Genomic DNA, 144,179 nt, shown 5'->3' on the forward strand with positions numbered 1-144,179 from the left:
TTGACACCTTTAGCTTAGAGATCCCAATTCCAACTAGCATTCTTCATTCGCTGCAAGCATAATGACTAAAATAATAACTTTCATGCCCTCAGGGATTTTGTTTGTTTTTGCATAGCATTGTCATGGAGAGCTCTGGTGTGTACGATGAATCTGTAACCTTATCAATCATATTCGATAAGGTTTTCCAAGTTTAAATCATAGTTTTTAGATAGCTAATATTTCTGCAAAACAATCTAATACCATAGAAGTGATCTCAAATTATATATGTTACTGTCGACATCAATCCCAATCTAGATTAGCAAGACACGCATATATGACCCCACCACAGTCTAGCAGAGTCACCGAGTCAAGTCACTAGGCTGAGTCAGTCCACGCTAATCTAAGTTATTGAGCACTCTAAGGTCTGTTTGGGAGAAGTTGAGGGAAGGGGAAGGAAGGGGAAATAAGGAGAAGGGAAATTTTGAACCTTGTTTGGGAAGGAGTGAGGAAAGGGAAGAAAATGTAAGGAAGGGTAAGCGTTAAACTTCGTTACCCATGGAACAAGAGATTTTCTTACACCCCGAATTGAGGTGTAAGGAAGGGGAAGGGAAATCAAAAAAAATTTTATTCCAATTTTATCCCTGTTCTTAATAGTTTAAGAAATATTCTAATTTCTAATTTTACTATGTCGTCGAGTTCAATTTATTCGCTTTCTTCACAGCTCGCTTGCTGCCAGATTATTAGAGGAGGGGATTCGACACGTCTTCTAACTGAATTGAAGGGAGAAATCATTTTTGTCGTCAAAATTTAAGAGGATATATACTATTTTTTAATTTTTTCATTAAAATTTAATAAGTTTTTAAAGAATAGAAATTCTCGTTATCAACGTTATCTTTCAAATTTTTTTATTTAAGATTTCTAAAACCATTATTTCATTATTTCTCATTTAATTACTTGATTATCAATAATTCATTGTTTTGTTATGAATAGTATAAAAAAATTAATTTTTATTAAAAAAATAATTAATTTAAATGATAATATAAAAAATTAATTTTATTATTAAAAATATCTAATTTAAATTTATAAAATAAATATTAATATTATGAAAATTTTCTAATTTAAAAAGTAAAGGTATTTTTATAACTTTATCTATTTAACCTTCATTCATCTTCTTTTCCTCCTAAACAAAGTAACATATGTTACGTTAATGAACCTTCCCTCCCTCCCAAACAACGAGAAGTTAAATATTTTACTTCCCCTCACTTTTCCTTCCTTCCCCTTCCTTCCCCTTACGTTAATAAACCTTCCCTCACTCCATCCAAACAGAGGGTAAGTTGAGTCACCATTGGCCAAGTCATCCAATTCGATCGAGTTCTTCTAACTAAGCTCAACGAACCAGAACAAATATGGGTCAATTTCTCATAATCATAGTTGACATTAAGGGGATTAATGAAGAAAATTGTCCCACTTTTTCATGATCTTGTCCCTACTTTCCCATGACCTCCATAGATTTTCATGTCCTCTCACGCTTATAAATATCTAAGCACATGCTTTGTATTTCGTCGGGATGACCCTTAGCGCCCTCTAATGCCTTGTTTTTTTTTTTTTTTTGCCTATAGGGTTACCTCCATCTCCTAACGAAGACATCTACTTCAACATCTACCGCGGCGGCAAATTTCTGCCACATCAATACACAAGTAGAATTTCAACAAAAGGATTCCATGAAAAAGGGTCACAAATTTAGATGCCACAAACATCAACATATTTTAACTTAGCTAAATCATCCCAGTACGACTTGCTGAGGACTACACAAGAACCTTACTTGTGGCTATTGACGAATGGTCCAATAAGCTCAGGAGATCCATCAAACTTTGGCCATCTAACACAATGAAGAGATGCCTTTGTATCCGAGCCTAGCCAGCATGTTATCAATTTCCTCAGCCATCTGACTATTATTTGTTAGCAGGAAGCATTTGGCAAGGGCCAAACATGCACCACTGTCCTAACAAACGACCTTTGCCCAGGGAGTTATAGATAGTTGGTGAATTCATGCGAGCATTCTCCATATGCCCTCGTTCAAGACATCAAAGGCAACACGTCCACAAAGTGACCGTAGGGCGCCAAAATCATTGGGAGCTCTTGGGGGTGGTAAATGAAGAGTTTGCTTCTAGCTGTATAGAAGCATTACAACCAGCTCCCAGAAGGGAGCCCGTGTCCATGCTGTTTCCTTTTCAAGCACAGATTTTGTTAGCAACGCACCATAGCAGGAGAGGAAATACTAATTAAGGCAACTGAGCATTTGATCATCTCTTCTGAGTTGCAAACGTGTCTGTATTAGTAAAATGAGATAGAATAGATTCAGTATCGTTCAATCAGCGAGACAATGATTTTCAGCATCGATCAATCAGTTCCATCAGTTTTGATATGAAGTATAATTCTGCAGTATATGGTCGCAGTGTGTTTCCAAACACAGTACAAGAAGCATTTCTGAGAAAAACTGTAACCATACAAATTCAATTTTAAAGTAAGGACAACCAGTGATTATAAAGTCCGGAAGCATTCATATACATAATGCTAGGACACACACTACAAATCCTTTTCACAAGCTATTCTATTTCTGCTACTCGAGTATATTTTAGTTTCTTAGTTGATTGTGTAGACAAGCTTATATAATAGCTTAAAAAGGCTTTATCACTTCTTTAAGAACCCTAGCAGCATGCAGGAATCTCATCTTGATTACTGTCTTGAGAAAGACATGTGAAGTTCATAGCTCTGTGTGGGTAGGAATAGGATCATGCTTCTGCTTCTGGTTATCTTCCTGAGTTCCACCACAGCTAGAAGACTTCAGGCAATCTGCTTTAGGCAGCACAACCCCATAATCAAATCCAATCGCACAATTGCAGAAGGTTTCTGCTGTGCCATTCTCTCTCTCCAAGTTGATGTTGTTCAGTACAATGTTGCTGCAAGGTACAGTATCGCTGCATGCAAATTTCATCGCATTAGGACTTCTGGACGTCCCTCTTATGTTTCTATAGATGACTTGACTTATCTTCACAGCTGATGTCTGAAAAGATAAAGAAATTATACATATATACACACTTGATTTTGAATTTAGCAAGCTAATGTTACTGGATGTAGAGAAAAAAATTCAACTACAAATCCTAGTTTGTTATCAATAGAACTAAACATCCTTGTCAAACTTTGGATAACTTGAGAAGTCATTTAATTAACTGTATAATCAGGATATTGAAATTGTTTCATTTAGGAAATTAAAATCGCCAAATGATATTACTACTAGAGTGATTATGATAACTAGACTGACTTATCATCCTCCAAACTAAAAGTTCAGAACTATCTAAATGATCAAACTTCTACACCACTAATACAATATCAGAAGAATAATGCCACAAGTATCTGCTGTTAATGTTGATAAACTAAAGGATTAACCAAGGTACGCACACATTTATGAATAAATTAAACAATATGCTTTTATGAAAAATTATGAGCTTGGAAACATGCATTCTTACAATGTTGACAAGCATTATTGAACCAATTTCTTCATGTCCTTATATGCATATTATGTTCAAAACTACTTAATCAAGCTGTGTTAGAAAATAGCTAATCAGAGCTACTTAAGTGCAAGATCTGTAGTTTTGTAGTACTACTGATATGATTATTCTTTGCTTTTAAGTCCAAGAGACTACATAGCTGCCGAAAATGCTACAGCCAAGTGTTGAAAATCATTCTCTCTTCATTTGAATTTTTTCTAATGCACAAAACTGTAAAATAGAAAAAAGCTTCTTACATGATTCATGCAAGTGGTTGGTGAATCACAGTAGAACTGGTCTATGATTATTGGATTCTCAACATCAATCATCTCCACGTTTTCAAAGCGTACTGCCTTAACATATCCTGATCCTCCCTGTACAAAAATATCACATATTTCAATCAACTTTCCAGAGTATCCATGTCCTTTCTAGGTAACCTTTATTTGAAGAAAAAGGTGACACTGAACATCAAGGAAGTTTCAAAGGTACTTACTTGCCAGGTCTTTATTCTTACACCATTTTTAGTGCCAGTAAGTTTTGCCATGTCCAAGACAACACCTGTAACTATGCCTGTTGAATTGTCCTTCCCAAGGCTTCCTATGCTAACAAAGGCATTCAACAGAAAGAAATCACATTGTTCTTACAAACATGCAGATGATTCTTAAAATGCCTGATACTTGAGGTACCTGATTCCATGCCCTGGCCCACATTGAATGCTTTTCATCTTGATATTTTTGCTGGCGTTCACAATTGAAATACAATCATCCCCTATTTGACCAATAGAATGATCAATAGTAAGTGCATTATCCTACATGTACTTCACTGTTCTTTTCTTCTCTAAAACCACCACAATGATAGTGACGTTTCATAAGCATTTTTTGTCAAAAAATGTCGTACAGAATACTCTTCTTTCCTCTATCTCTTCATTAATTTTCTCATTGAATAAACAAGATATATAATTGATCTTCAATGAGTTTGACATTTAGAAATATTTGTTTTGTCTCTTATTCTTCTCCTTAGTAAACCTTTCTCAATAACTCCTCAAGAAACAAAAATGAATACAAATATGCCTGTTACTTCTGAAGGATGATTAATGTACATCTATTTCATATATTAGTCATGTACCTGTTCCAATGTGGCAATTCTGGATGGCAACGTTAGTTGAATCAGTAATGTGAATACCATCTGTATTGGGGCTATCTGATGGGGCGTTTATGTGCACTCCAGATATTCTTATGGCTTCAGAACGGGATATTGTGAAGTGCATCTGCTGAGCAAACTGGATAGTGAGGTCTTTCACCCTTATCCCAGAGCTTGAATCAATTGTAACTGCCTGTAACATCAGCAATTATCAATATGATAAACAAGTACACAAATGTATCTTTTTACGGAAGTTAGCAAAATGAACTTGTTTGTCACATTTTCATAGTCGTCAAAGAAAGCATTGCTAAATATTTTTCCCAGCATGGGCCATGACAAGACTTGCAATGAATATCATGAATTAAAATTCATGATATTGTTTGCCTTGTTGATGGTATTTCTAAAATGTTACCATATCACAATTTTTTTTTCTTGTATTACTAATTTGAAAATTTTGAAATGTATAAATGATAATTAGTTTGTGTAGTTCAATTGCAAGCATAATTAAGTTGGGATGTTAAAGATATCCTGAACTGAAGATTCCCAAAACACATACTCCATAACCCACTCATTGCTGCCTAAAGGTTGATCAATCATTCATCAGAATCTGACTTGAAAATAGTAAAGGTATTGAGGAATACGGTAAACCATTTAACCTCTAGTGAGTTTTTGATGAAAACATCTTGGTCGACAAGACCCTTGGCCAATAAAAGGCTTTACTAACAATATATGTCCTAGGTCTGCATCTTATTTTGATGAAATACCAAGCTAGTAAATATTTGCATACACATAAATCTTACCGTAGGAGCCCCTTTGCATGGCTGCAAATAGAGAAAAAACTTAAATGAGATTTGAGGATAAAGTAAAAGACAAAATATTCAGACATATTAGATATTCATACATTTTTTTTGTTGATTTTGCAGGAAGCGGCCCACCATTTGCTACCAGAACCATCAATTATGCCACCTCCCTGAAACTTGACTCCATTTAGCTTCGAGAAAGAAAGCCAAATTTTTGAGTATTTGGGATTCCAATCATCGGGCTCTTCTGGTGCTACTATTATCCCACTCACCTGATCAATTATATATATGCCATGATATCTCAGGCAGATAAGTTGTACGTCATACATTTTAAATGACTTTAGAAATAAAAGTTAATTGTTCATACAGCATGATAGAAATTACAAAAACAAAAAGTCTATGTTTTGGAAATTCACATCATCATCATCAAGCCATGCTTGTCACAACTATTTGGAGTTAGCTACACGAATCTTATCCCTTCATTAAACTCTATGCAATTATATTAGAAATATTAAAATTTATTAAGCTATGTTTATTTCCTGGATTATTGCTTTCTTTTGTCCCTTTCTATCTTATATATCTTCCACTCTAGTTGATTCTACTCTTTTAACGATATAATTTATGTCGCCTTTGGACATAACAAGACGATGTCAACATATTTTCACTTTTGATCATCTATTGAAGCTACACCCAATTGTTCTTGAATATTAATGTTTTTTCCTTTATCCTATCTACTAAATCCACATATTTATTTTAGCATCGTGTTGACTCTTAACAGCTCAACACAAACATCCATAAAGTATGGTGTGTCATACCACAATTATATATAAAATTTTACTTTTAGCGCAAGGGAACATGATGATGACATGACTCCAAAAGCTCCTCTTGATTTAGACCACCTACTCTTTATCACATTAATAAAAATTTCATCAATATCTCTTTTACAAGGAACAATAGTCCTAAGATATCTAAAGCTCTTAGTTACATGAATTTTAAGTCCATCCATCTTTATTATTTCATTAATTTTTTTTCTTGTTACTAAACTATATTGTTTCATCATCAATTTAGTTTTAGTCCTATTATCTTAAAACCTTCAGTTTTTAAAATTTTTCTCTACAATTTAACATGTGAATATAATCGATTAACAGGTTTATCGTAAATATGTTTGGTTAGTTCATCTAGTACCATTCAGTACTAATGTGAAAATATAGACTTAAGTATAATATTATGTATGCCTTGCCAGGTGCCAAATAGAAGTAGAATTAGTACCTGGATAATTAGATTTCTCTCACAAGGTCCTACAAATTTTGTGGCATTAACCTTATAACGACGGTTCTCTGGCACTAGGAAAACTGCATCCTTCAAAGAGCATGCCTCATCCCAAGCATTTTGAAATGCCTAGCATAAGTTTTAGAAATAAAAAGGAAATTAAATGCAAGGAAACCGAATCAATGGTGCAACAATCAAATAATATTATATTATGCTAGAACAGTAGAGGGACTTCCAAAATCAGTTGCACCGAATATCACTGAGTCTTGAAATCTGCAGAATTCAAAGTGAAAATATAGTTGCTGAAGCGCTGAACCTACAATTTCTATAACCCATTAATGAAAATCTTTAACCACATTGGGAAATGAATTTAGCCGGACAAATCTATCAAGCAGATGCTATGTTAATATGATAGATCTCTCACAATTTTTTTTTTTTTTGTAATAGTGACAATATGTGCATAAACAAGTTTGAAAATGACCTTTTAAATTGGTTAGTTACTAAAATCTAGAAAATTATTGGAAATATTCATAGAGCCGTGTGAACTTATGCCAAATGATAGAGAAAATAGCAGCATTAAACATCAAATTAGATAGTGGTGACTTTAAACAGTTTCAATTATTAAGAAGTTCCTATGAGAAGTATAAATTATAGATGCATTCCAATGATAAAAATAGATTTCCAAAAATGATGCAAACTAAGTATGTAGAATGCTCAAAAAATAGAATAAAAATGTCCAGTTTTTGCCCCAGAATATATCAACCGGATGTCAAAGTAGTTTTTCCAGCGAAAGATGCTAATGCAAGAACTAGTTTTACTAGCTGGTGCAGCTCCACCTGAGTGTCATCTGCTACTCCATCACCAACAGCTCCAAAGCTATCAACGTTCACAGGAATGCGTGCCCCCTTTTCACTTTTGAGCATCAGAAATGAATCCATTTCATCCTGAAGTTCTCCTCCATATTCCTGCTCTTCTTCTCCATAACCATCAAACCAAAGGTTGGTGCTCTGAGGAGAGGAACTCTCCTCTCCGCTACAGCTCACATTTATTATCAACAAAGGAATAATTAGAAGAGTAAATAAGCCTAGTATTTTCTCCATGCTCTCAGGAATTTGATCGGCAATTCAAACCACGCAATAAATAACTGGAGTTTAGTGGTCTAATATAAACCAAGAGACCATACGAGGCAAAAAGAGAAAGTTACTTTAAAGAAAAAAGGCAAACCATGGAAGAGCTCTCATGCCTTCACAGTAGAAAAAAATCTTGGCTTGGCTTCGAAGGTTGGAAGACAATCATGATGGCGGTCTCCTTGTGACTTGAAGTATAAGAGAATTAGCTGCTGACATTCCACGCCTGAAATGTATGCTTTACTCCTCCTCCACCACCTCCTGCTCCAGGATAAGCAAAGATCCATGATATGTTTTCCCGGTAATAATGGGATACAGGTGTGGTTTCCTCTTGCACCACTTTTTGGCGTCAATCGTAGATTCATAGCCACAGCTGTCATGGCTTCCTTCTTCTTTACTCCAGTACCTTGCGATGGAGGAGTATAAGGCGGCGGCAGATGGTTGGGGGCTTGAGGTGTCGTCGGAAAAGATGTCGGTGGCGATGAACCAAAGGAGCGGCAGGCGGCAGGCGGCAGCGCAAACGAATGGCACAGTCGACGCCATAGGAACTCCGACACCACGCATTTCGTGCCCTAATGGAAGAGTGTGTAAGATGAAGTAGACGAAGAGGAGAGACGGCGGAAAAGCCGCGCTTCCGATGCGCCATGTCAGAGTGAATGTTGATCAGTGTTTAAGACGAAGGGTCAATTTTGGGTTTCCAAGTTAGTCCCAACCGCCTGAAACCTGACTCAACCTCCGAACAGTGTGCAAGCTTAATGGTCCAATTGATAGAAAACATATACTATGTATTTATAGTTGTAAATAATTTAAAGAATAGATATATAAATTGGAAAAAACAATACATTTGCTAAATAATTTTTAGAATAGAGGTTGAAGCAAGTTAAATAATTATATTAGCATTAATTTTTATGTCTTTGCGTACTCTTTAACATAAAATGCAAAGATATACCTTCATTGTTTATTTTTTTAATTAAAAAAAAATCATCTGAGCCAATTATTTATCCCTCCTCTTTTCCTAGGGGGAAAAAATGATTATGCTTATTTTAGACTTTTTCATTATTCATTCTTAGATTGATTATGTGAACGGAGATAATTGACCCCTTATCTTAAAGTTATCATCCTTTAATCAATTGAGCACTCCTGGGACATTATTCATCCTTCCTCCAATTGAGGTCAAGTGGATTATAGATTTGTGTGAAGCCCTAGGGTTACGGTGCAGTGGAGGGGTGCCAAGTTATCACCCAAATATCTACGATTCGATCCCTAACTACTGTGTATTTGTATGAATTTTTCCTTATGGGGGCACAACCACAGGATGCTAAGCTTTTGGGTCGCCTGTTGCGAGCGCTTCCCGATTTACTCTAACAGTAGGTGAGAAACTTCCTTAGGGTCGAGTCGGTCTCCCTAAGTTTGGTGTTACATGGTTCAATTTTTTTTACCTAGGGCTACAATGCAGCGAGAGGGTGTCAAGTTATCACCCATGTACCCGCGGTTTGATCCCTAGTTATGATGCATTTGTAAGTACCTCATGGTAGTTTTGATGTAATCAACCAAGTCAAGTTAGGTCTTGTTATCTTTTGATGTCTTATGTCTAAGTGTACAGGAACTTAGGAGCACAGGAAGTGAGCGAAAAATGTAATTAACGAGAAGAATGACATGGGAGAGAGTCGACGGGCTCGGTGCGTCCGAAGGACAAGGTGCTGCGGAAGAGTATGCTAGCAGACGAGAAGGAACCTGTGGTGTTTCCGAGAGACGAGAAGCCGAAGCAGAAAATTACTCGAGAATGTCAGAATATGGGTTCGGGTGAGCCCTATTCCAGATGGTCGAGATCACCCAAGCGAGCTGAGCCGGAGTGGAAACCTGGACAGAAAGTTAACCTTAAGTTGACTTTGGTTCTGTCGCCTAGAGCTATTCCGGGTGCCCAAACCAGTTTGGTGCCATCCGGGGTGCCTCGACCTCTTCGGTGTTGTGGATCAGATCAGCAAGGGTCCGGGCGCCCGAAGTGGATTCGAGCGCCCGGAGCGGGTTCGCGTGCTCGGAGCGAGATAAAATTTTATCCCTCACCCATTGCGTAGTCGTTTGCGAGAAGATGAGATTTGCCACTTGGGGGTGCCCAGACCTTGCCATGTTAGCAAACAGTCGTTTTCAGTTAGTGGATTATAAATATAGCCCTGGTCTTCTCCTTTTCGAGTAACACACTTTGTACTTCCAATATTCTTTCTGTCTTTCATTTCCGAGCATCATTTTTGTGTACAAGGTTTCTCCGCCTCCGACGTTTTGTTCGAGAAGGAGATTTTTCTATTGATCCCACTTTTCTTAGAATAGCAATCTTCTGATTACAAACCAAATAAAAATTTGTATGTCTCGTAACTTTTTTTAATTCCTTTATATTTTGTTTAAGTGTATAATTGAAAAAATCCTATTGGTTGAGAAAGGTGTTTGATGTTTTATATTGTGTAGGGTAATTCACTCCCTCTTATCGGCCATAAGGGATCTACAATTGGTATCAGAGCTCAATCACTTCAGAAGAATTAACTGTCGAATAAAGCACAAAAGACGATGACTGGAACAATCATCCACCCACGAAAGTTCGAAGGAGACTTTGTACACTGGAAGAAGAAAATGGAGGTTTATTTCAAAACTGATTTTGATATATTTCTTATCTTAAAAAATGGTTTTGTAGTACCTACCGACATCAACGACGAGTTAAAGAAAGAAGAAAGCTGGACAAAGAAGGAACAAACTACGTTTATGGCCAATAGGAAAGCGGAATTTCATCTGCTAAGTGTGCTGCCATCACAAGAGGTAAATATAATCGAAGTCTACAAGTTTGCAAAAGACCTCTGGAAAAAATTCTTGGAGCTTCACGAAGGATCCTCCGAAGCCAAGCTTGTTAGAAGAGATCTTCTTCAAAATCAACTGACGAATCTGCGACTAAAGGAAGGCGAAATAGTTCCTCAACTGCACGCCAAACTAAAGGAGCTAGTCACCGAACTCACGAATCTCGGAGAAAAGGAAACCAACCGAGTTTGCTAAGGTATGCGCTTAACGTTTTTCCTAGAATACCTGAATGGTCAACTCTAGTAGATGCATATCACATCTCTAGAGATTTAGAGGTAAGTAATTTAAAAGAGCTATTTTCTACATTTGAAATTCATGAGTCTAGATGTGCAGATCCAAAGAAGAAGCCAAAGTAAAATATTGCATTAAAGACAAAAATGGACAAACCAGACTCTGAAACATCTCTCAATGATGATGAAACGACATTCATGGTAAGGAAGTTTAAAAGATTTTTTAAAGCTAATAAATTCATTCAAGTGCATGCCAAAAGAAGAAAAAGGAAAGTGAAGTGTTATTATTGCAATGAAGAAGGGCATGTCAAAGATAATTGCCCAAAACTGAAGAATAAGGACAAAAGATCGACTCAAAAAAAAACACAAGAACCTAAAAGTAACATGGGACGAAAAGTCATCAGAATCAAAGATTGAAGCCTACGTCGGACTTGCGCTTATGGCAAGTCAATAAGAAGATGATGAAGCAAGCTCATCCGAGAAGAGCATAAAGGGCATCGAAGAAGGGGGAGCAATGTTAGAAGGAAACATCATTACAGGGGAAGCTTTAGATAAAAGGATCGACGAGGTAAGTCAGGTATGGTCTCTACCTCCTGACCAACTTTATAAGTTCATTAAAATATTATCCAAAAATTCCTATCAATTAGAAAATGACAATAAAAAAGTATTAATAGAAAATAAAGAGCTAAAAGGAACTTTAGCAAAATCATGCCGGCTAGAAGATTTCGAAAAAATAAAAATACAAAATACAAAATTGAAAGAACAAATAGAAAATTTCAAGAATTTTACATGTTCGAATTTTATTACTTTTAGAAATTATCAAGTACTTAATTGGTATTTTAGATATAATAAGGGCTAAATTAGAAAATTATCACCAAAATATGTTTCAAAAAATTTCTAATTAATCCAATAGGTAGGAACCTATATTGGGTTCTAAATCATGTTTAAATTAAATTTGTATGCATGTCTTACTTTTAATTTGATTTAATATTATTTTTTATTAGAATTGTCTAAATAAATTGTGTAGTTAATTTCTAGTTGAAATAAATTCGATCTTAATTTTTTCGATAAAGAAGAGTTCATTACTTCTTTGTAGAAAAAATTTTAAATTTTTTTGACAGTTGAATTATTTTTTATGATTTTTTTTAAAAAAAATTATATTTTTTCAATGTAAAAATATTTTTCAGAGTTATTTTTGTAAACTTTATTTTTATGTGAAAATTTATCATGTTCTCTATCCAAGAAAATATTTTCATATTTATTTTACCATTATTGAATTTTCTATGAATTTTTTATAAAAATACTAATTTTAATATTCAAAATTCTTGAAGGTTTAATTTTTAATTTTTTTTTTACAAAAATACTTGCTCTATTACATTCTTAAAAAAAATTTATAAGATATTTTGAGCTTAGAAAATATTTGTAAGTATTTTTTTTAAGAAACTACATCTTGGCGTAGAAACTAATCTATTACCGCTTAAATTATTTTTAATTTTTGAAAAAAAATTATCACAGCTTTGGCCTGTTTAACTGCTATAAAAGTTTTTAGAAATTTCAAATAATTTTTTTAAAAAATTGCCTTATAAATCATAAAAGTTCATATTTTCAAAATTTAAGAGTTCATAATTTTTTCGGATTCTTAGTAAATTTTCTCCTTAGAAATTATTTGAGATTTATTTTAAATTTATTTTTCAAGATTTCCTCTACTTTTAATGTGATTAAAGGGGAAGAATTAGAGATTAAGTCTAAGGGGAGAGTACATTTTTTTAAATGTTATTATATACTTATTATTTTAATGTTATTTGTTTTGATTTACCCTAACTTAACTTGGATTACACACATAAAAAAAGGAAGATATTATAAATGCCCCGTGGTAGTTTTGATGCGATAAATCAAGTCAAGTTAAGTTTTTTTATCTTTTAATGCCTTGTGTTTAAGTGTGAAGGAATTTTGGAGTATATGAAGTCGAGAGAAAGACGCAGCTAGCGAGAAAGATGACACGGGAGAGAGTTAAATGGCTCGGTGCTTCTGATAGATGAGGTGCTGCGAAAGAGTACGCTGACAGACAAGAAGGAAAGATGCAACATTTCCGAGGGATGAGAAGACGGAATGGAAGATTGCTCGAGAAGACCGAAAAAGGAGTTCGAGTAAGCCCTATTTTGGATGGTTGAAATCACCCAAACAAACAGAGCTATAACGAAAGCCCAGACAGAAATTCAACCTTGAGTTCACTCTAGTCCGGGCGCTCGGACCAGTTTGGTATCATCTGGGGCGCCTTGACCTCTTCGGCGTTGTGGATCAGATCAACAATGGTCTGGGCGCCCGGAGTAGGATAAAATTTTATCCTGCACCTAGTGCGTAGCCGTTTGTGAGAAGATGAGATTTGCCACATCGGGGGCACCCGAAGAGGGTTTGGGCACTCGGACTGTGCCACGTCAACAAACGGTTGTTTTCGACCAGTGGACTATAAATAGAGCCCTAGTCTTTTCCTTTTCGAATGACATACTTTGTACTTCAAGTATTCTTTTTGTCTTTCATTTTTGAGTGTCATTTTCGTGTACGAGGCTTTTTCGCCTTCAACGTTTTGTTCGAGAAGGAGATTTTTCTACTAAGTTGACTTTCTTTGGAATATCAATCCTCTGATTGCAAATCAAGTAAAAATTTGTGTGTCTCGTACATTTCTTTAATTCCTTTATATTTTGTTTAAGTGTGTAATTAAAAAGGCCCTATTCATTGAGAAAGGTGTTTGCTGTTTTATATTGTGCAAGGCAATTCACTCTCCTCTTATCGGCCGCAAGGGACTTACAACATTTGTGGGGTTTTTTCTCCAAATGGTACGTGCAACCACGAAATGCTGGGTTTCTGGGCCGCTGACCGTGAGCACTTCTTGATTTACCCTGGCGATTAGTGAAAAACTTCTACAAGGTAGGTTGGTCACCCCAGATTCAGTATTACCTGCTTTAATATTTTCAAGTGGATCATAGATGATTGTATAACTAGTATAAAGCCTCCATTTCAAAATACTATTTCAAGAGTACGACAAGCACGCTAGGGAGGGGAATACATGTAAATAAAATGATTTTTTATCATTTGATAATTGCTTAGTAAGAACACACATTAAGTAGTATATAAAGAAAGATGAACATGATTATTTTCTTGGTTCACAACCTCTAGGGTGTTGCACCCAAAGCTTATGTGTTGGAATTAAGAAGATGAAAGGGTACCCTTTCTCCTTCATCTTCTAGCTCATTTAATTCTTCCTCTAATATATATGTGTCCAAGCCAAAGAAGAAAAGGGGGCTTGCGGGTTCTTGCTGTGTGCAAGGTTTGTGCAAAGTCTAAGAGAAAGTGTTTGCCCCGTACATGAAAGGTCTCTGTGCAAGATTTGTCCGTGTACACAAGATTGTAAGAGGAGAACATCCATTAGAGAGGGATTTAGCTCATGGAATCTTGAAGAGCTTTCTGATTCGTTTATGATCGTTCTTTCAACGTCAAGTTATTCTTTGATATCTTCTCCGAACATCACTATGAGTTTTTTTTCATTTTTGTATGAAAAGTGAAGATCAAGATCTACTACGGGAGATCACTGTGAGTTTTACAATTTTTATATTTATGTATTTTTCATGCTTTAGAACTATCAACATTGGTATCAGAGTATTGCCTTAGTTCTAAGAATGCATGATGAATCTTTTTGCTTGCTATATGATCTCTTACCGTGAAAGCATAAAGATCACAAATATAGATCTATGCATGTAGGCAGTGTACATGTAGATCTATTAAATTGAAATGCCTAAAATGATAAGCCAAGAAATTTGTGCAAATATACCTTAGATTTGTTCGAATGGAATGCACATGTTTATCCCCAAAGAAATCATTGACGGAGCTGCCATCAAAAGGGAAGATTGCGAATGTGTCGCGATTTACCATCATCGCTGAACCCCGAGCCTAACAGCATATAACCACGAAGTTTGTCTCTGTTTTTGATCCGTGTATGATCAGGGGGGGTAGTCCTTCGATTATGGGTCGACGAATGAAATGGAGGTGATAGCGGCGGAGAAGAACAGAAAGGGGTGAGGTTTAGCATAAGTAAAGAAAACGAAAAGAATCCAAGAGTTTTTTTTTTTGTTTTCTCTACCTACATGCAAACAAAAATAAATGATTGTTAGCGTTTCTTTTATAAATGAAGGTAACACATGTAAAAAAAATATATTAGTTTTTGTTAATTAATATATGTTACAATTAATTGGAAATAAGGTTCAATTAATTGGAATTGAACTTTATACAATAACATTTCAATTAATTAGGCTTTGGGCTTGGATTCAAAGCACGATTGGGCCAAATTTGATCATGGGTAATAATGGGTTTAGTTCACTTGAACTGGATCGAGTTTAGTTCAAACCATTGGTTGGTTTAACCAATATTTGGTCTAAATCAATCCAGTTTGATTTCTAGATTGAATAAAATGAACCGGTTTGATTAAATAGGTCCCAACTAATCAAATTGGGATGAGTTTAATTTTTTTTGTTAGACTTATATTGGATCTAGTTCACTGAACTGGACTGACCATGTTGGTTTAATTTAATCAGACAATTATAGTTCAAAATAGGCACCAATTTAGTTCAAACCATTAGTTCGTTTAAACAAACTAATTTGATCCAAATCAGAATCAATTTGGGTTGATTATTGGGCTTGGACCAAATAAAATCAAATGACCAGATTTATTTTATTGGATCAAATTTGATCAAATATATTAGATTTGTTCTAATAGGTCAGACTTAAACTACTGGAATTGATTTGATCAAATGGACTAGAGTTTGATCAATAAGTCTGAGATTGGCTTAAATGGACTTAGATTAAACAATAACAGAATATAGATAAGATATCCTAGTCCAATTAGATTAGCTCTAATAAGGACAATGGACAAAGCTCAAGATCTGGATTCTCAATTGACTGATCAAATGGGTCAGTCTATTTAGACTCATGAAAATCAAGAAGATTTATTTTTCTTGATTAATAATATTTGTTCTATGCCTGTATAAATTGAATTAAGCCGGTTTTATACTAACTTATTTAATTTCAATTTATAGATGAGACGGATGATTACCAGTCCTGGAAACTCAAACAAGAAGAGTTTCTAATCCTGGATAATTACAGGATCTGGACGTTTGATTCATTTACTACCGAAGAATCTAAAGGTGGTAGTACACCAGATATAGAGGCTCTCCGAAGGGAGAATCTTATATACATAATTGTGTGTGGAACTACTTCACCATGAGTTCCTAGAGAAAGATCTTGAAGAATTTGAGAAGAACCCAGAGGAGAATTCTAAAGAATTTGAGGAGGATTCTGAAGAAGTTTTGATGATAGATCAAATTAAAAATCTTAAAATTGGTCTATCTAAGATTGCCTTAAATGAGTCCAGATTAAAGGAGATTATATTAGCCACTGCACTAGTGTTTATCCTAGTGGGAGTGGCGTTAGCCTATCTAGTTTGTTAGAGTTATGTTATTATTACTGTCATTATGTATGAACAGTATTAGTCCATTTAGTTCATGTCAGTTTGCTATATGTTAACAATATGCAGTATGTTTATGTGAATGATATGTTCATTTATATGCTAATTGCTCTACATGATACATGATAAATGATTAGTTTATTTTATTAAATGATTAGTTTATTTAATTAAAGAAATCACAATAGAATAATAATTAGTTCATTTGTTGGAATGTATGTAATAGTATTGATCAATGTTGATTTGATTGGATCATACAAATGATGAGTGGAAAAGTAGTTATCACTTGATTTGGTAAACAAACTCAAATTAACATTTAGTTAATCATAAATTACATGCATATGAATTACACTGAATACTAAATAATATATTTGTTTATGTTAGATCATGGCAAATAAGAACATCATAGCTAGATTTAATAACATCGAGAAATTATATGAGGATAATTACAAAATCTAGTAGCTCAAGATATAATATGTTCTTGAGGAAAAAGAAGTTCTTGAGGCTATAAAATAGGTTATGAAAGAACTTGTAGATGGTCCCACTGCACAAAACAGACAAGATCTTGAATCTTATAAGGCATGGAAGAAGAAGGATTCCACTGCTAAGGGAATATTGATTAGTTCAATGGTGGTGACCTAGTTTTTGAATATGAATCATATCTTACAGCTTATGCAGTATGGGTAGCCCTTAAGGAGAAATACAATGGAGTAAGTTTGAGCAAGTTTCGACAGTTGATGATTAAGTTTGACAGCTATAAGAAGCATCCAAATCTTTCAATGGTTTAATACCTCAGGAAGATGTCGAACATGATTCGGGAGCTTAAACTGCTGGTCATGAGTTGACTGATGAACAATAGATTCAAGCAATTATTCATTCCCTTCTAGGTTTTAGGGAGACCATGAAGTAGACCCTAACTCACAGTGAGAGTATTAAGACTTTCATTAACGTCTCACTCCGTGTAAAATTGGAGGCGGAGAGAGTTGAATCCGCAAGGATTTCTTGACTGACCTATGTGCTATTGGTTCTATTGGATCATCTAGATCCAAGAAAAAGAAATGGTTCAAGAAGAGGAAGGGAAATAAGAAAGAAGTTACTATTGTGGGACAAGGCCAAATCAAGAAGAAAGAAAAGAAGATCAGATTAAAATAATGCAAGTGTGTCTTCTTTTCCTGAGCATTTTGTTACTAGCTCAATATTGTTAGCTGATTCTTATCCTTTGTAGATTATACATTCGGGAGCAACCAACCATGTAGCTCGGGAATGAGTTACATTTATAGAGTATCGACAGGTACTAACTAGCAACAAATGGATCTATGTAGGAAACAATGCAAGAGTTAAAGTCAAAGAAGTTAACACTTGCAAACTCAACCTTCGTGGTGGCAATATTTTTCTTCTACATAATGTCCTGCATACTCCTTAAATTCAATGAAATTTTATTTTCATTACAGGTCTTCTTGATTTAGGATATTATATTAATTTTTATAGCAGAGTGTTGAACTTAAGATTGACTCAGTGTTAATCGGATATGTTTTTTTTTTATCAAATAATTTTATGGTTCTTAATGTAAAACCAACTGTCAATTGTACTATTAAGGGTTATTTTTTAAATATTACTTTAACTAGTAAGATATAACTAATGAGGTTTGACATGTTAGATTAGGACACATAGGACAAGAACGTATAAATCGATTGGCTAGAAAGGGTCTATTGGACACTCGGGCTAAGATTTACTTGTCTATATGTAAGTATTGTCTTGTTGAAAAATAACTAGGAAATCATTTGGTAAGACTATAAGAGCTAAATTATCATTGTAATTAATTCATTCGGATATTTGTTGTCCAATGAATTTGAATGCTAGACATAGAACTTCCTATTTTATTAGATTTATTGATGATTTCTTTCATTTTGGTTATGTATATTTGATTTCTCATAAATCGAAAGCATCATATTGCTTTAATCGTTATTTGAACAAGATTGAGAATCAATTGGAACATAAGGTTAAAACCTTATGTACTGATCGTAAAAGAGAATATTTGTCTGATTAGTTCAAGATAATATATAATAATTAAGGGATTATTAGAAATCTAACAATCCTAGGAACTCTACAGTAAAATGAGGTTGTCGAAAGAAGAAATATAACTCTTCTAGATATGGTTAGGTCTATGATGACGCAGAGTAATTTGTCGATCTCCTATTGGAGAGATGCATTATTAGTTGCGGCCTATATACTTAACAAAGTGCATTCAAAGTCAGTTCCATCCACCCCATATGAATATTGGATAGGCAAAAAATCAGATTAAGTAATCTGAGACCTTGTGGGTCAACTGCTTATGTTCATGATAGTTCTCACACGTATGAAAAACTGAGATCTAGGGGTAATAAATATATCTTTATTAGATATCATGAGACCTCCAAAGATTATATTTTCATATGTGAGCAACTAGATGGAACCTTCTCCGAAATAGATTCGTGAGATGCGACTTTTCTCGAAATAGAGTTCTCAACTAGAGGTAATGTTGATAAAAGTGTTCATTTTTTAGGAGGATGAGATATTATCAACAAGAAAGGTGTCAAAAGAGATGCCTGAGTCTAGTCTATGTGAGTGCTTTGCCAAATCATAAGTTGACTTCTCAACAACCCAACTTACGAAGAAGTATTTGTAAAATTAAACCTCAAAAATAGTTTGATATTAAAAATAAAGGCATTAATAACACTCTTAGTTGACGCAATGAACCTCGAATGGTTAAGGAAGCATTAGGATGCTCAGTTAGAGAAAAAAATATTAGTTGTAATGGATGAGAAAATGGAGTCAATAAAAAAGAATTAAGTTTGGGATTTAGTCGATCTTCCTTTGGGCCAAAGGGCTAATGGGAATAAGTTGATTCTTGAAATCAAGAGGAAAGTAGATGGATCGATTAATCAATACAAAGATCAACTAGTTGTAAAAAGATATACCTAAATGAAGGATATTATTTTTGAAAAGAAGCTGAGTACATCTTAAGAGTGAAGTTCATGAAAGATCGATCAAAAAGACTTTTAAGTTATCTTAAGAGGCTTATATCGCTAAGATGCTACAATACTTTAATATGTCGGATTGCAACATTGTATTCCAAAACTCCTGAAGAATAGCCAAAATAAAGTTAATACCATATGCCCATTTTATTGGTAGTTTGATGTACACTTTCTTGTGTACTCGTCCTGATATAAGCTATGGTGTTGGCTTGGTTAGACATTTCTAGTTAAATCCAAGATCGAGATACAGGAAAGCAGTGAAGAGGATATTAAAATACCTTAAAATGACAACAGATTATGTATCTGTTTTTAAGGATCTAAGATAAGCCAGAGTGACTACATAAATATAGATTGGCTAGGAGACTTTGATGACAAAAAATCCACATCTGGCTATACCTTCTAACCGAATGGTGGCGCCATCTCATGGAATTGCAAGAAGTAGGCTTATGTAGCCTTATCTACAATGGAAGTTGTATGACTTGGCTTGTGTAGCCTTGTCGATAATAGAAGCTTGCTAGGCTTGTGTAGCCTTATTGACAATGGAAGTTATGTGGCTTGTGCATCAGTTGTGCAAGAATCTGTCTAGTTGAAAAAGTTCCTGAAGCATTTGAAGATTGCTGAGGACAGCGAGAGTTCTTTTACAGTGTACTATGACAGTCAAGCTGAGGATCCCAAATATCACAGCAAAGGCAAGTATATAGAATTAAGTATAATTTTGTAAGGAAAATTATGGATAAGAAAATGATAATTCTTGAGTATATCCCTGCACATACTATGCTTGCAGATCCTTTTACTAAGTCATTGATTAAAGAGTCATTTCAAGGATATGGGAAGTCTTTGTGACTTCGTAAAATGTAGCATGTTGTAAAATGTAATGATTTATTTAGTGTATATGTTATTATATTTTGATTAAAGTCTCGATGAACATGTTGACAGGTTGGGATTAATCTACTCATATGAGCAATCATCTCTATTTGTTAAGTATAAATTGTAACACCCACGAAATTATAAGATAGGTATATGAATATTATTTTTCCTTAGAGCATAGAAATGAAAAGAATAAGAGAAAAGGGAAAATAAAAACAAGAATATAGAATAAGAAGAGGTGAGGTCAAGGATTGAACCTTGAACCTCCCACAAATGATGGAGATAAATTGATGCATGATAACCACTAGGATAAGGAGTAATATTGGATGGAAAGGATTGAAAAATTTAATTAAAGGTGAGAAGGAAATAAAAGCAAACTAAACAAAAGAGCAAGAGAAAACCAAGTGGCTTACCTTCTTTTCCTCTTGGTTAAGAAAAGGAGCAAGCAAAAGAGGAATTTCCTACTTCCCTCCCTCTCTCAATTTTCATGGGAATTAAAGGAATGATGGAGAAGAAGGGTTGAGGGAATGAATGAAGACATGTTTCATTGAACAAAGGAATAAATAGATTTGGGAGAAGAAAAACAAGAGAGTAAATCCTTTTCTTTCTTCCTCCTTCCTTCTTTATTCCTCACCGAACCAAGAACCTTTCCCTCTCCTCATTCTAATAGCTAAGTTAAGTTCTTCTCCAAGAAAACTAATTTCCGTGAAGAAGCCTTCAAGTTCTAGCCCTTCCAAGCAAAAGAAACAAAAGGAGGTACAAGAAGAAGAAGCTTTCTCCTTCCTTGGCACTTAGAATACTTTTCTCTCTAAGGAAAACCACAAGCGAAAGGATGTAAGTTTCCCTCACCTGTGGTACAATAGCTTTTGTGTGTTCTATGAAGATTCAGTTACATAAAAATCTAAGAAAACCTCATGAAGAATTTCGGCCAAGATAAGACCAAAGGAAGGACCTAGGGAATGTAAAGATCTAAATTTCGACATGCTCGATATGTTTCTTGTAACATGTATTTTATGGTAGGGATTTATTTCATGTTACTATGCTAGAATGTTTAGTTAGAACTTAGATTCATGATCCTAGACTTTCGGCCAAGCATGAACAAAAGGATTAGGTAAGCTTAAGCCTCAAACTAAAACATGCTCCTTTGTTCTTATGATAGGTGCCCTATGATAATGGTATCGTTAACATTTTCTCCTACTAGTTATGTTGTTTGGAACTTTATTTTCAGGCTCATAAATATTCGGCCATGGTAGAACTAAGGGCCTAGGAGAGTGTTAATTTAAAACTAAGCATGCCATGATTTCCCTAAGATAAGATATGAAGTTATTATGATATGCCCATGATTGTATGTTGAGTTGAACTTTATTTCATGTCTATGAAGGTTCGGCCATATTTAGATTTGAGGCCTAGGAGAGTTTAAAACAAGTCTAAGATGCTCATGACCTTCTTGATGAAATGATATGAAACTAACTTAATGTTCTTATGTTTGTTTGTTGCATGAAAATTTGGTTACATGCCTTACAACTTTCGGCCACACAAGGTTTTAAGACCTAGGAAACTTAGAACCTAACTCAACTATGCTCATGTTGTTCCTTGAAATATTTGCTATGAAAGTTGTTTAAGGTTCTCATGCTTTTAGGATACTTGAATCCTAGCTTTAAGTCCTACAAGTTTCGACCATATCATGTTTAAGGGCCTAGGAAACTTAGAACCTAACTCAACTATGCTCATGTTGTTCCTTGAAATATTTGCTATGAAAGTTGTTTAAGGTTCTCATGCTTTTAGGACACTTGAACCCTAGCTTTAAGTCCTACAAGTTTCGGCCATATCATGTTTAAGGGCCTAGGAAACTTAGAACCTAACTCAACTATGCTCATGTTGTTCCTTGAAATATTTGCTATGAAAGTTGTTTAAGGTTCTCATGCTTTTAGGACACTTGAACCCTAACTTTAAGTCCTACAAGTTTCGGCCATATCATGTTTAAGGGCCTAGGAAACTTAGAACCTAACTCAACTATGCTCATGTTGTCCTTGAAATAATTGCTATGAAGTTGTTTAGGGTTCACAAGCTTGAATGATAATTTTTAAGCCAATGTATGTTTGATAAGTTTCGGCCATGATAAGTTGTAAGCTTAAGAAATCTAGAACTCTACCTAAACTTGCTCATGGTGTTTTCTTATGGTATAGGAAATGATACTTATTTAGGGTTCACATGTTGGTATGGAGTTTTTACCTAAAACCCAATCTATATGTTTCGGCCACTATAAGACATTAGGGTTAGAAATCTAATTATGTTTCCCATGTATCTTATATGCCATGTTTATGAGATTGCTATGCTTCTATGTTTAATTATGCACACTTATGATCTATACATGATGGAAACCCTTATGCTATGCTGTGTGTTATTTATGATGAGCTGTGTGCCCAATTTACGCATGATATATGTGATGAGCTGTGTGCCCAAGTTTACATGCTATTTATGATGAGCTGTGTGCCCAAACTATGCATGTATTTATGATGTGCTGTGTGCCCAAAGTTTACATACCATTATGATGAGCTGTGTGCCCAAAATTCTATATGGTATGATATGATAAGAAATACGATGTGCAAGAAATGATAAGAACCATGATATGATATGCATGACATGCTACTTTACTTTATATGGCTTGTACCAAGGGTGTGCTCCATAAGCGCCCCGGGGTCGATGGACTAAGAAACGGGCCTCGTTAGGGATGGGCTCCTAAGTGCCCCTAGGTCGATGGACTAAGAAACGGGCCTAGTATGTATGCATTGTAGGGTTCAAGACTTGCTACCTTGGACCTACATGGGACGCGCGCATTTATGTATGTGGTACAAGCCGGGGCCCTAACCATGTTATGATTATGTTTAAGTATGTAAGTAAAAAGTTTTTCAAAGGACATGCTGCATATATTATTGCATGAATCATGTTTTTGAAAGTCATCTCGCATAACACATTATGATTATGTTACGATATATCATGATGCCTATGATTATGTTATGTTATGTTAGGAGGAACCTTATGATTATGTTATGATATGTTATGATCATGATTATGTTATGCTAGAATGCACTTTATGACTTTATTAGGATATGCCATGATACCATATGATTATGTTAAGATATGATGCTTCTATACATGATATGATGAGTTATCTTTATGCTTTATGCCTTGAAGCTTTATTTATGCTATACGGTTTTTGTGAGTAGGAAAGGATCTTACTGAGCCTTGAGTGCTCACAGCTTACTTTCCTTGTACCACAGATAAGGGCAAGGAATGGATGTACTAAGGGAGCAGCAGGAGGGGGCAAGGAGGACGTGTGTAGTAGTGACTTGGCTAAAGAGAAAGACTTGCTTTTAGTTAATAAGAATTATGTTCATGTTGTTTCTTTTATGACTCTATGACACTTCATCATGCTCTTTAGTATTATGGGTTAAATTTATGTTAAGCATGTTATGTGACTCATATGATAGGTAGTTAGCGATGATGATTTGAAAAGTAAAAGAAAAGTTTAAAAAAAAAGAAAAAAAATATATACTATAGATAAGACTTCCGCTGTTTTAAAGAAGAAAAGATAAGTAACCCCCGTCAGCTTAAGCAGGAAGGGGCAGGGCGTTACATAAATAGAGGTAAGACTGTTACTTGTGGGATAACTTATGCAGCTGTGAATAGAGACATACCTATAAGTTAATGTTACCTTGATAATTGTGTCAAGATGAGATCATTTATGTAATGATCGGAGTAAATGCACCCACTATTTACTGAATCTGCTTAAAGTCATATTGGAATTTATATATTGAATTTAGGATTAGATATTAGATGTCTAGATTGAAATATGTACGATGTTAAAATTTGAGAAAAATATGCACTTTTTTAGTAAAGAGAATAACATCATAATATGTGATTCATACCATATGTGCTATGATGACAAGAAGGGCAGTAAGAGAATGGATCTCTGTTTCTCTACTGTGTGAGACCCTTGAGATTATAAGTTAATCTCAATTTTACCCTAAGTGACTATTTAGCTGTCTATTTGAAGTTATAATTAGTGTCAGCTACTTTAGCATGATTTTTATTGGCTATGGATGATTCAGTCTATAAAGCATAATTAGGAAAGCGATTGATTAGAATGAATAAATTTTAACTAAAAAGAAAAATTAAATATATTTAGATCTTTTGATGTTATTCAATGATCAACCCATTTCTGTTATGTATAGAAATGATTGTGAATATTGAATATGGAATATGTTGGGGTTGCGGGGAGGCCCGGAGCATGTCAGTATGACTGGATGCTTGCGGGGAGTCCTGGAGAAGGTCAGGGTGACCAAATACTTGCGGGGAGGCGAGTAGGTCAGGGTGACCGGATGCTCACAGGGAGGCCCGAAGTAGGTCAAGGTGATTGAATGCTCGCGGGGAGGCCTGGAGTAGGTCAAAGTGACTGGGTGCGGATGCTTGCGGGGAGTCCCAGAGCAAGTCAGGGTGATCAGATGCTCGCGGGGGGCCCGAACCATGAGAGTTATTGTGGTCTTTCGTTTGAGGGGAGAATTGTTGGGGGTTCAATCAAAGTCCCACATTGGAAAAATTTGAGAAAGATCATTGGGTTAAAAGGATGTAAGATATCTCCATTGGCATGAGACCTTTTGGGGAGAGCCCAAGAGCAAAGCTATGAGGGCTTAGGCCTATAGTGGACAATATCATGTCATTGTGGAGATATGTGGACATCTTTTGGTCCCAACAGAATATGCTCTTGACATAATAGTCATTATGAGGGATTAGAGATGCTTATATTGATGTAAATAAAATTATTTAATCTGAGTAACTAGTAAAACATAGATATCTCCAAGATAATAGTTGTGTGCCATTGGGAGATTGGATGTTTCCTCGATAATGGATATGTATCGTCAGGAGAGAGGCTATGTGCCATTATGAGAATTCTCTGATTCGTTCTATAGAGCATCTATGTAAGGTGTAACAATCTTCTTAATAATAATTGCTCAATGTGCTTATTGTCGCACGAACCATTTTCCCTAAACTATGGATTGGATGTTCTTATTTAGTCTCTGTGACTAACTAGTTCTTATTTGGTCTTTGTGATTAACTAGTGTTTTGCTTTGGTCTTTGTGACTTGATTACAATATAGTCTATGTGACTTATATGGTCTTTGTGACAAGATGACCTTTATAAATTGACTTGGATAAGTTGAAGATGTTGGAGTTAAGAAGATGAAAGGGCACCCATTCCTCTTCATCTTCTAGCCGATTTAATTCCTTTATTAATAAAAGGAGAGGAAGAGTCATCTTCCTCTAATATATATGCATCCAATCCAAAAAAGAAAAGGGGAGCTTGCGGGTGCTTGCTGTGTGTAAGGTTTGCGCAAAGTCTAAGAGAAAGAGTTTGCCCCATACATGAAAGGTCTTTGTGCAGGGTTAGTCCGTGTGTACAAGATGTAAGAGGAGAACATCCATTAGAAAAGGATTTGGCTCGCGGAATCTTGAAGAGCTTTCTTATTCGTTCGTCATCGTTCTTCCGATGGCAAGTTATTTTTTGATTTCTCTGATCTTCTTCTCCAAATATCACTATGAGTTTTTTTCATTTTTGTACGAAAAGTGAAGATCAAGATCTACTACGGGAGATCACTGTGAGTTTACAGTTTTTGTGTTTATGTATTTTTCATGCTTTAGAACTATCAACATTATGTACATGTAGCTTGTTCACTATCCTTCTCCTCTTTGCCACAGGTAGAGAAACTTCTTATGATATTTAAGAACAAGATACACGGAAGAAAGAAAAATAATAAACTTTGAATGCAACTTTTATCGTAGTTGTGTGGTGTTGAAAACACGAGCTCCTCGCCTCCTTTTTATAGTCTCTGGTCAAGTATTGACATGACATGTTCGATCGATCAAAAAGTCTTATCGATTGATCAAAAACAACTAACATGGTAGGTTGATCTCTTCCACGAGGAGGTCTTCACTTAGCCTTGTTGCTGACATGGCATATTTCTAATTGCCTGATTACCCTTTATATCGACTGAAACCTGAAAAGTTAGGATATTCTAGATTGCATCCTATGTGGCATTTGATCACTTGATCTTGCACACCGATCGTCTGATATTGCTTACATCTGATCTGCGTTGTTGGATCAGCTTCCATGTGGCTTTCGATCGCTCAATCTGAATCCAACGATATCATGCTAAATAAATAATGGATAAATTGTGAATAGGTTGACCAAACCGACTAGTTCGGTCAAATGGAAGATCAGATCTACCGAAACTCTTATTTTGATCGCCTAAACCTTTTGACTCAGACGACTATGCTTGAGTCAGCCTATGGTTGAGTCTACTCCCATCCCGAATTCAAGTCGCTCAACTCATCTCACCAGCTTACCTCTACGTTTCCTCATGGGTTTTCATCTTTCGGATGCTCTGAACTCTTCCAGCTCACTATCCATGTGTCTTCACTCCACTAGAGTATTCTTTTGTAGCTCCTTGTACCTTGGATGTATCAAGTCTGTCAGCTCTCTTCCCATGTCATCTTCTCGCTTGCTTGCATCTTCTACCAAGGTATCGTTGTCTCTAACGCCCCTCATCCTTTACGATCCCTTAGGTGTATGATGTGTCTGAACTATGCACATATTTTTTTATTTTATTTAGTATATATTTATTACATTTCATGAGCATATTTTATGTAAAATTTTAGCATTTGTATTCATTTTATCTTTTTAATTTGGAAAATTGCAGTTTGTGGTTTATATTGACAAAAAGTGAAGATCTTACATTGGCACATGCTTGGAGATGACAAATTTGAGGAAACACATGACATAATGATCTATTGCTAGCTCATGGAGAGTTCCATAACCATGGATCATCCAAGAAGTTAAATTTGTCAGTGGAGCATCAATTAGAGCAAGTAGCAAGAACCATGACCATCCCATGGTAGCCACCATAGCCATGGATGATACTGAGTAAAGCAAAGAGAATTAAGGTAGAATGATCTATGACCAACTCGTAGATGTTCATCCAAATGGCAAACTTTCTTAAGTTTGTCATCCCACTAGAGAAAAATCCCTACAGTGCGCCGTCATTAAGATTCAAACCTTGGATATCTAATTAACCACTTGAAGAGCCTAATCGCTGTAATGTAGCCCTGGGGCAATTGAATCAAGGTAGTTAGCATCATGTATCCAGTTTACGCCGACTAATCTTGAGATGATTGATCCAATCCCATGGAAGTTTGCCATCGATCACTAGGATAAATTGAGAAATACTCACAATGGATAATCCATTAGTCCACCAGCGTTAAGTCAATCGTCTATTAAGAAAAATTCATTTGTTAATTCACCAAGCTTGGAACTCGATCGTTAGATGCTTAGAAAACTATGAAAATACACTGTCACTGCACCATTGCCTCGAGGGCAAGTTGAATCTAGTACTTGACACGAGGAGTGGGGGGACTAATGATACCCCATGATATTAATTAATTTATTCTAAGCAAGCAAGTCATACTTATATTGTTTAATTCAAGAGTTTTCACGGGATGTCTAGTTGGTCAGATGGTGACAGATTTACTAGGATAAGGCAGGGTAGAGATGAAGCCACATGAGGGTTGTCCTAGGCTATAGGTTAGCCCTCACGTGGCAAGCTGTTAGAAATTTAATCAAAATTTAAATTAATAATTAAATAATAGATATTGAATTCTAATATGAGATCATTATTAAAATTATTTTTTAAAATTTTCATAATTATTTATTGTTACTATTAATCAAATATCGTATTTAATAAATAAATTGAACCATCGAACACAAAATGAAGATAATGCTTTAAAGTTGAATTAGGGTTAAATATAATTTATTGAGTAGGTGCAAAGATAAGAAATATGTTGGCTCAAATCAAAATTGATTTGAATTTGTTTTAACAAAGTTATGGCCGACCCAATTTAATTGAATTAAATCGGTTCCATTGATTTAATACGAGTTAATAAAGTTTTAAGAAAATATATTTTCTCCTCTCTTTTATTTTTATTTTCTTCCAAGTGTGTAGCCTCTTCGAACTTCTTCTGATATTGTCCTTTCATGGGGATGGATGTACGCGTATGGCTATCCAAAACTATAATCCAACCCTTTTGTATTATCATCTATATAAATTTTGTTAAGTATAAATCGAATAGGAAGTGAAGGTGTTGAATTTAAATTAAATTGGGATCAAATAAAATCTATTGAGTAAGCGCATAGATAAAGATTATGTTAGTTCAGATTTGGATTAATTTGGATTTTATTTGATGGTTATGACTAAAACAAATTAAGTTTGATTAAATAGATTTAAAATGAGTTGAAAATTTTATATAAAAATTTTTATTTACTTCTCTCTTTTCTTTTTATTCTCTTCCACATATACGTAGTCTTGGTCCCACCATCTCACGTGTAAACCTCTGTACGGGGCCACTCTCTTCGTGGCTAGACCCTCTCCCTCATAGGCATAGTCATCGACATGGCCACCTTCGGTTGTGGCTGTCATGATCGAATCAACGTATCCTCCACATCGACGTATCATTACAAGTTACATATATGTTGGAGGCAAGCAGCTGTGGCTTGAGATCCTGTGCGAGATGCTCGAGCACGGCCTCACGTCGTGCTTGTGGATCGACTGCCTCTACCTCACCGTTGGCATCACTCTCTTTAACACCATGTCAACGGCCAAGTCTTCCACTATGATCTCTAAATTTCTAATGTATAGGAATTAAATATCAGTCCAACCCACCTTCATTCCTGCATCCGTCCTTGAGGTAGGGATCAATTTCCAACGGATATGCCCACAGGAAAAAATTCTTTTCACCCCTTAATCATTTGATGGTCGGCTATAAAGTTAATATTATAATTTATCTTTTTTCACATAATCTGAGGATGAACTGTAAAAGATATTGGGATGAATATAATCACTTTTTTACTATAATTATTTACTTCAGGAAGTTTTCGATTATACCTAGGATGAGTTCAGTACAACTCTCTACTTAGGGATTAATTCTTAAACTCTTCGACCAACTTGACCTCTCAAGCTCCTTATCTGGCTCAACCACCCGAGCTCTCTGTCTGGCTCAGTCTCCTGAGCCCTCCATGTAGCTCGGTCTTTTGAGCTCTATGTTTATGCCAACAATTTTCAAGCAGTGACTGGTATCATCATTAATGATAATTAGATTGAAAAATAACTGAAACAATTAAAACATCCCCAATTTTCACATAAGATCCAGTCACGATCTTCACCGTTTTCTTACTTCGCTTGCATCTATAAAAATTTATATATGAGCATCAATGCATCATCTATAGGTTTGGAATCTCTCCCACTCGTAATGATAATCGTTACTTTGCTTTTGCTTTCAATTTAAACATCTTAAGAGCTTTGCCGAAAGACGTTGCCGCCCTCTGACTTTCCCTCTAAAGTGGGCAGGTGTTGCCACACCCCCGCTAGGTCAGATAGTTGGGCATAGATCAACCATCATCGTCCCACTTCAACATCCAATTGGCAACTAATTTCCATTGGTCCATTACCTTTTTAATATTTTTTTTTCCATATCTAACCTAACATTTATAAATTATATTAAAATCTTTTATTTGCTAAATTTTCATTGGATCCTTTACTAACTAACTCTCAATTAATTTAGTGAAACTTAAAATTAAATTAAGTTAATATTATTTTTTTCATATAAAAAATAATTTAAAATTTTAATTTATTAATAATTTTTACAAACACATCAATCAGAGATATAGAATTCAAGATTCTTTCGATATATTAAGTTCGAGATTCAATTGCGACGTATTATTGAAAATTTTTTTCATTAATCAATTAGAAATTTAAAATTCTCTTTAATCTCACATCTTAAAATTGAAACACTATAAGCGAAGAATTAATTTTATAAATAAGAATTCGTTATAATAGAGATTTTTGAGGGTAATCGTTACAATATATCCTTAATTTATAGACAACATTTGAATTAAAATTAAATGTAATATTTATTCTTAGTATTTAACTATTTAATATAAAGACTTAAATTAATTTTTGATAAAAAAAAATCCTCGAAAATTTAAATAATTCAGATTTTAAAGAGGGAGTGTCAATTTAAATAATTCAGATTTTAAAGAGGCAGGTACTTAGTACACACGCTCTCTAGTACATTTTAAAATATCAATCATACCAACATAGTCAACATTTTAATGTGAGAAAGAAATCCACGTTTTTTTATGTAATCTATGTAGATTTTTTACATAATGTATATTATATGACCTTTTTAATAATAGAAATACAAATTAAACAGATGTTATATTTAATAAACAATTATAAACGTTAGGTTAGATATGAAAAAAAAAAATAATAATAAGCTACGGTTTATTTAAAAGAAAATTAAAAAATTTATAACAAATTCATGCATTAACCCATCTGACAATTGAATCTAAAGAATTTTTTCAATGCAATCAAACTTTGAAGAATTCAATTGAAAATTATCTAGCGTCCGAAGTGCTGGTTAGATTTCAAATGCATTCCACAGCCCAACAAGAGAAGTACTCCCCATAAACTGCTTTCAAAAGGAAACAAACATACAAACATGGAAAGCTAAAAGCAGTAGATGCAGCAATTGGTGCAGATAAATCACAATTGTACTTAACATTATGCATATCTTGCAAACACCAAACAGAAGTAGATTATGTCTTTACATCACATCCTGCAACAAGTAAAAGCATTACAAAGTACTAGAGTTCCGAAAGAGCACACTACCGAGTCGCCTTGCCGAGGCAGATTCTGGTCAATTCGCAAGTCACGCCCGTCCTGAAAATTAAGTTCATTAAGCAAAAAGGGATGAGTTGAAGCTGTGGCAGGAACACCTGGACCTGCAAAACTTGCAAAGAACATAAGCTCATTGAAGCTAAAAAACAAAACAAAACCAAAAAAAAATGTAAAACAAACAAAGAAACAGGCATTGTAGGTCCAATCATTGAACAAGGCTAGCGGGAAAAAAAAACCTACCTGACAAAAACGGAGAGCAAGCTCTTTGATTATTCATGTACCTTGTGGCAGTTATAAAATAATCAAAGTGCATCCTTAGTTTAAAAATACTTTTAACAGAATGTAGGCCTGAAGCATGATGATTAATTAAAGAATTCAAATGAAAATTTGGCATATATGCTGCAAAGTGGCTAACAAGAAAAATATGAAATGGCTAAATAATTAACGAATGGTCGATAGATGAATAGGATGTTAGGCATCCCCGCAAAAGCCAATTTACCTAAATGGTGCAGTTTTAAACCAAATAAAACCAAACAAATGCAGGTAAGTAGGTGATTGTTTTGAATTTCTCTAGAGAGGTTTTTAATTTCTTTTTAAATATTCCACTGAACAGGACTTTGAACCTGCACACCACCTGCACAGTGGAAAATGGACTGTAAGCTATATTTTTGTGAACAAGTAGTTATACGAAGAGGCAATCTTACTCTAAGACGATCAACAAAATCAAAGAAGCAAGTAACGAACCATTGAGCCATCAATCAACTTTCTTGATCCTGATGAGGATAGTCATTATTCTGCTGGCCGTTTTGAGTGTATTCGCTGTTCCTTCTAGTAGCTTCGGTCTGTTCCCTTTCCCTGTTCCATTGCTCAATTTTAGCCCTTCGCTCGGCACTTCCTTCTCTAATAGGACTTCTGTTCCTTCTTCCTCCAGGGCTTCTACTGCGGTTCCTTCTACGACCTGGGCTACGACTCCTGGGTTTTCTGATACGTTCTTCAGAGTATTGATCCCTATCAGGATGACGCCTACCATGACCACGGTTTACAGGACGATCTTCATAACCACGGTGGCCATGAGGGCTTCTGCTTCTACTATGACTTCTGCGGTGCCTCCTGCTTCCCCCAAACAATTTCCGCCTCAATTCCCTGCCAATTAGAGAAAACATCACAAAAACAACTAAAATTCTAGAAATTATCAGACAACAGAATGAAATACCTGCTAATTTGTTTCAAATGCATAAAATTGCAATATCCACCTCGATTGCAGGTGTTTTCTTCATATTGCCTACATGTAGCCTCTCGGAAATCAGTAACAGGAGAGAAATCTACAATAATTGGGCGCCCTGCAACATAGAAAAACCAGTGAGAAGACAGAAACCTACAATAATTGGATATCAAGCGACATGAATTTCCATTTTAGAATAGGAAAAGGAATAAGACGGGATAATAGCTAAATATTAAGTAGTGAACTAGAAGCTTAATGAAAATGAATAATAGCATGCAATGTAGTACTAAGGATAAAAGTACCTGCATAAAACCTTCCAGTCAGGTTGCGAAGTGCATTTGCAGCATGCTCTTCCTCTCTAAACTGAACATAGACATTACCAACCTGAAAATGCAAGAAAGTGTAAGACACAGTTCTATCATCAACAAAGTGGATTCAGTGCCTCAAATTACAAGTAGATCAATTTTTCTCTATAATAATATAAGATTAAATAAGCATTGAATGCTGATTACCATGTGATCGGCCAGATTGTCACAAACGTTAAGGCTTTCAATCTCCCCATACTTGCTTAGCTCCTCAAAGAGATCTTCATAAAAATTCTGTAAAAAAACTTCTCAAGGCCACATGCGAGAATAAAAAAACATTGACGCCAAGAAAAAAAAAGTATCACAAGAAACCAATATATATCCATCTTAACAAGAAGTGGCTACATTGGTTTCTACAAATTGAAGCTTATCCGGTTATTAAATCTATGCGTGCAATACTTTCGAATCTCTTAAAACATTTTTAATTTCATTAACTAAAGTTCGCTTCTGTTTCCCTCTATTTTCACAGCTTTTACTCTAAATTATCCAACTTATCTAAGATAATCATATAACTAGCTATTGTCCTTGAATATGTATATAGCATCTTATCATTTTCTTTTATCTATTGGAAATTGATTAAAGACAGTATTTTAATTTTATCTGTTCTAGCACCCGACACTGTAAATTTGCAATAATGGTAATTTTATGAAGTATGATGGATGCCATGATCCCTTGTTCATAGAATCATAACATGCATGAGCAACATATGCAAGTAACAAATATATATATAGCTAGATAGTAAAGGCTATGTGAACAATTAGGCTTCCTACTTTGTTATAATGTATAAACTTAAGATTCAATTGAAGACGCCTACATTGATTATTATCATCTAATTGGCCATGTGTCCTTTAGCATACAATTAATGTATGTGATGTGTCATCATGGTTGCTAATTAAATGGGGACTTCAGGAACTTAGGGCATCTCCAACGGTAGGATCCCTTGTAAGGGGCCTTGTAAGGGTTTTATGTGGCCCCCACAATGCCACATCAAATAACTTAAATAATTTTAATTTTTTTTGAAAAAAAAAGAGCGCTCCCCATAGAGCTCCCATTTTCCCTTGATGGGAGCTCAAGAGAGCTCCCATTGTGGATGCTCTTATACTCAATCCTAATAGTTTTTCTTTATGGTCATATTTATCCATGGATATCTTGTCCATAGATTTGACCTCCTATTAATTTTAATTTGATTAAGATGTTTTAAATTTATATTTTATTATTGTGATTTAATTGCATACTGTATTTCTTTGATTTATGACAAATAAATATTTTTTTCAATTATTATTAAAACTAAAATTATTTATAGAAAAACTACTTTTTGTATACTATTTTTTAATTAAGAATTCCTAGAATTTAGATATAATTTACATGCTCTCTAAGTCTATATTCTACTCAATTCTACATGTAAAAATATTTTTTTGAGTCCATATTATTTCAGTGTTTTAAAAAATAAGACATAATAAATTTGAAAGATTATTTCAAAATATTAAATCTGGGAGATAAAAATAGTACAAATTATAAGCTCAACAAGTGATAATATTAAAATTCTAAAAAGAATTCTAAATCTTGTGGTAAAATAATTTTCTTATATATTTTCACAACTAGCACGAAATACACAGGTCATCAACTTGTTTAAGATATTATCAATTCATAATTCCCCTAGTGGCTAAAACACCATTCAATAAGGTTAATACTGTGGGTTTGATCTCTAAACAACAGTGCAAAAAGCAGCTCCTTTGGTCGACCTTTTTGATTAAAAAAAAAAATGCAGAAATATCCTTACAAAGTTTATATTGAAAGTTCACTGTAATAAAGCATAGTATCTACCTGCCTCATTCACAACATTGCAGCTCAACCACAAGTTTTTTAAACCCTTGAATGAAATTGTAAAATCAAATGCACAAAGGTATTAAATAATGTAAAAATAGTCATATCCGTCCAGCATCCAACCAAGAACTAATTATTCATTCATCACTATGAATAGTTGATTGGTACAAACTCTTGGCTTTCTAATGCAGTAATGAACCATTGAATTTTTTTCTCTTGTAAGGATTACAAGTCAATGTGAGAACTTGATATCCCTAAGAAGGATCATTATCTCTTTACCTTGGTATTCCTAAGAAAAAGTAGGATGAAAAGGTCTCCTTTTTGGTTAATAACAGAGAATACCCATGTCTAGAGCTAAAAATCATCAATCATCACTTAAAATTAACTACTTAACTTTATAAGGATGGTTGTTAAAATGAGCATTGGTATAGGATTGCATAAACAAAGAATCCAAGCATTGGTAGACACAACTTTCAACTTTAGAAATCCACGTGTTAGCTCAGTATGTGGAAGCCAACAGCAAAAAGTTCAATTGATTAGGTCCCTATTGAGTGGACTCAAGCACAAGTTCAGTTATCAAGCTCAACAGAGAGCATTCTATTTTTAAACAAAGAGTTTATAATCTACTCAATAGTTGACTCAACACTCCAGTTGACCAGGATCACCTCCAACCAACTCAAATTGCTTAAAGATCTCGACTTCACTAGTCTTATGCCTTTGTAAGCCCATGCAAAATTCTAAGATTAAGCTCAATCGCGGACTACAACAGAAATCTATTGCTCCTTTATTGAAGACTATGTAAGCCAACTAAGTATCCCCTAACTAGTTTACCCACATTAACCCCTAATGATGTTACCCAAAAGCATGAACTGCATATTACAGTTTCATACCCAAAAGCATCAACATCCACATTATCCTAGATGATGTTGCTCAAAGTATCCTCAATGATGTTAACCAAAGCTCCACGCTCTAGGTCTTCGCATGCCCAAAGTGCCCATAATCCAGGTCTTCAACCTCCACATCATTGGTGACTGTGTTCCCTAAAGCTGTATGTTTTAGGTCATCACCAGTTGCCCAAAGGTCTCGCTTCCAAGTCTTTAATCATTTGACTAGAGAGACCCTGCTTTGAAGTGTTCAACCAACAGAACTTGGCATCAAGTCACGAGCTCCATTTGCAATGTTTGGATCGTATATCAATATCACATAACAGACAAGCCTAACTTAGACCCTTTGTCAAACACATTAAAACATCCTAAAAGCAACATATGATCAAATCGAACCGCTTATGAGCATTGTCGCATAATCAATCTTGAAAACCACTTAGGAGCATCATTCCGCCAACATGTAACTGCAATTTTATAGCAATATCACATAACAGACAAGCCTAACTTAGACCCTTTGTCAAACACATTAAAACATCCTAAAAGCAACATATGATCAAATGGAACCGCTTATGAGCATTGTCGCATAATCAATCTTGAAAACCACTTAGGAGCATCATTCCGCCAACATGTAACTGCAATTTTATAGCAACTCTCACCTAACCATCAAAGTAGATGTCTACCGTAACATATTCCAGAATGAAACATAACATGGAGTCATATGCCATTATGAGGCTTTATCTTTGGAAACTAAGAGATAGGAAAAAATTATGAAATATTTTTCATCTAATCGTTTCAATTGGTAGAAGGAAAGAGTAAAGTAATTTTTTTAAAACTTTACTCATTAAAGATAAAAAAAATCAGAAATCAGAAATAATTTGAAATGAAAAAAGAAAACTATACTCATATTTAATCTTCATCACATGTAAAAGTGAGTTTTCTACCATAATTGAACAAAAGCAATATATATGAAAATTAGAAAAAGATCTATCAATCTTGTCCTTCTATTATATATATATATCATATTTTGATTTCATTTAAATTTTAAAATGCGATTCATTCTAAATTTTAGCAATAAATGAGCTAAACCAAACCAACATCTAACTTCTACCTGCTCAACAGGATCCTTTGAAGTCTAGTATGTAGTGTATTGTGAGTAGGGTCATGTGGGTTCAAATAGAGCTCAATTTATACTTAGTTTGACCAATTTGAAGTTGAATCAGGCTTTCTTAGGTTTAGTCCGATTTTTATCAGCTACAAGTATTAGCACAGTTGATGATGTTGAACAACTAAGTAGCCTATTTTTGATCTTGATTCCATTTAGATCCCTCTTGATTGAAGATTTAAGGTTTAAGCAGATTTCTTGATCAGGTCCAGTAGATATATTGATAGAAAGTCATTGGGAAACTGATTAAGCTAGGGAAGTTTTCCTCATTCCTATTTGATCATGATGGTTAATTGCTAGATAGATCCTGAACTTCTTGCTTTCAAATTGCTCCTAGCAATATTGCTCCTGACATGGCTTGGATCGATCTCTACATCCAGATTTGAACATTGGATGAGTAAGCTATCGGTTATCGCTCTTCCTTGTAGTGGTGTATTCACAGTTTGCCAGTCATCTTAATGTATGTTGATTTGCTTAGTAATGGGTAAATCTCATATTCCTTCCTCCATGTGCTAGGACATTGGATCATGAGGTCCTAATCGTCCCCTGTAATGGGTATGCTTTATTGGCTAATTTAAGAGTTTTAGGGCTGTTTTGATAAATTAGGGTTTCACTTTAATATGTGTTGTGTTAAATGGATCAAGATTAGATCCAGTAATTTAGAGTATGGTTTGATCTTAGGAATTATTGTAGTTAAAGTGGTATTGAGTTCCATCTCAATCGTTCTTTTGGTTGTTCTGTAGAAGTTCGTCTAGGACTTTGACCTCATTTGATCGTCGATTCTACTTGAGGTGAGTAAATTGCTTTTTTTGATCCTAACATTGTACTCCTTGAACTTACAGTGTGCATTTACTAGAATTTTATATGCTTCATTATTTAGTAAATTTGGCAAAGGAATCACATCAATAATTAGTAGGTAAAGGAATTAGGTCTACAAATTGACGAGCTTTAGACTCATACACAACTTCGACTAGACTACGACCATGACCAGCTTACAAAATTATTGAAAGAGAATTCAGAAAATTTGCAAATAATAAATCCCTAATTTTTCTCCTAATAGACATTTAAAAATCCACCGACCCACCGAATGAGATAAGGCGTTGTTGTTGTAGATATAAAACCCCTAAATTGCGATTGACGTCCTCAATTTCTCCATCAGACTATGAATGGAAGGCAAATGATGACTTAAGTTGGGTCTAGAATAGTTTCTAGGGTTTTCCAAAAAATAGCTAATAAAGTTCACGTGTTGCTACATGATACTGTTGGGACCTTGATCACCGGAGAGGCACTTTGTTCACTTTCCTACACTTGTTAGTGCAGTAAAAATACACACAACCAAATATGAAAACTAACCCTAGAGACAAGAAGAAAGAAAACAAACCCTAACACGTTTGTTTACGTGGTTTAAAAATGATGCTCCTACTCCACGACTGTCCGTAAGATGGACGATCCCTCAATCCGTTAGTGGATTAGTTCCCGGAACTTCAGCTAGCTCAATCCTCCTTGTCAGTGGAGAAATCTCACCACAAACTCAATCAAGAACTCTTAGATTGCTCTGAGCTTTGGAGATTCTATTAGGCGTTAACCACCTCTAATTTCGTCGCCAAAGCCACAGCTAATCCGAGTTCCATTATATAGAACTTGGGAGGAAACACCCAAACTGTGTTTCCGTCACCAATCGACTGCCATACTTACCAGTCAACTGGCCTCTGTGGAATTCGAACGTTACAACCCAATGACACGATTGTAGGCGGCTGCTCACCATGGATCAGTCAATTGGTCTTCATGACCTGAGCACTATAACTTTACCAGTCGACTAGTAAATCCTAACTTAGGATTTTACCCCTGAGTACAATCACTCATACACTCGTCTTCGCCCATACAACCTTAACCTTACCTTCTAGCCTCCTCTATCAGCCTTGCGCCCTTCGAATGCTTCCCCATCCTTCACGCCTTGCCTTCAAGAGTTTTCTTGGTCTTATTTTTTTTGTCGGGTCTTCCTTTGCCAACACAAGTACACAACCTTGGCCTTGTCTTCTAGTCTCCTCCATCAGCCTTGCGTCGCTCGGATGCTTCCCCATCCTTTACGTCTTGCCTTCAAGAGCTTCCTTAAGTCTTGTTCTTGCTGTCGGATCTTCCTTTGCCAAGTCACACTAGGATTTATACGACCAAGCGTCAAGCTTGGACTTACACCGCCAAGACTCCCGTGCTTGGACTTCACCTTTGCTAAGATCTCATTTGGACTTTCCTTTGCACCTGTCACCTGCACACTCAATAGCGTATATCAAATACAGATGCAAACCTTAACTTAAACCTTTTACCCAAACATCAAAACCTAAGAGTACATCAATTGTTCCAACAATTCTCCCCCTTTTTGATATTTGACAACCATTTCAGTAAGGGAAACAAATAATGCAATAATATGTGTTGGTGCAATATGCACTGTTAATCTAACTCAGACTTTGATGAATGACACGTGGATTAAAGTTAGAGTGTTTGTGGTCTAATTGTTTTATCACGTGTGCAGTTGACGGGTCTAGAAATCCAGCTAGGTCTACGAGACCTGATAGCTAGTGCGAAGTCCAGAAAGGTCAAGGACGATTGGGTTCGCAGACCTTACAACCGGCCGAAATTCAATAGGTTTGCGGACCTGACAACTGACGGGAAGACTTACTGAGTTAAAAGCAAATCAAGTGACTGCAATTGGTAAGCAACTGGAAGAGAGATCCAGTAAAGACGCGTTCCCGATTGAGGGAACAGTAGGCGTCGGTCCAACTTAGGTCCATTTGGAAAACCTAAGCTGAAACCTTGACTAGATCCTGGTCTCGGGGAGAAATGATATAATTACTACTGCCTTATTGAGCTAGCTTTGTTTTGTACGATAACCATATTTTGACTGTCTGGACTAACTCTTTTTTACGGAAAAGAGAAGGCTAAAAAAAAGTTGTCCAGGCGCTTGGAAGGGATCCGAGCACCCAAACTCCGAGCACGCAGGGTTGATCTGGGCGCCCGGACCAGCTTCGCTTGGACGGATGCTTGGCCAGGCACCCGAGCAATCCGAGCGCCCGGAGTTGGTCCAGGTGCCTGAACCAGAAAACTCATCCAAAAGCTGAGTTGATGCGCGACAACCGGCCGAACCCACGTCAAAGATCCAGGTGCCCAGAGGGGGTCCGGGCGCTCGGAGATGGATAATCTTCGAGGATGAAGGTTCAACGGGAGCTCGCCACGTTAGCACAGTCTAGGCGTCCGGGAAGGGATCCAAGCGCCCGGATGGAGCTATAAAAGCAGCCTTCGACCAACAGCTTCAACACAACAATTGCTATGACTTTCGTTCTTGCGTGTTACTCGCTGCTCCGACAACCTACGATTAAGGACTTCTATTCCTACTTTCTTCTTGTTAGTAATCTTCCATTTTATAGTACGTGTACTTAAAGTTTGTAACTCATTTTCGAACTGATAGTGATTGTCCAACGAAAGCACAAAATGAGTACGGACCTTGGAATGAGAGTCGTCGAAGGCTTTGAACCAAGTAAAACTACTTATGTTAGCGTTTGTATTTTTGTGTTTCTTTTCTGCTGCGTAATCTCGATTTTAGAAAAAAGCAACGAACGCTATTCACCCCCTCTAGCGTCTTTACGATTCAATAATATGTAAATAAATATGCAATCTACTCATGCATATGCAATGGAACCTAATCCTTAGCTCCCCCTTCATCTAAGCTCCCCCTTAAGCTAGGATTCCTTGTAAAGATATTTAGATTTCCCACTTAAATCTAAATTTCTCCTCCTTTGTCATACATTAAAAAAGAGTTTCAACAATATCCTAATTATTGGACTCTTATACTTCTAAGGACAATAATCATCATGTATAATCCCCCATATGATTACATACACATATATCATCCTTTTGATCATTTCCTATTGCTGAAAACAATTTCAGACTGCCTCACTCGACTGCCCTTATCAAATTAACCTCAGGAAGTCATTCTATGTTCGATGAACAGTAATACCAGTCGATTAGTTTCTGATAGCAGTCAACCGACACCAAAATTTCAACATAAATCCATTTCTGAACCCAATTTAAAAAATGCACTGGAAATTCCCTAAACCTCCAAAAAAATCTCAAATTTTATAGATTAGTCTATTTTACCATTTTCTACTTGAAAAAAATAGAATTAAAAATTAATTCATCATGGATCCCAAGATAGACAAAAAAATCTAAAACTACCTAAATCGTTAAATTGAACACTTTAAAGTCTTAGTTTTGATTTCCTCTTGATATATCCACTTATATTAAATCATAATGCATTTCTAGCATTAGTTTATATAACATCTATACATCTAAAACCAATTTTCATGCAATATGAATCTCATGTCATATTTTCATGCATGAATCTCATCCTAATTATGCAAACCAACTAGTTTAGAGACTCAAATCCATCTCTAAACCCTTTGGCACATTTTATGACTCATCTAGAATCCCAAGCAAGGTCCACTTGAGATCCATTGACCATGGATCCCAAATTGACTCTTTGAGCTCCTCCTATAGCTCTTAACCCTAGCCACCTTCCTAGCTGACTCATCTATTATGACTAGACCATAATGATGCATCTCGGGTGACAATTGACCTAACTACTTTACTCTCTTAACCTTAGACACCTTGTCTTTGGTTAGTTTCTCCTTACCATAGTTATATGCAACCCTTATATATATCTTTTCTTTAACTCCCTTGCCATTAGCACGTGAAATCATTGCATGTGGCCTTTCTTTGGCCCAAACTCAATCTATCACTTTTAAGTTTTTGACTACCTAAAATCTTATCGAGTCCTTTAGATCCAACAATGATCTTAGGAATTTTTCTACCCTATCAAGCATTTCCCTTAAGGCTTGATTTTCCAATTCTAGGTTTTTAACCTTAGAATCGACTTGTCTACCATGGGCATTCCTAAACCTACTCACCTTCCTAGGCATGTGTCTCCCCTTCTTGGGATTAATGCCTAGATTTTCCACCACCTTACTCTCCTTAGGCAAAGTGGGTTATTTTTTTTAGGTCTAACCTTTGAATTTAATTTCCTAGGGTTATCAACCATATTAACCCTATTCCCATCGTTATATCTAAAATCATAATTATGCATGGGCAAATAAACAACATTATTTCTAATATGCATGGAGGAATTTGAATTTGAATTAAACTTTAAATTAGGATTTACCTTCCCCTTTACCTTTAAAGCTCTCCCTAGACTTAGCCTCCATTTCTTCAATTGGGTGAGCTTCTTAATTTGGTAGTGACTCCGCTCACCACACATGAAACATATGATGTGACACTTCTTCTTGGCTCCATTCCTACAACTCACATTAGTTTCTAAATTAACCTTATTGAGTTTAGGATTTACCTCCTTTACCTTTTTGAGCAATGAGCACCTACTCTTGTAGTGTCTCATCTCTCCACATTCAAAGCATTTGATATAGGCCTTACCACTCTTCTCGATAGAGGTGGTTGAGAGTTAAGCTTCCAAGATCACTATCTCATATTGCTCGTTTTTTTCTTCTCTCGAAGATGTGGGCAATTCCACTTCTGTCTCCTCTTCTGATGTTGAGCACGTTTCAACATCCGATTGGTCCTCCTCTTGGATCAATGAGCTCTTCTCCTTGAGCTCCTCCACTTGTTGGATTAGTGTAAGATTTCTATGAAGAGTAATCACTTTGCTCCATAACTCATGAGCACACTTATACTCACCTATACAATGGTGGCAAAAGGCGAATACGCTCGCCTCCAGCGCCCCCGCCGACCCGTCCCAGGGTAACACGGAGGAGGTAAATCACGGGCGGCTACTAGCTTTTGGAATAGTGACTAGCGCATAAGGGAGGCATTTACCTCGACTTTGCCGAAATTCGAACCCCAGACCTCATGGTGGCAACACCTCATGCGCTAGCCACTAGACCCATCCGAGGGGACTTATACTCACCTATACGAGATAACACATTAGGAGGTAATAAATTTATCAAAAATTTTGTTACCTCCGTGTTTACCTCCGATTGTTCCCTTTACTCCTTGGTCCAATACCATGGTCAGAGCCGATTTTCCTTCTTGTCCATCAAAGCTTCAAAAGGTTCCTCCAACGTTATCCAATGGTTCTAATCCATTTGGAACCATGTCTTTAAGCGCTTCCTCTCATACTCGAAGTCTTCGCACTTGTATAGAGGTGAAATTCAGATGTCCCATTCTAGTACTCCTTCCGATTCCATTACAATACCACTTGTTGGTATCAGACGTTTCTAAAAATCATTGCCTTCTTCCTCTAGCGCTTGCTTTTTTCGGTGGTTAGTCCTTCAAGAGCGCTCCTTGCTCTGATGCTAATTGTTGGGACCTTGATCACCAGCTAGAGGGGTGAATAGACGGTCACCCACTTCGTTCGCTTTCCTAAACTTGTTAGCGCAGCAGAAATACACAACCAAATTTGAAAGCTAACCCTAGAGACAAGAAGAAAGAAAACAAATTCTAACACGTTTGTTTACGTAGTTCAGAGATGATGCTCCTACTCCACAGTTGTTTGTAAGGTGCACGATCCCTCAATCCGTCGATGGATTAGTCCCCAAAACTCTGACTAGCTAAATCCTTCTTGTCGGTGGAGAAACCTCATCATAAACCCAATCAAGAACTCTTAGATTGCTCTGAGCTTTGGAGACTCTATTAGGGGTTAACCACACTTAATTTCATCGTTAAAGCCAGCTAATATGAGTTCCATTACATAGAACTTGGGAGGAAACACACAAGCTGAGTTTCTGCCACCAGTCAACTGTCATACTTACCAGTCGACTAGCCTTTGTGAAATTCGACCGTTACAATCCAATGACACAATTCCAGTCGACTACTCACCATAGATCTGTCGACTGGTCTTCATGGCCTGAACGAACAAAGCATTCTGTTCGCTTCCAGTAAACTGATAACTTTACCATCGACTGGTAACCCTAGAACCACAAACCCTGGAATCACATTCCGAGTTTGCTAGTTCTCAACCACTAGTTGACTGAGATATATACCAGTCGACTGGTAAATCCTAATTTAGGGTTTTACCCTTGAGTACAATTACTCATGCACTCATCCTCACCCACACAACATTGACCTTCCCTTCTAGCCTCCTCCACCAACCTTGCGCCCCTCGAATGCTTTCCCATCTTTCACGTCTTGCCTTCAAGAGCTTCCTCTGGCCTTGTCCTTATTGTCGGATCTTCCTTTGCCAGCACAACCTTGACCTTGTCTTCTAACCTCCTCCATCAACCTTGGGTCCCTCGGATGTTTTCCCATTCTTCACGTTTTGCCTTCAAGAGCTTCATTCAGCCTTATCCTTGTTGTTGCATCTTCATTTTCCAAGTCACAATTGGACTTACACAGCCAAGCCTCAAGCTTGGACTTACGCCGCCAAGACTCCAATGCTTGGACTTCATCTTTGCCAAGATCACACTTGGACTTTCGTTTACACCTGTCACCTGCACACTCAATAGCGCATATCAAATACAGATGCAAACTCTAACTTAAACCCTTTGGCCAAACATCAAAACCTAAGGGTACACCGATTGCTCCAATAGATACTATAGATATAGGCAACTCTTGCAATCTAATTTCTCCCCTAAAGAAATGGTTATCTAGGATGTACTGTTGGTTTAATTATATGATATAAAATATGTCATCTTTGAAAATGGTCCACCACTAAAAAAATAGAATCATGGATTCAGTTTAGTTTGGAATAATCATAAAATGAAATTCATGCTGTCTTTTTCCAAGGTTCATGTGAAGGTGATAATGGCATCTAAAGACACAGGGGTTACCTAGTTGCCTTAGTCGTTTGAAACGTGTTGGAAAGTTAACAACTATTTTAGAATAGTTGATAATGAAAATCTCTTTATACAGGAAATCTCTTATCATGGAAATTCTTTGATATTGGGAATCCCTTAATTTAGGAATATAATATTTTAATTAATTCTTTTCTATTTTTTCAATTTCTATACATAATCAATGTACATTGTATATATATACCCATTATTATATATAATAATATATCAAAGTGAGAATTTCATTCCGCATTTCTTGACATAGTATCAGAGCTCTAGGGTTTTGTGCCTATGAAATTTTCATTTTTTTTGGCATTCATTGCAAAGTTTTCTTTGCTTTTTTTTTTTGCTTTCATTATCGATTTATTGTTGGCCTTCATTGTCAATATTTTTTTTTCTCTTCTTCCTATTGTGTCAACCTTCATAGCTGATATTTTTTATATTCTATGAAGTCTAAGATTGCAAAAACAAATTTAGAGCCTAATGACTCTTGTTTATAAGTTTCTTTCTCATGGATTGCATGCCTCATACCGATTTATACAAGACTCTTGGGTTATTAAATTAGGAGCTATCGATCACATGACACCTTTCATAATCCATTTTATAACATATCACCTCGTATGAGCAATAGAAAAATTATTGTTATTGTGGTTGGTGTTGGTGTTGGTCACATTCAATTGAGTCCATCCTTGTTATTAAAAGTTAACTTCATGTTTTGAAATTGTCCACTAGTCTCTTGTCTATTCACAAACTAACTTGTGATATGAATTGTAATGTCTTGTTTTATCCCTCTCATTATGTATTTCAGGATCAAGTTTCGGGGAAGAGGATTGGACTTGCAAAAGAATGGTCTCTATTATCTCAATGTATCAAACACATACGAAACTACAGTCAAACATGTTTTCTCAAAGTCTTACTTGTTTGTTTCGAATAATAATCTCATTTGGCGTTAACATTTTCGACTTGGTCATCCTTCATTTACTACTTTAAAGATAATGTTCCTTTCCTTATTTAATAATATTAAGATTGAAGATTTTCATTGAGGTATGTGAATCTGCCAAACATAAAAGGTTTCCTTTCTAATTAGTAGCAATAGAAGTTCTTTCCCTTTTTATTTAATTCACACTGATATATGGGGCTCTTCTAGAATTCCTAATATTACAAGAGTTGAGTAGTTTGTTTCTTTCATTAATGATTGCACTAGAGTCTCATGGATTTTCCTTCTAAAACATAAATATGATGTTGCTACTATCCTTCCAAACTTTATTGCCATGATACATAACCAATTTGGTGTTAAAGTAAAAAGGTTTCGATCTGATAACCAAAGATATTTTAACCAATTTCTTTCACCATATTTTCTACAAGATATAATTCAAGAGTCACCTTGCACACATACTCCTCAACAGAATGTGATTGCTCAGAGGAAAAATGGATACTTACTTGCCACAACCCATGTTATGCTCTTCCAAAACCAAGTTCCAAAATCATATTGGGGGAGCCGTCCTTACTACAACCTACATTATAAACCGACTACCCTCCAAAGTTTTGAGAAATCAAACTCCTATGCAAGTGCGCTCACAGTTTTATCCTAATATTTGAACCACAAATAATCTCACTCCTCGAGTCTTTGATTGTCCTGCTTTTGTTCATGTGTCTAGCCACGACTGAGGTAAATTAAATCAACGAGCAATCAAGTGTGTGTTTGTCGGTTATTCTCCAACACAAAACAGCTACAAGTGTTATCATCCAACAACAAACAACAACAACAACAACAACCAAGCCTTATCCCACTAGGTGGGGTTGGCTGTATGAATACTTCTACGCCATTGAGTTCTATCTCCTACTATATCATCATCTATATTTAAATAAATTTTATCTTGTTTTATTGTTGCTAACCAAGTCTTTTTTGGTCTTTCTCTTCCTCGTTTGATATGCATGTTTATCATAGTTTCACATCGCCAAACTGGAGCATTTATTGGTTGTTATATGTCCATATCATCTTAAACGTGTCTCTCGGAATTTTTCCTCAATAAATGCAACTCCGACTTTCTCTCTAATGCTCTCATTTCTTATTTTGTCCATCCTCGTATGTCCACACATCTACCTTAACATCCTCATCTCTGCAACTCTCAGTCATAACCCAACATTCAGCTCCATATAACATAACAGGTCTAACTGCGATTTTATAAAACTTACCTTTAAGTTTAAGAGATACTTTACGGTCGCATAAAACACTCGACGCTCCCCTCAATTTCAATCATCCTGCTTATATTCTACATAAGACATTTTTCTCAATCGCTCTATCGTTTTGCAAAAATGATCCTAAATATTTAAATCTCTCAGTTTCGGGCAACTCGTCCTCTCCTATCTTAATAATTGTCTCATTACTTCTATTATTGCTAAACTTAAATTCCATATATTCTATCTTTAATTTACTAAGCTTAAAACCTTTCACTTTGAGTGTTTCCCGCCAAGTTTCTAGTTTAGCATTTACTTATTCACGTGTTTCATCCACCAAAATAATATCATCTGCAAACAACATGCATCACGGTACTGTGTCTTGAATGTGCACAATGAGTTCGTCCATAATTAGTATAAAAAGATAGAGACTTAGAGCTGATCCTTGATGTAACCCTATCTTTATTGGAAATGCTTCAGTTACTTCGCCTGAAATCTTTACTATGGTCGTTACATTCTCGTACATATCCTCAATTAGTTCAATATATGTTAAGCTAACACCTCTCTTTTCTAGAATTCTCCATATAATTTCTCTTAGGACTCTATCATAAGTTTTTTCGTCAACGAATATCATGTGTAGATCTTGTTATTGCTCCTTATATTTTTTTAATTAATTGTCTAAGAAGATGTATAACTTCTATTATCGACTTTCTAGGCATAAACCCAAATTGATTTTCAGTCACTGGGCCTCCTTCTATAATCTTTTTTCTATTACTTTTTCCCAAAGTTTCATAGTATTACTCATTTATTTAATAGCCTTATAGTTTGCACAATTTTATATGTCTCCCTTGTTCTTATATAAGGGAACTAGAGTACTTATCCTCCATTGATCAGACATTTTTTTATTTTTAATATCATGTTAATAATTTTGTAAATCATTCAATACCTTGTTTCCCTAGGTACTTCCATACCTCTATCGGAATATCATCTGTTCCAAGGGCTTTTCCATTGTGCATCTCATTTAAAGTTTGTTCTACTTCTGAAGTTTGAATTTACGATAAAAATTAAAATTTCTATGCTCATTTGACCTACTTAAATTATCTAAGTTAAGTTGGTCACCTAAACCTTCATTAAAAAGTTGATGAAAATACCTCTTCCACCGCTCTTTTATTTCTCCATCGTTTACTAATACCCTATTACATTCATTTTTAATATATTTTATTTGGATAAAATCTCTTATTTTCCTTTCTCTCACTTTAGCTATTCTATAAATGTCTCTTTCCCCTTTTTTTATCCAATTTTTTATATAATCGTTCAATGTTTCATTCTTTGCTTCACTCACTACTTTCTTAATTTCTTTCTTGGCTATTGTATATTTTTTTAATTTTTCTCGTTCTTACAAATATATAATTCCTTATAAGCTATTCGTTTTTCCTTCACTTTCTCTTGTATTTTCTCATTCCACCACCAAGATTCCTTACTTAGGTGTTATCATCCACCTACACGAAAATTTTGTATCTCTGTTGATGTCATTTTTGAGGAAGGCTACGGAGGAAGATAAGACAAGATCTACTCTTTCTTGACTTACTCAGCTCAGGGCCTTACTCATCTCAATCTAGATCATTATCACATGAGCCGCCCCTACAACCTGAATTATCTCCCCTAGAATCTGATTCTATGCAAGTTCAAAACTCAAATCCTACTCCTGAAAATGAGGTATGTATGAATCCAATTTCCTCTCTTATTTTATCTATTTATGATTTACCTATTTCCTATAGAAAAGGGATAAGAGAGTGCATTAAATATCCAAGATATTCATGGGCCAAAACAGTGTCTTTTCATAGATTTTCTTCATCTCACATAAGCTTCTTAGTAAATTAAATGTTATCCCAATTCCTAATACCTTATCTAAGGCTTTATCCAATGAGAAATGGAGAGAAGCTATAAGAATAGAGATGGAGACACTTGAGAAAACATAAACATGAGAAATTATGAAACTGCCACAAAATAAAAAAGCAATGGGATGCAAATGGGTGTTTATAGTGAAATACAAGTCAGATTGATCTCTAGAAAGATACAAGGCAAGGTTAATTGCAAAGGGCTACACACAAACCTATAAAGTAGACTATCAAAAAATATTTGCACTGGTGGCTACAATGAGTACAATGGGGTTTCTATTGTCCTTGGCTGCAATTTTCAATTAGATTTTACAGCAGTTTAATGTAAAGAATGCCTTCATGATGCAAATCCTACTCCTAAAAATGAGGTATGTACAAATCCAATTTCCTCTCTTATTTTATCTATTTATGATTTACCTATTTCCTATAGAAAAGGGATAAGAGAGTGCATTAAATATCCAAGATATTCATTGGTCAAATCAGTGTCTTTTCATAGATTTTCTTCATCTCACAGAAGTTTCTTAGCAAATTAAATGTTATCCCAATTCCTAATACCTTATCTAAGGCTTATCCAATGAGAAATGGAGAGAAGCTATAAGAATAGAGATGGAGGCACTTGAGAAAACAAAACATGGGAAATTATGAAGCTGTTACAAAATTAAAAAGCAATGGGATGCAAATTGGTGTTTATCGTGAAATACAAGTCAGATTGATCTCTAGAAAGATACAAGGCAAAGTTAATTGCTACACACAAACCTATGAAGTAGACTATCAAGAAGCATTTGCACTGGTGGCTACGATGAGTACAATGGGGTTTCTATTGTCCTTGGCTGCAATTTTCAATTGGAATTTACAGCAGTTTAACGTAAAGAATGGCTTCCTTCATGATGACTTAGAGGAAGAGATATATATGGATATTCCACCAGGCTTTGGAGGAGACATCAAAGGGAGCGATGTTTGCAAATTGAAATAGGCATTATGTGAACTCAAGCAATCTTCAAGAGCTTGGTTTGGCAGGTTTACAAAGGTGATGCTCAATATCAGGTATGCATAGAGTCAAGGTGATCATAAATTATTCATCAAACACACAACTTCAGGGGGAGTTATTGCTCTACTAGTGTATGTTGATGACATAATTGTTACCAAAAATGATAAGAAAGAAAAGGAGGCCTTGAAAAACTATTAGGCAAAGGAATTTGATATCAAAGACTTGGGGTGCTTGAAATACTTTCTCGAATTAGAAGTAGCTGAGTCTCGGTAAGGTATCTTCATTTCCCAACAAAAGTATGTGGTTGATCTCTTGAAAGAAACTAGTCAATTAGCATGTAAACCTACTTTAACTCTGATTGATCCCAATTACAAAGTTGGAGAGGCGTATGATTATTGAGCAATAGACAAGGAAACAACAACCAAGTCTTATCCCATTAGGTAGGGTTGGAATATTTTTTTATTATTTTTTTTTCTTTCTTCTTATTTCTTCGCTACTATTATCTTAAGGCTATAATTCTATCCCCTTTTCTAACTACTCCTACAACTTTAACCTTTAGTGAACTATCTACAACAATACCTACTCCATTTCTTATTTTACTCTTTCTTGTGTACCATAACTTAAAACCCAAGTTTTCAATCATCTTTGTCTTCCCGCCTACCCATTTTGTCTCTTGTACACAAAAAAACGATTCCAAGAATTGGTTGGAAAACTAATATATTTAACACACACTCGCCCATGCTGTGAGTATGGTAAGTCAATTCATGCATAACCTTAAAGAAGCTCATCTACAAGCTGCAAATAAGATACTCCACTATTTGAAAGCAAATCTTGGAAAAGGAATTTTAGTCACATGGAGGAGTATGCCGACTATGTAGGATATCCGATTGATAAGAGTTCCACAACATATTATTGCACGTTCCTAAGTGGTAATCTAGTCACGCGAGGAGTAAAAAATAAAATGTAGTAGCTCGATCAAGTGCAAAAGTAGAGTTTAGGGTTATGGCTCAAGATGTGTGTGTGTGAACTACTATGGTTGAGGATTATCCTTGAAGATCTCAAAATAAAATGGGAGGAGCCTATGAGACTAAATTGCGACAATAAATCAGCCATCAATATTGCTTGTAATCCAACACAACACGATAGGACAAAGCACATCGAGATCGATAGACACTTTGTAAAAGAGAAGTTAGACGATAAGTTAATTTGTACTCCTTATGTGTCTGCAAAGGAAAAATTTGCAGATGTGTTTACAAAGGGACTTAATGCAAACGACTTCTCAACAATTATATTCAAGCAATGGATGATATACATTCACCAGCTTCAGGGGGGTGTTGAAATTTAACAACTATTTTAGGATAGTTGATCATGAAAATCTCTTTATACGGGAAATCTCTTGTCATGGAATTCTTTGATATGGGGAATCCCTTAATTTAGGAATATAACATAATTTATTCTTTTCTATTTTTTTAGTTTCTATACATAATCAATCTACAATGTATATATACACCCATTATTATCCATAATAATGTATCAAAGTGAGAATTTCATCCCACATTTCTTGACAGTGTGATATTGTGATACAATTTGAGCAGCAACAGCATAACAATAAAGGTCAATAGAATTGACCTAGAATAAGAGCAATGATCTTGGCTTTCCCAAATTGCATGATAAGGCCAACTATGTGTATTTGTCAAATAAAGAAGTCTCTAAGCAATGCCCTAGAAATGCATGTGCCCCTAAATAGGTGATAATCTCTAATCACAAAGTCAACCTAGTTAAGACGATCTCAATTGCTAGCATCCCAAATAATTATGACAAAGTTAGGACAAGTGCAGTAATCATCTTTGAGATAAATCCTACTTATTGTTGTGATCACTGAGGATAGTGTGTCTATTACACAATGCATCAGTGGACTTTGTCCGCACCAAGTCGATGTTGTAGAAAAAAGTATATTCATAAAGTATTTTGACCAACCTATAATGCTGAATAAAGCTAACTGACTTGTGGTCAAAATGCAAGATGAATTAATTAGATAGTAGGTATTAATATCAATATTTATTATTTAATGAATTGTATAATAGCGCAAATCACTTTGGCATAGGTTGAATAACATTGTTGAGTTTCGTTGAATTTTTTCACTAGAGAATGGAATAGGATGCCCTTCTTGACTTAGTGTTCCTCTTACTCCAGATGCATCATAGCCTCAAAAGGTTTGAAAAGGTAAGGATGTCTATGAACAGAAACATTTGTCATTCTTTTCTTAATCTCCTGAAGGTTGCGAGGAGGCCTTAGTTAACATTTCCTTAATCTCCTTAAATGTTGCTAAGGCGAATCTAGACCTTTGAATCCCTTCCTACTTAAAATAGTTTGTTATGGGAGTTGTAATGGTGTTAAAGTTCTCAAAGAAACATCTTTTATACAAAGTTATAAAAGCTTCAAGTCTCTAGACCTGGGGTCAGTCCTTGATTACCCTAGTTTTCTTAGGTTTGCAAAAATGCTATTTGTGTGAATTATAAAACCAACGAAGAGGATTTGGGGTTGCAAGAAAAAGCACTTCTTCAGGCTAGCATACACTTGGTGCTAAAAAAGAAAACGAATATGTTTCAAGTGGGTATCATGCGTTTACTGTAGATCTAATCAAAGTACACTAAATTTTCCTATAAGGGATTTCAAAACTTGATTCATTTCCTATATAAAAGTATGAAGCATTTGAAAATAGGGTATGACCATCAACATATATAACTTATCTAATGCGTTAAATGTAGTTTTTCACTCATAGCCTATCATGATTCTAGTTTGGTGGTATCCATTGAGCAAGTCAACTATCAAGAACCAATACATCCTTGTAATCAAATCAAGTATATCATCAATTGTAGGTAACAAAAACTTATATTTGATGGTGTTCTTAGTGATGGCATGACTATCAATGCACATTCTCCAAGAGACAACCCTTGTAGGTGTCAATAATGTGAGGTGACATAGGACTCATACTCTCCCTAATGAAGCATTTCTAAAAGAGTCCTTCGACATCTTATTTAATTTGCACATTCCAATGGGTTCGTGCACTAGTGTGGTAGGTTCAATAACGCGGGGTGACATAAGACTCATACTCTCCCTAATGAAGAATTTCTAAAAGAGACCTTCAACATCTTATTTAATTCATCACATTCCAATGGGTTCATGCAATAGTGCGGCAGGTTCAATAATGTGATCCCAAAACCAAATTGATTGTGTGCTAAATCATGCGCTTGGAACTTCTCTAGGATCTTTTTAAGGGATGGTTGTTTGGTAAGGTACTTTAGCTATTATCATCCCTAATCCTCACCTTCTTTCTCAAATTTATGTGTTAGAAGGTGAATGGTTGCTTTAAGGGTTGTTCTTATTTGGTTTTAGGGTTAATGTTAGGAGTTGTTTGGATTGGTTAGATTCAACCTAACATTTCATCCATTATGACTAAAAAATGAGCATTTTATCTTCCATAATGAGTAAAAACGAGCTTATAAAAGCCAAGGTCCACAAGGATGATGGGTTACACTTATAGCGAGGATTAAGAGGCCTATTTTACACAATGCAAAATTCGTTGTACATTTTATACTCATACTACATAAGATTGTTTTTTCTCTTCTAGGGTAGGCCTAGGTCAAACCATATGTTACATTGCTTCTATTCTTTCCTTGTGTGCTTGTTTTTTCTACCATAGGAGATAAAAAAAAATCACCTAGGATTCAAGGCGGAGTGCATTCTACATTCAAGAGAACTAGATTTCAATCTACATCAGATTCATGATGAAAGCAATTCTACATTCTGTGTTCTTGATTTACATAGTACAGAATATGGGGAGCTGGATTTTTATATCAATTCTATTGGGATTAAATTTATCAATGTTATTCTAATTAGTGGCATCAATGAGCCATGCCCAAACAGGCATGACTAAGAATGGCATGTGCTCGGTCGGCTCATTTAGTTATTGGGTCAGGTTAAGCACACCACATTTGTGTGTCAGTTACAACAAGTGACATCATATTTGGCTGTCAAACAAAAAAAATATTTTTAATAATAATAAAAATATCATAAACAATATTAAAAAAGAAAAATATAAATATTAAGAAAAAAATCAGAAAAAGAAAAAATATAAAAAAAATAAGCTTTTAAATTTTAGGGAAATTTTAAGTATTTATTGGAAAATTTTAGAAATTTTTCAGAATGTTTTGAGATCAATTTAGAAATTTTAAGCAAACCAAAATAACCCCAAACTCTCTATTTTTTAAATCAAGGCGAGGGGTTTGAAATTTTTACTGTTGGAAATACCCCTAACATTCTAATTGTTGCAGCTCAGGTTGAACCTTTGCCACTCAACCAAACTGACCCGACCCAATCCAACCCAACCAATTGTCCAGGCTGAACAAGATACGGTCCAGATTTTGGTAGACCGTGCCAAGCACAACCCAAAAGGGTGCCAGGAACGGTCAAAGCGTGCCAGGTTGCAAGCAACCTGACCGTTGCGACACCAAGTTCTTATCATGTTGATTCCAACCAGCAGTATCAGGGTGATCTTTGATGACCACGAAATTGGATTAGAGCACTTGCAATCCTACAACACTGCCCGAAATGAACCATTTGAGTCAGTAGATAATGATCATAAAAGGCAAAGAAGATACAGCTACCAACGTTTTTAATCTTCAGTAGCAGCATTTCAGAAAAAAAAAACATCTACATATACGCAGAAAAAATGAGATCATATAACTACGAAAGGTTCAAAAGAAGCAAATAGAAGAAGGATAGACATGCGCATAATTTAATCAAAGCTTTATGATTCAACCAAGTTAATATATCAAATTAATGGAAAAAATAGGGCAAAGAGGAATGCTTGAAGATGGCGAGAACCTCGAAGTGCTCCTGGATCTTGTGTGGGTCCATGGGCTGACCTTGAGAGTCAAGTCCAGGGGTGATGGCGTTGTCGAGACGCTGATACATGTTGGACAGGAGGAGGGTGGGGCTGATACTGGGCTTGGTGTGCAGGCGCGAGCACCGATCTCCGTGTCGACAAGCTCCGATCTTGAAGTAGAAAGGGCAGTTCACCCGGTCCTTCTCCGTTCCAAAGATAGAAGCCAAGTGCTCAGCCATCGCGTCGAGATCACCCTCCCACAGCTGAGAGCAGAGGAGGACGAGGAGAAGGTAACCAAAGCAATCGGAAAAGAGAGACTTGGTTAAAAGAGAATTAGGGCACACGAAATAATTAATTCGTTGGTCATGTATACTTTTAATATAATATCGTTTATCAGATAATTAATTCGTTAGTCATGTATACATTTAATATAATCTCATTTTTATCTGATAATGTATCAGCTGGTTTGCCCGAGTGGTTAAGGGGGAAGACTTAAGATCTTCTGCACATAAGTGCGCATGGGTTCGAACCCCATAGCCAGCAATTAATTTTTTTAAAATAATGGTTTGCTTTGAATGTTCAAACATTTTAGCAATAAAATAAATAAACTTAATTCATATAGTTTTTTTTAATGATAGTTTGCTTACGATGTTTAGACATTTCAGCAATAAATAAACTTAATTATTAAGCACAAAAGTTTAACTCCTACAATTGACGCTTTATCCAAATGGTTAAAAGTTCCTATTTAGTTTTCTAACAAGGTATCTATCTGTAAAGTCAAATGAAGAAACTATTTAGCTTAGTTTGCGTGTTAAGGGTGGCTGAAAACAAAACAACTAAGAGTTGAAAGGGTGTGTTTTTTGACATAATTGTCAAAGAAATTTGTTTTAATTCAGATAATGAAACTTCACCCAATTAATTACGGTAGTAATGGCCTTTTTGGCATAATTGTCAAAGAAAAGCTCTTTTTTATTTTATCAATCAAGGTGTTATGGGTATCTTAGGCTACGGTGTAGCGGTACCTAAATCTTAGGTTTCTCATGTGCTCACGATTCAAAATACAGAGAGAGCAAGAAATTTATCTCTTGCTTTTAATCATTAGGACCATTCGTCATATGTGGACTAGATTGTTAGTTGCATTTTTAAATTTATTTTAATTGTCAGTGGAAAATTTTTATAACATCATATCAATCATCTCTATTATCATTATGTTTCCGGATTTACTTTGATGATCGATAAAAGAAATTTATGAGATGGGCGCCAATCACCTCTAAAATTAATCGGATGATAAGACATTACAAAAAAAAAATTGAAAGTGTCATGGATGTCTTTTTATTCTGAAGTATCTAAGTACTTCTCAAAACTCCTTCACATTAATATTAATGTACTCTCATATGCACATTCTAAACCAGCAAACGTTGCTTCATCCTGGTTGTGCTTCTTTTTTTCAATCTACAATATCTATTTTTGTTTTTTTTTTATATATTTTTAAAGTTGATGTAATTATGCCTTAGGTGGTTGGGTTAGAAAAATTAGACATCCAACAAACTTTGACAGCATTTAATCTTTCATTCAAGGTAGATAACTCCCTCGTGTTCCAACTTTCTTTCTCAAGTTTCTTAATCTAGGAAAAAATTATTTCTTAAAAAAATAAATTTACCACAACCTTCGATCACTTAAGTACCTCTAAGGTGAACAGTGTCCCTCCAAAAACATACTTCATCGTAAACCAAGGGTCTTATCCCCCAATTATCCCAATTATTCCATGAAGTGTTTCTAGAATTCCTATACTTTAGGATATTTCAACTTTTGGTCTTATAAGTTCAAAAGTTCAACCATGAACTTTACCTCTCCTCAACATATGAATGAGGTTTAACTGTTCTAGAGTAATTGTGTAATAGTTTGGTTCTATAATGGATAGTTAAGGATTTAAGGTTCGAGTTTTAGCTATAACGTATTACAAAGGATTTTTCCTTTAGTGAGAATACTACCTAAAAATGTTTATCATTTGGATGAGTCTCCATAAGCGCTTCTCGATTTATTCTGCTGGATTGTGAAAAAAAATTGTGGAGTCAGCCGATCATCTCTAGGATTAATCAGTTCGAAGAGCTGGATACCTGGATTATCAAAAAAAAAAAAAAAAGAATGAGGTTTAACTCTTATGTTAGATTTCTCCACATAAAGAGTTACCTCTACCTCTCTAACTTTGAGATAGGTCTGCCCACGGGTGGGGTATGAATCGAACCAGTCAATTATGATTCAATGGTCCAATTAACCGTGCATCGCAGGTTAAGTTCAATGAGTTTTTATTATTAATAGATGAATGTTTTTAATAAATTAAAAAGAATTATGTTGAGGGGGAATTGTACTGGGTCTTCTCTTAGAAGGTGAAGTATCCTAACTAACTATACTAGAACAAATTGATATTTATATGTATTAGTTAATTATTTAATAACTAACTATAATTTTCTTTTACTATGCAAAAGATGAGAAAGAGAATAAGTAATTTTTTTTTAATGATTGAGATTATTTGATATTTTTTATCAATGAATATGATTTAGTATCCATTATTCTCTAAGTTCTATAAATAAAGAGTTAATTTTATTATTTCTACATCATCTTCACTAACAATCAAAAGAAATCTAACTAATAACTTGTTAACAATGTCACTTCATAAGGTAAAAAGGGTAAAAAGGTAAGAGAATTATGTGGGCTTTAATTCTCTCATGCCTTAATGGGGATACGTAAACAATTTAAATAAGTGCAAGTCTTTTTTAAATGAATTTATAATTTTAATTTTTTAATATAATAATCTTGAACTATGATAAACCATGAATAAACCATAAATTGACGATTACGAACCGTGAATCGTAACCATCTTGAACGGTTAAGGTTAAGAGTTGACCCGAGGAATGGTTGAACCGGTAGTTCTAAGCCATCGAACCGTCAGTTTCAAACCGTGAATAAACTGTGCATGAACCATGAGCCGGTGGTTCTGAACCTTGAATCGTAATCATCTTAGACAATTAAGGTTAAGAGTCAATAAGAACGGTTTGTAGGACCTTTCTCATGTGGCTGACAAGAAGGGGTGAATTGTCCTTAAAATACAAACAAACCTTTCTCGAACTTTTGAATTAACTTAGACAAACACTTGTATAAAAAGAAATGATTTGCATAAAAAGACAAAGAGGCACGGAAATATTTACTTAGTTTGCAATCAGAATATTGCTAATCCAAGACAGTGAAAACTTATTAAGAAAATCTCCTTCTGGTGGAGTAGCTTCTTACAATAGTTTGAAGCAGAATTATAGAACAGAATAGAAAATGAATTCATATACAAGTGATGATTTGAACTACTAAAATTAGGGCTCTATTTATAGTTTGCTAGTCGAATCTGACTGTTTGTTGTCGTAGCAGCTCCGGATGCCTAAATGGGGTCTGGGCACTTGGACGTGGATAAAACTTTATCCACACCGGCAATGGTTCGCAAAGATAAACTTATCTTGGTCCGGGCATGGCTTGACTTCAATCAAATCATGTATTAATTTCAACACCCTACAAGACGAAATTCAAATTATAAGGAATAAATCATGAATTAAGAGAAAAACCATCATCAAGCTCATAATGGATCTTGCTTTGTAAACATGATAAAAATTATAAATTAAAACATTCAAATGTATAGAGAATATCACAAATCAACCCAAAAATAATATATCTAATCATTGCTTATCAGGGCACTCGGACGTAGCTGACATGCTCTCACTCAGCATCGTATCAAGGAGGTGCCCTTGGGGTGTCTAGGGGGTCCGGGCACCCGGACGGTTCGGGTACCCAGACGATCAACACTAAGTTGATTGCCCGATTTCTCCTCTGTTCCAACTTTGTTCATTTGGGTGATTTTGGTCATCCAAAATTGGCTCACCTGAATTCATCTTTCGGCCTTCTCCTCAAGCAATCTTCCGCTCTGACTTCTCATCCCTTTGAAATGCCACGCACTTCCTTCTCGTCCGCTAGCGTACACTTCCGCAGCATCTTGTATCTCGGACGCTCCAAGTCCGTTGACTTTCTCTCGTATCATCCTTCTCGCTAGCTGTGTCTTTCACTTAACTTACTGTGCTCCTAAATTTCTGCACATTTAGGCACAAGGCATCAAACACACAAGACCTAAATTAACTCGGTTGACTACATCAAAACTACCTCGACGTACTTCTCCTTTTTTGATGTACATTAATCCGAGTTAGAGTTAGGGTAAAAACATAGAATTAATAAAATGACAATTAAAACTAAAATTTTGTAAATTGTAAAATTACAAATATAACCTCCCACTAGACTTAAGCTTTCATGTCTCATTCTCCCCTTTTGATCATATCAAAATAAAGTTGGGGGAAAAAACCACAGTGAGATAAAAATTTAAAATTTTTTCAAAGGGTTAAGGAAATAGAATTCAAAGTAAACAAAATTACAAAATATTTTTCTAAAAATCTAAAATTTCAATATTTAATAACTACACTTGTCAAATTTAATTTAAAAATAAATTTAACACTTCAACAAGTTTTGAAATTTTTTCTTAAAGTTCAACGGTAACGGTAGCATATGACTATGCAAAAAAAAATCTTCACAATTTTTTTAAAAGTATTTTAGCATAAATGGATTATTTTATATAGAAATATAGTTTTTACAAAATAAATTTTAAAAATAGATTTTTTTTATCTAAACAAATCTCCTAAATTTTTCTAAGTACTGAGAACATAATGCATAATTAATGAAAATTTAAATTTTTTTAAAAAATAAGGTTTTGAGACTTTTTAGTTTTAAGAATAAATTTAAATAATCCATAAAAAATTTATTATTTATCAGAAAATTTTAAAAAATATTTTCAAATAAAAATTCAACGGTGTATCGCTATAAAAAATTTGGATAATTTCTAACAACAAAAAAAAATAAAAAAAAATATTTTAAACAGATAGAATTATTTTTAAAAATAAATATTTTAAAAATAGTTTTACTATCCTAAAAATCGGGCTGATTTTTCTAGGTATTCAAAATATAACGATAACTCTCTGAAAAATCTGGACTTTCAAACTACATCTTTGGAAAAAATTTTAAAATTTAAATTATGATTTTTGACCTGTCCTCGACTGATCAGACTTCCCAAGCTCGAGCCGTGTAGTCAGGCCTGGTACTTTCACTAAGACAACTTCTGGCTGGCCCTTTAGCGATCAAGGCGTGAAAGATGGGCCCCTCGTCATAGCTCCTCCTCTTCATCAAGACTCAATACGGGTGGTACATCTGAACGGTCATCCTGATCTGTCTGTAGCTAAACCCGAGCGAGACAAAAAGCATTAAGCAACAACAATGTCGAGGAATTGTAACCTCCTGTCAGAGAATAACTGCCACACGTCAGGGATTCCAGTGGTCTGCTATCACCTGCGAATGGAATCTTCCTTCCACCAATAAGAGGCCACCGTACATCCTCTCTCACTCGACAGGCCTTGACACCCGACATTCTCTAATATGTATAAGTATGACATGTACTTTACTTTATATGGCTTGTACCAAGGGTGGGCTCCATAAGCGCCCCGGGGTCGATGGAATAAGACTCGGGCCTCGTTAGGGATGGGCTCCTAAGTGCCCCTAGGTCGATGGAGTAAGACTCGGGCCTAGTATGTTTGCCTTGTAGGGTTCAAGACTTGCTACCTTGGACCTACATAGGTTGCGCGCAATATGTAAGTGGTACATAGCCGGGATCCCCTTTAAGTTGATAATATGTTCAAGTATATATGTAAGAAGAAATGGTTTTAAAGATCACGAGACATACACATGTTTTTTCGGATACATGTTTTCAAAATCATATTGCATATACCTTATGATCATGTTGTGATGATGCTATGATTTATGATATGCCATGATTAGATATGATTATGTTATGTTTCATGTTATGCTTGATATGTCATGCTACCTTATGATGATGCTATGATATGCCATGATTAGATATGAGTATGTTATGTTTCATGCTATGCTTGATATGTCATGCTACCTTATGATGATGCTATGATATGCCATGATTAGATATGATTATGTTATGTATCATGCTATGCTTTAAAGAGATGATATGCCATGACTAGTTATGATTTTGTTATGTTGCATGATATGCTTAAAGAGTATGATATGTTATGTCATGACTAGTTGAGATCATGTTATGTTGAGATATTCTTTGATCATGTGATGATTTTCGATTTTAGTGAGTAGGAAAGGGACTTACTAAGCCATGAGTGCTCATAGCTTACTTTCCTTGTACTACAGATAAAGGAAAAAGCTGGATGAGCTAAAGGAGCAGTAGGAGAGGCAAGGAGATGTGTGTGGCGGTGGCTAGGCAACCAAATAAGAACCTGCTTTAAGAACTTTTAAGAATTGCGCTTTGGTTTCGTAAATTGTAGTACTATATGGGTAACTTGATGTTATGTTTCTATTTATCTTGTTATCATGTTATGGAAACCATATTAGTGTAGTTCGGATTTGAAAACAAAAGAAAAGTTTTATTAAACTAAGAAAATTATTTCAAGTCTTCCGCTGTAATATGTACATAGAGTATCGTAGCCCCGTCCCTTAGGGTTCCATATCAAATTACATAATCAGTGAAAATTTCCCAAAAAATATACTATGAGTTTATTCATTCTAGCAACAGGGAGAAAAATTTCAATAATAAATATGAACAGTATGCAATCGAGCTTAATTTTGCAAATAAAATTAGCATTCCTAAATTTAAAACATGCATAATCATTTATTTATGCTAAGTAAGATTTTGGATCCAAAATAAATTTTTACCTACTAGATTAACAAAAAATTTCTTGGGTACAAATTTTTATAATACTTTTCTAATTCGACCCTTATCATATTTAAGGTACCAATTTAGGCTTCTATAATTTCTTGAAGTATTACCATAGTTTATATAACGATCTAGTCATAGATTTAATACCTGAATATAATGCGTCAGGAGGTACTAGACATACCACACTTACCATATATGCTCTAAAGTTTGTTTCTTCCTCATCGTTGCAGGTTTCTTCTGAGGATCCTCCCCTTTGTCTATACTCTCCTCTTGATGACTTGTCATCAGTGCAAGTCTGATGTACTCCTCCAAATCAAATTTTGATGATGACTCATCCCAAGTCACCTTTAGAGTTGTGAGTTTTGTTGTGCTTGGTCTTTTCTTTTTGTCCTTCTTCAATCTTGGGCAGTCATCCTTGATGTGCCCTTTTTTATTATAGTGATAGCATCTTACCTTCCCTTTTCTTCTTTTTTTTGGCCTGCACTTCATTGAATTTATTAGATCTAAAAAATATCTTAAATTTTCTTACCATAAAGGTCGTTTCATCATCGTTGAAGGAAGTTTCGGCATCTGATTCGTCCTTCTTAACTTTTAGGATAATATTGTTTGATTTTTCTATGTCCTGAGTATCTACACAACGAGACTTATGAAATTTAAAAGTAGAAAATAAACTTTTAAGCGTCCTTATCTCGAGATCCTCAGGGGGTGTTTGGTTGGGGGTTATCGTTGATAATATTGGTAAGTTATCAACAAAAATCTTGTTTGGTTTAGGTAATGAGTGATTCCTTCCATGTCAACAAAGTTAGCATGCAACCCGGAATTGCATTACCTCCGAAATCTAATGTTTTGGATGATTCTGGGGTTATCGATTATTTGTTCCAAAATTACCCTCCACAATCCTCTCCTCTCTCTCCTCTTTGTCCAAAGCCATTGAAAGATAACAGAATTAATTCTTATTTCCTTCGTCTTCGATGTTGCTGCCAAAACTGCCTTCGTCATTAGCCGACATCGCCCACCGACCGTTCGGCCCAGCACCGAATAGAGCAAGGAAAATAGTTGCCTTGGCCGGAATAGTAAACTTTGCTATTTCGTTGGCTCAAGGGAGCAACAGGTCACTTGGAGCAACTCTTTGGCTAGAGGGAACAGGGAACAAGGAACAACAACAAGGTTGTTGCCTCCTATGGTCGAAATAGTCCTTGATGGAAGCAACAGGTTTGGATGGCAAGCAAGGCTGGCCGACAACCTTCTTTGGCCAGAGTAGCAAGCTATGCTGGTCATCTACACACGGTGGAGTAATAGCCCTCGTCGTTGGTCGGTGAGATCAACAACTTCAAAAGTTGGCCATGTTGGTTAGTCCTAGGAAAACGTACCGGTTCCACCGTACAAAATTTTTTTGTACAAGTGTCGAACATTTTCATAAATAACCTATTGTGTTCTTTAGAAGTTAAATTAGGAATCGCAGACGGAACTTAACATCATTGATTCCAAATTTAACTTATCTATTCTTAATGATTTAGATTTGAATCGCAAGCGGAACTTAACACTATTGATTCAAATCCACCTATGTTATTAATTCCATTAAATATTAATTTCCAAAATTGGCTTCCAGGACTGCATGACAAGTCACATGACCTTCTTGGATATGGGAGCAACCACCACCGCCTAGACAAAGTCTTTTAAGGAAAGCTAATACTTAATTTCCTTAAATAACTCTAGGTTAACCAAAAAGAACAATTGAATCACAAATTCGAAAAAGAAGAAAACACAAACTTGAAAAACTAATTCGAAAAACTAGATCTAATGCCTCTTGTATTTGGAATTCATAAAAAAAAAAAAAACTAGTATGATGTGGAAAATAATTGCTAATTATACCTTCTCTTTGTAAACTAACGACCTCGAGATCTTCTGCCGTATTCCTCGTCTCGCCTTGGACGTCGTGTGGGCGACGATCCTCCAAGATGAACACCACCCAAAAGCTTTCTTCCTCTTCCTCTAAAATCCGGCCACCACCACCACCAAGGAGAAGAGAGCAAGGGAAAAGAGAAGGAGAAGGGGCCGACCACACCAAGATCTCCAAGAAAGAGAATAAGAATTGTTGTATCTCATGAAGCCTCCTCACCCCTTCTTTTATAATACTTGCCCAAGGCAAATAAGGGAAGAATTTTTACAAAAATTAAAATCTTCCAAGAGTTTTTTCTTTTCCCTTTTATTTTTTCCTTTTCTTTCCTCTTGATTGAATCAATCACCAAAAATAAATTTGATGATTTTATTTTTTTTTTAAACATGGTCGGCCACCTTGCTTGGGCACCAAGCAAAGGTGGCCGGCCCCCATAAGAGGAAAGGAATATTTATTTTTTTTATAAAATTTTACAAGAAGAAAAACTCTTATAAAATTTTACAAGCTCTTTTTCCTAAAGTAGGAGTTAAAAAAGGAAAGTTCTAAAAATTAAAACCATGTTTTAAAATTTAAAACTTCTCTTATAAAATTTCCTTTTTTAACATGGTGATAGAAAATTTTAAAATTTAAAACTTATCTTCCTTTTTCCTTAAACCATGAGCATGGTTAAAAAAGGAAAGTTTCAAAACTTTTAAACTCTTTATTAAAACATGTGACCTAATTTAAATAAGGAAAGTTTTTAAAATTAAAATATCTCTTTTAAAACTTATAGTTTTCTACAAAGAGAAAATTTTAAAAATTCAAAAACAACCCTCCTTGTTTGAATATTGTGGTCGACCCCTACATGCTTGGTCACCAAGCAATAGAGTCGGTCCCTATAGATGAGGATGTGGCCGACCCTTGTTTGGTCACTAAGCATTGGACCGACCCCCTTCTTGGACACCAAGATGAGCTTATATTTGGATGGACTTGAGGCTTTAATGAGGCTACGATAGGGACTTAGAGGAGAAATTGGTTTTGGCCTTCCGATAAGCTTGAGTATCCCGTGTTCGCCCCGAACACACAACTCAAGTTCATCGATAATAACTCATTCCACTAGAGAGTTATTATCGCACTACCGCACCAATCCCAAACTACATTATGGGCTCCTTCTTATCATGAGTGTGTTAGTCTCCCTGTGTTTAAGATAACAAATACTCACTAATTAAGTAAGTTACTAACAACTCGTTTAATTAATGTCTAGTTCCAAGAGTAGTACCACTCAACTTCATTGTCATGTCGGACTAAGTCCACCTGCAGGGTTTAACATGACAATCCTTATGAGCTCCTCTTAGGGACATTTTCAACCTAGATAACTAGGACACAGATTCCTTCTATAATCAACAACACACATTATAAGTAATATCATTTCCCAACTTATCGGGCATATTGATTTATCGAGCTAAACCTCAACCTTTGATAAGTCAAAGAAATAAATATTAAATATATGTGCTTGTTATTATATTAGGATTAAGAGCACACACTTCCATAATAACTAAGATTTAGTTCTTTTATTAAGTCAGTACAAAAAGAACTTACCTAAATGGTCCTACTCAATACACTTAGAGTGTACCAGTGTAATTTATTAATTAAGATAAACTAATACTTAATTACACTACGACTATTCCGATGGTTTGTTCCTTTCCATCTTAGTCGTGAGTAACTGTTTATAATGTATAAAGAACTGTCAACATGATATTCTGTGTGTGACACCACACACAATGTTGTCTAATATATAAATTAATTGAACAATTACATTTAACAAATAAATGTAGATATTGACCAATGTGATTCTTTTATTTCAAAAATAAATGTTTACAAAAGCTAGGATTTTAGTATACACTCCAACAGGCCAGCGGAGTCGAGGAGGAGCAACAATTTCTTTAGAAAGCTCTTCTTTGGTCGGCGGTTAGAAGAGGACAACCCCTTCCTTTCCCTGGTGTTGGGTGGCGACGACAACCACAGCTGTCGTGACTAGTCGGCGACAACAAGAAGAAAAAGGGGAAGCCCCTTTTCCTTGCTCTGTTCAGCGGTGACAACGAAGAGGGGAAGAACAAAAGTCACGGGAGAGAGAAGAGAGAAAAAGGTTTTTATTCAATTAAATTAATTCAAAAGGTCAGGGTAAGTTAGTAAATGTAAAATTAAGTGGTTACATTACCTAAGTTGAACCAAACATCTAATAGGTTATGTTTTCATAACCTTGGTTATGTGATTACCTAGTAATCACATAACTAAAGTTATGCATGATAACTTCAATCAAACATATTTTTAGAGATGTAGTAAGTATCTACTAAGGTTGACCACTTTGGAGTTCTCGGAAAGACGTTAAGTGTGTATCTTAAAAAGTCACAATTTGTTACATTCTCTCCAAGATTGTTGAGTTGGGTGATCAAATCTTTGATCTTAGTACGAAGTTGAGCTATCTTCTCTCCCAGATTCATTCAAAGATTCGTCAGTTGACTTCAGATGATGTCCCGTCTCACTAATTTTGCTTCCGAAGTATTCTCGTGAAGTTTTAGGAATTTCTTTTAGAGTTCTTTTGCAGAGTCATACCTACCAATCCGGCTGACCTCCTAGGACAGAAGGACGCTAAGCAAATAAAATTCTACTTTTCCATTAGTCACAAAGTTGGCTTGTTCCTTCTTTGTCGACATGTATTCTTCTTTGTTGATTCCTTATTGATACTTAGGTGCTGCATCCATGCGTTTTTTCAACGTTGCGAAGTCTCCCTCAAATTTTGACGGGTACATACTGGATCCAACCATTTCTTCTGCTTCAAATGATTGTCAGTCCTTTTGAAAAAAGTCTAACTCTGACACCACTTGTAGGACCCTTTCCGATGTGACTGATAAGAGAGAGTACATTACCTTGAAAATATAAACAGACTTTTCTTGAACTTTTGAACTAAGTTAAATAAATACTTGTATAAAAAGAAATGATTTGAATAAAAAGACAAAGATGCACAGAAGTATTGATTTAGTTTGCAATCAAATGATTACTTATTCAAGATAGTGAAAGCTTATTAAGAAAATCTCCTTCTAGTCGAGTAGCCTCTTATAGCAGTTTAGCACAGAATGAGGCTAACTTTATTCTTTTTTATTATTAATAAAAAAATAATAAATAAAATAAAAATCATTTCAGTGTTAATTTTTAAAAACAGTACCAAAACTTAAATACTAGAATTATTATGGTGTTGGTTGTTAAATATCAACATCATTGTGATATTTATTTTTAAAAACTAGTACTACTATAATACTACTGATTTATAAAAATTAACATTACAATATAATCCACTAGTATTACTATAATACTATGTGGTGCTTGTTTTTTAAAATCAACACTATAATGATTAAAGTAATTTTTTATTTTATTTTTATTAATAAAATCAATTCTTATTATTAATTTAATTTAATTTTTTATTCCTTTATATTTAGATATTAAAAAATAGAAAACAATATTTTTATATTTTTTATTAATCTTCTTTTATATTTTTTTTATTAAAGCTTTAAATTTAAAAGTAAAATTAAAATTAAAAATAAATAAATTTAGAGGATTATCTATTAAAATTTAAATTAAAGTTTAATTAATTAATAGAAAAGTGATAAGAGAATATAGATATAGGAAAATTGAAGGGGTAAAATAGAAATAGAAAAAAATCAAGGGATCAAATAGAAAAGAGATGCACCTTTCAGACCTTCCCAAACCTGGATGCGTTCGATGCGTTTTTGGACAGTTCTAAAATTTGTGTGCGTGTTTGAAAAAGTTGCCGAATAATTTATGATTCATATGCAGCAGCGCAAGAAAATTCTTCCCATACGCGTACGTGAAAATAAATTAATTAAAGGAGCACTTAATTAATTTCTACAGGGTGGAGTTGCATCGTTAATATATAGGATAGGGGCAGGATGGTAAAAACAGGTCTAAATTAATAATTAATAATAATGGATTGTACTAATTAATTAATGGGAGAGCTGCAGCACGCAGCAGTGACTGCACAGCTCCTTATTCCCATCCTCCATCAACGGCTCGAAGGTCCCCCACGCCTCCCCGGCCCCCGCCGCCGTGTCGAAAGCATGCACCACCGACATCGACCTCGGTTCGCCGTCGCCTGCCGCCGACTGATACCCCGCCACGAAGTAGAGATGCGCCCCAATCTGAGCCATGGTCAGGTACACCCTCCTCATCTCCTGCCTCTCCGCCACCAGCGACGACAGTTGCTGCATCTGCGACCGCTCGATCACGCTCCATATGTTCAGTTTCCCGTCGTAGGTCTCGATGTGCCCCTTCCAGCTGTTGAGGCAGTCGCCGGAGCTGAAGAGCCGCCCTCCCACCTCCACGATCTGATTGGGGGGCACGTCCAGCTGCCACATCCCCGGCATGAGCTCCCACTTACCCTGCTCCTCGTCGAACACCTCCGCCGAGCTGCGTTCCATCACCGTGAGCCAGCCGGCGCCCTCCCGCTGCGCGAATCCACCCACCACGTGGAACCGGCCCTGCCACGCCACGCCCACGCACTTGTGCCGCATCGCCGCCATGTCCGGGAGAGGCGCCCAGGCGTCCCGCGCCGGATCGTACACTTCCCCCGCCGTCGTGCCCCGCGCGTTCGACACGGAGCACAGCCCGCCCGCCACGAAGATCTTCCCGTTGCACGCCGCGCAGGCGAAGTCGAACCGCTGGAGGGCGAGGGGAGCGCACGCGGACCACTCGCCCGATTCCACGTCGTAACGGACCACGTCCGGTCGCACGTCCACGTCTCGCTCGCCGGACGGGGGTTCCTTGAGGCAGAGCCGGCCGCCGATGACGTAGACGAAGCCGGCGAGGGCCACCATGGAGAAATCTTTGAGGACGTGGCCAGGCGGGATCCCCGGTATCAATCCGGCGTAGCCTCTGGTGTTGTCGCAGGGGTTGTAGTTCTCCAGCCAATTGGGCAGGGTAGCGTCGGTGGTCTCATCGCGGCCGGAAAAAGAGAGGAAGATTCTGAAGCCGCTGGCCGGATTCTGATCCGGTTGCGAAGGAGACAGAGGAGGGGAAGACAAGGAACCCATTAAGAATTATTTATCACAGAAGCAGGAGGGAGAGGGAATCGAGGAAGAAGAAGAGAGCAACATATATAGAAGAGAGTTGGCGGAGCAAACGAGAGGGTGGAAATCTCAGAGGTTCTAGGAAAGGACATGGATCTTCCGTTTGGCATTTGTTTTTTATATGTATGTATGTCGGATATCTCTAGATCACTGTAGTCTAGTGGTGGTGATGCTTACAACTTCAAGAATGGAAAAAACAAAGAAGACGTCTATTTCAATTATATCGTCCTTGTCGACCGTCGTCATATTTGATATAGCATCTAGTGTAGTATTTTAAAGTATTGTTATTTGAAAAAACATTTAAAAAATATATATATATTTATCATGTGGAAGTGGAACATGAATTATATTGCTATCTAGTTAGCTGAGTTTTCCCCATTTCCGCTTAATCCATTTTCGACTGGGTTGAGTTACGTTGGATTATTGGAAATTTTCAAATCCATAGAGATGATAGGCTAACCCATCCCATCCCGTCCGCTATATGGCTAGATTGTTATTCACCATTAGTCAACTAGAAAATCATAACAATATTATATTGCAAATTCAATCATTAACAACAATTTTATTCGTTAAATGACTCATTTCTAATTAACTTCCATGTGTAGCCACAATTGTGCAGGTATTTATGCACCAGTTGGATGCACAATGACGGGTCCTCGAACAAAAACACGGTGTTCGTTGGCATTTCAACCTAAGTAGATAAGTTAGTTGACTACTCCAATATCAGTCAACTACTATCTTTAGGAGTTGATTGCTCTAAACCCTAAAATTGATCAAATCATAATAATTTCATGATTTTGAGTTCATCAATCAACTACTCAACTCTACCAGTTGATTGACACTCTAAATCCAATCACTTTAAGGTTGAATCTATTGGTACAGACAACATTCAGATAATCAAATTTATATTTTGACATATGACAAATGATTTAAAATTAAAATTTAAAAATCCTAATGAGTCAAAAGAACTAGACACTGGGCAAAATGGGTCTTAGTGGATTAAGTTGACAAGACACTGATGAGTTGTCGAATTAAACATATGACAGGAAAGACTTGGTGGATTAATTAGCAGGATTAGACATCAAGTAGAAGGATGCCCACAGACATTAAACTGAGCAAGTCTAAACGGGTTAGTAAGATTAGATGTTTGGCCAAGTAAGAAAAATAAGATAAGTTCAGGAGAGGTATCTAGGCGATGATTCGATTAAAAAACCTATATGAGTTTTGAAGTTGAGATAAGACAATGCTAATTATCAAAAATAGAGCATATATTGTACTTGCTATACTTTTTATTGTGCTGATTCTATTTTGAAGAAAATAGAATTTCGGTCGATCAAAAGGGAGATACAATTGACAGGATAGTTCAGGCAACTAAACAAAGAAGTTTGGTCGCCTGAATGATGAGTTGGTTGATGACGTATCATGTATCGATTTTGAGAAACTGACGTGACATGGATAAACATGATAATGTTGATGTGGCAAATTGAACAATCAAAGATAAGCCTAAAAATTGACATGGCAAAGATAAGTACAAGCTTTCTAATGTGTCAAATGATGTGGCAGAAGATAAGACTCAATTAGATGCTAATGTGGTAGGATATCAAGTGACTGGAAGTAGATAAGGTGCTTGGGTTGATCCGATTAGCAAATGCACCTGGATGGAAACGCTGGCTTATACAAGGATCAGTCGATCGATACTACTAATCGGGCTATTGAAAAATCGATCTGATTAGTGATGAGAGTGGGATAAGCTATGGATTAATCTATCGAATTGGGGTTTTCAATTGACCAAAATAGGGCTATAAAAAAATTTGAAGCATAGACTCATACAATCAATTTAAAGCAATCATCAAAGTGTTCAAGCATCCAATTCTTTCTAAAGTTTTGTTTCTCTGTGCCCGAAGACACTTCAAGTTCATTTCACTCCATCGAGTTTCATATTCTTATTTCGGTAACTTTTTCTTGCTGCATTTCATTTCAAGAGATACAATAACTCTTTAATGGAATCTCTTTGTTTGTAAGATATTTCTTCACCTTTGAAATTATTTCGGAAAGGAGAAAATTAGTAGTATTTTGGAGAATGATCCACTTGACGGATCATAGTGGAGTAGCATCATAGGGGGGGACCAAGTAAATCTTTTTATTGTGTTTTATTCCGCTTCTATCTAATTTAGTATTTTGAAAAGAAAAATAAATTTTAAAAATATGTGATATTCACCTTCCCTCTGTCACTCTACAGTCCTACAGAATCCATGTCATGCTAAGAGACATCACGTCTCTTTGACTTTCCTCGTTTACTTAGTACAAGTTGGCCTTAATTTATTAGAACTTCATCATTATAGGATTAAAAAGTTAACACGAGGGGTGCTACTCCATAGCTTGTGTACTTAGCATGAGTCCACTATCTTTTCATCCTTTGTGAAAATCTTTCGAAGGCGGAGAAACAAGACTTATTGATTGGTCCAGAAGCTTTGAATGTTGCACACTCCTCTTAATGCTTCCCTAATTGCAGAGCTTTATGAACACTTTTTGAGCATAGAATGGAGAGTTTTGAAAGTAGACTAGTGATTTTGAATGCTGAGCTCAAAGTCCTTTAATAAGATTTTTTTGGTTGATCTAATAAGCCTATTTGGTTGACCAATTCACAACTTATCCCTTCTTGTCGTTGATCCAGATCAATTTTTCGATCTACGATCTATTATTCTAGTCGACCAAACCTTGTTCACACCATTATTTCATCCAGATACATCCACTGATTTGATCCATTCAGTCTTATCTAGATTTGTTCTTATCTTATCTGAATCTAGTCTTATCTAGATATACTCTTATCTTATCTAGATTCAATCTCATCTAGATGTTTTCTTACCTTATCTAGATTCAACCTTATATGGATTTGTTCTTACCTTATCTTCTGTCATGTCAGCTTCCCGTTGCTTATCCTTAGCCACGTCAACTTCCTGAAGTTTATCTGTCAACATCTTTTTGCTAACATAGTTATTCGGTAGACCAAACATGTTGGTCCGATCGACTAGATCTTCGGTCAATTGAAACATTTATTCAATCACTGAAATCTTTTTATTTGGAGTGCACTCCTCCAAGGCTTCTCATTATCATCTGGTCACCTTTGACATGTGATACGATTGGCAATGGAGGGGCCCAAGAGGAAAGGGTGAGAAGGGTCAATGTCATATAGCAGTCAAAAGTCAAGAGGACGTGGCGGTCAATAGTCAAGGTGACTTGGCAGTCAATAGTCAAGATGACTCGGCAGTCAATAGTCAAGCTGACTAGGCAGTTAGAGGCAAGCATATGGGGTAGTCAGAGGTCAGGTAAACTTGTCGATCAAGGGGGCAAAGTAGTTGAAAGACAAAGGGAGACGACAGACGGAACACCGGGCACAGATCGGAGGATCGGCAGAGCTGGGTAGAGGCAGCTCGATCTACAGGCCTGCGATTCGAAGGCCTGGAAGTGCAAGTCACAAATCACAGGTCGGAAGCGGCAGAGCTGTGTAAAGACAGCCCGATCTACAGGCTTATGGTCAAGCGCCAGGAAATACCGGGTACAGAGTACAGACCGTGATCGACAGGGCTGTTCAGGGTTAGCCCGACTAACAAGTAACGCTTAGAGGCTGGATCTGGTCGAGGGGTGTGAGGTAGATGCAGACCGCGATAAATAGGATGTGTGAAGCAGGAAGCAGAGCGCGCAGAGGTGTGGTAAGACACAGAGATAGGCTGAGGTTATAGAGATATGCTGAGGTGACGGAGATATGCTGAGATCTTAGAGATGTGCTGAGGTCTAGTCAGTCAGACTGTCGTCCTCCTTCGACTAGACTTGTGAGGGAGGCTTGTGATACGGTTGGCAATGGAGGGGCCCAAGAAGAAAGGGTGAGAAGGGTCAAGGTCATATAGCTGTCAAAAGTCAAGAGGACGTGGCGGTCAATAGTCAAGGTGACTTGGCAGTCAATAGTCAAGATGACTCGGCAGTCAATAGTCAAGCTGACTAGGTAGTCAGAGGCAAGCATATGGGGTAGTCAGAGGTCAGGCAGACTTGTCGATCAAGGGGGCAAAGTAGTTGAAAGACAAAGGGAGACGACAGACGGAACACCGGGCACAGGTCGGGATCGGCAGCTTGATCTACAAGCCTGCGATTCGAAGGCCCGGAAGTGCAAGTCACAAATCCCAGATCGGAATCGGCAGAGCTGGGTAGAGGTAGCTCGATCTACAGGCCTGCGATTCGAAGACCCGGAAGTGCAAGTCACAAATCCCAGATCGGGATCGGCAGAGTTGGGTAGAGGCAACTCGATCTACAGGCCTGCGATTCGAAGGCCTGGAAGTGCAAGTCACAAATCCCAGATCGGAATCAGCAGAGCTGGGTAGAGGTAGCTCGATCTACAGGCCTGCGATTCGAAGGCCCGGAAGTGCAAGTCACAAATCCCAGATTGGAATCGGCAGAGCTGGGTAGAGGTAGCTCGATCTACAGGCCTGCGATTCGAATGCCCGGAAATGCAGGTCACAAATCCCAGATCGGAATCGGCAGAGCTGGGTAGAGGTAGCTCGATCTACAGGCCTGCGATTCGAAGGCCCGGAAGTGCAAGTCACAAATCACAGGTTGGAAGCGGCAGAGCTGTGTAAAGACAGCCCGATCTACAGGCTTATGGTCGAGCGCCAGGAAATACAGGGTACAGAGTGCAGACCGTGATCGACAGGGCTGTTCAGGGTTAGCCCGACTGACAAGTAACGCTTAGAGGTTGGATCTGGTCGAGGGGTGTGAGGTAGATGCAGATCGCGATAATAGGATGAGCTAAGCTGTGCAGGAGTCGGAGGATCACAATTGTCCGTCAAGGGTAATCATTACATACCAGTGAGATGTGCGAAGGCGGAGGTTCCTAAACGAAAAGATACCCTCATAACCAATAGTAGCCTGACAGATGTCCTTCGCTACAAGACAAAACCCATGTGTAAAGGCGGAGGTTCCTAAACAAGAAGATGCCTTCACGACCAATAGTAGCACGACAGGTGTCCGGGATATACGACAAAGCCCAGCGTCTAACGTTTTCTGACAGGGTTGCAGGTTCTGGAAGCAAGGCGGGTGCATAAAAAGGAGGGGATTCCTCGTACGCGGGGACGCTCTCTCGTCACTTTTTCCACAACTTTTCATTTTCAGTCATTTTTTTCGGTTCTCTGCTTTTTCTAGGGAAAAAGGACCTGACTTGAGCGTCGGAGGGCCTGATCCGGGGACTTTTTCCCTGGGTTCTGGTCTCTAACGTGAGGAGGGAGATCGTCTGAGTGTGTGCAGGATCCTGCAGCATCGTCAGCCGCCTGTGGGAGCCAAATCACCCACGACTTTCCGTCAACAACCAGGCCGTCGCGACCAGCCTTCGTCCGACTCAGCTTTCGGACAGGATCAACATGTTTGGACTTTTCTCTTGCCAAGCATCCAATCACCCTTAACCTATTTGGATTTTTATTTTGTTAGTCATTAGATTAACTTTGACTTGACTAGACTTTCTCTTTACTAGTCATCCAGTCAATCTTAACCTAACTAGACTTCTCACTTGACTCACTTTCAAGCATCCAAAGATTTCCTTGAGCTTAGAAAAGTAAGCAACAAGCAAACTTCATTCTCATAATTATATTTGTTCATTGATTATTGTATTTTCTTTATTTATTATATCTTTGTATAATGTTTGTGAGAATTAATTTGCAATAGGTGTCTCCGCCACCGGAGGGAATTTGAGAAGGAAAATTATAGAGGTAATTTTTAAAGTAACTCACCTAACAAGTCATAGGATATGGAGTAGAAACTAAGTGTTTTGATCCATGTAAAAGTTTATGATTTGTGTTATGTTTTCGTTTCATAACTTGTTGGTGCAATTTCTTCTGGATCAAGATTGACCAGGTCGACTAAACTTGAGTTAGCTCAAGCTTGAGTCTTGATGTTTGAATTTTGATATTTAACAATATATGGATATTGCAAATGTAATTGTCCATATGGGAGACTGATGATCAAAGGTTATCCAGAAGAGTTAAGTAGGTCAAGGTTGACCAGATACATAATTGAGAAATCCTAACTAGAGGTTAGGAAAGGGCAAGTCCAATAGAAAGGTTGACAAAAGAAGAAAATCCAGGTATGTCGGTATCAACAAGACACTTGGTGTGAAAGTCCTGGTCAGTGAAGCCAAACAACTATAAAATCGTGGTAAGTGAATCTAGGCAATTGGAAAGCCTTAGTGAATGAAGCTAGACAGTTGGAAAAAGTCCTGGTGAGTGAAGCCATGTGAAAATCACTAGTGAGTGAAGCTAGGTAGTGAGAAAGTCCTAGTGAGTGAAGTCAGACATTTGGGAAGTCCTAATGAGTGAAGCTGGGCAGATGAAAGTTCTGGTGAGTGAATCCAAGTGAAAAGCTTTAATGAGTGAAGCTAAACAATAAGAAAGTTCTAGTGAATGAAGCTAGACAGTTGGAAAGTCCTAGTGAGTGAAACTAGCCAGATGAAAATCCTGATGAGTGAAGCTAGGTGGGAAAGTTCTAGTGAGTGAAGCTAGACAACAAAGAGTCTTGCTAGTGAAGCCAGGCAATAGAAATCCAAGTAGATCAAAGTTGACTGGACATTTGGTGATAGTAAGTCCAAGTGGATCAAGGTTGACTGAGCACTTGGCACGAGGAGAAAAGTCCAAGTGGGTTAAAGGGTTGACTGGACACTTAGTGACGAAATCCCAGCAGGTCAAGGTTGACCAAATGTTATGCAATGAGGAGTCCCAATAGATCACGGTTGACTGGATCTTGGGCATGGGAACCTTAGATTTGAGCTAAGTAAGTTAGGGTTGGTCAATAGATCAAATGATTGATTGAGCCAGAGTCAATTGATCAGTTGATCGATTGGGGCTACGCCAGCTGATCAATTGGCAACCATTCTCGTAAGCACATAAAGGTTCCCAATCGATCAACCAATCGATTGAGCTACTCCCTAATTGATCAGTTGATCAATTAGGCTGGATTTTATTGTGAGATTAATAGGTAGCCGAAATCGATTGGTCAACCGATTCCGGATCTTCTGTGAGAGCACAAAGGCGCTCTGAATCAATAAGTTGATTGATTGAAGTCTCCTCAATCGAATGGTTAATTGATTGAGATATGACCATTGCGCAAGTTGCGAGCTTTGGATGACTGTGATGAGTGGGATCTGACATGACAATCTATTGGGAGCAGACTCAATTGATTAGGAGCCCTAAAAGCATAGATATAAAGGCGACGATGAGTCCAAACGTGATAACACTTCACCGATTCTTCTCCACCATTGTTACCAGTTCTTGAAGCTTCTTGGAGACAAGTATTATTGTACTTCTAAGGTTCAAGAGGTGATTATAAGCTACAAGAGATCAAGCAAGAAGAGATTTTTATTGTATTTATGTACATTTACTTCTTATTTTGAGTTATATTCTTGTGTGAGCTTGTACGAGGTTTCTCCATCTCCAGATTATTTCGAGAATGAGTGTTTTCATGGTAGCGAGTGTTCTTGAGTGTGGATCCTTAGATTAGTCACCTCATCATGAGGTGGATACCAAGTAAGTCCTTTGTGTTAGCATCGAAAGAGTTCACTTAGAGTATTTCTGCTGCAAAAGATCATCATCGATGAAGCGAGCAAGCTATTCACCCCCCTCTGGCTTCGAAGTGTTCCAATAAGTGGTATTAGAGCGAGATCACTCTTCACCGGACTGATCACCGTAAAGGAAAAAGAGCTAGAGGAAGAAGAGGAAGTTGAAGCCCTAATTTCAATAAGTCAAAGACTTCAACTTCAAGATGAATTTATGAGATAGACTCGGATATGCCATAAGGATGCCTCCTCCATTCATATCTACAAGCTTCGATTATTAGAAATCAAGAATCGAAAACTTCTTCATGATGGAGATAGGGTAATGATTTACTCTAATGGAAGATTTTCAAGCTCTAACAAATGACAAAGGTAAAATCCTCAACAAGAGTAAATGGAGTAAGGAGCAAATTCAAAGATGTGAGGCAAATAACAAAGTGATCAAATTATTTATCAATTCAGTGCCTAGCAACATATTGAGATACATAGGAGAGTATGAAGATTCCAAGGAACTTTGGAGCAAATTGACAAAGATTCACGAATATCCCTCTACTGTATTAAGTCAAGAAGAATTCAAAAAGGGAGACTTATTGGATCAAGAGAATTCAGAGGTCGATCCATCCTCAAGAAAGTGCAAAGACAAAGGTAAAGGGGTATACTCTTTATTTGATGTGCACGAGAATTCGGAGGTAGGGGAGCATCATTTTTTGACACCGGAGCAAGAAGAAATCTCTAGTTCAATGTTAAATAAAGAGGAAGATTGTGCCACCTTCACAAATCAAGAAAAAGTAAATGGAGGATCAAGTGACATCCCTAAATGTGAAGGTATAAAAAATTCAATTGCTAATAATAATAATCATATTATTTGTTTAGAGTGTAGGGAGAAAGGGTAATACAAGAGCAAGTCCCCTAAGTTGACCAAGAAGAAGGGTCAATTGGCACTTGAAGGCAAGGAGAAGGCCAAGGAAGTTGGCCCCGTTGTACTAAAAGGTAATAAACACATTGTGTATTTCTTTTGCAACCAAAAAGTGCATTATCGGAGTCAATGTCCCAAGGGGAAGAAATCGATCAAAGTCAAAGGAGAAAGCTCAAATCAAGGGGGAGCTCTCAAGAGCAAACCCAAGGTATCATTTATTGATCTGGTTCCTTTAAGTCATGATAAAAAGTATGCTAAGTCTAATATCTATTATTTTAATGCTATTTATCATGAAAATAGGAACCATAATAGAATTAAGGAAAAATATGTATCATATCATGCTAGAATAACTCTTCCTAAGAATAGGAAGCTAGAAAATAATTTAGACAAGACCTCTAAGGATTTTAGATATATGCTTAAAAATAAAAATGCTCAAGGAAATCAAGAAAAATTCAAATTTAAGGAGTTAAGGATAGAAAATCAAGTCTTGAGGTCAAGACTTGATAAATTGGAAAAGATCCTTAAAAATGGAAAACATATTTAAGAGATCAAATGGGCATAACCTAGGGATAGATAGACAAGAGTCATTCAATGACCATAGATGTTTAGGTTATAAACCTAAAGCCAAGAAGAATATGCCCTCATACCATAGAGTTCCATAAAGCTATGGAACTAACCCTAGGTCAAGGAGTCAAGTCAAGGTTTCAAGGGAGACTATCCCTAAAATATACCTTGAAAGGACCAACGTGACTAAGACTTCTAAGAAACCTAAGAAAGTCATTAAGAAGGTCATAAAGAAAGTTATCCTAAAGTTGATCTAGAGGAGTCTAGTATGACCAAGGCTTCTAAGAAACCTAGAAAGGTCATTAGGAATGTATCAAGGGAAGTTATCTCTAGTGAATACCTAGAACACTCAAGGAGCACAAATAGATTTTGGGTTCCTGAGAGTGTATTCTCTATACTCTAGATGAGTTTAGAGAGTATCAACTCTAATTGGAAGGGTAGTTAACCCAATCTTGCTGAAGTTGTCACTTCATGGCAAATTTAAGATATTGTTACACCTTAAAATGAGAAGGATTAATTGGTTACTCTTTGGAAGAGTAAAATATGTCAAAATTTAAAAATCTAAGCTCAATTAAAATTAGCCCAAATAGGAAGAGTCAAAGAAATACCAAGTTGAGATTTTGGTATTCTCTTGAAAAATAAGGGCAAACTTAGGTCTATTATTTAAATTTAGAAATTAATTAGAGATACTTAGATAAATAATATAGGTATATTATTTATTCTAAATTGTCATGTTTGTTTGCCCATCATATGTCATGATATCATATTTTGCATTCATATTACTATAAAAAATGTCACATGTCATGTCATACATACATCATGTAGCTATAGTATGTATTCTTTTGAAAATTATTCATTTTGATGTATGTCATAAATCATCATGCATTATTTTAATTCCTTGTAATTAAGGAGAATGACATTAGCTATCAACTGACATCCTAGGTGAATGATCACATTTTAAATACCTAGATAGATATGCATGAACCCTTAGATTAGGGTAAAACTAATATCTATATCTCACAAATACTATAAGTTAATTTGTATATATTTTAGTGAATATTAGATACAAGTGAGATGTTAGGAGGACGAACAAAACTCAAGATATTTATTTAGTGTATCTTTTGAGTTTCAATTTCATCAAAACACTTAGTTAAGTGTCATCCAATCATTGGGAAAGCTAGTGTACAAGTCATGCGTATTTAGTTCAAGGAACATGGTTGGAAATTGGTTTTGAAAATCATTTCAAAATTCTTTTAGAAAATCTTGGTGAAAGCTATCTTTTGATAGGAATCACCATTGCATAGTTAAACACAAACTAGAGCAAAACATTGAAGTTTTCAATGGTTTTAAGTTTTATGTCAATCTTTGAAAATAAGAATTATTTTCTTAAAAAACTATTTTTTTTCCCATGATAGTATATGGCATAAATAATGTCTACGCAAAATTTTATGATTTTTTAGAAAATCGTAGAATTATTTAGGCATTTCTGAAATTTGGCCAAAAGTTGATTTCAGAAAAATAAAAAACCCAATCGATTAGCCGATCCATTGGGGAGGGGGGTTTCAATTGATCAGTTGATCGATTGAACTAGACTTTTCACAAACAGAAGCTCGTGGAATCGATTGGTTGATCGATTTACCCGAACTTCAATCGATCGGTTGATTGATTGAAGTAGTTTTGTCACGAACAAAAGCTCGCGGAATTGATTAGTTGATCAATTGAATGACTTTGATTGATTGAGTTCTAACTTTAATCGATTAGAAAAGCTATTTTTGGTTGAAATGGTCTTATTTCAATCCATTAAGCCACATTTAGTCGTGTTAACCATCCTTGACCCTATGAAACTCATTTATGAACATTTAAGAGTTGTTTTCTTGATAAAAACAAGAATGAATTGGTTAAGGAAGACTAAATTAGAGTTTAGGATGAGGTTTAGTTTTAAAGTTGAATTTTGAACCTCAAAACTTTCGGTTTGGGGTTTTCTAAAGATTTAAGAATTTCAAGTCATTGTTAGTGTAATAACAGAAGGTTAAAGCATGTTTTGAAGGGGAGTTACTCCTTAAAGACATGAATTAGATTTATTTTGAAATAATGGAAGGTTATAAACTTTCATTATTATGAATGCTCAAGGTTAAGCATTGGAGAATAATGGAAGATTGAAAATCTTCATTGTGATGGATGTATGCTCTAGGATGAGCATTTAGAGACAATGAAGGATATGAGACCTTCATTGTGATGTTGTGAATAGCAAGTGAGGTTATGAACAATATGTGGATAATTTTTCAAGGGGAGAGTTTTTGATGTGTTAAAAGGGGAGAATGTACAGTTTAAGTTTGGAAACCCTCATTTACCAAAAGGGGGAGATTACCCTCTTGAAAAGGGGAAGAATGAAGGAAACCCTCATTCATGCTTTAGCATGAAGAAGGAGTTGAGGCTATGAGATTAAGCTAACTTAAACGTATTGTCAAATATCAAAAAGGAGAAGATTGTTGATCCATTTTCTCTTGGGTCAAGATTGACTAGATTGACTAAGCTTGAGTTGGCTCAAGCTTGAGTCTTGATATTTGAATTTTGATGTTTGACAATATATGAATATTACAGGTGTAATTATTCATATAGGAGACTGATGGTTAAAGGTTGACCAAAAGAGTCAAGTATGTCAAGGTTGACTAGATACTTGACTAGAAAGTTCTAACTAGAGGTTAGACAAGGGCAAGTCCAACAGGAAGGTTAATAGAAGAAGAAAACTCAAGTGGATCAGTGTTAACTGGACACTTGGTGTAAAAGTTTAGTGAGTGAAATCAAACATTTGTAAAGTCCTAGTAAGTGAAGTCAAACAATTGGAAAGCTCTAGTGAGTGGAGCTAGGCAATAAAAAAGTCCTATTGAGTGAAGCAAGACAATTAGAAAATCCAAGTGAGTGAAGCTTGACAGATAAAAATCTTGGTGAGTGAAGCTAGGTGAAAAGCCCTAGTGAGTGAAGCTAGACAATGAGAAAGTCTTGATAAATGAAGCCAGATAGTTGAGAAGTCCTAGTGAGTGAAACTAGACAGATGGAAATCTTGGTAAGTGAAACCAGGTGGAAAAGTTCTAGTAAGTGAATCTAGGTAGTGAGGAAGTCCTGGTGAGTGAAGCCAAAAAATAGAAAGTCAGGTGGGTCAAGGTTGATCGGATATCTGATGACGGTAAGTCCAAGTGGATCAAGATTGACTGAACACTTAATACGAGGAGAAAAATTCAAGTGGGTTAAAGAGTTGACAGGACACTTGGTGACGAAGTTCCAGCAGATCAAGGTTGACCAGATGCTAGACAATGAGGAGTCCCGTCCCAACAGATCACGGTTGAGCGGATGTTGAGCATAAGAACCCTAGACTTGAGCTAAGCAAGTTAGGGTTGGTCAATCGATCAAGTGATCGATTGAGCCAGAACTCATTTGATCAGTCAATTAATTGGGAGAGTGCTACAAACAAAGGCAACCCAATACACTAGTTGATCGATTGATAGTCATTCTCGTGAGCACTGAAAGGTTCCCAATCGATCAGTCGATCGATTGGGCTACTCCCCAATCAATCAGTTGGGCTAGGTTTTCTTATGAGATTGCGAGGTAGCCAAAATCAATTGGTCAATCGATTCTGGGTCTTTTGTGAGAGCATAGAGGCACTCTGAATCGATCAGTTGATCGATTGAAGTCTCCCCAATCGATTGGTCAATCAATTGAGATATAACTTTATGCAGGTTGCGAGCTTTGGACGACTGTGATCACTGGGATATGACGTGGCAATCGATTGGGAGCAAACCTAATCGATTAGGAGCCCTAAAAGTATATATATAAAAGCGACGACGAGTTCAAACGCGATAACACTTCACCGACTCTTCTCCACCATTGTCACCAGTTCTTGAAGCTTCTTGGAGACAAGTGTTGCTGTACTTTTAAGTTTCAAGAGGTGATTACAAGCTACAAGAGATTAAGTAGGAAGAGGTTTTTATTGTATTTATGTACATTTACTTCTTGTTTTGAGTTGCATTCTTGTGTGAGCTTGCATGAGATTTTTCTACCTCTGGATTATTTTGAGAAGGATTGTTTTCATAGTGGAGAGTGTACTTGGGTGTGGATCCTTGAATCAGTCACCTCATCTTGAGATGGATGTCAAGTAAATCTTTTGTGTTATCATTGAGAAGTTCGCTTAGAGTATTTCTATTGTAAAAGATCATTATCAACGAATCGAGTGAGCTATTCACCCCCTCTGTAGCTTTGAAGTGTCCCAACATAACTAACTGTTGTAGTTGAGAATAACAAACAAAAGTGAGAAAAGTTATTTACCCTCTTTAGCCTTTCTATCCATCCTAAAACTTAGGGCATCCTTATATTAACACTATGCTTTCTCCTTCTAGGTAGGAAACTTTTTACAAGTTTTACAAGACAAATAAGAACACAATTAAAAGATTAGAAACACAACTCTCCTTAGTTCTCCTTATATAGTTTTCAAGGACTCTCCTTAGTTCTCTTTATATAGCTTTCAAGTTAGTCTTTAGCCTTTACCATTCTATTCAATTGTGAAATAGTCATATGCCTATATATACCATTAGTTGATTATTTCCATGATCCCCACAATCTTTAGTCTAATAATGGCTACCTCAATCGACTAGCCAAAACTTTAGTCGACTGCCTAACTTAACTACTTTCACCATTTGATGACTACAACATTCCTTTAAAAGTCCATCTAAATGAAGTACTTCATTTGAACTATCAATATATGAAGTTTAATTCGTTGAAAGATAGTGATGTCAAAATGAAATATTCTAGTAGTAAACATGTCCATTAAATCATATGCTTGTCTCACTTTGATGTAGAAAGTGATGGAAAACTTTGGAAACTTTGACTATTCGGCGGTTAGTCCTACATAATGATTCCATTGTGATATCAATTGTAGATGCATGGTATTAGAGCCCTTTCTTTTCGTTCATGCCTTTGTTGGCAATGATTCCTCTATTAGTGCAATTGACCTCTAGTTTAGGTTTTGTTGTTTAATCATATGTTTGATTGTGTCAATATGGGAGGAAGGTTATTGATACAATCGACCTTTAGTCAAGGTTGACTAAAAATTAATCTAAGAAGATCAAGATGACAAATGCTTAGTAGGTGGGTATAAAGTTCTAGCAGGTCACATAAGATTGGATGTTAGGTATAGAGTGGAAATAAGATTGGATGTTAGGTATAGAGTGGAAATCCTAGAGGAGTGAACTCTAGGTAGGTGTAAAGTCTAGGTTGATCAAAAAAGATGGAATGTCTAGCTAGTAAGTGGGAAGTCTTAGCAGGTTGTAGGAAATCGAATGTTAGGAAAGAGTGAAAATCCTAGAGGAGTGAACTATGGATAGGTGTAAAGTCCATACAAGGCAAATGAGATCGAATGCTTGGTAAGTGGGAAGTCCTAACAGGTTATAAGAAATCAGATGTTTGCCAAGAGTGGAAACCCTAAAGGAGTAAACTCGATGTAGGTGTAAACTTCAAGCAGATCAAATACGACAAATGTCTAGCAAATGGGGAGTCCTAATAGGTTATAGGAAACAAGATGTTAGGCAACAGTGGAAATCCTAAAGAAGTACACATTAGATAGGTGTAAAGTTCAAGAAAGTTAAAGGGGGATTGGATGCTTGACAAGAGAAAATTTCTAAAGCAGTAAACTTTATGTATGTGTAAATGTTCTAGAAGAAACTTTAGGTAAAGAAAAAGTCTTGAAGGAATGAACGCTAAGAAAGTAAGACGTCTCGATAGATTAGATTGACTAAATACCAAGCAGACCTAGTAGGTCAGACATACTATATACTAGACTAAATTTTATGTTGTATGTTATATTTGGACTAATGCTTGTATTATAGGAAAAATAGGTTTTTGAGCCACCAAAAAAAGGTTGTTGGTTAACCAAACAATCCAGTTGACTAGAAGGAGGTATGGAAGATTAAAAGTCAGAGATAATCCTTGTTCAGGATAAGCATTGATGTGCTCGGATGACGATTAGGTTTAGATGATCAGAAGTAGTTCTAGCGACTAGAAGTGGTTCGGGCAATCAAAAGGTCCAATCAATAGTTGGGCGATATCTTGTTAACATGGGATTCAACATGTATATGGACACAGAAGCTAACAAAGGAGGAGTCCGGGTGACTGATAGCAAGTTTGGTCAATCGGAATATGGATAAACAACGGAGACTAAGTCATTGGATAACAATAGGCTCTGAGCAACTAGAGAGGTTCCTCCGAGCACCGAAACATCATTATATAATCAACTTCACCCGGACAATGAGTATATATAACTCATTATTCTTTACAGCTCTGATAACTCTTGAAGTTAGTGTTATTAATGTGACTCGAGAAGTTCCAAGAAGACTACTGCATGCATTCAAGACTTCTAGAAGCTATCAACTTTTTTACTATTTGTATTATATATTTTGTATTTGTGTATTATCAAAAAAGATTAGATTTGTCAAAGACTTCTCCATCTTTGAAAGGTTGGAGATAGGATCAGGAAAAAAATAGTGGGTCACATTCAAGATTAAGTAGGAACCTTGAGAGGCTACTGAACCACGTAATCGTGATTTGTCTGTATTTATATTTATTATTATTAATTTATATTATATTTTATTTTTATTGCGCACTAACAATCCAAAACGATTAAGTAAAAGCAAGTGAAGTCTTATTCATCCCCTCTAATGCATTCTCAATTCTACATTCTCTAATAGCACTCTGGTTTTAACACTATAGGAAGGATCGATAAGTAGAAAGAGAGGGTGAAAGGTCACAAAAATTTAGAGATAAAAACTATTCAAGTGTAAAGGTTAAGTAAAATATACAATGGAAAAAAATAACTAAAGTAAAGCAACCGTAAAACAAGTATTTAACCTGGTTGAAGCGCCAAGTCATACTCCATGACCAACTAAATCATAATGTGAGTCACTCCAAAATATCTCTAGTTTATTCTTCTCCCAAAGGCTAGAGGGAGAGAAACCTTATACAATTCTGTACTTTATAGTCTTCAAATCAAATTTGAATAAGTTTCACATAACTATTCTATTTAATTCCAATGAAAATCAAATCTCACAAATCAACAAGAACATTAATTCTGACAGAGAGCAGGCTATTTTTATTTTGCAGATTCAATTTTCAGTTACATAGCACAACATACATAACTGAAATAAGTAGCAATTTTGGGAAAGAAAGACACAATGCACTAGTCGTCAGAAGGCCAAGGCGCTGGCAGCGGCGTGGGCCATCAATTGAGGACTGAGCCGAACCATGAGGACGCAGAACTCCTGCTCGCTGAGCGCGCCGTCGCCGTCGACGTCGCCCTCCCGGAGCATGTCCCGTAGCTCGTCGTCGGAAAGTCCGCCGAGCCCTAAGCTCGCGGCGTTGCGCTTGAGGCTGTCGAAGGTGATGAGGCGGCGGCGGGGGTCCATGAGCAGGCGGAAGCCGTTGCATAGCTCCTCCATCAGCCCTTCCTCGCCGAGCCTCTCCGCCATGATGGGAAGGAAGTCCTCGAACTCCACCGGTGCCCTCCGCTGCGCCATCCGAGCAATCAGCTGTTGGAATTGGAGTCGGAGGAAAGGGGGGACGACTAAATAAGGCCGTGGCCGTCAGATGTTTCCAGGAAATGGACGCCGTACGCGGCGGATCCAGTCGAATGACAGCCGAGCTAAGATTTTTGAAAACGCGAAGCGGATGCGCGTTGACGGCGTCCCCTGTTCTAGCTTTTACGATGCGACTGTCTCCCAGATTCCCATCTATCTACCATGAAATTTTAGGTGATGGTAGTGTTGGATTTTGCTAGTTGGAGATTCAATTTCTGAGAAGCAACGCTTGAGTTTCGCTTCGCTGGCCCCTGGAGTTGACTCGGAGGAGGGAGACAAAAAGTCAACCGGCAAGTTAGAGTTGTAAATGGATATGTGAATGGATATGGTAATGACGCCGTTGATTTTGAGTTGCTCAGATATCTCTAATAGTTACATCTCTCCATAATTTTTACTTAATATTTTAATTAATTCTTTTCTTTAATTTAATTTATTTGAAAATTTTAATTAATAAATTAATGAACTTATGATTTTTAATTTAATTTATAATTTTTATTTAATATTTAATTAACTTATAGATTTTAATTTAATTATAGTGTATTTTTTTTAACTTATCAAACATATCTATTTTCAAAAGAAAGATATATAATTTAACTATTAAGTAAATATTTAATTATTTTTAAAAGTTAAATATGTAATATTATTTTTTAATTAATAGCTCCATCCTCAAAATTTATCTCTCATACTCATTAGAGTTTTTTTTAAAGCTTTTTAATTTTATAAACCTTTCAAGAAAACTTGCGCATGGAAGATAGTCTTAGAAATGAAGATTTATTTATTCTGGGGGTTGTTGGATGGATAAGGTGGCGTCAGCTCATTCTCGTAGATTGGAGCACGTATCACGCTAGCTGTGATAAAGAGTAAGGAATTTCTTATACTTTCACATGGCATCTTGATCCTATTCTCCTTAATTTGCCTCTCGATTGATTCTGGCAACCATCAACCAGTTGAATTCCAAACACACGGTTCACAATAACAACAACAACGACGACGACGACGACACCAACAAGTCTCATTCTCTTATTCTTATTATTTCCACCTCAATATATATTATCTGGTCTACGCTATCCTCTATTGAATTTTCAACTGTAACGCTTCTTCAACCCCATCCTATCCATCTTGATTTTTTTACTCATGTTTTGTCAATGCAACATTCGTAGATTTCGATTATGAGAGAGATAACGGAGGATTAATAATTTATAGCCTAATGCAATTGATCCTGTCCGAATGCTGAATCAACAGACGTTGGGCACGTGACGCTCCCCGGCTGCTGACGTGGATCTTCGACAGGTTGCACGAACCTCCGGCGAACCTGCACAAAAGTCGGGCCGGGAAGGGGTTCCCGGCAGCGACCCTCCGACGCTCAAGTCAGGCAAGCAATTAGTAAAAAAAGTGGCTCCAAAGGTGTCGAACTCGTACCTCCGGCGAAGTATAAGGCTTCTTATATAGGGCTGGAAGAAACCCATGCACGCCAATCGAGGTAAACACGTGTTCTAATTAGCCCATACTTCGGTATGTGTTTGTCAGAGAGCTTACCTGACACCATACTGCTACAGTCCAAGCACGCTCTCGATGGGACAGCAGAACACCTCATCGCCGGATTAGAAGTATGGCCTAGTCATAGGACTTGACCGCTGTCATAAGATATAAATTGTCCTCTCCTTACCCCATGACGAGGTGCCCGTCCGACCGGCACTGATCTTACTCCACACCCAAAACCAATCACACCCCGTCCGGCTCTTCGTATGCCTCGGTATGCTGGGTAGATCCTCAATAAGGTGCTGTGGGGACTGCTAGCAGTATGTCACCTTGTCTTCGGCCTTCCGCTCGGCTCTTCGCTACTGTTCAATTGAGCGCCGGAACCCCGACTTCTGTCGGGGCGCTTTTTGCCATCGGTTATTCACCGGTTGGCCGGCCGGGAGGTCGGCCCATCCTTCTCCGATCGGCCACCTGGCCTTTTAACTCCCCCGTGGCATTGACCCCTCTGAATGGGGGTCCCCTGTTCTAACCGCCGGATCACTTGCCTCCCCCTCAAGTCTAGTCGAAGGAGGCGAAGTCCGACTGACTGGACTGCCGATCTGACTGAGTAACAACCGCTACATTAGTCCGCTCGGCCAGGCTCAGGGATGCTCATCCGATCGGCGGTAACTTGCCCGTGCCTTGTATTGCCCTGGAATCCATGCCGAATCCTCTTCTCTACTGCCCATCACGTGCGTTGCATACGGTACGGGGCGCTCATTAAATGTAACCCATATCTTGCTGGCACGTGACAATCTTACTTTTGTCAGGGTATGGCGGTGGCGTCACCTCCGATGGGACAGCCGCCGTTTGAAATGAACGGTTGGATGATGACCTCGTTCTTCACGACCTGAATCGGACGGCCACGGCCGTTCGACGCTAACGCTATAAATCTCATGGCCAATTCTCTCCGCCGCCTTCTTGTTTCATCGACCTTCGTCCTCACGCTGCTCTTTCTGCTCCGGCGACCCTTATTCCCCGCCTGTTTGGTGCGCTCGCCATCTTCTTCCACCCGTAAGCCTTCCTTTTCAGCTCCCCGCCTCCTGTATTGCTTTCTTTTTCATTCTATTGGCCTTTTCTTTTAGTTTTTCGGTCAATATCTCTTCTGTTTCGACCATGGCGAGTACTTCTACGCCTACAGTCAGCGCTCCTAGTCTCTGGTATACGACTATGGAGAGCCGATTAGATGAAGAAGACGCACTGCGTCTCATTCGGGCGTATGAAATTCCGGCCGACCATGAGATAGTTGTAGCTACTCCTTCCGATCGGCCTAATGATCCGTCGCCCGACACCATTTGCTTCTTCCGTGATCAATTTTTGGCCGGGCTGCATTTTCCTCCACATTCGTTCATCCTCAAAATATGCAACCACTTTCGCCTCCCGCTCGGCCAATTAGTCCCGAACTCAATTAGGTTGCTGAGCGGGGTGATAGTCCTTTTCAAATTGAACGAAATCCCCTTGAACCCCCAAATCTTCCACTATTTCTTCTACCCAAAACAATCCGAGTGGGGGACCTTCATATTTCAATCTAGGTCGGGTTTCGTTCTATTTAACAACATGCCGAGCTCCAATAAGCATTAGAAGGAGCATTTCTTTTTTATGCGTCTCCCTGAGCGGCCGGCCTTCCGAACGAAGTAGCAGACGGCGGTGCCGAATCAACCGGGTCTTGGCAAATTCAAGAGCCATCCGGCGTATCTTCATGCGGCCAACCAGCTGGTCGGCCAACGTTACGATATCGACAAGTTGCTCCTTCCTGGAGTAATGTATATATTCGGCTTGTCTCCCATCCAAGCCGATCTGCCTTGCAGCATGAGTAAGCGATTCTTATCCCCCTTTTTCTTTTGTTCTAACTGATTTATTCTTTGTTTTTGCAGCTGAAGTTATGTGGCGTGCTAAGGCAACCGAAAAGCTTAAGCTGAAAGCCGCCAATATTGAGGCGGTGAAGGACAAAGAGGTAGCCGAACGGGGTTTTGTTCTGGCCGGCTCAACAAATGAAGGGGATGGGGGGACTCAGATGGTTCCTACTGATCCGGCCGCCCCTATCTCCACTGATGACGCCGCACTCGATCTTACTACTACTGATCATGCCAAGGAGGAGGGCCGATTGGCTGATGAAATCCCTCTGGTGACTCGTAAACGGCGTCGGCTAGAGCAAGCCGCTCAACAGCCTCCACCAGGAGAGCAGCTTTCCGAGCGGAGCGATGATGCTCATGTGGTTTTTGAGGCGGTCTCCTCGGAGCGCACTCCGACTCAGCTTGACTTGCCGCCGACCATCCCTGAGGCGCAACCTTCCACCTCTCGGACTCTACGTCGTCTTAGGCGACTGGGCGACCATCCGGTCCCGATCGGCGAGTCCTCTGGCCATGCTGCTGCATCTCAAGATGACTCGAGCGACCCGAGGGTGATTAAAACTGTCCTAAGATTTCCCTCGGAGGAATACCTACTGGCCGCCGATCGGCCATCGGTTCCCAAACAGCAAATCACCCTCACCGGTCTGCTCGCCAAAGTTTGGGAGGACGCGCGCGTACGCGTCGCGCTTATGTCCCCCAGTCAGCTAGGAGACAGTAACCTGCAGCAGGCGATCGGGGTATGCCTTTCTGCTTTACTGATACTTTTTATTTTAGCTTTTAACTTAACTGCCTTTGTTCGCAAAGTTGGGTAGAGGAGATTGCAGTCAGCAATCGACTGGCTGAGCTGGAGGACGAAATGAAAAAACTCAAACTTTCGGAGGCAAACCAAGGGCAATCCACGGCTGCTCTAGAGAAAGGCAAAAAACTTTTGGAAGCCGAACGGAAACGAGCTTCCGATCTGGCGAGCGAGGTCGCTCGGCTTGAAGTTGTGGTCAAACAACGGGATAAAGAGATCAAGACGGCGACCTCTCGGAAGCGCAAGGCCATCGATGACATGGACCTAATGAAGGTGGAGATCATAAGGCTAGAGCAACGCATCAAGGATCTGGATGCCCTTCTGGCCACCGAGAAGGAGAGCCGCTCGGCCGATCTGCTCAAATTTGAAGGAGACTTGAAGGATCTCCAGGCCGCCAACGATGCTTCCCGAGCCGCGCTCAAAGGGTATCAGGATGGGGAGTCGGCTCGCTCTGACGAAGTGAGGAAGGCATTTGTCCGCTCGGACGACTTCGGAGAGAAATTCACCGACAAGATTTCCCTCACTTTCGAAGAGGTGATCAAGGCGGCGGTGGATTACTTGAAGACTAAAGGCCACCTTCCCGCCGAGCTGACCATCCCCCCCAGAGGATCTGGCTACCGTGATGGGCGCCATTCCTGATGCTCTTTTTGATTTTGTCGCGTGAGGAGTGATCATGTTTTTGTACTCTTGCTGTTCGGCACAACTTATTTTTGCTGTAACTTCTTTTGTTTGCCCAGCGTTTGGCGTAAATAGCTCATCTTTCTGTTCTTGCAACTTTTGTTTTGGCAAGAAAATTTTCTTTCGTCAAGTTTAAAGTGTTCTTTAAAACTCCTCCGCTCGGCTTCATACTCTAACATGAACTCAAGCCGATTGTTTTCAAAAAACGCCTTTTACCAAGCGACTGCATAGCCGCTCGGAGCGCGAACGTCATTCGTTCGCGCTCCCATCTTTAATTCTTATTAACCATCTTTTGCTTTGCTCCTTACCTCAAAGGGGTTTTTCATCTATTTTTGCTAAGCGAGCCGCTCGGCCGTATGTTGGCCTTAAAGAACAGGCTCTGTCGTCGATCTGCTCTTACTGCCGGAATGTATCACGTGGATGGCTATCCACTCGGAGGGTTTATAGACGTCGGCTCCTCTCTCGATATTTAACGTCGGAGCTCGACGGTCTTCCGCTCGGAGGGTTTATAGACGCCGGCTCGTCTCTCGATATTTAACGTCGGAGCTCGACGGTCTTCCGCTCGAAGGGTTTATAGACGCCGACTCGTCTCTCGATATTTAACGTCGGAGCTCGACGGTCTTCCGCTCGGAGGGTTTATAGACGTCGGCTCGTCTCTCGATATTTAACGTCAGAGCTCGACGGGCTTCCGCTCGGAGGGTTTATAGACGCCGGCTCGTCTCTCGATATTTAACGTCGGCGCTCGACTGTCTTCCGCTCGGAGGGTTTATAGACGCCGGCTCGTCTCTCGATATTTAACGTCGGAGCTCGACGGTCTTCCGCTCGGAGGGTTTATAGACGCCGGCTCGTCTCTCGATATTTAACGTCGGAGCTCGACGGTCTTCCGCTCGGAGGGTTTATAGACGCCGGCTCGTCTCTCGATATTTAACGTCGGAGCTCGACGGTCTTCTAAGCCTAATTTGGACGATGTCTACCTGGCCGAACGACGCAGGGGTTTTGGCATCGAGCCTTTGGCTTGTATAATATACCTCTGGTCCGAGCGGTCCGGGGCCTTCGTTTTTGAGCGCTTGGCTCGGATAATTTACTTCCGGCCGAACGGCACGGGGCTTTCGTTTTTGCTAACGATGCCTTATACTTGCTTTATTCTTGCGATTTTTCATTTCTGCATTTCAAGTATACAGCTGAAAAAAGTATACAGGATGATTTAAATTGGCGCACCTTTCACCCCGCCCGGTAAGGCTGGAGATGATTCGCGCTCCAAGGTCGGTCCAGCTGCCGCTCGCCTTCATCCTCCAAATAGTAAGCGCCCGAGCGGAGCTTTTCGATGATTTTGAAGGGGCCTGCCCAAGGAGCTTCTAGCTTGCCGACGTCGTCGACCGGCTTTACTTTCTTTCAGACAAGATCGCCAACTTGGAATGATCTGTGGATTACGCGCCGGTTGTAATTCTGCTTCATTCTTTGACGATACGCCATCAGCCGGACGGATGCTTTGGCTCTTTCTTCCTCGACCAAATCCAGCTCCATGTTCCTCCACTCGGCGTTGTCCCCATCATAATTTTGGATTCGAGCGGACTCAACTCCAACTTCGACAGGAATAACTGCTTCGCCGCCATACACCAAATGGAAGGGCGTGACGCCAGTTCCTTCCTTCGGGGTCGTTCGGATGGCCCATAAGACGCCTGACACCTCATCCACCCAGCTTCCTCCCATATGATCGAGCCGAGCGCGCAAAATACGAAGAATTTTCCGATTGGCTACTTCGGCTTGACCATTGCTTTGGGGATATGCCACGGACGTGAAGTGTTGCTCGATGCCATAGCTTTTGCACCAATCTTCGAGCAACTTTCCTGTGAATTGCCGCCCGTTATCGGAGATAAGTCGACGGGGGATGTCGAACCGACAGATGATGTTCTGCCAAATAAATTTCTTGACCATCTGCTCGGTGATCTTGGCTAGCGGCTCGGCCTCCACCCACTTGGAAAAATAATAAACCGCCACCAATAAAAATTTCCGCTGTCCGGTTGTCAAAGGAAACAGACCCACAATATCCATTCCCCATTCGTCGAACGGGCAAGAGACAGTAGCGGCCTTCATTTCTTCCGCCGGTCGGTGAGAGAAATTATGATACCTTTGACAAGAAAGGCACATCGCGACGGTCCGAGCGGCGTCTTCTTGTAAAGTTGGCCAGAAGTATCCGGCCAGCAGTATCTTTTTAGCTAGTGATCGCCCGCCCGGATGACCCCCGCACGATCCTTGGTGTACTTCTTGAAGGATGTATGCCGCATCTTCTGAACTCACGCATTTCAGAAGCGGACGGGAGAAAGCCTTCTTGTATAGCTGATCTCCAATGAGCGTGAACCGACCGGCTCTTCTCCTTAGTAGCTGGGTCTCATCCCGATCGGACGACGTAGAACCCGAGCGGAGAAACTCCATGATGGGTGTCCTCCAGTCGCTCGAAAACGTGAGACCCTCCATACGGTCGATGTGCGCCACCAACGATACTTGTTCAATCGGCTGCAGAATTGCGACCGGCATTATTGAGCTCACGAGTTTGGCTAACTCATCGGCCGCTTGATTTTCCGCTCTGGGTATCTTCCGCACAATGACTTCTCTAAAATTGGCTTTGAGCTTCTCAAAGGCTTCAGCGTAGAGTTTGAGCCGAGCGCTGTTGATTTCAAAGGTGCCAGAGAGCTGCTGAGCGGCCAACTGTTACCCGACCGGCTCCCACATGCCGTGCTGCCTGCAAGCCGGCTATGAGGGCCTCATACTATGCTTCATTGTTTGTAGCTTTATAATTCAGCCGGACGGATAAGTGCATCTTTTCTTCTTGAGGGGAGAGCAACAGTATTCCAATCCCGCTTCCGAGCCGAGTGGATGACCCATCCACAAATAATTTCCACATAGCTTCGGGCTCTGAATTCTGCACCTCGGTCACGAAATCTGCCAAGGACTGCGCTTTAATTGCCGAGCGGGGCTGGTATTGGATGTCAAATTCACTCAACTCCGTCGTCCATTTGATGAGTCACCCGGACGCTTCTGGATTCAGTAATACTCGCCCGAGCGGGCTATTGGTTTTGACAATGATGGTATGCGCCAGGAAGTATGGACGAAGGCGTCGAGCGGTGAGGACCAGAGCGAAAGCCAGATTCTCGAGCCCAGTGTAGCGAGATTCAGCATCTTTTAAAATATGACTAAGAAAATACACAGGCTCTTCCCCGCTCGCCCTCACTAGTGCTGAGCCGATTGCTTGCTCGGTTGAAGACAAGTAGATACAAAGTGCTTCACCCGCAGCCGGCTTGGCTAATACCGGGAGAGAGTTCAGATATGCCTTCAAATCTTTGAACGCCCGATCGCATTCTTCGTCCTAGTGAAAATTAGTGGCCTTGCGCAAGATTTTGAAAAAAGGAAGGCTCCGGTCGGCGATTTTGGATATGAATCTGGACAAAGCAGTTATCCGACCGGTCAAACGCTGCACTTCCCTCGTATTTCGCGGAGGCGGTATGTCTTGTAGAGCTTTCACCTTGCTGGGATTTGCTTCGATACCCCGCTCGGTCACTATGTATCCTAAGAAACGCCCTCCTTTTGCTCCGAACAGGCATTTCTGAGGATTTAGCTTGACTCCATATTTCCGTAAGTTCGGAAGGTTTCCTCCATGTCTTTGAAGAGATCAGCCGCTCGGACGGACTTGATAAGAATGTCGTCCACATAAACTTCCAGATTCCGCCCGATCTGCTCCTTAAACACTTTGTTCATCAAGCGTTGATAGGTGGCTCCCGCGTTCTTCAATCCGAACGGCATCACATTATAGCAGTAGGTGCCGTCGGACGTCACGAAGCTAACTTTTTCTTGATCTTGCCGGGCGAGCGGCACTTGATGATATCCCTGATAGGCGTCGAGCATGCATATCAACTCACAGCCGTCCGTAGAATCCACCAGTTGATCGATTCGGGGCAAGGGGTAAAAGTCCTTTGGGCACGCCTTGTTAAGGTCTCGGAAATCGATGCACACTCTCCACTTGTTACCGGGCTTGGAAACTAGCACCACATTCGCCAACCAACTCGGGAACTGGACCTCGCGTATATGGCCGGCCTCCAAGAGTTTCTCCACCTCCGCTCGGATTATGGCATTCTGCTCGGCGCTGAAGTCCCTTTTTCTTTGCTTTACTGGCCGAGCGTCCGGTCGGATGTGGAGCTCATGCTGCGCTATACTTGGTGAAATTCCGGGCAGCTCATGTGTCGACCAGACGAAGACATCATGGTTTCTTCGAAGGCATTGGATCACCTCCTCTTTCTGATTCGCCTCTAGATCGGACGCGATGAATGTCGTGGCCTCCGATCGGGTCGGGTGTATCTGCACTTCCTCTTTTTCTTCATAAACTAAAGAGGGAGGCTTTTCAGTTATAGAATTTACCTCGATCCGTGGCGACTTCCGAGAGAAATTTGCTTCTGCTCAGACCATTTCGACATAGCATCGTCGAGCTGCCAGTTGATCTCCCCGTACTTCTTCCACTTTGTCTTCGACGGGGAACTTGATCTTCTGGTGGAAGGTGGAGACGGCCGCTCGGAACTCGCTGAGCGCCGGTCGTCCCAAAATGACGTTATATGACGAGGGAGAGTCGACCACCACGAAGTTTGCTGTCCGCGTCCTCCTGAGCGGCTCTTCTCCTAGCGAGATAGCTAACCGTATTTGTCTGACCGGCAGGACTTCATTGCACGTGAACCCGTAGAGGGGGGTTGTCATGGGCAGCAGCTCGGCGTGATCAATTTGTAGTTGATCGAAGGCCTTTTTGAATATTATATTGACCGAGCTTCCTGTGTTAATAAATACGCGGTGAATAGTGTAGTTGACTATTACCGCTTTAATGAGGAGAACGTCGTCGTGGGGTACTTCAACTCCTTCCAAGTCCCCGGGCCCGAAACTGATGTCAGGTCCGCTCGCCCGCTCTTGGCTGCAGCCGACTGCATGGATTTGGAGCTGCCGGACGCTCGCTTTCCTTGCTCGGTTAGAGTCACCTCCGGTCGGCCCATCAGCTATGATGTTGATCTCGCCCCGGGAAGTGTTGTTTCTATTCTCTTCCTCCCGGGCGGACGGTCTGGATCGCTCCCTAGACTGCCGGGGATTGTCTTCTCGTCTCGGTGTATGAAGCCGTTCGGGAGTTTGCCTTTGCCTCCTATCGGGCATTGTCCTCTCGGCTATACGAGGCCTCTGTCGCTTGTTGGATGATGGTGATCTACGACCACCACTTTGGGGAACGGGATGGGCAATCAGGGGTAGACTCCGACAGTCTCTGGTATTGTGGGTGTCCGTGCGGTGGAAGGAGCAGAACATAGGAGTCTATTTCTTCTTTGGCTTGGGCCGCTCGGCCGCTACTTCTTGCACGTGGGACCTCACATGGGGGGAGCGGATTGCTTCGGTCCTCGGTCCTCTCGGCGGTTGATGAGCGGCATGAGGCTTCCGCTCGACAGGAGGAACCCGCTTGGTTGGAGCTTCTTTTTTCCGGGATGCTTGGGCTTCCTCCACGTTGATATATTCGTTGGCCCGGTGTAACATTTGGTCGTAGTCTCGAGGAGGCTTCCGAATGAGCGATCGGAAGAAATCCCCATCCACGAGGCCTTGTGTGAAGGCATTCATCATGGTCTCCGAGGTGGCCGTTGGAATGTCCATGGCCACTCTATTGAACCGCTGGATGTAAGCTCAGAGCGATTCGCGGGCTTCCTGTTTGATGGCAAACAGACTAACACTGGTTTTTTGATAGCGCCGACTGCTTGCGAAATGGTGGAGGAAGGCCGTTCGAAAGTCTTTGAAGCTTGAGATAGATCCATCCGGCAATCTTCGAAACCACCGTTGAGCCGACCCAGAGAGGGTGGTGAGGAAAACCCGACACTTCACCCCATCTGTATATTGATGCAGGGTTTCCGTGTTATCAAACTTGCCCAAATGATCATCCGGATCGGTGGTTCCATTATATTCGCCGATTGCCGGGGGCACATAGTGCTTCGGCAGAGGATCTTTCAAGATGGCCTCTGAGAACTGACGATTGACCCGCTCGGGCGATGAGTCCGCTCGAGGGGCTTTTCCTTTTCTGTCTTGTCCAGGCATTTCATCCGAAGAAGATCCCCGATCTCTATTGGTTGCTGCAGCTTCGGGGGTGCAGAATAGGGCCCGATGAAATGCAACGGTGGCCTGCGGTGCTTCCGCTCGGCCACCAGACGCGGACGTTGCTTGCTGCTCCGGCCGCTCGGCTGCTGCTTTCTATTTTTGCTCCACAAGCTTGGCGGCCCTCAACTCGATCAGAGCGTCAAGTTCCTCCATGGAGAGCGTCACCGTGTGTTGTCGTCCAGTCTCGTCCATTGTTTCCATTCGGATGCAGGAGCGTTCCCACAGACGGCACAAAATTGATCTTGTCCGAATGCTGAATCAACGGACGCTGGGCACGTGGCGCTCCCCGGCTGCTGACGTGGATCTTCGACTGGTTGCACGAACCTCCGGCGAACCTGCACAGAAGTCGGGCCGGGAAGGGGTTCCCGGCGGCGACCCTCCGACGCTCAAGTCAGGCAAACAATTAGTAAAAAAAAGTGGCTCCAAAGGTGTCGAACCCGTACCTCCGGCGAAGTATAAGGCTTCTTATATAGGGCTGGAAGAAACCCATGCACGCCAATCGAGGTAAACACGTGTTCTTAGCCCATACTTCGGTATGTGTTTGTCAGAGAGCTTACCTGACACCATACTGCTACAGTCCAAGAACGCTCTCGATGGGACAGCAGAACACCTCGTCGCCGGATTAGGAGTATGGCCTAGTCATAGGACTTGACCGCTGTCATAAGATATAAATTGTCCTCTCCTTACCCCATGATGAGGTGCCCGTCCGGCCGGTCGGCACTCATCTTACTCCACACCCAAAACCAATCACACCCCGTCCGGCTCTTCGTATGCCTCGGTATGCTGGGTAGATCCTCAGTAAGGTGCTGTGGAGACTGCTAACAGTATGTCACCTTGTCTTCGGCCTTCCGCTCGGCTCTTCGCTACTGTTCAATTGAGCGCCAGAACCCCGACTTCTGTCGGGGCGCCTTTTGCCATCGGTTATTCACCGGTTGGCCGGCCGGGAGGTCGGCCCATCCTTCTCCGGTCGACCACCTGACCTTTTAACTCCTCCGTGGCATTGACCCCTCAGAATGAGGATTCCCTTTTCTAATCGCCGGATCAGCAATAAAAATACTCAGCATACAATAGGCAAACAATCACGATACAGTCTAGAAGTTGCAAATATGCTTGACGCCATCAATCACGATACTTTGGCCCAAATCAATTTTGTCTTCTAGATACTTTGGCCCAAAATCCTCAGACATGCCCCTCTGGTAGGCGTCGGTAATCGAGGACCATGCCATTGACACAATCTAGAGGCAAACTCATAAAAGGAACAGGATCAATTGCAGGGAATTCTGAATCTTTATTTCTCTTTGAGATCTCAATTCTTTTATTCACTGGAGTTGATTTGAGTGTCTAAGGAGCTTTGCTAGACACATCCGGTGCCCTTAACACCTGTTACTTTACGCAGGTCGGACAGAATGTGCAGGAGACTTCGTTAATAATATCCAACAATAAAACATGAATCAGATTTACTACCCAATACTGAACATTTTTCAGTAATTAAATGCTCAAAATTCTTGAAGGGATTATTATGTTTTTTTTTCTTCTTTCTTTATTACAGAAAAAGAAACTAGTATTAAGTGTCTATCTTTCAGGACACATTCAAAATCATGTTAAACGGGAAGAGAGAAAGGAAGGATTCAGAACCGCCCGTAACTGCCATGCAACTGTTTTTATCCTGCGAAATTCGACGACGATAGATACCCTGCCCTGCCCTGCCCTGCCCTGCCCTGCCCTCACCTGCCTTAATCCCATCTTTCCAATTTTCGGTTTCCAGTCCGACGTTTGCACTAGTCATAGAAGGAGTGGCATCTGAGATGACTTCCACCGACCGATGCCGACTCCCTGTCTGGCTGTCTCCGGCCTCCCGCCGTTCATATCTGGCAGAATTCATCTCCACCTTCTTCTTCGTCTTCGCTGCCGTCGGCTCCACGATCTCCGCCCGTACATACTAACTCGATCGGCAATAATGTAATTATTCATTGTTGAGTCTAAATGAAACTACTACAAATGATCCATTTTCAGGAATGCTAACTCCCGACGTTACGTCGGAAGCCTCGTCACTTGTCGCGACGGCGCTAGCGCAGGCCTTTGCCCTGTTCGTATCCGTCTACATTGCCAGCGACATCTCCGGCGGCCACGTCAACCCCGCGGTCACGTTCGGCCTCGCCGTCACCGGCCACATCAGCGTTCCCATGGCCCTCCTCTACTGCATCGCTCAGTTGCTCGGCGCCACCTTCGCCTGCTTCCTCCTCTGGGTCGCCTCAGCCGGACAGGCGATCCCCACGACAGGGATAGGGGCGGAGATGACTGGGTTTGGTGGGGCGGTGGTGGAAAGCGTTATCACCTTCGTGCTGGTGTACACGGTGTACGAAGCGGCGGACCCGAGGGGTGGTGGAAGCGGTGGCGAGAGGAGGAGAAACGGGGAACGAAGGGTGGCGGCGTCTCTGGCTGCGGCGCTCGCTGCGGGGGCGTGCGTGCTGGCGGCCGGTTCCTTAACGGGTGGGTCGATGAACCCGGCACGGTCTTTCGGACCGGCCGTCGTCAGCGGCAACTTCAAGAACCAAGCGGTCTACTGGGTCGGGCCTCTAGTCGGTGCGGCCCTTGCTGCCCTGCTGCACCAGATGGTGGTCTTCCCTTCCCCTTTTCCCGCCGCTGACTCCAATTCCACCTCCAGCGTTACGATAGCGGTGTAGAATAAAGCTATCAGCCTTCATATATAATTAATTTTAGCATTATAAGAAAGCTAATTAAGCTGTTTAATTAAAAATCTTTCTAGTATAACAGCAAAATAAAAGCAAACTAGGCAGTCGTCTTTCTCTTTAGATAAAAGTGTGTGATTGAAGGTCTGCTCTCGTTTCTTAAATTCATTTGTCGTTGTAATAAGAGAGAATGTTTGTATTTCTGAAGCTTGTTATTGAATGGGATATCATTTTGCACACAATGTGCTAACAATTTCAAGCTTGTTTTTTTTTTTTTTTTTGTGAATTCGTGATTTGAATTTCAAAATCAGAGGTTCTCAGCCACTAAGCGTTTCGCAGCACGCGATTCACACGTGCTGCTACTCATAATGTAATGCGATCCCCTTCCTCTAGCCACATTGAGAACGAACTCTCGCCCCCGGGCTATGGTGCAACTGAGGACGAACTCTCCGTTGCCACCTAGGAGAAGGCAAAAAATGGTCGTGTTTCAATTGTGCCCCTTTATTTATTAGCATTTTTTAAAATATATATATATATATATATATATATATATATATATATATATATATATATATATATATATATATAATCTATCACACCAACACTCCCACACAACTAGCCCCACGACACTTATTGGCATTTTTGATATTTGAATGAAAAGTTATGATCCAAAAAATATGTCTTTTCATAGTCAATATCAAACACCATAAAATACCATTCTACACAAACAATCCAATATCTTCGTAACAAAAACCTTTTCTCTCAAAGTTACTTGCTTTGTTATGTGTTATTTGTATATTGTTATATTGGAGTAGCAATATATAAACATTCAATTGTCAAGTTTGAATAAATCTAAGGTATTTGGGTTGTTTTTAAGGTATTTGGGTTGTTTTCAAGTGTGCACTTTGGAAACAATGTTATTAAAAAATCCATTGTATTATGAAGGAACATTTGGTTAGTCCGAGTGTATCACCATGGTGGGAGCATATTGTTTCTTAAGGAAAGCGGGTGTACGTCTGGATTCGTTCTCTAATTTATTACGGAATTTATGAAATTCCTCATTGTCGACAGTTTCCTAAGAGCATCCACATCAGTTACCCTATTCAAAGATTTTATCATAAATTTTGGATAGGTTAATTAAAAAACCTCTACATCAGTTATCCTATCCATTCCCTAAATTTAGATTTGATGAATAGTGATTCTCTAAATTTAGGTAATGAAATCTCTACCCTAAAAATAAAATAATATTTTTTTTTAATCTCTCTCCTTCCACTCAATCTCTCTCCTTCCACTCATTCCATAAATATAATAATAAAAAATAAAAGAAAGAGAAGAAAATAATAAAAAATTAAGGATGATGAAAATTTTAAGGTATTTGATGTAGTGTGTAGTGAAAAGTGATTATCTAAATTTAATAAAGTGGGTCATTTACCCTAAATTTTAAATATAATAATAGAGAAACTAATGTGGATGCTCTAACAAGAGCAAAATATTTGGAGAAGTAAAATCCTGCAACAATCAACAACAACAATAATTAATAGTTTCTTGACCGGGTTTCCCACGAATAATCTTAAGAAATTACTTATGGCTTCTCAAGAAAATTTGCCTCGTAACTTTGCTGCAAAATTTGTTAAGTCAAAATGGTTTGATGAAAAAAACTTTTGATGTTGGCAAAACAAATGACATTTCCTTCTCACTTCACTAAATGTGGTATATGTTCTTACCACACCGAAATTGGTAGAAAAAGAAAATGAAACTGTGGCACAAACAAGGATAAGACAAAAATTGGATCAAGACGATTATGTGTGCAAGGGGCATATTTATAATGCAATGACCGATGCTTTGTTTGACCAATACTACTAGTACACCAATAGTCAGTAATGAAGCAATTGTTCATGTAAATGTTGATGTCAATCCTCCTAAATTAGGGAGAAGTAAAAGAGCTCGAAAGGATAAATCTTTTGGATTTGACTTCGTTATGCATCTTTTAGAGGGAAATAGGGATTCAAATGTGAAACAGATAATCATATCTAATTCAATAAAATCTTATTCCAAAACATATAAAGAAGCAATGAAGTCTATGAATGTTGTATTTTAGAAAGAAGTAATTAATGATAAAATGGAGTCTATTATAAATAATAAAATGTGGAAATTAGTTGATCTTCTACCAGACTCAAAATCAATCATTTGTAAATGAACCTTTAAAAAGAAGACGAATATTGATGAAACTATAGACAAGTTCAAAGCGAGGATGGTAACAAAGGGCTTTGAACAAAAGGAAGGTCTAGACCATTTTGATACCTATCCACCCATTGCTAGGTTTGCTACTATTAGAACCTTGTTTGCATTATCACATCTTGAGATACATAATGTAAAAATAACTTTTCTTAATGGAAAGCTAGATGAGGAGATCTATATGGAACAACCGGAAGAGTTCATTATGCATAGATGAAAGCAAAAAGTGTGTAAATTGGTTTAGGCATTATATGAACTTAAAAAGGCTCCTAAACAATGACATGAACATTTTAATCAAGTGATAGTTGCTAATGGATTTAAAATGCATGAATGCGACAAATATGTGTATAGAAAGTTTAACAATAATAAAAGCGTAATTATTTGTCTTTATATGGATGACATGTTGATCTTTGAAATCGATATGATTAGTGTAAATGACACTAAATCATTATTGTCATCCTGCTTCGATATAAAAGATTTAGATAAAGCAGATGTAATCATAAGCATACAAATCTTGATCTTGTTCTTTCACAATCTCATTACATTTAAAAAGTATTGAGAAAGTTTGACTATTTTGATTATAAGATAGTCTCAACACATTTTAATTCTAGTATTAAACTGCATCCTAATACAGGAAGAGAAGTTAACCAACTAGAATATGCTAGGGTTATCGGTTCTCTGATGTATGTAATGATATTGACTAGACTTAATATTTCATTTGTAGTTGGAACATTGAGTAGGTATACCACGAATCCTAGTCAATTTCATTAGAATGCAATTTATTGAGTATTGAAGTACTTAAAACACACTATGGATTATAATATATCTTATCCTGGATATTCTCAAGTTCTAGAAGGATATATAGATGTTAATTGAATATTTGATTCAAAAGATAATGCATTTACAAGTGGATGGATATTCAAAATTGATGGATGAGCCATATCTTGGGGTTCCAAAAAGTAAACTTGTATTGTTGATTGCACAATGACATGTGAGTTTATAACTCTTGCTTCATGTGCTAAGGAAGTAGAATAGTTGAGAAATATATTAATGGGAGTTCATTTATGGCCAAAATCAATGCCTTCAATTGTTATACATTGTGACAATGGGGTTACACTATCAAGGGCATATAACAATATTTACAATGAAAAGTCGAGACATATTGGATTGAGATATAGTTTAGTTAGACAATTGATATTTGAATATGTTATAACTATAGACTATGTAAAGTTAAGTCTTAACTTGACTGACCCTTTGACAAAATGCTTTATAACGTATCTAGTTTTGAGAATATCAAAGGAGATGAGGCTAAAGCTAACTTATTGATCATCGATAGTAAAAACTTGACTTAACATTGGATGATTTTCAAATCTTGGGTTAAATGAACAAAGTATACTATATGGATGGTTGAAACACTTAATTTGTCCCAAGGGATGTGCTTGGTTCACGTAATGGAATAGGTAGGAAAAGCTTTGAATGGAGTTATAAAGGGCAATCCTTCGGAATGCTTAGTTATGTGAGTATTCTTGATAACATCCACCTATGTGAATGTTGAAGATGATGTCATCTCTAGTGTGGTCTGGTTAACTAGATAAATATCCATGAAAAACTAAGGTAGTAAGACACAAGGCTAATCAACGTGTTGCCAATATGAATACCGAGGATAATAATAGTTTATATGTGAGATCGCTCTAATTAATCAAATAAGGTCACTTGATTAAAGTTGGTCTATCAGTCACCTTGGTTAGTATTTGAGAGGTCTTCACTATGTAAAAGTTTAAATCCATTAGATACTTTTATTTATGTACAACGCTTGTCGCTTGATAATTAAAAGTTTTTAAAAAATTATTTTTATAGAAATGATGGAGGATTATCGATGATTTCCGTAAAATGGAAAAAAGAATGGAAGAAATAAGGAACTTAAACAATTGTGTTGATTTTTGAATGAAAGGTTATGATTTAAAAAACATGTCCTTTCACAGACAATGTTTCAAACACTGTAAAATATCATTCTACACAAACAATTCAACATATTTATAACTAAAACTTTTCCTCTCAAAGTTACTTACTTTTCAAAGTGTTATTTGTATATTATTATATTACAATAACAATACACAAAATTCAATTTTTGAGTTTGAATAAATCCAAGGTATTTGGGATTGTTTTCAAGCGTGTACTTTGGAAACAATATTATTAAAGAGTCCATTGTATCCTAGAGGAATATTTGCTTAGTTCAAGTGTATCATCATGGTGGGAGCAAATAGTTTCTTAAGGAAAGCTAGTATATATGTCTTGGATTCGTTCTCTAATTTATTAAAAGATTTATGAAATTCCTCGATAGTGGTAGTTACTTGACAAGAGTAAAATTAAAAAAGTAAAATCCTGCAACAATCGACAACAACAACAATAGTTTCTTAACAAAAACAAAATCGATTAGATTTCCCACCAACATGCAGCACTATCAGATTCCACAGCTAGCCCCTGACGGTATCAAGCATGCCTTCTTTGTTTCACATCCGATCGAGTGAAACCATAGTGTACGCCAACTATAGTCACCATCTATATCTTGTCACTAGACAACGATGATTTAGAGACTTATGTCGAAGCCCCACAATAATGAGATGCTCCTATCATCACCAGCCTACATCCAACCACTAGCAAATACACAGGAACTGCCATCTATAGCAACAACTTTGAGGAAGAAGAGGTAGGCCACTGGCTTCATAAATTCTCATGTTCTAGCACACGGCTACATTCGTCGACTGTCGCCATCGCTGGACATTTGCTGCCGAGCTGGTGTACCTAGACCAGAGGCCACAAGGGTCAGTATAAGGTCCCCTTTGTCAGAGGAGATCCTCTAGTCCATTTTTTATGAATCAAAAGATGATCCCTTTGTATGTATTCATGGAGATTGATGACCTCCACCTGTAAAATAGGTGGGGACCATTAATCTCCACTAATACATATAAAGGGGGCATCCTCTAATTCACAAAATGTGGACTAGAAGATCTGGCTTCCCCTTCAGAAGAGATCCTCTAGTCCGCTTTTTGCGGATCAGAGGATGGTTCCTTTATATGCATTGGTGGGGATTAATGGTCCCCACCTGTAAAATAGGTGAGGACCATCAATTTCCATCAATACATGTAAAGGGACCATCCTCTGGTCTGTAAAATACGGACCAGAGGATCCGACTTCTCTCTCAGAGGATATCCTCTAGTCTATTTTTTACGGATCAAAGAATGATTTTTTTTTATATGTATTAATGGGGATTAACGATCTCCATCTAATTATACTTGGTCGCAAGATTCCTCTAATGAGGAATCCAACTAACTCCTTTGTTTTGGTTAGAGGCAACAAACTCGGACTTATGCCACCTATTAGGTTGCTTACCTGCACACAAACAACAACCTTGACATGAGTCTTGACGACTGCGGGCTCCTTTCCCAATGAGTGGAAGAGCTAGGAATCATAATATATCCGGACTATTTTTTTTAACATAAAATAAAATAATACATAACAATTAAAATCATAAGTAAAATACTTGTTCATTGTAATATGCAAAACTTCAATATTTTTACTATGGAACTCGTAAAATTCAAAAACTTAAAAAAAAAAAAAGTTTAACAATATAATTTTTTATATCTCTATCATTCTACAAGAAATTAATGAACTTTGAATAATATAAATATCTCTAAAATCAATTTGATGATCGAATTAAAATATTTCTTAACTAGATTATACAAAGATGATCCGTATAGACATGCATGCATATACTATTGAAATTGTGATTTACGAAATTAAAATATTTCTTAACTAAATTAATGAAATTATTTCTATTTACTATTATTTGTTCTATTGATCTTATCTCATCTCGAGATTTCTTCACCTTCACCTTCAGAAGATATCTAGAAAGGAGAATTATTAGAGGGATTTCGAGAATGATCAATCTGGTGGATCCAGTACTCAAAGGAATATTAACTTCATCATATTGTTGCACTATTTATAGATTTTTCAAAATGGTCATCCATCAAATATGCTAGTGGTATACACTCCTATTATACTTGAGCAATAAATTCTATCTTGATTACTCGTTCACCTGGATAAAACTAGACACAAGTTTCAACTCAAATTTCAACGTATGTTAATCCTTTTGTGAGATGATTCATGATATTGTAATAATCTCAAGTAGGATTATCAGTTATAATTGTTCTACATGACACACCACATTGATCTGATCCTAGGTAAAACATAATACCATATTCTCTCATAGCAAGTCATGTCTAGTGGGTTATTTCATAAACATCCCATCTCGACCTTAATTACAAAACTAATTTAACAATTTATATTTTATGTAAACGAACTGTCCACACAGAAGCGGGTGAATCTCACGAGACCGGAGCATTCTGAGGCAGGCAACTCTGCACCAAAACCGGAACCCCGTTATTATTTTCACCAGAGAGGAGAAGTTGCGATCAAATCAGGGCAGCGTGGAGAAGAAGTTTAAAGCTGTGCCTGTTTAGGTGTTTATAATTAATGGCGAAGGAGTATCCTGGATCTCCCAAGATCCACACTCTGGAAATAAAGAGGAATCGCGTGACCTACATCGTATTTATCAGCGGCGTATGCATCCTGTTTTACGTCCTCGGCGCTTGGCAAGGCGCTGCCCCTGTTCCATCAGTGCTGAATCCCATTTCGAACTGGGAGAAAGCTGACTGCGACCATCATGCGGAGATGGCGTCTACTTCATGGTCAGAAGGGAACGTCGACGTCGCACTCGATTTCGAAGCCCACCACCAGCTAAGCCTGGATGAGACGACAATAGCGATAGAGAAATTCCCGTCCTGCGCCGCAGAGTTATCCGAGTACACACCCTGCGAAGACTTCAGCAGGGGGAAGGAGTTCCCGAGGGAGAAGCTGGCTTACCGGGAGAGACACTGCCCTTCGAAACACGAGCTGCTGCAGTGCCTGATTCCGGCTCCGCCGAAATACAAAACTCCTTTCAGGTGGCCTCAGAGCAGGGACTACGCCTGGTACGACAACATTCCTCATAAGGAGCTCAGCATCGAGAAGGCCGTTCAGAACTGGATCCAAGTGAAAGGCGAACGGTTCATGTTTCCCGGAGGCGGGACCATGTTCCCGCTCGGTGCTGATGCCTACATCGACGATATTAATGCTCTCGTCTCGTTGACGGATGGAAGAATAAGGACTGCAATTGACACCGGCTGCGGAGTTAGTAATTAATCAAATTAAACCTATAATTAATTATGAGTTAATCTTCTCGCTTAATTAATTAATTAATTAATTAATTCGCAGGTTGCGAGTTTCGGTGCTTATCTCCTGCAGAGAGATATCTTAACTATGTCATTTGCGCCGAGAGACACGCATGAAGCCCAGGTACAATTTGCTTTAGAGCGGGGAGTTCCGGCCATGATCGGAGTGATGGCGACCAGGAAATTGCCGTATCCGGCTAGAGCATTTGACATGGCTCATTGCTCGCGCTGCCTGATCCCTTGGTATGATTATGGTAAGCTAGCTAGTCTTATTCCATATTAAATGTACTCTAGCTCCAGTATTTGATTAATTCGGTACATAAATTAATCAAAAATTAATTTAATATTGATTAATCAAATTAAATCGAAATTTTACTAAAACTGAATTAACCGAATTAATTATTTCAATTAATACCAAATTAATTTAATTTATTTAAAATAATAATAATAAAAATTTATATAAAATTAATATTAAATTAATCAAATTAACCAAATGTTCACCTTTAGCTCTAAGGTACATTTAAGTATATTAATTCCGTGGATCTAATTTGTCTATCACAGACGGCCTGTATCTGATTGAAGTAGATCGGGTTCTAAGACCAGGAGGCTACTGGATTTTGTCCGGTCCTCCGATTCGCTGGAAGAAGTACTACCGTGGCTGGGAAAGAACCCAGGAGGATCTAAAGAAAGAGCAAGATACAATCGAGGAAATCGCCAGGCGTCTTTGCTGGAAGAAAGTTATCGAGAAAAATGATCTTTCAATTTGGCAGAAACCCATCAACCATCTCGACTGCATCGAAAGTCATCGGAAAACCCCCCAGAGAACGCCAAACTTTTGCAAAGATAGCAGTGATGTCGCATGGTGATTAATTAATTAAGTTGTTAAATTTCTGCTTATGGAATTAATTAATTAATTTCCAGGTACAAGGAAATGGAGGTCTGCGTCACCCCTCTGCCTCGAGTGGGAAGGCGAGATGAGGTAGCGGGCGGTGAGGTCCAGAGATGGCCTGAGAGAGCATTTGCTGTCCCTCCGAGAATAACCGAGGGAACCATCCCAGGGCTGACTTCGATGAAATTTGAAGATGACAACAGAGTGTGGAGAGAACGGGTGGAGCATTACAAGCATATCATTCCAGCTCTGTCTCAAGCGAGATATCGAAATGTGATGGACATGAATGCCCACTTGGGTGGATTCGCCGCAGCACTGGTGAAGCATCCTGTGTGGGTGATGAACACTGTTCCTCCCGACTCCGATCATGACACTTTGGGTGTGATCTACGAGAGAGGATTTATTGGAGCATATCATGATTGGTGTGAAGCCTTCTCAACTTATCCAAGAACTTATGATCTCATCCATGCCACCTCCCTTTTCACCATTTATCAGAATAGGTATATATATATACATTACCCCAATTGATTGATAGAACAATATAATTAATTGGAATATTCCTAGCTAGCTCTCCTGATCTCATTGTCATTTAAACTAATTTATGTGATCTTAATTAATTGTCTCTAATTAAGATGAGGTCTATATATATATGTGCAGGTGTGACATAGTATACATTCTCTTAGAAATGGATAGAATTTTGAGGCCAGAGGGTGCAGTGATAATACGTGACACTGTGGATGTGCTCGCAAAAGTCCAGGTTGTAGCTGATAGGATGAGATGGAATAGCAAGATTATGGACCATGAAAGGGGGCCATTTATCCCCGAGAAGATCCTCGTCGCTGTTAAGACATATTGGACTTCTGCTGATGCTTCTACACAGGAGTAATAATTGTTTCCTTCTAGGCATCAAATTAAAGTGTGTGTTTTGGACTGTGCTTTTTCATCTCTCTCTCATTGAAGAAACAGGTGTAGTTGGCCGTTTTTAGAATGCACGAAGGAAAGAAACATGACTTTCAGGATCAAAGTGATATACTATACAATTGTATCGTATGATTAGAGATTTTTATTTATTATGTTATTGCACTTGTCCCTTGAGCAAAAGATTAAAAATAGTATGATGCAGCAGCAAAAGCATTCAGTAGATTCCATCAACAGTTGGAATCGTCCCAATACGGCACAGACATCTCCAGGCTTAGTTAAGCCCAATGCTCAAACATATAAATTATTAAAAAAAATAAAATAAAAATAAGGCTCCATCCAACGTTTTTTTGCTTTGATGTTCATAAAATTTTAGCATCATTAAAAAAGGAATTATAAAAAAAAGTCAACAATCCTATTTTTGACAAAAAATTAATTGAATTTTTTTAAATTAAAATGGTAAAAAAGGTTTAGTCCTTATTTAATCATTAGTCAACAAATTTTAGTATTTAATTTTTAAAAAATACCGTTGATATTGGGAGTAAAATATTAAACCCAAAGTTTTAATATATGACTAATGTTAAAATTAGATTTGTTGAGATCTAATCAATTTATGTCAAGTATGCTTAAGCAAGTTACTTGACAGTTAGGCTGTGTTTGGTAGGGTATAATCTGCCTTGTAATGTAATTCAGATTACATTACAAGATTGTTTATTTTGTTTGGTTTCATTTTTAACTTGTAATGTAATGTAATCTGGATTACAAAATGTAATGAAGTTTTGTAATCTGGATTACAAAACAAACACATTGTAATCCGATTACATTACGATGTCACTTTTAACAAAAATTTGAATGTCAAATATACCCCTAGTCTGTCGTCGCCCATCTTCGCCCGCCCACCGCCACCACCCACCACCGCCCCCCAGTGGCTGACGACTGGCGGGCGACCGTCGGCGGCCTACGACCGGCGACCGTCGGCGGCCGGCGACCGTCGGCGACCGTCGGCGGCCGACGACCGGTCGGCGACCGTCGGCGGCCGGCGACCGGCCGACGACTGTCGACAGCCGGCGACCGGCCGGCGACCGGCGACCGCTGGCAATGGCCGACGGCAGCCGGCGATGGCCTAATTCCCTTTAACTTATTATTTCTTTTCCCTTTCCTCTTTCATCGCTCCTGACCTAATTCCTTCTCGTAACCGAGCCTCCTCACCAGCAAGTCGTGCACCTCGCATGGCGGTGAGGACGCCTGGGCTACGACAACAACGACGCCCACGGCAGCAAGGACGCTCGTGGCCGCTTCAAAGCCGCCATTGGTAAGCCTCCAGTGCTCAATATCATCACCTTCGCCAAGATCGAAAGCGACCAAATCAAGGTTTTTTCTTTCCCCAAATTGCATTATAGAATCTAAGTTTTTAAATCCACCCATGCTCCACCACCATCCATGACCTCCTCTGGAACCACAACGTCCTCGACAAGCTGATCCCCAAGTCCGTCAAGTGCTTCTCCTACGACGACGCCTCCGGTCTCCTCGAGGTCCGACTCTACAACCCCTGCTATGTGCACTACGAAGACGAGCTCACTTACTTCGACAGTGAGGTGCGGGGGAACCTCAGCTACGACACTCTGTAGGGTGGTCGGTGGGCACAGGAGGAGTTGTTCCTTAAATTCCTGGTCAAGGGGATCATGGCCACTGATCCCACCTTTGGCGTGATCCTCTTCAACATCAGGATTGTGCGCAAGCACCTTGACGCCTCTGCCTTCAACCTGCCACCGAAATGCCGCCTGGAAGTGGAAGAAGCGACCACCAGAATAGGTGAGTAGGCTCGATTGAAAACGAAGTGATCTTGCTGGGCGGCATTTCCTTTCGTGTTGGATTAGGGATTGATTTTGGTGTGATTGTTGCAGCATTTGTTCGCTACTGGATGATCGACATCTACTTCCTCTACATTTTCTATTTCTTCTTACTTTCCAACTAAAGATTGATTTTTTTTCCATTGACAATTCATTCTCTTCTGCAAAATATGATCTTCATGTTGTAAATTTCTTAATTTTTGTGGAATTAAACTTCAACATACGTCCATTTCGAATAACAATGCTTGTTGTTGAGACAATATTTATTGTTTACTTCAATGTTAATTCTACCAATGGGACATTTTGTTGAATAGCTCTTCACGTTCCGGTTGCTTTCTTTGATGATGTTGTCGTAATGAAAAATACTCAAACAACTCTCACAATACTAACATAAGGAATTTACTTAGTATCCATTTCAAGAAGAAGTCAAATTGATCATTAGTTATATGTGATTAACTCTCTTTGCATCCGTTTATGTTGCTTATTAAACGAGGTCAAATTGAATTCTTCGACAAATGAGATAGGTTTTCGAATAAATGTTAAAAATTGATAAACAAAAAACGTGGTAGAATTTACAAGAGATTTTGCTACATTTTATTTTAAAATAAAGGAATGGTGATAGAGTTACTTTTAGCATTTGGCACGTCACTTGCCTAGATCTTACTCTAGGCCATTATTCGTTATAAAACTTTGTTCCAAGTAATTTCAGTTTACTTTTGTTATATAAATTTTGTGATAGCTTTTAAAAATGTTGTTTTATAGTTATTCATATATCAAGATATTATAAAATATTTTAATAGTTAGCTTTTATAGAGTTATACCTCTTGTTCGATTCTTATGGTTTCCTATCAACAAAATATAGAGTTTTTTTTTTAAAAAAAAAATTGCCCATGAGATTTCTTTTTGTTTGCACTATGAAATTCTTGTATTTGTTGTTGCGATGTGGAACCTGTGCAAGTTATCATAGTTTTTTTTCCACGAAATATTAAAATAAAGATGTGATGATATTATTGTTTCACTAATGAAAATTTATCTTAAATTTCCATTATTTCTTATATTTATAGAAATTATAGTTTTAACATTAATCCAATCAAGTTCCTCAGTTTGCTTCCTAAACGTTACACTAATCTTCTACATTTGGCTTGGCAAATTATACAGAGAAGTAGACGTTATTAAGGTGGCAAAAGATAATTCACTCATCCATACAAAGAAGATAAATCACGAGTAACTACTAATCTTGAACAGTTGAATAGCACATAGAGAAAAATAGATACCCAATTACTAGTCAAGATTTGCCCCCACCTAATGATAAAGTAGATGTTATTGTGTGGCAAAAAAACGATTCACTCACTCCTAGCACCCGCATCAATTCGTCTCTAGATTAATACGGAAGAAGTAAATCACAAATGACTATTAACCATTAATAAAGTGGTCAAGACATGATCGGGCGCACTGAATTTCGACCTCATAACCTAATGTAACAACACCTCGTACCTTGACCACTATATTGTCTCAAGGGGTCAAATAGTTATTATTATGTGGCAAAAGTAATTCGCTCACCTATAATACTCTTGCCAATTCATCCATAGATAAATCATAAATGACTACTAACCATTAGTACAAATAGTCAATGCATAATGGAGCTATTATAATTACATATATTTCCTTATGCTCATCCTAGAAATCTTAATAACTCATCCTCATCTCTATCCTAAATTATATGTAAACAGATAAATCATAGAATCAAATTGTAATCCGAGAGTTACTTTTCTAAAATTGCCGAGGAAATTAGTTGAGGGTACGCATCAATTGTACACTTTTCTTTGAGAAAAACCAGGGAGTTACTGAGCGTCAATTTTCCAACCGAATTAAAATGGAATAGGGATAAAAATAATCAAACGCAACGTATTAGAATTTGTTTCTCACAGGCAAGTGAGATTTGGTTCAGTGAGATAATAGCTTGTCAGTACAGACGCAGTATCAAACCATAAGAAATGCAAAACAGAGAGTTAAAATGTTGTGGCAGTTGAATTTAGCATCAATTTTCTAATGGGTTAGGTTCACAAAATCGGATAGAAAAAATAGAGTAGACAAATATTAACACATAAATTTGCATAATGAATTAAAAAAATTCAACCTTTTAATTTAAAGTAGCATTTTAAAATCACGTCAAAATTTCATCTCTTAAGAAGAGATTTAGCGAACAAACCCTCGAAAATATAATTGAAATGGAATACAGCACCCAATACACTTCGTCAATAATTAAACTCGCCAAGACAACTTGCAGGCTTCCAACACAAAAGGTCGTAGTTATCCAATTTTCATGTTCATTCAACTACAACAAAGGAACTGCCAGTCAAGAAATGCTCCTGTAACTCACTGAATGGTTAACTTTTTATCAAAATTTGTTAATTAATGCAATTGACCAACCATTAGATATCTTTAGCTGACATGTCTACATATGATTTAGTATTCAGACAAGTTCCCCATAGTAGGAGTCGGGAAAAATAAAATAAAACATTGAACATTCAGTGCCCTACTGAATATATTTTCTCTCGGCAGGTGACTAAATTTTCAGAGATCTAGACATGAAAACATCAAAGATCCTCACTTTCCTTCTGCAATTAATTGTAAATAGGGGGCACAAACAGTATAAATGATCTATTTGGGATCTGAAAAAAGTGTAAGAATAATAATTAGTGTCGCAATAGTTGCCTACTCAGTAGCAGCAGAAATCATGGTAATTGATGCATCTAACAGTTCACGGAACTTAAAGCACAACTTGATAATTCACAGGAATTGTGACATTAAAAAACAACTGTAGTAAAGATCCAAGTTGAAAGCCTTCGGACCAATTCCTATCCCAACACCAAATGTTTGAAATAGAAGAAAGGAGAACTGAAACACGTCATATGGTAATTACATCACTTATAATTGAAATTACTGAATAAATATTGCATTCAATATTACAATTTTCATCATATGAAAATTAAAACAGTGAATTTTATACAACCTACTACCAAATCTAAAGTTTGGATGGGCCTGATTCTGAAGAATGTAAATGGATACTAGAAGACAATTTTTCAATACAGAACCAAATAATACAGGATGAGACAATGCTGCAATGTTTCTGGAATTCATCCTGATAGTTTAGCTGATATAAACCGGACTATCACTGTACTTTTATGATAATTATGCACTAACATTTATTCAAATCAGACAACAGATGTTAAACATGTTAGTACCAGTATTCAAATTCCTACATAGATACATCTATAGTACTATTAAATTGACACGCTGTTCATAATAGACACATGAATTCAAAAAAATATATATAAAGTAAAGTTATTAAAAACACTTTTTTTTTAACTTGTACGACCAAACGACCAAGATATATTCTCTTCAAGATTACAATTAGATAAAATATCTTACAATAAAGTTATTACCTATATTGGAGATAGGTAATAACCTTACTCCAATATGAACTGTAGAGAAGACAAAATTGGTCTAAATAATGATAAAGAAGTCAGTTTGCATTTGAAGTGAAAAAGAATAGACAATGTATAATGCTAAACCTATACTTATTTGTGTGCATGGATTATTGTTTTCTCAAAATTGCAGTAAAAAGAATTTCGACATTAAATTCTAAGGTTGTGCTTTATGGACGTGGATTGGATGTATAATGATATATGTCCAACCATTTTCAAGCTAAGATAGGAATTAATTGATAGCATTTTTGTTAATGTTAAAAAATTTGTTGATAATTGCAAAATATTATAAAGGAGTAATAACAAAAAATGGAGAAAGGTAAGAACATAAACATGCACAAAGAAAGAACAAGTGTAGACGGAAATGTCAGTGTGTCGTAAACAAAAGCTTAAGTTGGTTATATCTTGCATCATCTTTATTGAACTCAATTACTTGCATATTTCCAATACCTTTCAGAACTTAATTACTTGCATGTTTCCTATCCTTTCTTGTTCAAACCGCATTATATGTCTAAAGTGCAATCATATATATACAATAACAAGATTCTAACATTCTACCTACGAAACACAGAGTAACTCTTAGAAGAAAATGATCCAGTACTCCACATGAAAATAAATGCAAAAAATATAAAAAAACACAAATGTTACTCCTTTGGAAAAACAGAATCGAAGCATGCAAGTACAAACACATGTTCTTTTTCATACACATAAGGGGCATAAGACTAAAATGAGAAAATTATGCACCAAAGACTAAAGTTGATCACAAGAAACAAAAGGTCCATACCTGGCATTGTTTACAGAAGTAATAATTATAACTGACTAGAAGTTATTTTTCTTTAGGCATTACATGAGAAATTAAGTTGTGTCTTACCTGTATGATCTACATGTTCTAATAGTATCAAATATTTTAAAGTTTAAACACTAATTAGTTTTATATAGTTTCTGCTGTTTTCATACTTGATTATTATTTAGTACCTTTATCAAGTAGCTTGCATGTTCAACCATTTTTTTTTTTAACATTTTGGGAACACTTTTCATACTCTTAACATGTATTTCTTGTATTCTTGACCTATCACCGTACCGCGAACTCATTGAGGAAACCTAATCTACGCTCAAGTAACACATTCCCATTTAAGATGGGTAAAAACTTTAGAAAATGGCATGGCAGACAATTGGACACATAATTTAAAAAACCGTCATTTTCATATAATTACAGTCATTTTTCACATTTTTAATATACAGTAGTCTCATATTGGGTAAACCAGATCTACACTCAAGTCAGACACTAGCACTCCTATTGAAGGTGTAAAAACTTTAGAAAATGATGTGTCGCACTCCAAGCTGATCGCCACAAATACACCCTTCATGAATTCAAATAACTTGGTTTTTAATAATGTGTATGTTATCGTTGCTAATAATGGCATATTCCTAATGGATTTTCAGGGTAATACAACACATCTTTTTAATTTTATTTCACAATTTTAAATATGTAAAAGAGACATTAAAGAAAAAAAATTTTGATTCATTTTTTTTTCTGTACTGTAATTTGGTATAACTCAAATGTCTTAACCTTTCATAGAGGGAAGATATGTGGTGATTCTAGAATTAGCGGAGATACATGGAAACTTCTATGTGGAAGAACCCAACTTGACAATAAAAGGGGGAAAATGTTACATAATAACTATTCATCTTCGATCGAACTCCTAAATATTCTCCTTTCCTTTATTAGTGAGAATGATCCATTGTTGGGACTAACCAGAATTGGCCAAAGACCAACAAAAATTGAAAAATTTCCATTAAAATCAAATAATCAATATCTTATTTTCCATTAATCTATGCAAATTCACGCTGATTTCGACTGATTCCCTACTGCTATAGGGTTATTTTGGAGGATCCTGGTTTAGTGTTTCTACATCTTGCTATTATACTCTATATGGGGATTAAAGAATTAGACCAGATTGAGCCGCCTAAACTGTGATGATTCAGTGAGCAGACAGTACCAATGCCCAACAAATATAAATGATGATCCACGGAGTTAGCCCCTACATGCAACTTAGGAACGCAAATTGACGATGTTTGATTAATCAGAAGCCACTGTGACAAAATAAAAATGATGATCCACAGATTAGCCCTATAAGCAGTTTACTAAATAGCAAAGTCCTTTAAAAATGAGATGAATATTCAGTGATCCTCGGAAAGAATTATGATGCCAAAACCATGCAGTAAATATGTTTTGGAAGAAGTTAACTATGAACATCGAAGAAACCTATCAAGCAGCTATTTTCCTATTACAATCAAGCTTGGAATAATCTGTTATAGGATTTTCCAAAATATGCAAGGTGAACTGATTAGCTAGTTCTCCAAAGCAATCTTTTTCAATGATGCTTTCCTGGAGAGACCAAGCTTCCAGTGCATTTCATCTTGCAATGTGCAATAATGCTGGTGGAAGTCGATCATCAGGTAAGGGCACTGTTATGGAAACAATTAAAGTTTTTGATTAATAGGTTTAGACTAGCATACAGTTGCAGCACTAAGCTGCGTCATTTAACAGGAACCCAAACAAATGGCAGTGAATTAAGAAAATCAGCAAAAGAAGTATTTTTCTATGGATGAGTAGCTAGCTATTCATGGTCTGCAGGATTGATAGGTAACAAAACCATAAAGCTACTTGACGCTTATAACAGTGCCAGACAGGAAAAGTGTTTGTCATGTTGATTGACGAGATCAGTCAAGGGCTGAGGTCATTACCATAATATGATCCATGCCATTCAATCTGCTACTGACAGGAGCTATGAATACGTTTTAAGACAATGGTCTTTGTAACAAAGTGAGGAATCTGTTATTCTTTTTTTCTTTTATGCTTATTTCAACTTCAATTTTCAGAATTTATTCAAGTTTCAGCTTAAAAATAACAATTTGTTTCAGTTCATAAGTTAATCAGGCATTGTCCAATTGGGGCAAAGGTGTTGGATCCAATCCAAATTAACATGGGGTGCTTGCTGTGGGATGGCTTCCAATGGATCTACACTGAAAACAGACTGGAATTTGAACCTTGATTAGGATCATTCATCATTAATTATTCTTGTACTTCAGTAGAATAGTTTGGCTATATAGAATATAGTTTTGCTCAAACACTTCAATGAAATGATTTCTAATGGTAATTATTGGACTTAGGTTTATCTGAATACGAGTAGAACCAACATAAAGTACACCAAACAATCCCATTTTTCAACTCAAAAATAAAAAAGAAGAAGAAAAAACGATTCAGGGATGCTTGTAGAGGGAGAGAACAGATGCAAAGTGATAGAATTTATGATAAAAACAATTAAGTCAAAGTTGTCCAGCTATGAATAAAGACCTATGTAGAATGTCAATTGAAAATATAGGCCCAAGTAGAATGTCAATTAGTGTAAAATAGTAATTAACCAAAAGAAAGCATTTTTAAATTTATTTCAGAAAAATGAACATTATGAATGAGCACCAACAGCTACCCAATTGTCCACATCTTTGAATATATTTAAAATATCCTAACAGCATCAGAAATATTCATATTCACAGAAGCCAAAATCACATCACCAATTCAGCAACACAACGTACTGACTTCTTCATACAACTCAGGAACTATGAGAGCTTAATAACAAAAGAGTTTTCAGCCTAATCTATTTCTGGCAATTTATGAGTCTTTGATAATGTACAAAAATAGTACAATCATGACATAGAAACCAAATCAGCATCAAAATTAATTATATCAGAGTTGGGCTAAAATGAGAGTTGTGATAAAAAAGTAGCCTGTTTGCATTAGCTGACAGCAAGAAGCAGATGTACCTCAAAGAATTTTGGAGCAAGACATGCTTCGATCTAATCTTCCCCAACAGCATATTAAGTAATTTAATGAAGAAAGACAAGTGTTTTTAACTTTTATCAGCTAGCAACTTTTATCCCTCCAACTTCTTCAATCTTTGGACTCTTATGCTGAAATATTTGAGAAACCAACCTTCTCTAAAGTAAGATATGTACAAAAAATAAATTTGAAGCTGAAGAAAAACCACTGAATGCCTACCTTACTTTTCTTGAGTTTGTGGTTATCAACAGAATCATCATTGCCTTCATGTTTCCTCTTCTGAATTATAAATATATGAATAAGTAAAATTGCAAGTCCATGGGGTTAAATAAAAATGATTGTTACACAACAAGAACAAGAACCTTCTCGTGATGCTTCTTTGAGTGGTCACCAGAAGAATCATGATGTCCACTTTTATCTTTCTTCTTTTCTCGATCTTTATCTTTACTCCGATCTTTATGGCGATGTTTGTGCTTCTTGTGTTCCTTGTCTCTATCTTTGTCCTTGTGTTTTTTGTGCTTCCTCTCCTTGTCCTTAGAATCTCCTCTTGATTTCCCTGGAATGGTAGGTATTCCTTTCTCTGACTGCAAAACATTACAGGATCTTATAGAAAAATTAATCAAGCATATACAAGTTTACAATGGAACGATAAATTTGTTACCGAAGGCAAATCAATGGGAGTTGTATCTCTCAGCTGAAATGCCTGTCCTAGCATCTCCAAGTCAAATTGTTGCATTTGAGCTGTTGTTTCTCTTGAGTATGGAGCACTCTGTAGGAGTTGACCTAACTCCATTCCTTCTCCCTTCCGGATTTCTGTGTCTCCACCAACATTGTGGAGATAATGTGTGTCTGCAACTGACAAAGGAAGAGGTCTTTTGCAGAAGAAATCATAGTGTCCTGATAGCTTGTAGTGGTTTATCAAATCAATAGCACCCGTAGGTTCTCTGGGCCCTGTATACTCAAACAAAAAAAAAGATAAAAACATTAAAAATTAAAGTAGATACTATCATATCAAATAGAACGGTTCAAAAACTTGAATCGTGATATAATTTTGGTATTTAACTGGAACGGCATGATACTCTTTTTTGGAACCGTGCTATTATTCCAACATATGATGATGGTGGCAAATTGGAGAAGGAAGAAGAAAAAAAGCGAGCACAACCATAAACCTATTGACTTTGTATCCCATTAGAATGGTATAGTTTTAACCCTATGTTATATGGACACAAACTAAAAAATAAAGAACATTATTTAATTCATCTTAACGAGTATTGTACCATACTAAGGGGTGTCAAATGTTGACATGAAATGAAACTCATCGACATAATTGAGTTAGCGATACATGATAAATTACTTATGCCAAGAAATATCAATTTTTAGTAATTTATGAGAACAATACATTTCGACTATATCGCCTAACACAATATGAGATTTAAATATATATATATATATATATATATATATATATATATATATATATATATATATATACTATACAAATAGTAATACTATTTATTCTTCATCAATATTACATATGAAAACACTGTCAACAAAATGAACAAGTTCCAAAATACAAAAACTTGGCCTATTCATATGGGAAGCAAAAAAAAGGTAAAAACTACATTAAAGGCTTACATCTACTATTTTGGGACAATTTTGCATTATTGAGTAAAATTTTTCTGGTAACTCTTTTGCATTCACTAAGATACACGAGTTTCTCTTGAGTTGTTTAAGTGGTATCGAAGCCTAAACGTCTGCTATTCCCTCTATCTGTAGTTCCTACTCTCAAAACTAGCAACCTCATCAAGCATGCCCATCATTGTCGTCTTCCTCTAGCATCCATACTGAAACACATCAATCACCCAATCACTCACAACACCATTGCATCCACTTTTAGAAAACCAAAACTATCTCTAGCACCAACCACATATCATTTATAACCACTACCTTGCATACCAATGGCAAGTGTGATATTTCCCATCGCATGCCAACAACCATTACACCTACCATCCACCACGACTAAATTGATATATCCTACTTATCTACCCTAGCCAGAAAATTCTAACAAAAACCAACCAAATGCACCACCAACAACCACCTACTTGAGTAATTAGCATTGCCACTATCATCAATGAATCTGACACTTGTTTATTCATTTGAAGCCATTATTTCCACCAAAGTCAAATCTTTCCCTTTAACTCCAGCAACAACACCTCCACCAACCCACCAATACCGGTCTATCAATTCGATCTCCACCAACCACCAAGGGTAAACTTAGTGCCTACTCCTAATGTTGACACTCTTAAATACTGTCAAGCTTCATAGCTTTATGTAATGCCACAATCTAATCTTCCAATATGCACTTTCCATCAACTCACATATGATACAACAATTGCATCAACAAAACAATCAGGGAAGAAAATTCTGAATAGGAGGCCAAATTTATCACCATTAAATCTGATCATTCACTCACAATGGATCTAGCTAAAAACAAAAACATGAGGCCAACTTAGCCCATTCCTAAGAGGTTTATGTACAAGCACTTCATTTTTAAAACAAAAAATTAAAAAAAACAAACAAAAGAAAAAGGAGAATAGTTGGAAGTAATGAATGGGGAAAGATCAGTTAGAGACAGTTTTTTGGGATAAAATATAGAAAATAAGCAGCATGGGAGTTTTAATAACCCATTCAACTTGCATCTCAGTGATATTGCAATTATATCAAAATTTATTTTATTTAACTTCATTGGCCAGTTTATACACCTTGATATTAGAACAACAATGCATTTAATCCAATAAAATATCCATGGCATATCCTTTAACAGGAACATCATTTATTTCATACTATTTAGTAGTATCACATTAGCAAAAAAATTTTAAAAAAATTGTGATAGAATAGTAATACCATAATGACCTATAATCATAGTGATAATAGAAAGCTTGATTATATTATCTTGGAACTAGATCATCCATTGTCCAATATGAACTTGAAATAATAAAGGTAATATTGGATATCTTGGTCAGTAATAAAGAGTCTGTTAACCAATTGTGTTTGTTGATCAATTATCCAAAGATGATAAATTGAAGATCTCAAAAATTCACAATAAGCATGAAACTAAAATCTCTATGGAGATAAACAAAGTTGACCATGATTAGTCACTAGAATGGCAATGGTGAAAACATCAAAGGTCTTAATATAAGGAATAATGAATTGTCCACAAAACCAGTTGTGATAGAGCTAGGATTTAATATTGATGCTCAAAAAATTGATACATTGAGTTAGGAGTTAGGACATTACAAGCTTCATCTCAACTCTCAAGAATAATGAAGGGTATAATTAACATTTTGTTCAACAGCTTCCTGAGAGTCTTCACAATACAGCCACTGATAATTTTTACTGTCATTTATCAGTCCATACTATATTATGGATAAAGTTGGTTCCAATACTTGTGACCTACACTTAGCAACCAAATATAATATCATTCAAATATTCTCCATTTCAAGGACATGATATCTTTGATATCTTACTAGGAGATTCAGGTCTTCTACCTATGTTTGTTGATTTATTCCAAGAGCATTCACAACCTCACTTCAAAATGAAGATGAAGAATGATAAAAAAAAAAATGTAGTTGTCATATTGAAGACAACTCCACTTTAAGTTGACAAATAAATTGAAGAAGGAAATCGCTCTGAAGAGAATAAATTGATTCAGAATTTGGAGCTTATATTATTTTATTTTACTTTATTATTGATCCACACTTACCTTATTTGTGGAAATTTTAATTAGATTGGTCTATTTAGTTGATCTATAAAAGCATATATTTGGTGCTTACGCTCATAATTATTTAAGGCGTAAGGCGCCCAAAAGCGCATAGGTGCTCTAGGCGCAAGGTGAGGTGCATGCCTTACAGAAATAAGACGCTTTGGGTATAAATTTTTACAATTCAAATATATATAGGAAATTCTGCTAAAATATTTTACTAACAAAATTCAAATATTTCACAAATGATTAAACAATAATGTAAATATAAAATTCACTAACATCCAAATATTGAAATAGTTTATCTTCATAATCAAAATCAAACTTCAAATTAAAGAAAAAACAAACTTCAAATTAAAAAAAAAAACATACCGTTATGACAAAACAAAAGGAGAAAAGCAAGTAAGTATAGCCAAATTCAAAAGACCGATGTTGATGTATTCACGCTTGAGAAGGGAGAGGAGGGTAGGTTGATGCTGATTTTTTTAGGGGAGAGGAAGAGTCACGCAAGAAAATCAGTGAAATAAGTTTGCAAGGGACTAAGGGAGATTAATGTTCATTTTCTAGAGAGGAAGAGTCATGCAAGAAAAATGTGTCGCATGCATACATGCAACCTAATTAATTTAAAGGGTAATTTAAAGTATGAATTAGACTTTTAAAAAAATTTTAAAACTTCAATAAGGCGAGGAAAATTTTGCCTCAAGTGTCTTAACCTATCAAAAGGAGCACGCTTAGGTGTGTTTCATTCAAGTACTGTGCCTAGGTCACTGCCCAGGCGCATGGTGTGCTTTTCACAACTATGCTTACACCTATGGTTTGATAAATTTTTTTACATTTTGTCTTATATATTTGTTTCCTATATCTTTCCTCTCTTATTGTGGGATCCCTGAATAAAGTTTCTTTCTGCTGCATTCATAATGCACTATCATTAGACAAGTATACAATATCCAATTCACCACCCCTATTGTAGTAGTGATATTAGGAATCATGGCCTAGTGGTAGCACATCAAGCTTTTTTTAAAACATCATCATCATTAAAACTGGTCCTAGTTATGAATCCGTACCATGTATAATACAATGAGTCCCACTTACAAATACCAAACATGTCAAACGGTGTATAATAAAATTATCAAATAGCAAGGTTTAAAATTTCAAACCGTGGCGAAGTTTCGGTCTTTATTGGAACATATTGTTTTGGACCTTTTGGTATCATGTCAATCGACATGTTTCGGTGCATGATATCGGTAATGGATTGGAATTGAAGAAGGAGATGAAGCATAAAAAGGAGACATTGTGTGTGTCAAGCATGGTTTTAAATCTTGTATCATGTCGGACGAAATAGTCGAAACATATCATTCTAGTAAATTACTGAAATGTCTCCTTCCTTTGCTTCATCTTCTTCCTCCTTCACTCTGTCATCGACATCATGTATCACAACAACGGTCTGATATTGAAACGACATCTTTCTAGTCAAAGACCGAAACAACATGACTCGAGATTTTGAACCTTAGTGTCAAGCGGTATCAAGTTTCGGTGATTTAGCAGAATGATACGCTTCGACCATTTTGCCTAGCACGATACGAGATTTCAAACCATGTTAAATAGTCTAATTTTGGTAACAAGACTTATGATTAACCTTGTCTTGAATTTGATAATATAATAGCAAAAGAAAAGTTGTTAGAATCATTTTGGAGTGAATAACATAGGAGTTTTCTGTATTGACATTACTTATTTTCAGGTTATAAATTTCCTTTTGCAATTAATGAAAAGAACTTTATATGATCTAAGGCAAAGTTACTACATCGAATCACACTTGATTAGAGTTTATTGAGCCATCAATGTAGGCATTCGTACAAATCAAACAAGAATTCATAAATTGGTCATAGATTATGGATGAATTTCATGCAAAACAATAGTTAGGTTCTAAATTGCACGGCACAACCCGTCTTGGGTCCAGATGGATCTTTAGCTGTGTTCAACATAATGTTGGGAAATTTTGATCAACTAGGCCACCTTTGTCATATTTCTACGGTGACCATACATATTTATGGAATGAAACATTTTGTGCATTTTATAATTGTTGAAATATAACTTGCATCTTAGGTAATGAAACACATTGGTAACTTAAAAGCACCTAGCACTTTAAAGTTGGAAATCAAGGGTTCTCCAATTTATTGTGTACAAACCAATAAACAACTGGGGGAAAAAAATATGTGTGCACCTCTTCCAAACTTCTTGCCTTCGGGATCCATCATATCATAGCTTGATGTGTCTGTAGTTCATTTCTGATGAAAGGATTTTGAGAATCCAATTCTCCCTCGATTAACTAAACACTGCAAAATAAAATCATTAAGCACTAGGTACTTAGCAAATACCATAAAAGGATAAACATGATCAGGTTATGACATAAATTCATTTTCTGTTGTAGTCTAATGGAAACCTCAGAATTCTTTTTTCCATTTTTTGGAAAGCGAGGAATATACATACAGAACAAAGATGGATCATCAAAGAATTGTTTCTGCAAAGATGAAAAAACTATAAAAATATAGAGGACTAAAAGGTTCAATTATTTTCCTTGAGACTATGTTTATTTAAATAACAATAACTTTTTCAGAAAAAAAAAAGAAAGACATAACAAGAGAAGTCTCAAAGATATATCTCCACTGACCTCATTCAAGAAAGTTGTTTGTTAAAACAATCATGCTACAACACTAAGAATGACAGGACAGTTTACAAGGAGACACTCCACTTGACATGTTCAAACATGATAATCATAATACATTAACTTAGAAGTAGCCATTTCTTTTGAAGTCCACTCTCTACTATATTTTCTTGATTATTGAAATCCATAATCAACAATGCAGAGTTATTTCAGGATGGATACACATTTTTGTTCTAGCACAAATAAATTAATCAAGTAAACCAATTGATCTATCTAGATGAAATTTATTGTAGTCATTCTTGAAGAATTGGATAAATATCATAAAAATCAGTAAGGACAGAAGGTAGGTCTAGATTCATCACTTGATCCACAACCAATTCATCCATTTTCCTCCAAAATCCAATACCAAATTATATTCATAACCAACATCACCACCACCATCAAGTAGTGTTAGTTCCAAGTGTTTAAAATTGGCTATATGATCTTATCGTTTCATGGAACTAATGCTAGGTTATATCCATAAAAAATAACCATTTTCTTAAAACACTTGTTATTACAGAAGTAAAGTCTTCCTTATCTCATTGTATCCCTCACACATTCAATTCTAGTTAATTACTTTTCAAAAAAAATTGTTGTCCTCTTGAACACATTCATACCATATTAATATATTTTCTCTATATCATCTTATATATAGAGCTACAACTGACTGCTCATAGATATTAACATTTTTAATTTATTTGGTAATGCAACCTCACATATCCATCCAACCATTCTCATATTTGCTATGTTGTCTCAACTAGATTAGCATTCTGTGCGTGTCTTCCTAACTAATCCATAAAACACAATTGATTATGCTACAATCCCTTTTTCATTTAGACAAGGAGGGCACAACCATCACTCAAAACTCTAGCACCATATCTCTATTTCCCAAATTTACTCTCAATTTACAATGGTTTTCTAACTTAATATTTGAAGAAATGGAGAGTGAGATAAGGTTATCTTCTTTTGAAGGCCCCATGAAGTTTATGTCTACTCAATTGAGAGTCTTAAAAAACGTTGTAGGTTTTCATAAAAACTAAACATACAAATTTTCTAAACATGAATATTCCTACATTAAAAATGAATTTTAAAAAAAACTTTAGTAAGGCCAAAAAAGAATTCACATAAACAATAAATACCTTCACAACGTAAAATTTTGTTGAAGTGAAGGAACACTTTCAGTATTATTATTTTTATTGGTTCGATGTACATAGCTATGCTAGTTGGATTCGGAATTTGACTTGGAGTGTTGGTGTCAAACACGAGTATCAAAGGAACAAATGAAGTGTGGTCAAGTATCATAAGTCCACAATGCTGGTTAAACAACTTTTCATAACTATCATTACCAAACATGGGCATCCTTCAATTGTTCTAATTGTGAAAAGAAACATAAAAATATAAATGTGTGTATATATATATATATATATCCTAAAAGAAATTTAAACAAAGGTAGAATGTCATAACATGTCACTTTAGCTCCCTTTTGTTTAACTAAACATTCTGTTTCTATCAAATACTGGGACATATTAACTGACCAATACAAAACATGAAATTGTAAACACATATATTCATTATCAAAATCCTACTATAATAGAAGCTCCAGATAAATAACTTGTAAGCATGATAAGGTTAAAATTAGCCATCCAGTTTTGTGGCATCCTGAAATTACTACTGTTGTTTTGTAAGTTGAAGCAACAACAGCGTAATTTGGGTTTGCAGGTAAGCAAGAAACATGTGTTCATTTCCATTTTCTTTCTATGTTGTCATATCTTTTATGATTAAGCAGCACTACAGCAGAGGCACCTTCCAATTTTCACATTGATTTTTCTATAATTGTCTGGAAATCATGCATAAATGTGGTTGGTCAATCACATCAGGCAATGTTGTATTTACTTGGTTGGAAATAAAAGAGAGAAGAAAATAAATGAAATAAAATGATCACTTTCTCTTGTTTGCTTGTACATGAATAGCAAAAGATGAAGGAATTTTATTTCATCCATTTCCTCTAGTTTTGTTTCCACACGAATGGGGTGGAAATGAACAGAAATGAAATTTAACATCACATGAACACAAATTAGAATGCTTATCTCCCTTCAATTCAATTTAAGTGAACAAGAAATATGTAATACAGCGCAAGTAAGATAAGACAATGCTTTTCTTTCTTTCTTTTCACATAGTATTTCAATTCACTTTTATTTCCTCCCCTCCAATTACACGCAGCAAATCCCTGTATCTTAACATGGAAAAAAAACTATGAGTATATGTAGTATACAAAGGTCAACGTACCCTAAAACCTATTTAATTGATAAAAGAAAATGGAAAACCGACGACAGGAGAGATTTTCTTTGTTTTGATTAGTTCATTTTCATATGAAAACCAAAGATGGAGTGAAGAAGCCTGAACGCTATTCCGCCCATCCTCACCAATATCCCAGCCGCTCTGTAAAGGAAGCTTAGCTATTTATCACAAGACGGACGACCTACAAAATCACTATGGGCGAAATTCGAAAACGAAATGGCACCAAATATAGACTCTATAAACCAAAACTGTCGATGCAATTTCAGAGCAAATCACAGAAGCAAAGAAGAAAGTCCTAGGGACGGATATAAGGCGAGCTCAGAAGATCAAGAAACACCAAACATGTAAAACTAAAAAAATTCAAATGGCTTCAATTTGACTGCAAGGGCCAGACCTTCTAGACGATAAATGGTGGGCAAGCTCGACCTAGCCCTTTTCTGAGAACTAAGAAGGTCTGACTAATGGACGAGCACTTCGTTGCCAGGCAACAAAATTGAAAATACGAGCAAGGAGGGCGGAGGCGACGACGTCGGGAGCGAGTGGCGGAGGAAAGAGAAAGCGGAGGAGGAGAAAAGGGCCGTGGCGGAAAGCTAGGGTTAAGAGCGATTCGAGTTGGGAAGAAGCTTCTTCGTACGCTAGGAGATGGGTACCGACGAAATGATTAACGAGGATGAAATGAACGGTTGGATTTATTTGCAAACTAATTGACCGATCCAGATGAAATCGGAATTATGCTGACACTGACACGGACCCCAAGCCGGCGATCCAATCCACTTCGCACTTACAACAACGATTGATTAAGGAAGTTGTTAGGGGAAAGCCCTAAGAATATACTGTTCGTCATTCCAACGGAAATCTCGTGTGCAAATCTTTTCTGTTTGAAAAATGAGTTTGATTTAATCCCCTGTCTAATGTATCAACTTCTAACCTTCGATATGATATAGGGCTGCTTGGGTTTCCGAATTTATTTGATAGTCAATCTGTGATCTGTTCGAACATTTAGATTATATATATAGAAGTAAGATTTTGTTGTTGTTGTTATTATTGTATTGGATTTTATTTTTTACAAAATGTTATTATACAATGAAACTATAGGAAAATAAACATATACAAAGAATATAATAAAAATATTAAAAAGAAATATTATAATTTTTTAAGTGGTTCAAAATTCTCATTTCTAGTTCATGACTTATGATCTGTTAATGGATTCACTCTCGATAATGACATCACTATTTTCTCATCTCCGCACACCTTCCAAAGAGGGGAATCTCTTAGTCTTGTTCTTTTATAGCAAATATACAGCCAAATGACAATAATACAAGAAATATAATTACTCTTGGTTGATGTAACTAGCTCTAAACGTCTCACAAGCTCATAGAATGCAACAACACTCTCCTTGAATACAACTACACAAGTTTGTTCTGAAAATTTTAACAAGGTCAACTTATATAATCCTTCTATTCGCAAGTCACCAGTTGACTACACATCAATTAAGTGCTCATTAATTATCAATTGACTCCTTTGTAGTGACGGATCCAGAAATTTAAGTATGGAGGAGTAATTTTTATATAGAACAAGGGACGATATTCTCTATCTGCACTGGTAGAATCCTATAATAGATTCGCCCCTGCTCCTTTGTGACATGTAGCCTTTTCATCTAGAATTGAACCTATGCTTTAATTGGTTTGTTCATTAGTTGATTGCTTGCTTACTTGGTTCATCAGTTGATTGCGTACTTATCATCACTCGACTAGCCTAAATAGAATCTCGACCAATTCATTTGCTTCAATTATCAATAGTGGAATTGGCTATTATCCACAATTGACTATTTATTAGATTGTTCCTAAACAAAAATATTTTGTTCTATGACATTTTAGCTTGGTCAAACCAAGTCAATTATTTAATAAATTGACTACTAAATATTGTTTGTACAATCAATTTCTAGAGTTTCGATATTTAATAATATATTTATTTGTATCTAGTCAAGATTGATCAAGGGTTGATCTAAGTAGATTAAGGTTGATCGAATGCTTGGAAAGTAGCAAAATGCCAACAGGTCAAGAGTGACTCGATATTTGGAAATTGGTGATGACCTATGCAAGCGAGAAAGAGAAAGCTCAAATACGTCAAGGGTGATCGATGCTTACAAAGAGAAAACCCTAAGGATTAAAACCTATGTAATGAGAAGACGCGGAGGAGTAAACTTTAACCAAAGGATAACCCTAGGGGAGTGAGCCCTAAATAGTGAGAAGTATTAGAGAAATAAACTCAAAGTAAGTAAGAAGTCTTGAATGAGTGAACTTCAAATAAGTAAGCTCAATAAGTCAGATAAACTAAGTAATAGGCTTGTTTGTATGTTTAGAATTCTGTCTTGCAAGAAGCTAGAACTAGACGAAGACTCATAAGGCTGGAACATGTCTAGAGAATTGGACTAAGTTCGGGGCATCGAACCATGTTCGGGCGACCCAAACTAGTTCAAGCAATTGCAATAGGTACGGGCTATAAGAACAGGTATGGGTGACCGAAATAGGTTTGATCAACCAGAAAGACAAGATCAGATCGAGATCCAAGTGAGACAGTCAGCAAATCAAGTTTAACTAAGCTCTATGTGAACGGAGGTGTTCCAAGCAACCAAAAGTTGCCAAGTTAGCAAATCCATAGTTCACGAAAATCATATCCAAAGTTAAGTCAACAAATGTTTAGGTGCTTGGAAGGCTTCTAGGCAATCGAAAAAGTGGCACGTCAATAAGTCGAAGAAATTCTATAAATAAAGGGAGAGGCTTAAGGATCAATAAATCAATTCAATCTACTCTTGTTCTATGCTTGAAAGCCTTCAAAGTAAAACTCGTACGATCTAGGAAGTACTAGGAAGAGTGTCATTGCATTCAAGGCTTCTATAGGGATTTGTTTGTCTTTACTTGTGTTATCATTTATTATTATTAATTATTGTGTTTTGTTTGTTCTTGATCAATTTTGTAAGAGGTTTTTTCATCGTTGGAAGGTGTTCGGAAAGGAGAAAGATTAGTGGACTCAAGTAGAGATATAACCTTGAATGTAATGACCCTGGGGTTATGAACCAAGTAAAATATGGTGTGTTCTTTACCCTGTATTATTTTTGTATTTATTTTATTATTCTGTTGTGTACTTGTAGGATCGTGTCTACGCTAAAGGGAGGTGAATAGTATATACTATTGATCTCGTGTTAGGCCGGCTAGAGGGGGTGAATAGCATGAAAATAAAGTTAGCCTAATCTCTTATTTTTACTTAGGAAGGATACTCAAATTAATTAAACAATTAAAATAAATAACATAAAATAAAGAGACTCAGGAATTTTACTTGGTTTGCAACTAAAGAGATTGCTAATCTAAGACAATTGCAAGCTTAATAAAAATCTCCTTCACTGAAGGTGGAAAAGTCTCTTACACACTTTAAAGCTCAGGAATTACTAGAAAGATGGATACAATGATTGATTTATAATTCCTAGCTTAAAGGGGGGCTTTTATAGCCTTCTGAAAAAAAGTTATCATTGCTTGGAGGCGTTTCCAAAGTCATCTAGGGAACCTCTAATGTGGATAAAGTTTTGTCTATGTTCCAATGGTTAGGAAACAACTCTGACTCATTGGAGGCGCCTTCAATGTCATTGGAGGTGCCTCCGCACCTCTACTTAAGCTGCCTTAGAGTTTGCTCGAGGCGCCTTTGTGTCTTTTCATCCGAGACGCCTTAGACACAATGAAGGCGCCTCGGGTCTTTAAGGTCAACTTCCAAGTTGATCTTTTTCAATCTTGCTCTCTCGGGTGATGCTCTGATTGTCCGGAGTTTAATTCACCTAAACTTAACTTTGACCTTCTTCCCGAGCAGACTTCCTCATTGGTTTCTCATCCCTCAAATATATCATACACTTCCTTCTCATTCACCGATGTATTCTTCTACAGCATCTCGTCCTTCGGATGCACCTAGTCCGTCGACTCACTTTCCGTATTATCCTTTTTGCCAATTGCATCTTCCACTCAACTTCTTATGTTCCTAAGTTCCTGCACATTCAGGCACAAGGTATTTAAATCGAATGATCTAACTTAATTTAGTTTATTACATCAAAACTAATCCAGGGTACTTACAACCTCCTCTTTTTTGATATGCATCAATCCAAGTTAAGATAGGATAAACAAGTAATAAAATAATTTATGTTTTAAATTTAGCAAAAAGTATAAGAAATAATTTTACAATAAGTACATGCAAAATATATCAAAATTTTACAATTTTATAAATTTACTGCCTCCCCTTAACTTAATCCCTATTTTCTCCCACTTTGATCAAAAACATGTTAGGGAAAATAAAAATAGTTTTAAAAAATGAAACTTTTTCTAGGGGTTTAAGATAGAATTTTCAGTTATATATATTTTTCTTAATTTTTAAAAGTAATATTTTTTTCAATTTAACCTTAGTTTGGGTAAAAATAATTTTAAAAATAATTTTTAAGTTTTAAAAAACATAAAAAAAAAATTTCATGGTCAAACATAAAAAGTGAGATCAGGAAAAAAAATCACTACAAATAAATTTTTATTTTGATCAGAAATAATATTTTTAAGCAAAAATAATTATTTTTAAATTTAAATTATTAAAAATATTTTTTAATTCAAAAAATCTGGTTAATTTTTCTCAACATTTAAAATATAATTTTATTTAGCTGGAAAATCAGAATTTTTAAAATTTATCTCCTAAAAAATTTAAAATTTAAAATTATATTTTCGATCAAAAATTCATAAAAAAACAGATAAGTACCAAAAAAAAATCTCGAATATTTTATTCTAATAGAAAAACTAACTTATTATCACAGAAAAAATAATTTTTAAAAAATTAATTTTCCAAATATTTTAAATTTTAAAAATATAATTTTTATTAGAAAATTTATAAAAAGTAATATAAAAGTAAAAAAACTAAAAAATTTGGTAATGATTCCATATTTTAAGGAAAAAATTTGGGCAAAAATATGAATATATAGAAAATTTATGAAACAATTAATTTGATAATGTTAAACACTAATGCAAATTTGAAGAATATATAATGGAAAATTTTATCTAATTAGATTAAATATAATTTAGGAATCCAAAATAAATCTTTATCTACTAGATTTATCAAAAAAAATTATGGAATAAATTTTCTATCTAGTTTTGTAATTTGGCCCCTATGTTCTAATATACCAGTTAAGTCATTTATAATTTTTAAAATTTAGAATAGCATAATTTGAACATGCAAAATTAAAAAAAAAATCTATTTATTCTTTCAATTTTATTTTTTTATTTTTTATTTTATCAAATTTTTCTAGTGGACATACTTTAGCTAAAATCGTTTTCAAATCCATATTGTCTTTTTTTAATTTAATATTCTTAGATCTAAGTTTACACAAAGATTTAGGCATGGAATAATAATACCTTTATATAATTGGTGAGGAGGTAGAATACATACCTCACTTTCCATGTTTAATATGAAGTTGGATTCTCCCCCTTCATTGTTGTTATCTTTTGAAGTAACTCTCCTTTCATTGATGCTCTCGATGTTCATCTTGGTAAGGTTTTGTCATTTTTTTCATCTTAGTAACTTGTCATTAGTGCAAGTCCGGCGTATTGCTCTGTCTCGGATTCGGATGATGATTGCTCGTCCCAAGTCACCTTAAGGTTCTTATGCTTTGATCAACTTTACCCTTTGTCCTTCTCTTTCTCCCTTTTCTTCAGCTTCGGGCAATTAATCTTTTACGTGTCAATCTTCATCACAATGGTAGCACATTATTTTCCTTTTTCCTCAAAGAAATTTCTTGGCCTATGACTTGTTAAAAGTGTTAGACTTAAAAAACTTTAAAAATTTTCTTACCATGTATGCTTCTTGATCCGTGTCGAGGGACGACTCTAAATCTGGTTCGACCTTCCTTGTATTCAAGGTGATGCTGTTCGTCTCCTTGTCCTTTCTTATGCCTACACATCTACACGCATATAATTCAAAAGTGGAAAACAAATTTTCTAAGCTACTTACCTCGAGGTCCTTGGAAATGTAGTAGACGTCTACTATCGATGCTCATTCGGGTGTTCTCAGTAATGCATTTAGAGTATACCTTATTGAATCCTGATTCATTACCATTTCTCTAATGTTGTTGAGTCTGGTGATTAGCTCCTTAATTTTCATGTGCAGTTGAGCCACTGTTTCACACTTTTCCATTCAGAGGTTTGTTTGTTGATTTCGGAGCAGGTCTCATTTCGTTAACTTATCCTCCGAGGTTCCTTCATGCAACTCTAGGAATTTTTTCCAGAGTTCTTTCGTTGATTCATAGCTGCTGATTCGATTGACTTCTTGGGGTATAAGAACGTTCAGCAAGTGAAACTCTACTTTGTCGTTAGCCACGAAGTCATTTTGCTCCTTTTTGGTCCAGAGGTGTTCTTTTTTCCCTCTCTGTGCTGATTTCTAGGTATTATATAACCATATTTTATAGTTAAAAGAATTTCAAAATCTATTTTAAAGAATACCTCCATTTTGCGCTTTCAAATCACGAACTCCCCCTCGAACTTTGGCTGGTAGATGCTAGATCCGACCACTGTCTTATTATTTTAGTTGGTGGTTAGTCATTCTAAAGCGATTATGCTCTAATATTAATTCTTGATCCCGTGTTAGGCCAGCAAGAGGGGGTGAATATCGTGAAAAGAAAGTTAGCCAAATCTCTTGCTTTTGCTTAGCAAAGATAATTAAATCGATTAAATAATTAAAATAAACAACATAAAATCAAGAGGCTTGGGAATTTTACTTGGTTTGCAACCGAGGAGGTTGCTAATCCAAGGCAGTTAGAAGCTTAATAAAAATCTCCTTCGTTGAAGGCGGAGAAGACTCTTACATACTTTAAAAGCTCAAGCATTACAAAAAAGATGGATACAGTGATTAATTTCTAATTCCTAACTCCACGGGGTTTTTTATAGCCTTCTGGAAAGTTATCGTTGCTTGGAGGAACCTCTAAAGTCATCCAGGGTGCCTCCAATGTAGATAAATTTTTATCTAGGCTCCATTGGTCAGGCAACATCTCTAACTTGTTGGAGGCGCCTTCAATGTCATTGAAGGTGCCTCTGCATCTCTACTTGAGACACCTTCTAGTTCGCTCAAGGCACCTGCATGCCTTTTCATCTGAGGTGTCTCAAACACAATGAAGGTACCTTGGGTCTTCAAGATCAACATTCAAGTTAATTTTGTTCGATCTTGCTCGCTTTGGTGATGTTCCGGTCGTCCAAAGTTGAGTTCACGTAAACTCAACTCAGACCTTTTCCTCGAGTAAGCTTTCTCCTCGGCTTCTCGTCTCTCAAATGCATCGTGCGCTTCCTTCTCGTCCATCAGTATAATCTTCCACAGTACCTCATCTTTCAGATGCACTGAGCCCATCGACTCGCTTCCCGTGCTATCCTTCTCGCTAGTTGCATCTTCTGCTCAATTTTTTGTGTTCCTAAGTTCCTATACACTCATATGCAAGACATTAAAATCACAGGACCTAACTTAACCTGGTTGACCTCATCAAAACTAACCTAGGTTGCTTATGTAGGACCGTTAGAGTCGATAGAGGGGGGGTGAATATCGATTCGAAAATTTAGAGTATAAACGCAGCGGAAAAGTAAAATAGACACAAATATTTTTTACTTCGTTCGGAGCCTGTGACGACTCCTACTCGAAGGCCCGTGGTCCTTGACCACTTTCGTTGGGCAATCACTAACAATTCGAATATAGTTACAAAAATGAACACAGGAACTGCTAGTGAAAATAAAGCAATACCGACAAGGAAATTAAAAAACCGAAGGAGCACTTTGTCGGAGCTTTGTTGGCGTCGCACTGAACGTCGAGCAGCAAGACCAGCAGTAGAAGAGTTCTCAGATTGATTGATTATCTGAAGCTCCTGCCTGGGGCTTCTTTTATATGCTGTTCCGGGCGCCTGGATTCCTTCCGGGCGCTTGGAATGTGACGTAGCTGCTCAAACCGAGATGCTCCACGTGGCGATGCGCAATCAGGATAAAGTTTGCCTCCCGGGCGCCCGGATCCCTTCCGGGCGCCCGGACCTCCGTCCTGCACGACAAACGTTAGTCCGGAGGCAAATATATATATCCTGTAAAACAGATTGTTAGCACAATTAAAGTTCAACAAAGTAATAGCAAAGAGTATGACTTAGATTCCGTCTTTCCGAGACCGGAATCTAGTCACGATCTCGACTTAGACATCCGAAATGGATCTAAGCCGGATCGACGCCTAATGTTCCCTTCCCGGGAACGCGTCCTCGCAGTCACTCCCCTCCAGTGACTTACCTCACTTACCTGCCAGACGTCCGGTCAGCCCGTCGACCCGTCTGGACTTCTCGCCAAGCGTCCGGTCAGCCCGTCGACCCGCTTGGACTTCTCTCCAGCTATCCGGTCAGCCCGTCGACCTAGCTGGACTTCTCGCCAAGCGTCCGGTCAGCCCGTCGACCCGCTTGGACTTCTCGCCAGCTATCCGGTCAGCCCGTCGACCTAGCTGGACTTCATGCCAGACATCCGGTCAGCCCGTCGACCTGTCTGGACTTCTCCTGCACACTCGATCAAAGTGTCAGACAACAACGAAACTAACTTAACCTATTTGTCATTCATCAAAACCTGGGTTAAATCGTTAGTGCTAACTGCACCAACAATCTCCCCCTTTTTGATGGAATGACAACCTGGTTAAGTTAGTGAAAACATATGCAAGAAACAACATGCATTTATGTGGTTTTAAAGTTAGTCTGTATTTTCAAATTGGTTTAGCTAACTTAACCACCTAACCCTCCTCCTTTGTCATTCATCAAAAAATAAGCAGGGGTAAACAAGCATAGTGTAGAGTAATAAAAAGTTTAGTTCAAAAATTCAAAGATACTGATAAAAGTACAATTTTTAACAGCAAGTTAAAAAAATAGTCAAGTTGACTTGGGAGAGTTTAGATAGTCTAATTTTCAAACATAAGTGTATAAGGTCTAAATTAAATTTTCAAAACAAGTTTCAACTTTTAAACGCTTTTCAAACATAAGTTTTCAAAACCAAAATTCCAAAACTAAGTTTGAAAAATCTAATTTCCACAATTTTCAATAACAACGTAATTTTTTTTTTTAAACTAATTTTTTTTAAATTTAACTTTTCAAATCAAATTGTCAAAATTAAGTAGATTCAGGACAATTTTCAAAGTAAAGTTAAATTAAATTTAAATCTTTACTTTTAGTTTTCAAAGGAGTTTGGTAAAAGTAAGATCATATTTTTAGAATGTTTTTGTAAAATTTGTTTTCCAAAATCAAATTTACAAAGTTTAAAAGTACTAGTTTCAAAACCATGGTTTAAAATACTTGAAAAGTTCAGTTTTCAAAGGCTAAGTAAAAAGGATAAAAAGTTTGTGATTTAAAAAAATTTCACAATTTTAAACAAGTTGTTTTTAAACTTTGATTTTCAAAATTAAGTTTAAAATTCAATTTGGAAAACTAAAGTAGTTTTATTTCTCCCCCTGAATTTGATACTCCTTTAATTTATTACTCTCTTTAATTTATTAAATTTTCTAGGGGATTTAAAAAGAAAAAATTGAACCTCCCCCTGAATTGGTTACTCCCCTTAATTTAATATCTCTCCCTTAAGTTAATACTAAGCTTTGGTTGTGTTAAATTTCAAAAGTCCTAACACATTTGTCTAATTTAGTAACACTTATATTATTATCTCTGTATCCTTGGTATAACTGTTTATTTGAATTTGATTAATCAATTATTAATTAATTTTAGATTGCGCTTAACTTTAGTTTAAGGTTAAATAAGATAAGATTTTATTAATTCAATAACACTTAAGCATTATCAATAATTTATTGATTAGTTTTTACTTGATTTAATAATTTAATACTTAGTGAAATAATTTAAATTTCATATTACCTGATTGAGTTGGTCAATAAAAGTGTTAGTTATAATTATTATTATTTTTATTTATTTATTTATTTATTTATTTTTAAAGGGATTTCTAAAACAGCATTTAAAAGGAATTTAAAATGATTTTTATAATATGTTTATGTCAATTAACATACGTTTGATTCAGTTTTGATTAATATTAGTGGTTAATTTAAGTTTAAGTTTAATTTTAAGTTTAAGTTAAAAATTTTAATTTTAATTGTAATTTCAATATTAAGTTTTAATTTAAGATTTAATTTTTAGTTAAGTCAAATTAAAAATTAATTTTAAGGTTACAATGATGTTTAAGATTAAAAATGAGTATAAAGTCAAAATAATAATTTTTAAAATGAAAATAATCTATAGAAATAATTTATTATTACTATTTTTAAGTTAACAAAATTTTATTATAGTGAAAAAATAAGAAGAATTTTTCAAAATGATACATAATTTTTAGATAGTTTTAAAATGATTTTTAAAATATTTTTTAAATGATTTTTAAAAGTTTTTTTTTTAAAATAATTTTTGAAATAATTTTTAAGTTAAAATAATTTTAAAAATATAATTTTTATATTAAAATAATTTTAAGTTAAAATAATTTTTAAGTTAAAATAATTTTTAAGTTAAAATAATTTTTTTGTTAAAATAATTTTTTAAATAACAATAATTTTTAAAACGTTTTAAAAGAATTTTTTAAAAGAATTTTTAAAGTTTTTAAAATGATTTTTAAAAGAGTTTTTAAAATGTTTTAAAATAATTTTTAAAAGAATTTTTTAAAGTTTTTAAAATAATTTTTAAAATGTTTTAAAAGAATTTTTTAAAGTTTTTAAAATGATTTTTAAAAGAGTTTTTAAAATAATTTTTAAAATGTTTTAAAAGAATTTTTAAAAGATTTTTTAAAGTTTTTAAAATGATTTTTAAAAGAGTTTTTAAAATAATTTTTAAAATTTTTTAATAGAATTTTTAAAAGTTTTTAAAATGATTTTTAAAAGATTTTTTAAAAGAGTTTTTAAAATGTTTTAATATAATTTTTAAAAGAATTTTTTAAAGTTTTTAAAAATTTTTTAAAATATTTTTTAAAAGAGTTTTTAAAATGTTTTAAAATAATTTTTAAAAGAATTTTTTAAAGTTTTTAAAATAATTTTTAAAATATCTTTAAAATAATTTTTAAAAGAATTTTTTAAAGTTTTTAAAGTGATTTTTAAAAGAGTTTTTAAAATAATTTTTAAAATAATTTTTAAAGTATTTTAAAAATAGTTTTTGAATAATTTTTCAAATAATTTTTAAAGAATTTTAAAAATAGTTTTTAAAGAATTTTTAAAATAGTTTTTAAAGAATTTTTAAAATAGTTTTTAAAGAATTTTAAAAAATAGTTTTTAAAGAATATTTAAAATAGTTTTTAAAGAATTTTAAAAAATAGTTTTTAAAGAATTGTAAAAATAGTTTTTAAAGAGTTTTAAAAATAGTATTTAAAGAATTTTTAAATAATTTTTAAAGAATTTTAAAAATAGTTTTTAAAGAATTTTTCAAATAATTTTTAAAGAATTTTAAAAATAGTTTTTAAAGAATTTTTAAAATAGTTTTTAAAGAATTTTAAAAAATAGTTTTTAAAGAATTTTAAAATAGTTTTTTTTAAATAATTAAGTTAAAATAATTGTTAGGTTAAACTAAATTTTTTAATTTAAAATAATTTTTAGGTTAAAATATATTTTTTTTTAATTCAAAATAATAAATTTTTAAGTTAAAAAAAATTTAGTTTTAAAATAAATTTTTAAGTTAAAAAAAATAAATTTTAAAAAATATTTTTAAGTTAAAAAAAATTAAGTTTAATCTTTAAAATAGTTTTTTTTTTAAAAAAATAATTTTAATTAATTTTAATTTAATTTGAATTTGAATTTCAAATTCCAAATTTAATTTTAATTAATTTAAATTTCGTTTGAAAATTAATTAATTTACTCCTTATTCATCTCACCCGATCTAGATTATCAATCAGGGAATCTTATAATTTTGTAAGATGAATTAGATTTTATTACACAGTTTGGTTTAACTTGTGTTAGATTCAGGTTTAGCTTTGGTCTCAACAAATAGGCATTCTTTGGATAAACTTCTAAGTTTGGTGAGTCACTTGGACGTCATTAGAAGTAACCAACCTTTCGAGCTTTTCCGAATAGTCCTATCCACGGAGCTTAGTATTAAACCTTTGTCTAACTAGTTATGATCCATTTAAAGGTAGCTTCGGTCGGTTCCACTTGGCCAAATGCACCAGATTGAAGCCATATCTTTCTAGACATGCGATGTCCAAGTTTTCCCAACGTACTATCATCAAAAAACTTCACCAGTACCATGATTCAAGTTAAACTTGAACCCTCTTTAACTAGTCCTAATTACCCTGTCGGGTAGGTTGGTTAGGGTTACCCTGTCGGGTAGGTTAGTTTTGGAGGTGCCAGCTATTCTGGAGCCTCCCCCTAAATTATTGGTCATTAATTTAAGATTTTTGTATAATTAGAGTTAGTTAAGTTTTAATGTTTAGTTTGTAATTTAAATTTAAGTTTTTAATTTTGAATTAATTAAATTGGTCAAATTATCTTTCTTTAAGAGAGTGTATTTAATATTTAAATTTTCTTTCAATTTCACTTTTATTGAATTATCTTTCTTTAATAGCTTATTTTTAAAGTTTAAGTTTTTATTCATTTTTAAACTTGAATTAATTAAATTGTTTGAATTATATTTCCTTAAAGGTTTATCTTTTAACCTTTTATTAATTGTTAATTTTGAATTTTTCAGATTATCTTTATTTAATATGTTATTTTTAACATTTAATTTTAATTTTGTTAAATTTAGTTTTGATTTTATCAAAGTGTTTGATTTTATTCTTATATTTTCTTTATTTTTTAAGTTGATATAATTAGTGGAATTTATTAGATTATTCTTATCATTAAAATTTAATTTTTTATTAATTAAATTATCTTGGGTTTGGATAGAATTTTCTAGATTAATATTGTCTAGATTATTAAATAATTTATTAATTTTATCTAGATCAATATTGACTTTGTCATCTCTATCATTTGAGTTTTCAAATTTGTTTAGGTTCAAGTTTGAATTTTTTAAATTAATTGGATTTATTTTATCAGATAATATTCTAGGGGTATTTTTGTAATTATTGTCAACTACATTATTTTCACATATATTTTCTGAAATAATCAGATCAATGCTCATATTTTTTAAACTACTATTAGCAGGGGTATTATTAGCAGGGGTATTTTGGTAAATATCACTAACCTTGAGCGCAACCCCTAATTCAATAGGCTTTTCAATTGGATCTAACCCGAGTTCGGATTCGATTTTTACTTGATCCTCGAGCTCCATCGGCTCCTCGTGAAGTTTGATCAATTGGGTCCAAAGCACATGTGCATCTTTGTACTTTTTTACTCTGCATAAAACATTGTTAGGTAAAACATTACAAATGATTTTACTTACATTTGTGTTTAGTTCTGAGTTCTGAGAAGGTTTTCTTAATATCAGCCAATAATCAAAGTTTACGCTTCCTAAGAAGCATTCCATTAATCGCTTCCAATAGTTGAAATCTTGATCGTATGGTGGTGGTTCGTGGGGGTTCCGTCCTTCTTGAAGAGTCATTTTTCTTGCACACAGAGAAACAGAAAAAAAATCCCAAGACTTGGTCTTGGATTAGTAGTGCTGAAAAAAAATAATATTTCACTATTTTCGAAAAAATAATAATAAAATATTAATAAAATAATAATAAAATATTTGAAAAAAATATTATTTCAAAATTTTGAAAATGTAATATTTTTTAAATACTAAACAATGGTGAAAAGATTGGCGATGTATTTTTCAAAAACGATAATAAAAGATATCATTTTATTTAAAAGACAAACGATATCTAATTTTTCTTTAAAAAAGTCCCCCCTTTGCCTGATTGGTGGTTGCACCAAATCAGAGCGGTACCTGCTCTGATACCACTTGTAGGACCGTTAGAGTCGATAGAGGGGGAGTGAATATCGATTCGAAAATTTAGAGTATAAACGCAGCGGAAAAGTAAAATAGACACAAATGTTTTTTACTTCGTTCGGAGCCTATGACGACTCCTACTCGAAGGCCCGTGGTCCTTGACCACTTTCGTTGGGCAATCACTAACAATTCGAATATAGTTACAAAAATGAACACAGGAACTGCTAGTGAAAATAAAGCAATACCGACAAGGAAATTAAAAAACCAAAGGAGCACTTTGTCGGAGCTTTGTTGGCGTCGCACTGAACGTCGAGCAGCAAGACCAGCAGTAGAAGAGTTCTCAGATTGATTGATTATCTGAAGCTCCTGCCTGGGGCTTCTTTTATATGCTGTTCCGGGCGCCTGGGATGTGACGTAGCTGCTCAAACCGAGATGCTCCACGTGCCGATGCGCAATCAGGATAAAGTTTGCCTCCCGGGCGCCCGGACCTCCGGGCGCCTGGATTCCTTCCGGGCTCCCGGACCCTGTTTTCCCGCAGAATCCGTCCTGCACGACAAACGTTAGTCCGGAGGCAAATATATATATCCTGTAAAACAGATTGTTAGCACAATTAAAGTTCAACAAAGTAATAGCAAAGAGTATGACTTAGATTCCGTCTTTCCGAGACCGGAATCTAGTCACGATCTCGACTTAGACATCCGAAATGGATCTAAGCCGGATCGACGCCTAATGTTCCCTTCACGGGAACGCGTCCTCGCAGTCACTCCCCTCCAGTGACTTACCTTACTTATCTGCCAGACGTCCGGTCAGCCCGTTGACCCGTCTGGACTTCTCGCCAAGCGTCCGGTCAGCCCGTCGACCCACTTGGACTTCTCGCCAGCTATCCGGTCAGCCCGTCGACCTAGCTGGACTTCTCGCCAAGCGTCCGGTCAGCCCGTCGACCCGCTTGGACTTCTCGCCAGCTATCCGGTCAGCCCGTCGACCTAGCTGGACTTCGTGCCAGACATCCGGTCAGCCCGTCGACCTATCTGGACTTCTCCTGCACACTCGATCAAAGTGTCAGACAACAACAAAACTAACTTAACCTATTTGTCATTCATCAAAACCTGGGTTAAATCGTTAGTGCTAACCGCACCAACAGCTTACACATACAATTTTAATCGAGTTGATAGATAACTTTATAAACCAATAAATAAGCAAAGTATGCAATGGATATAAGACAAGTAAATAATTAAATACTAACTTGACTAAGTATAACCAATTAACTAAACCAAAGTTAGCATGTAAGATCTAACTTAAGTAATAGAGTTTGTGACAGTATTCAAGTTTTAGAATAAATAAGATTTTTATTAAATATCTTCTTTCCAAAAAGTTTTTGGAGGTGGAGAAATGTTGTAACAAAAACCTTGATAATTAAGCACAAATATAATATGACAACTTTAAAGAGTAAAGAAAATGTTACAAGACCTAGGTTGTCATTGAACTTTGAGCATAAGCGTAGTGCATCAACATAAGAAGAACAACAACACTTTAGAAGAATCAATTGATTAATTAAAAATTAATGCCTCAAACCTCCTTTTATAAAACTCAATCGAACATTGATCTGTCACTCTTCTAGAACCCTTCCAGTCGCTTGAAGCATGCTAGCTTGGCTACAAATGTTATCTGCATCAATAATGATTCAGCGGGCTCTGGTCTGGACTCCCTTCTGGCACTTGAAGCTTAGTCAAATGTCTATCTTGATCGTATCCTTTGATTGGCTAAATCACACTTATGTCAATCACCTAGAAGTTGATCCAATCGCCTAAACCACTGAAGTCACCCGCACCTTATTCTGATCGCTAGGAAGTTCTCAACCCCGTCAGTCAAAACTTATCTCTAACTGGTCGCCTAAATCTCATCCAATTGTTTGGAACTGTTAAATAGCTTTCTACGATAAAGAGTTAGTGTAAAAGAGTGGTAATATAAATACTAAATTTTGAATATCTGTTGCTCAAAACTTAGCTTACCTTGGCTTTGTACCTCCTAGACTTTAACCTTTGCCAAATGTTTAGCTCTCAGCTAACCCATCTAAACTTCTATTGTTAAGACCTTAGTTCCCAATTGACTTTCTTGAACTTTCACCGATTGATTCCTAACTAGGTCTTTCATTATATAGTTCTCAAATATGCCTTTTGGTTGCTTGGTTCCCAACATAGTCTTTCTACTATAAAGTTTCAACCAAGTCTTGCTGCTACCTAATTCCCAACTATGACTTATTGCTATCTAGTTCCCAATTAGGCTTTGTTGCTATCTAAGTTTCAACGAGGTTTATCATCCTATCAAGTTACCTGCACTTGGATTCTTTATAATCTTATTAGATCACAAATAATTCTAACTTTAAACTTACCTATACATTAAAGCATAAGTTCGATGTGGTGCTCCTAGCATCAACAATACTAACTTGTATAAAAGAATGAAAAGATGAATGTTATTCATCCCTCTCTAGCATACAATCGGTTGTATAAATGTAAGTGTAAATAACACTTAGGATCACTAGAGGGGGGTGGAGGTGAATAGTGAACTTGAAAATAAAAGTGATTTCTTTCTCTTGCTAAAGGTTATACTTTTGTTATATCCTTTACAACGAGGTGATAAATTTTCTCTTGGAGTCAGGGATTTGAAGGTGCCAAGGAGATGGATAGTTGACTTCAAGAAAGGAGTAGTATCCTAACAATAAATAACGACAGAATGATTGAATTGAAGAGCCATATTTCCCATCTAAAGGAAGAACTCTTGAATGTCACAGCTTGAGTGGTTGAGGAGAAGGCTCGAGCAAGTACTACTTGTTGGAGCAATCTTGCTCAAGACATTACTCATTGTTGATGTTTGGTTAAAATAGTTTAAGCTAGGCATTAATTGTGATCTAACATAAGTATTGAGTGAGCAGATACAAAGAAAAGACCAAGTATGAAGTTTTGGCAAGGAAAGATCCGGATGTGTGATCTATTGGCAAAAAGGAGACTTAGCATGACGGAGCCAAAGGTAGCCCTTGAAGGCAAGCGCAAGGATGAGGAGTCGTGGAGACAGAAGCATCCTAGGGGCGTAAGGCTGAGGGAAGGTGCTTGGAGGCTTGAAGTCTAAGCTAAGGAAGTAAATTCAAGTGTATAAAATAATGTAAAACTGAGATGGTACAAACTGCTGTAAATTTCAGAAGTATAAGGTACCAGTCGACTGGTACTTATACCAGTCGACTGGTACCAAGGCACAGAATGGACAGAATGTCGCCAGGGTAATTGGAGGCAAGTACCAGTCGACTGGTACTGGTACCAGTCGACTGGTAGATGACCGTTATGAAGTGGCGGCTCAAAATCTCGTCAAATCTTTAGTGCCGTTAAAGCCCATCAGTCGACTGATAGGTATACCAGTCGACTGATGTCGGGAAAACTATAAAAGCAATTCTTAGAGCTTGGAGATAACCAACTGTTCTAAAACCGAAAAAGTGCTCATCAAGTAATCCTCAAGCCTACAGATACTCATACTCTTCCTTCTGATCCTAACTTTCACTTTGTAAAAGGAAGAGGAGATTGTGTAAGGGTTTCTCCACCTTCGATTGTCATTCGAGAAGGAGAAGTTTATAGTGGAACTTTATTGTGTGGGTGTGTGCGCCTTGGATTAGTCACCTCAAGGAGGTGGAGACCAAGTAAACAAAGGGAGTTAGCATTGAATTTTTGTTTTCATACTTGTTCATTTGTTTCCTTTATCTTCCACTAACAAGTTGTAGGTCAAAAGCGAAAGAAAGGCTATTCACCCCCCCTCTAGCCGAACACAAAGGTCCTAACAATTGGTATCAGAGCAAGTGACGCATCGGAAGAACTCATCGTCAACCGAAGCATCGAAATGGCGTTTCAAGAGGGATATAGCACCGCTAGACCACCCTTCTTTGATGGCAATGACTTTGCATATTGGAAAGGTAGAATGAAATACTATTTAATGAATGATATTGAGAATTGGTTTAGTGTTGTAGATGGGTTTGAAAAGCCGAAGGATGGATCGGGAGCACCTCTTCCTACCAAGGAGTGGACAAAGGAGATGGCAAAGAAGGCCCAAGCTAATGCAAAAGCCACAACAACCCTACAATGTGGACTTTCAAAGGAGCAACTAAGCAAAGTAGGACCATTCGATTCCGCCAAGGAGCTTTGGGAGAAACTCATTGAGTTAAATGAAGGATCAAGCGAGTCAAGAAGGGCCAAGAGAGATCTTTTGTTGGGACAACTTCAAACCTTCACTATGAAGACAAATGAAACCGTAAGTCAAATGCACGGTAGATTCAAGGAAATAGTAAATGGTCTTCATGTTATAGGTGAGAAAATTGACAATAGGGACCTAGTAAGGTATGTTCTTCAATCTTTCCCTAGAACCACCTTATGGGCCTCAATGGTTGATGCGTATAAGGTTTCTAGAGACCT

At 36.8% G+C, this 144,179-nt stretch overlaps 7 protein-coding genes and 1 non-coding gene across 12 annotated transcripts; 3 read left to right on the plus strand and 5 right to left on the minus strand.

Annotated features, from left to right (window-relative positions):
- Positions 1-2,411: 2,411 nt before the first annotated feature.
- LOC121985312 (probable polygalacturonase At1g80170) lies at positions 2,412-7,843 on the minus strand. Its single transcript, XM_042538677.1, has 9 exons — positions 7,573-7,843; positions 6,737-6,865; positions 5,569-5,739; positions 5,468-5,488; positions 4,653-4,860; positions 4,214-4,295; positions 4,021-4,129; positions 3,785-3,901; positions 2,412-3,043 (listed from the first exon to the last, which is right to left on the minus strand). Exons 1-9 carry the CDS (start codon positions 7,834-7,836, stop codon positions 2,744-2,746), a joined length of 1,401 nt encoding a protein of 466 aa, XP_042394611.1. The 5' UTR covers positions 7,837-7,843; the 3' UTR covers positions 2,412-2,743.
- A 23,097-nt stretch (positions 7,844-30,940) lies between these two features.
- Positions 30,941-54,710, minus strand: LOC121985313 (splicing factor U2af small subunit B-like). 3 transcript variants are annotated; one of them, XM_042538680.1, is made up of 6 exons: positions 54,354-54,710; positions 32,851-32,937; positions 32,641-32,722; positions 32,330-32,456; positions 31,861-32,259; positions 30,941-31,220 (listed from the first exon to the last, which is right to left on the minus strand). In XM_042538680.1, exons 1-5 carry the CDS (start codon positions 54,591-54,593, stop codon positions 31,875-31,877), a joined length of 921 nt encoding a protein of 306 aa, XP_042394614.1. In that variant the 5' UTR covers positions 54,594-54,710; the 3' UTR covers positions 30,941-31,220; positions 31,861-31,874. The 3 variants fall into 3 exon arrangements, with proteins under 3 accessions (XP_042394614.1, XP_042394613.1, XP_042394612.1); XM_042538679.1 differs by having other exon boundaries at positions 30,941-31,750; XM_042538678.1 differs by having other exon boundaries at positions 30,941-31,158; positions 54,354-54,709.
- A 104-nt stretch (positions 54,711-54,814) lies between these two features.
- TRNAL-UAA lies at positions 54,815-54,897 on the plus strand. The gene has a single exon. It is a non-coding gene; the product is annotated as a tRNA-Leu (tRNA).
- A 12,042-nt stretch (positions 54,898-66,939) lies between these two features.
- On the minus strand, positions 66,940-68,177 carry LOC121985315 (F-box/kelch-repeat protein At1g67480-like). Its single transcript, XM_042538681.1, has one exon. The coding sequence runs from the start codon at positions 68,162-68,164 to the stop codon at positions 67,079-67,081; it is 1,086 nt and encodes a 361-aa protein (XP_042394615.1). The 5' UTR covers positions 68,165-68,177; the 3' UTR covers positions 66,940-67,078.
- A 16,196-nt stretch (positions 68,178-84,373) lies between these two features.
- Positions 84,374-85,130, minus strand: LOC121987723 (calcium-binding protein PBP1-like). The gene has a single exon (XM_042541460.1). It carries the CDS (start codon positions 84,822-84,824, stop codon positions 84,495-84,497), a length of 330 nt encoding a protein of 109 aa, XP_042397394.1. The 5' UTR covers positions 84,825-85,130; the 3' UTR covers positions 84,374-84,494.
- A 12,560-nt stretch (positions 85,131-97,690) lies between these two features.
- On the plus strand, positions 97,691-98,569 carry LOC121986904 (probable aquaporin TIP5-1). Its single transcript, XM_042540832.1, has 2 exons — positions 97,691-97,817; positions 97,899-98,569. Exons 1-2 carry the CDS (start codon positions 97,691-97,693, stop codon positions 98,567-98,569), a joined length of 798 nt encoding a protein of 265 aa, XP_042396766.1.
- A 6,774-nt stretch (positions 98,570-105,343) lies between these two features.
- On the plus strand, positions 105,344-107,855 carry LOC121987724 (probable methyltransferase PMT17). Its single transcript, XM_042541461.1, has 5 exons — positions 105,344-106,039; positions 106,124-106,334; positions 106,642-106,942; positions 107,002-107,469; positions 107,627-107,855. The coding sequence occupies exons 1-5, from the start codon at positions 105,344-105,346 to the stop codon at positions 107,853-107,855; spliced, it is 1,905 nt and encodes a 634-aa protein (XP_042397395.1).
- A 4,274-nt stretch (positions 107,856-112,129) lies between these two features.
- Positions 112,130-126,477, minus strand: LOC121985316 (mediator of RNA polymerase II transcription subunit 19a-like). Of its 3 annotated transcripts, XR_006113115.1 has the most exons (7): positions 126,220-126,476; positions 123,048-123,159; positions 117,728-118,017; positions 117,429-117,650; positions 117,286-117,345; positions 117,051-117,197; positions 112,130-112,409 (listed from the first exon to the last, which is right to left on the minus strand). XR_006113115.1 is itself a non-coding variant. In XM_042538684.1 (6 exons), exons 2-6 carry the CDS (start codon positions 123,079-123,081, stop codon positions 117,193-117,195), a joined length of 606 nt encoding a protein of 201 aa, XP_042394618.1. In that variant the 5' UTR covers positions 123,082-123,159; positions 126,220-126,477; the 3' UTR covers positions 112,395-117,192. The 3 variants fall into 3 exon arrangements, 2 of the variants coding, with proteins under 2 accessions (XP_042394618.1, XP_042394617.1); XM_042538684.1 differs by having other exon boundaries at positions 112,395-117,197; positions 117,291-117,345; positions 126,220-126,477; XM_042538683.1 differs by having other exon boundaries at positions 112,395-117,197.
- Between the last annotated feature and the right edge of the window lie 17,702 nt (positions 126,478-144,179).

The sequence above is a fragment of the Zingiber officinale genome, chromosome 5B, assembly GCF_018446385.1.
Source record: "Zingiber officinale cultivar Zhangliang chromosome 5B, Zo_v1.1, whole genome shotgun sequence".
Lineage (NCBI taxonomy): Eukaryota > Viridiplantae > Streptophyta > Magnoliopsida > Zingiberales > Zingiberaceae > Zingiber > Zingiber officinale.

Coding starts and splice junctions, on each gene's coding strand:
- LOC121985312 (XM_042538677.1), bottom strand. CDS start 7,836: ATGGAGAAAATACTAGGCTTATTTACTCTTCTAATTATTCCTTTGTTG. Junction 5,740..6,736: donor AGAGAAATCTAATTATCCAG/GTACTAATTCTA, acceptor ATAATTGATCAG/GTGAGTGGGATAATAGTAGC. Junction 5,489..5,568: donor GCAAAATCAACAAAAAAAAT/GTATGAATATCT, acceptor CTCTATTTGCAG/CCATGCAAAGGGGCTCCTAC.
- LOC121985313 (XM_042538680.1), bottom strand. CDS start 54,593: ATGGCTGAGCACTTGGCTTCTATCTTTGGAACGGAGAAGGACCGGGTG. Junction 32,723..32,850: donor ACAATCTGGCCGATCACATG/GTAATCAGCATT, acceptor TTGCATTTTCAG/GTTGGTAATGTCTATGTTCA. Junction 32,260..32,329: donor CATTTGAAACAAATTAGCAG/GTATTTCATTCT, acceptor TCTAATTGGCAG/GGAATTGAGGCGGAAATTGT.
- LOC121985315 (XM_042538681.1), bottom strand. CDS start 68,164: ATGGGTTCCTTGTCTTCCCCTCCTCTGTCTCCTTCGCAACCGGATCAG.
- LOC121987723 (XM_042541460.1), bottom strand. CDS start 84,824: ATGGCGCAGCGGAGGGCACCGGTGGAGTTCGAGGACTTCCTTCCCATC.
- LOC121986904 (XM_042540832.1), top strand. CDS start 97,691: ATGACTTCCACCGACCGATGCCGACTCCCTGTCTGGCTGTCTCCGGCC. Junction 97,818..97,898: donor CGGCTCCACGATCTCCGCCC/GTACATACTAAC, acceptor ATCCATTTTCAG/GAATGCTAACTCCCGACGTT.
- LOC121987724 (XM_042541461.1), top strand. CDS start 105,344: ATGGCGAAGGAGTATCCTGGATCTCCCAAGATCCACACTCTGGAAATA. Junction 106,335..106,641: donor GATCCCTTGGTATGATTATG/GTAAGCTAGCTA, acceptor TGTCTATCACAG/ACGGCCTGTATCTGATTGAA. Junction 106,943..107,001: donor GATAGCAGTGATGTCGCATG/GTGATTAATTAA, acceptor ATTAATTTCCAG/GTACAAGGAAATGGAGGTCT.
- LOC121985316 (XM_042538683.1), bottom strand. CDS start 123,081: ATGATGGATCCCGAAGGCAAGAAGTTTGGAAGAG. Junction 118,018..123,047: donor AGGCAAGAAGTTTGGAAGAG/GTGCACACATAT, acceptor TTGAGTATACAG/GGCCCAGAGAACCTACGGGT. Junction 117,346..117,428: donor CAAAGAAGCATCACGAGAAG/GTTCTTGTTCTT, acceptor TTTATAATTCAG/AAGAGGAAACATGAAGGCAA.